This window comes from Gordionus sp. m RMFG-2023, chromosome 1, assembly GCF_954871325.1.
Source record: "Gordionus sp. m RMFG-2023 chromosome 1, tfGorSpeb1-WG-v2, whole genome shotgun sequence".
In the NCBI taxonomy this organism is placed as follows: domain Eukaryota; kingdom Metazoa; phylum Nematomorpha; class Gordioida; order Chordodea; family Parachordodidae; genus Gordionus; species Gordionus sp. m RMFG-2023.
This window is the reverse complement of record NC_088775.1, coordinates 12,220,801-12,345,291: the sequence shown is the minus strand read 5'-3', so window position 1 is coordinate 12,345,291 and position 124,491 is coordinate 12,220,801. Positions and strand designations below refer to the sequence as shown.

The 124,491-nt window shown below is 27.6% G+C and overlaps 1 protein-coding gene across 1 annotated transcript; it reads left to right on the top strand.

The window, feature by feature from the left end:
• The first annotated feature begins 28,502 nt into the window (after positions 1-28,502).
• Positions 28,503-107,584, top strand: LOC135931675 (E3 ubiquitin-protein ligase UBR4-like). The gene is made up of 90 exons (XM_065468941.1): positions 28,503-28,612; positions 28,653-28,729; positions 28,785-28,882; positions 29,067-29,193; positions 34,967-35,229; positions 35,467-35,657; positions 36,369-36,579; positions 37,185-37,396; positions 38,015-38,120; positions 42,283-42,399; positions 42,951-43,044; positions 43,561-43,613; positions 44,098-44,183; positions 44,267-44,432; positions 54,436-54,833; positions 55,078-55,174; positions 55,262-55,379; positions 55,654-55,871; positions 56,404-56,694; positions 56,890-57,012; positions 57,520-57,651; positions 58,006-58,097; positions 58,350-58,887; positions 59,642-59,720; positions 60,407-60,485; positions 61,297-61,387; positions 61,457-61,575; positions 62,788-62,891; positions 63,603-63,847; positions 64,424-64,509; positions 65,007-65,286; positions 66,097-66,231; positions 66,423-66,491; positions 66,641-66,711; positions 67,902-68,049; positions 68,634-68,945; positions 69,060-69,671; positions 69,885-70,031; positions 70,255-70,648; positions 70,988-71,088; positions 71,417-71,595; positions 71,923-72,292; positions 72,500-72,662; positions 73,134-73,241; positions 73,408-73,727; positions 73,919-74,065; positions 74,231-74,318; positions 74,459-74,681; positions 74,936-75,137; positions 80,792-81,625; positions 82,497-82,581; positions 83,160-83,235; positions 83,904-84,096; positions 84,996-85,211; positions 85,422-85,592; positions 87,191-87,371; positions 88,079-88,363; positions 88,596-88,838; positions 88,961-89,096; positions 89,577-89,919; positions 91,252-91,380; positions 91,507-91,631; positions 93,256-93,345; positions 94,295-94,408; positions 94,614-94,752; positions 95,443-95,604; positions 95,752-95,960; positions 96,090-96,240; positions 97,858-97,992; positions 98,096-98,255; positions 98,508-98,849; positions 99,080-99,212; positions 99,355-99,502; positions 100,157-100,226; positions 100,556-100,711; positions 100,917-101,137; positions 101,407-101,580; positions 102,137-102,426; positions 102,600-102,918; positions 103,075-103,250; positions 103,527-104,082; positions 104,268-104,357; positions 104,425-104,556; positions 104,733-104,863; positions 105,286-105,411; positions 105,832-106,026; positions 106,235-106,501; positions 107,049-107,139; positions 107,190-107,355; positions 107,432-107,584. The coding sequence occupies exons 1-90, from the start codon at positions 28,503-28,505 to the stop codon at positions 107,512-107,514; spliced, it is 16,833 nt and encodes a 5,610-aa protein (XP_065325013.1). The 3' UTR covers positions 107,515-107,584.
• Positions 107,585-124,491: the final 16,907 nt, after the last annotated feature.

Genomic DNA, 124,491 nt, shown 5'->3' with positions numbered 1-124,491 from the left:
AAAGAAAAAAAATTAAAGAAATCTCGACTCATTTTTAAAAAACAATAATTAATTAAGGTGAACTGTTAAAATTTTATTAAATAATAGGCCTATAAATTTGACTAACATCAATTTAAATAATACTTTGTTCAATAACAACCACAAATGCAGAGCGAGGTTTTTATCTTTAAAACAAATTATAACTTCTTGTAAAAGGAATGAATTCTAATCGATTATTCAATATAGCATTAATTTCAAATGTAAAAAAAAATATTTAATTGACTAATATTTTTATAAATTAATATTTGAGCTTACAAAAAAAAAATAGATAATTTTAACATCTTAACATTTTGTATGGTTTTGTAGATAATAAAATTAATCATTTCTCTAGTAGTTGTTAATATATAAATTTTTTGTTTTATATCATTTTTGAATTTTTTTTGTTATTTTTTTATAACCCATTTTTATTTTTTTATATTCTAGATATACTAACATTCTATTTTATGTTAAATTTTATTACCGCGTTAATGGATATTTAAAAACTTTGTTGAAACGCTAATAGATGAATAAAAAAATTTATATAAATTTTTAAAAAAAATTGTTTGTGGAGATCATTCGAAAAATGTAAAATTTCATCAAATAATATAAATAATATATAAATATGAAATTATTTATTGGTATAATTTATATTTATAATACAGAAATAAAATTGGATCCACATTTTTTGGATTCAAACATGTTTTTCTTTGTTCTAAAAACTTTATCGCAATGCAAAATCCTCGTAGAAGAGTATTTGCTGGATTTGCCAATATTTTTATTTTTTTTCTTGTTGTTTCCACCGAATATCATTTGAAATATATCGTCTTCTTTAAGTGAGATCCTTAAATAAAAAGTGAAGACATTAATATTAAATAAAAATTTAATTGTTTAAAATTGTAAACTAATCTAAGTACATTAATATTCCCTAATTATACAAATCAACATGTTACTTTAAAATTTACATATTTTGCTATGTCATTATGCAACAATTTTATCCTCCTGTCCTAGTTGTTGTTAATTTTATTTTTTTGTAAATATATTTAAATGCCAACAATTTAGAATTTAAACAAAGCATTATAATAAATAGGAAATAAAATTATTTCTTGACTTATTTTTTTTGTAAATATTCATTATCGGATTTCCATTAAAATTTGTTTTTACTTTTCTTTTTTATTGTAAACTTTGAAATATTATTGAATTTTAACGGATTATAAAAATAATATATGTATATTGAAATAATTAATGAAATAAAAAATATATGAGTTTAATTGTTGAGAATTGTTAAATTAAGTGTCGAAAACTGTTTAATTGGAGTTTAATTATTGCAGTGGCGTCGCTAGGGGGGCGCAGGGGCTCGAGACCCCTGAACCAAAAAAAATAAAAAAAAATTTTTAATGGCTCTTTAATATCCCCTTGAACTAAAAAATAAATTTTTTTGATTGCTCACTGAATGATTTCTTTTATAATTCCATTAAGTAATATATAGGTTTAATTTTATTATTTAGAAATTAATAAGACTATTTAAATTTTTATTAAATGAATATCCATATTATAATTTTCCGATGTCCTCACTACGTCATCGTGACGTCATGTCATTACGTCATGTCATCGATACGTCATGTCATCGGTACGTATTTTTATTTATTTTATTTGTTGATTTTATTTATTTATTTTATACAAACAGATGATCCTATAACTTAAGTTTTCTATGCAACTGTAAGAGGCTATATTAAAACCAATTGTCAAGTAATACATTATATACTAAATATTACAAATTATTAATATTTTATATAGAAATTCAATTAGGAGTTAACTCGTATATTAATTGGTATACCAGAGATTTCTCATTCATTAATTATAAATTTAATATCTCTAGGCTTGGGAAATTTTTTTCAAAATTAATGCAACTGTAGGAGGCCATATTAAAACCAATTGTCAAAGTAATACATTATTTACTAAATATTACAAATTATTAATATTTTATATAGAAATTCAAATAGGAGTTAACTCATAGATTAATTGGTAAATCAGAGATTTCTCATTCATTAAGTATAAATTTAATATCTCTAGGCTTGGGAAATTTTTTTCAAAATTAATGCAACTGTAGGAGGCCATATTAAAACCTATTGTCAAAGTAATACATTATTTACTAAATATTACAAATTATTAATATTTTATATAGAAATTCAATTTAACTGAGTTAACTTATAGATTAAATGGTAAATCAGAGATTTCTCATTCATTAATTATAAATTTAATATCTCTAGGATTGGGAAAATTTTTTCAAAATTATTATGGGTTGGACTGGGCTTAAAAAATATTTCTCAAAGTTAATATTTGGTTTTCAAAAATTATTAGGGATTGAAATGTGCTTGAGAAAATCTTTTTAAATTTTTAAGATCTTGGTGGGAATTTTTCCCAAATATTGTAGGCTTGAACCTATATTGGGATTTTTTAATGTTAAATGTTAGTATTATGTTAATATTTTTATAAAGAAATATATTTTACCTAAATCAGAGATTTCCCCTTCATTAATTATAAATTTAATATTTCTGGGCTTGGTTTCAAAATTATTATGGGTTGGACTGGGCTTAAAAAATATTTCTCAAATTGGCTTGGTTTTCAAAATTATTAGGGATTGAGGTGGGCTTGGTAAAATCTTTTTAAATTATTAAGATCTTGAATGCTTGGAAATTTTTTCGAAATATTATAGGCTTGAACCTATATTTGGATTTTTTTTAGTTAAATGCTAGTCTTATGTTAATATTTTTATAAATAAATATCTTTTACCTGTAGACTAATTGGTAAATCAGAGATTTCCCCTAAAGATTATAACCAATGATAAAACAAGAACTGCAACCAATGTGGTATATCGTGAGGTTATATCCGATTAATCCCGGTTTATACGAATAAGAGTGAACATTACTTAGTATGATATTATTTTATAATTTAAACAATTTTATATTATTTAAGCATCCTTTTGTCAGGCCGCACAATATGCCCATTTATCTCTGATGAATATTTTGTCTAACTGAAAATTATACAAAGTACATTTTTAAATCTTAACTAAATTAATATAACAATTTTTAAGGATCCTACTTCTTTAAAAGCTTATCATTTTGTCGGATCCACCATTGCTCTATTATCCCTGCTGATTATTTTGTATAACGCACAAAAAAATATACATAATACATTATTTTTATTATAAATAATTTTATATATGATTTTATATCTATTACAAAAAATAGAATATTTTTTTATAATTTAAATAAATTTATATTATTTTAAGCATCCTACGTATTTTTAAGGCTATCCATTTTCTCGGGCCGCACAATATGCCCTTTTATCTCTGATGAATATTTTGTCTAACTGAAAATTATACAAAGTACATTTAAAAAATTTAACTAAATTAATATAACAATTTTTAAGGATCCTCTTTTTTTTAAAGCTTACCATTTTGTCGGATCCACCATTGCTTTATTATTCCTGCTGATTATTTTGTATAATGCTCAAAAAAATATACATAATACATTATTTTTATATATGATTTTATATCTTTTCTAAAAAATCATTATATATTACAATATTTATTTTTATTCAATTAAAATTATATATTTATTCTTAAGGTTCCTACCTTTTTTAACAATACTCCTTTTTATTCTTTCAATAAAAAATACTAAACGGGGTTTTCTATTTTCTATTTTTATGATTTTATATTTATTCCAAAAAAAATACATATTACGGTTTTTATATATTATTTAAATTATTCTATACTAATTCACAAGGATACTATTTTTTTTAAGTTTGCCAATTGATCTCTTCGAATGGTATTTCATTTTATTCCTACCTTATAAAATAAGTTGAGAATTATTATTTTTTACTTTAGAAAATTATCCTCATCTTATTTCCTCTTTATAATTGTTCAAATATTGATATATCAGTCATTAATAATGAACAAATGCAAAATAAAACTTTAGAATATCTTAATAGGCTTGACAAGTCCCCCCCAAATTTTTTTTGATGATATCCTTCCAACTACGAGATATATGCATCTAATATTGACCCATCTACTGGTTTACAGTATTTTAATGTTCGTTTTATTTCAATAATAATGTTTATTTATATTTTAGCCTGATTTCTTTATTTATCTAGGCTAACCCAACCTTAATCCCTCACATTGCTATAAAACATGATGAATCTATTAAAGATAAGCTAAGAAAATAATGACGAATAAACAAACGCCTTGCCTGTTCTAGAGTTACTGTTAGCCAAAATAATAAAGAACTACGCTTGAAATTAACCCCTCTGGAAGTTTATTTTGCTTTTTTTATCTTATGTTTTATATTTATATGTTTATTTTATTTTCACCCAGTTGCCTCCAAATGATATTTCTATCACCAATACCACAATCCCTATGCCACCTCTGCCTATTTAACAAATATAAGCATTCAAATCCGTACTATCATTCACTTCACTAGGAGTTATTATAAATATTACTTATCCAATTCTCTGAGAAACTTTCATGATTATTTAGAGGAATGTTCAAACTTGAATGTGCAGTACGGCCCTTTTCATCAACTTTATTAATGGAATGCAGTAGTTCTGTCGTGGTCTTTATAACAATTCTTACTACCTTTTTATGGTTATGTTAACATTGTCGTTCATGATTCTATTTTAGAGGGGGCTACCAATGCTGACATTTACAGAAATATCATTTTGCGTTCTTCTTTTACCAGTATCCCAAGGCATAGGCATATGCCTCATCTTTATCAGGAAGTAATGTGTTTTGTACACTGCTTTGGTAATCCTTCATTACTTTCATCTACAACCCTAAATGATATGAAATTGTATATTAATTATTTCCTCTCCAGACGACCTTCCAGATTTATTTTATCGCTTTTTCCATCAAAAATAAAAATGTCAACAAGGATTTGCTCTTAATTTTATCAAATACACAACATAATAATTATTCATCATTATTTTTTAAAAAAATTAGCCTAAATTTATATGTCAATAAAATATTTTCTTAAAAAATATATATATATAATTTGCATATAAGTTTCATTAGTGTTTAATGGCATTTTTGTAATTTAAATAGATAGTATTTTTTTTTTACTTAACATAAAAATATAGACAAATAATTTCGGAAATGCAAGACATACATTAAATTTAACTGAAAAGCAACAATAACCCTATATAATAAACAATAATTTATTTTTTAGATATAATTTTTATTAATCATATTACCAAAAAGTATAAGAGTCGGTTATTTTTATTTTATTTATCATGATTCTCTAATAAGTGGTTTGCCCAGGCCTTCCCAGTTTCCCTTAATACGGAATTTACATGTTTTTTTTACATCTTAGACTAATTGGTAAATCAGATATTTCCCCTTGATAAATCAATTAAAAATTTAACTATCTCCGAGATGGGAAAAAATTTTCAAAATTATATTGGATACGACTGGGCTTGGAACCTCAAAATTAATATTAGCTTGCACCTGACTTGGGAATATCTTTTACAAATTATTAAGGGTTGAGCTGGGCTTGATAAACTTTTTTATAATTATAAGATTTTGGATGCTTCCTAATATTGTGAGCTTGGACCTGGCATGACATCTATCGTAAAAAAATGAATAAAAATCTCATTCCCCGTCATTTTTGACGGGCTTTCTACTAGTTATTTTAATTATTAGATTAGATTAATACATATAATTTATATTTTCACTATGTAAGCTTACAGTCAAATTCTGTATTAAAAATATAATATTAATAACTCACTAAATATTAATTTAGCTGTAATATAAATTGAATTTAAATTGAATATAATATTAACTTTTCGTTTGTAAATTATATAACCTGAAGGATTGAATTCATGATATATATATACGTGATATTTTGTATTAAATATACTTTTACTTACTTTACCTATTTTACTTATTTAATAAAACTCTACATTGGCGACGATATTTTTAGAGAAGATTTATTTGATTTATTAAATTTAAAGTAAAAGACTCAATGGAAGTAGCTCCTATTAAAGTTGAAGATTCAATGGAAGTAGTCCCTATTAAAGTTAAAGACTCAATGGAAGTAGTTCCTATTAAATTCCATATTCCAGAATTCGTCAAAGAAAAAGTAAATATTCAGGACTACTTATTTAACTTGGAGTTAATTTATAAAGTAAGAAATATTATAGATTTAAATACAAAAAAAGACCTGCTTTTAGCCTATATCGGAACAGACAATCTTATCAAAATTAAGAACTTTCACTTCCAATAAATTTAGAGATGATAAATTATGATACTTTAATAAAAAGCTTAAATTTGGTGTTCAAGGATAGTTCGAGCATTTTCGTAAATAGGAAAATTTTTTTTACGCTAAAAAGATGTAATAAGACGATTATTGACTTTTCAATTAGGGTTAAAACTGTCTGTTCTCTTTGTAATTTTAAACCGCCTTTTGATGAACTTTTAAGAGATATATTTATCCTAGGAGTAGGCTTACCTGAGTTGGACAAAGAACTTCGGTCAAAGTATATCGAAGGCAATATTACTTTTGAAGAGACCGTGCGTTTAGCGATCGCGCTGTCTTCGTTGGAAAATGAAACCCAGACTGAAGTTAATAAAATAATTAAAAATAAGCCAACACAGGGTTCGAAAAATAATTATTTTAGAAATAATAATTATACAAACGTCAATAGATTCAATAATAATAAACACTTTAGTAACAATTATATTCTTAACAATAATTATAGACCTAGTATCAAACCTAACTCTATTCAAAAGAAAGTGATATGCTTTCGTTGCGGTAAGGCAAACCACATAGCGAAAGATTGTAGAAACCATGCCATACAAATGATTCTGCCACGGACACCTCGCCTGTTTCAAATAAAGCTACCATCGATGCGAAGATAAATGGGTTGCAGCTAGCTATGGAGTTTGATACCGGCGCCGCGTGTAGTGTGATTGATGAGGTCACCTGGAATCGTATTGGCAGACCACAACTATCACCGGCTTATAAATTAGTGGGATATAATCATATCCAAATCGAAGTACTAGGTAAATGTACCGTAGAAGTCAAAGTAAAAAATACTTCGAAATTTTTACTTATTTGGGTAGTTAAAGGGGAGAATTCCCTTATTTTTGGGATGCCTTTCATTAGAGAATTTGATATAAAACTACCGGAAGAAGTTCGTATTAATAAAATAAATATGAATATGAATATTCCCTCTTTAAATACGATTGTTTCAAAATTCCCTCAATTTTTTAAAAAAAATTAGGTGAAATCAAACTGCAAAAGGCAGTCATCCGAATAGAACCGAACACGTTACCGATTGCATTACTAGCAAGAAGAGTTCCTTTTCCGTTGCGTCGAACCATTGAAGCTGAGTTGGACAGACTTTTAGACGAAGGCGTTATCGAGAAGGTGGATCCAACAATAACTCCAATCACTTGGGCTACGCCAACGGTTAATATCTTAAAGAAATCCGGTGCCGTACGGATATGCGGAGATTTTCGTTTAACAATCAACAAATATCTAGCGATCGATAACGATTTACTACCAACTTTCGTCGACCTAACAAGTAAAATCGCGGGTGGTAAAATATTTTCAACAATAGATTTAAGAGATGCATTTTTACAATTCGGAGTTAGTCCAGAATGTAGGGACCTTTTAGTAATTTCGACACATGTCGGTTATTACCGATACCAAAGAATTCCATTTGGTTTGACTAACGCTCCGATAATATTCCAACGCTTTATGAAAAACCTATTAAAGGGAATTCCTATGGTTAGTGTATTTTTAGACGACATAATTATTGCAGGTGAGAATAATTCCGATCATATAGTTAATTTGGAAGAAGTATTAAGAAGATTTGAGAAGGTTGGACTGACCACGACGACCGATAAAATTAAAATCGGAGAAAAGTCAGTCACTTATTTAGGTCATGTTATTGACAGTTTCGGAATTCACCCTACAGAAGATAAGATTAGCGCTATAAAAAATTTTAAAACACCTTCCAATGTTAAAGAACTACGTTCATTTCTTGGAATAGTGAATTATCATGAGGCATTTATTAAAAATTTGCATTCTATTTGTGCGCCTTTACACCGACTAACGAGTAAAAATGTTGGTTGGTTTTGGTCAGCTAAAGAAAATGAGTTATTTACTAAAGTTAAAAATATATTGTCAAAAGAAGATACAATAATTCCTTATTCAGCCGATATCCCTATCGTGATTTCTTGTGACGCTTCCGAAGATGGTCTAGGAGCTGTTATTGCACACCGATTTCTTACTGGCCAGGAGAAACCGATTGCTTACGCATCGAGGACACTTTCGGCGGCTGAAAAGAATTATGCCACAATTGATCGGGAGGCTTCGGCGATCATGTTCGCCATCGAGAAGTTTCATCAATATATTTTTGGAAGACATTTTATCTTGGTTACTGATCATAAACCATTACAAAATATTTTATGTGATAAAAGAGATCTTAACAAAATAACAAATAACCGTTTAATACGGTGGGGGACGAAACTATTAAATTATGATTATGAGATAATATATAGACCAGGTAATCAAAATAAATGTGCCGATGCTCTGTCCCGTTTGGGGGTAGAGAAAGCAAAAACCAATGAAGTTACAAAAAAATTCGAAGAAGAAATCAGAGGATTGAAAATTAATTTAATAGAGGATTTATCTTTCACACGCAGTAAAGTCGTAAGTGAAACGAGCAATGATATAAACCTAAAAGAGATTATTAAATTAATAAAAAATCATTGGTATATTGATAATATAAATAATTATTCGGAGATTGTAAAAAAATATATTTCGATTAAAGATAATATTTCGTTCGAAGAAGGATTATTATTTTATAATAATATAATTATTATTCCAGATATTTTAAAAAAGGAGGTTTTATATGTGATTCATCGAGGATATCCTGGGATAGTGGGGATGAAATCATTATGTAGATATTACGTGTTTTGGACAAATCTCGATACGGATGTTGAAGACTTTTTTAAATGTTGTAAGAGTTGTCAAGAAGGAAGGCCGGGAGCTAAAGAAGTGCCATTATACAATTGGAACATTCCTACCCGACCTTGGGAACGATTACACATTGATTTGACAGGCCCCGTATCTGGAAAATATTGGTTAATTTGCGTAGACGCTTTTACCAAATGGGTTGAAGTTGCAATTTTAACACATATTAATTCGGCGAGTGTAATAAATAATCTGCGTAATTATTTCGCTAGATTTGGGTTACCTCGCTACATTGTCTCAGATAACGGTACTCAGTTTACTGGATCTGAATTCAAAACGTTTCTTTTTAAAAACAATATAAAACATTTTAGATCGGCCCCTTATAGCCCCAAATCGAATGGTTTGGCTGAACGATATATACGGACGATAAAGACGCGTTTCTATGCTGGAAGGAGATGTGGAACTCCGGACCAGTTAAATTTAGCAAATGTTTTAATTACTCACCGTAATACTCCCAATGCAACTACTGGTAAATCTCCTGCCGAGATGATGTTTGGAAGGTCGCTTAGGACGACATTGGATCAGTGGAAATTATCAACGAGAGAAAGGACGGAAAACGCTCTATGGAAACAAAAGTACTACAAAGATAGAAGTGTTGAACCTCGGGAGTTTGTAGAGCAGCAAAAAGTTTGGATAGCAAACGAAAGGACAGCAGGGTGGCATGAAGGAAAAGTGTTACAACGAAAAAGCGCAATATTGTACGATGTGGAATCAGAGGGGATCGTTAAAAACAAGCATGCAGATCAATTGAGGGATGCACATACACAAGAGAAGGAAATGCCTGTTACGTTGACCGAAGAAGTGGAAAAGGCAGAACATGAGAATACAACTCTTGAAAAAAGAGTTTCGAAACCCCCATTACGTTATCACGATGAATTCAATTTATAGTGGGGAGAACTGTAATATAAATTGAATTTAAATTGAATATAATTTTAACTTTTCGTTTGTAAATTATATAACCTGAAGGATTGAATTCATGATATATATATATACGTGATATTTTGTATTAAATATACTTTTACTTACTTTACCTATTTTACTTATTTAATAAAACACTTCATAGCTTTAACAGTTGAAGTTTAATTGACTTTTTGTTAAACATGGATAATTATTTTATTATACTGGTTGTTATATAGCGCAAATTTTTATATGTCGCATTCATTTAATTAACACAATTTATATTAACTTCACTTAATAGTTTCTTTTAAATTATTTGTTTTTTGTATATATAAAGAATAATTTTTTTGTATTTGCAGTTAAAATATTATATATATATTTTTATAAATAAAAATCTTGTCTAACTCCCTGCCAACCTTAACATGGTGGCAGCGGAATTTACAATTTTAAAATCTTTTAAATTTTTTTTTTTTTCTACAAAATATAATTTAGATCAAATGTATAAAACAACAATGAAGATAATTACTAAACTTAATATCAAACTAGGCGAATCTATCATGGATATGGAGTTGTTATAAATGGTAATGATTACTAAAATTGGGTATATGAACTTACAATAACCAATATGATAGTTAGACAATAGGTTATGAATTCTATAGAGTAAAACCAATGACGATTTACAAAATATTCTAAATCCAAGTAAAAAAAAAGAAGTTATTAAAGAGTTGTAAAAAATAACTTAATAAATTAAATATAAATCAGTAATAATAAACATATATGAATACTTAGATAACCTTAAAAAATATTTCCTTAGTAATGAATTAACAGTTAAATTTCTTGATGACCTACCCATTGATATTTTTCGTATTTTTGATTTCTGGGATTATGACCAAGTGTGGGAATTAACTGAATTACCTAAAGATAAATTCTTAGCTATAATTAAAAAATATTATGTAGATGGGCCATATTTAATTCTATTCCCGGATCATTATAGATTTTATATTGACAAAATTCAGTCTAAAAATTATTGTAATACATTGAAAAATATTGAATTAGAACCAAATATTCAAAATGAAAAAGATTCTTAGAAACTAAAAGAGATAAATTATATAATAAAATTTGAAATATTTGTGATTATAGAAAATAAGGAAATAAACATTAAAGAAAATAATGAAATAAAAACTTTTATAATTGATAAAAAATTTAAAAAAACTGTGAAAATAAAGAAATTTCAAACAATTATTATTAAGAGAGGCAAGGTGATAGTCAAACATCTTGATGATAAAAAAATTTTTAAGAATATGATATGGAAATCATATATTAGAAATGGAAATGGAAAGGGAAATAAAATTCTTTTTAGAAAGAACAATTTAAAGATAATTTATGATATGAAAAAGTTGTTTATATTGAAAAATAAGGGAGTAAAATTTAAAAAATAAAAATAATTGAAATTTAAAATTAAAATTAATAAAAAAAATTATTATACAAAATGCTACAATTAAAGATATTTAAAAAAAAATGATGATAAAATTGAAATTTAATAGTGATAACGCGTAATTAAAAATAAATATAAAATGATATATTATAAAAAACGCGGAATTAAAATAAATGATATATTTTGAAATCTATTATATAAAACACGATATTGAGAAACGTAAAACGCTATTATCTAAAACGCAATATATATAATATAAAATAAAAATAAAACGCGACCAATCATTCATTTTATTTTGATTATTCAATATTTGATTAATTTATTCTACTTCAATTATTCTTAATCAAATTCGATATTCATTAAATTAATTCTATTTCGATTATTCAATATTTGATTAATTTATTCTACTTCAATTATTCTTAATCAAATTCTATATTCATTAAATTAATTCTATTTCGATTATTCAATATTTGATTAATTTATTCTACTTCAATTATTCTTAATCAAATTCGATATTCATTAAATTAATTCTATTTCGATTATTCAATATTTGATTAATTTATTCTACTTCAATTATTCTTAATCAAATTCGATATTCATTAAATTAATTCTATTTCGATTATTCGACGATTCTTATTTTATTACGATGTTATTTAATAATACCTATATTCTAAAATCATTTATAATCTTCGCATATATATTTAATAATAAACAATGATAATAATTAACATAGGGTGACAAAGTCAAATCATATGAACAACTAAACCGTTTTTCAAAAATTTGAAGGGAGTAAGACAAGATAGGAAAATTTACGAACAAAAACCAAGTAATATTAAATCACAATGCCCAGATGATGCCATATATTGAGAACAACAGACTTTATGATAATAATTACAAACATCAGTTTAGACAATCATGGCAGATTTGAACATATTATGGCAACCAAAGATTTAACAACCAAAATAACTATCATTTTCCAATACGAAACTATGACAGATTGACAGATTTTATGATCAAAAATAGATGGGAAACTCCTTGAACACAAAAGATTTACGTCTAAAGAGAATCTAAGCGGGGTTCCTTTAGAGGGTGGAATGTTAAACATGGATAATTATTTTATCATACTGGTTGTTGCGCAAATTTTTATATGTCGCATTCATTTAATTAACACAATTTATATTAACTTCACTTAATATGTATATATAAAGAAAAAAATTTTTTGTATTTTCAGTTAAAATATTTTATATATATTTTTATAAATAAAAGTCTTAAATTTTTGTTAAATCTTGTCTAACTCCCTGCCAACCTTAACACTTTTAATTATTTAAATTATTATATAACCCTAATTAAATAAATATAATCATATATTATTTAAAATTAACAAATTTAATATTGTAATTAGCCGAGTTTAAAATGACTAATCAACTGTATATTTATTTTTAAATTTTATTATCATATCTATTCCTAAAAATATTTTCAAGGTATAAATAAGTATAAGAGATTTCTTTATAAATTTATAAATATTAAGTAGACATATAGTTTATAATCCTCTACTATATACAGTTGTTTATAAAATATTAGATAAGATATCACTTTTATAGACGTATTTGACAGTTATATAATATATTACAGTTAATATTATAATAAATTTTACTAATAAATGGTTTTGATAATAAATATAGTAACAATTTGCATTAAGTATTTAACGCCATCTATTTAGTTGTAATAATTTTAAAAATTGTACATTTTATTATTCATCCTGCAATAGATGTAATAAATTTGATATACATGTTTTTAGGAAAGCTATTTTTTTCTTTTTCGAAAAACAGTTTTGAATTAAATTTTTAATACAAGTATATTTTTTTATATTATTACAAACTACTATTATTTTAAGATATAATATACCAACTAGAGATGGTGAATATATAAAATCTTAAGTGTTTTATCATATCATTCTGGTCCTTATTTTATACTTAGAAAATATTTCATTTCTAATATGGCATCCTTACCGTGTAAATAACCTCAGGCTCTCAGGCTTCAATATATTTGCATAATTATTTCTTCCAAAGATTTTTAGTGTTTTTGTTTTACCAATTTATCTAACATAATAAATTCTGATATGGGTTACCATCGTGAGTGTTATGGCTATGACTGCAAATTAACTAGCATCTATTTTTTGTGTGGCTATGTAATAAAATTATTACTACAACGACTGAGAGCATATGATTACATATTTTAGATAAACAATAATGGTCAACTGTGTAGTCGTTTATATATCATTTAAAATGGAAGATAATCTTTTAGAAATTTAATATCTCACAATAATTTACTCGATTACTTATCTAGCTTCCATCATGTCATCTAAAAGAGAGCTCTAACTACCATATAGTTTTATGATTTGATAGGTCGTTTATACTCTCTTCTTCAAAAATTGTTGATTTGGTTTAGGCCTATAAATTTTTCCTTATTAGTCCATTCTATAAAACATTGTCTAAAATGGTAACAGAGAGTTATATTATTTTAATAACCTTTTGTCAATGTAAGGTGTAAGTTGCTAAAAATTATATCATTTCAAATGTGGTTTTTAAAAACCATTATCAATTGAGACATATGTATGAATTAATCAATCTTTTTTATTACTTGTAATTTTTTAGACGCAATTTTTTTTTATATCAGAGATCGAAAATATTTTATACTGTAATAAATAGATTTTGTATTAAAAAATATTATTTTTAGAAATGTTTTGAAATGTTTTAATTATTTATATACCAGTTTATTTTGTATGCTTAATATAATAAATGACAAAATATGAAATTCAGAATAATTGTTCAGAGTTAACATTTTAAAAAAGTATAATATATTAATATAAAACCCTGCCAAAGGCCAGGCAAAAGCGGCCCGAAGGACCGCGAATTGGGGGTTATGGGGTGGGCGAAGCCCCCATAAATATTTTTTAGCTAAGCCCCCTGAGGTTGTAAAGGCTAGCGACGCGCCTGAATTATTGAGAACTTAGAAAGTGATGTCGTGACTAGCAAATTCGAATTCTGTTCTGATTAATGGTTAATTTGATTTTAAAAGGTAAAAAAAAAATTTTTATAAATATTTTTTAATTATTGAGAACTTAGACACCTCCCATCTACTATTATTAAACCGCTAGATTTGAGCTGATTTTTAAAACGGCTAACTCAATATTTTAGGAAGAAAGGTATTTCCTAAACCTCTAAATTTCGTTAACAGATGTCTAAACTTTTATGGTGCCATTTATGAGCAAATCTTCAGGCTTGCATAATATTTTTTGGCTTAAATACATAGTTAGCGATTCAAATTGAGCCGTTTAACAACACTACTCCCATCTGTTTGGGTTTATCAAACATTGCATTTATAATTTATGTCATTTAATTAAAGTATCTATGCTTTTGGGGAAACGAGTAAAATTTGATTATCATCTACATCGATGTTGTATACTTCCATGAAAATCTAATCCAACAAGTTTTTGATATATTTTTTAACTTAAATAATTTCGTCCGCCATCCTCAGTTGTCAGAACTTTAGTATCAAAAATGTTGAAATTGGCATTGAGCAAATATATTTTTAAATGTTTACTTAAATGATTTTTAATTATTAAAATAAAAGTTGATAATTTTTTAACCCGCCGGTCATTCCGCCCACTTAGATAGGCGAGTATGGGTGGCGAGCTAAAACTATTTACAGATATAAATCCTACCCTTTTCTCCTATGTAGACGCTGCTTGATTTATTGTATAACTTAATATATTTATTTAAAAAATGTTGTTTTGATTAGTAAAGATTGTTATATGGAATGTATAATTTAATTATTTTTATTTAGGTTTAATTTAAATCCATGATAATCAATGAAATAAATATATTTTGAGCTTTATGGATAATTATTGGTAGCTGAATTAAAAGATTGATGCTTGTCAACTCATTTGAATAATCTAATCTAATCTAAATACCCAACTTGTCAAGCTAAATATCATAAAATATTATACATCGAAAAATATTCAAATTAAATCTTAATCGTTGTTTTCTAATATTTATTTAATTTTTTTAACAATTCTGTAATATTATGTATTATGCCAAAATGGATATTATGTTATAAAACTTAAAAGTTATGAATGTATTTCACCCATCTTAAACTTCAACTTATAATATAAATTTAAAGATCATTAATGTAATTCAACTTATGATAAAAATGCTAACTATAATATCATTGATTATAATTAAGATAAATTAAATATATTTTTTTAAGGGGTCATTGCAGTGACGAAGCATCAATTTTAGCATTAGAGAAGCAGTTAATTTTGTATTTTTATTAGTGATACCATATAAAACATTAATATTCATAAATATGCAGAATTCATTTTTATTTAGTAAAAATGTTCAATAATCATAGGTGAGGCCAGAGAGTGAAGAGGGTAAAGTTCTCCTCTCCTTCTGAAATTTACCAGTTCTTGTAAATATCATTTTAAGATGCCTCCTCTCCAGCGTCTACATGACAGGATTTTCACTGGATGCAAACCCCCTTCGAAAATCTTTACCTACCCCCCTAAAAAATCCCCCCACCTTCGCCGGCGATATTTCCCCTCCCCATTATTATTTTCACCTTTTTAATTATAATGATACTCTTTTCAGAGAATTTATAAAGGATAACTTAAATTAATCTATCTCTACTACCAACTATCGATATTTTGTGAATATAAAGGATTTTTTTAGATAAATTCAATTAAATCCTCCATTATTTACAATGAATTCATGATTATAACTTTATGAGCTTGCTGATATCTAAACCTTATAAATGTAATTTAAAAGGATAGCAGAAAGTTTTATTTGTGAAACAATGTGTATGATTGTTTGCAATATATAGATTCGGTCGATGAATTGTATTATAATAGTTCTATAATAAAATTATTAATTTTTACAGCAATAAATTTTGTCCTATTTTATCTCAAAATTCAATAGATAACCCCCCAATATCCTACCCCCATTAAAGCCGCCTACCCCCTCCAAAAAATAGGATGCAAACTGTTCCTACCCCTCCCGCTCATGTAGACGCTGCTCCTCTCGCATACCTCCAACTCCCCCTGTCCCTCAAAAATTCAATTCATACAATAAAGATATCACTATAAAAGAGAATTTGAAAAAAAATATATAGGAAGTTAATAATATTTTAAAATAATGAATATAATTCAAATTTTTAGAAAATAAGCATTGTAAAAAAAGGAAATGTAAACCCATATTTAATTTAAAAATCGAATGTAGACAAAGACCTACAATAAGTTTACCGAAAAAATCCAAATATTTTCCTTCCCCCTACTATCAAATTTATTGCCACGCCTATGTCAGTTATGGTTATTTATTTTAATTGATGCCAATCATAAATTAGATAAGGGATTTTGATTCACCCTGCTTATTCAGAAAACTTATTCTTTTAAACGATAAAAATCTCCTCTCTGCACCTAACGACTGTTGGAGCCAAAGTTCATTTGAAGCTTAATTTTAAAAAAACGTTTTGAAATTTTTTATCAATTGTATATATACTATATAATTTTAATAATTTAAAAGATATTATTTATTGTTCCTAAAACAAGAGTGCCTTTAATTCGGCTTCCATCCAGCTTGTGATTAAAAAAAATTAGTTATAAGTTTCATTTAGATAGCCAATATATTTTTCGGAATTATGAATTAATTTTTGGATTTCGCTATTTAAAAAATTTTGAATTTTAATATTGATTTCCTTATCAAATTTCATAAATTTGGTGTTGGTTTTCCTATAATCAATTAATACTTATCAAAAACTTCTTGAGTTAAAGGATATTAAAATTTTTAACAACACAATTGCAATTAAACACTTTTAAGGATAAATTGATTATTATTTATAAAATATTTTTTTTGAAAAATACAATTTTTTTTTTATATTGTTAAAAAATTCGCATTTATTTCTTTGCTTACCTAACTAGTAAACAGAGTTGTACAAAAGATCTTCTTTGAAGATTTTTGAGCGAGATCTAGCTCAAAAATTTGAGCAAGATCTTTAAAGATCGTAAAATTTGAAGATCTTTTATTTTTTAAAAATTTTGTGTAACGATCTTCAAAGATCTTCATGATATTTATTTTTTTACCCCCCCTTTATTAAAAGCCCAGATGTTTTTCAATTTTCATCAAGGCAGGAGGAGAGGTATAAAACATAAAAGAAATATTATATTAATAAAATTGAAAAACATCTGGGCTTTTAATAAAGGGGTAAAAAAATAAATATCATGAAGATCTTTGAAGATCGTTACACAAAATTTTTAAAAAATAAAAGATCTTCAAATTTTACGATCTTTTTATTTTGAGCAAATGTACAACTCTGCTAGTAAACATAAAATTATATAAATGATTTTTCTTATTCATTAAGAAAAAATAAGCATTAATATGATAATAAAAATAGTTCAAAAATATTATTCGTTATTGTCATGATTTTAATTTATTTATAAAAAAAATAGCTTATCTTAATTTTGTATTTTACTTTTGTTAGTTTTAGCACTTAACTCAGTATATTTTGTAAATTTAATTAATAGGCGTAGCCAAGGGTGGGGGGCAAGAGGAAATCCCCCCTCTTCAGAAATTTATCACTTTTTGTAAATATCATTTTATTTTTAGCTAATAAAAAATATCCCCCTTAGTCCTCTCCCCACTCTCTGACCTCAATATGTATGCATATATCTTAAATAATAATTTAAAAGAAAGAATGTAAAAGTTGATATTTTTTTATATAACTATTCATCATAATTTATAGATTTTTGGGAAAATATATTTTTAAATATATAAAATGAACCAAAAATGTTTTTTAATAAATGGAATATAAGCCAAAGATAAGTCTTAAGACAGAAGTGAAATGTATTATAATTATTAATATAAGATCCATAAAATTACTAAATAATATAATAATATATCAAATATAATTTTTTATAAAGTGAGTAATTTTAATTTATTTATCTTAATAAAAGTAAAATATAATTATAAAACTATTGATAAAATTAAATCATAAATTAAAAAAATATTAAAGCACAATACAAACAGTGGAATATTATATGTCGTAGATTTACAGTTTATCTAATTATCAAATGACAATCAAGTAATTTTTACCAATATAGCAAATTATATATATTTTACAGAAAACTATAAAATATTGATAAGGACATCAGAAAATATCTTTTAAAAACATTGTGGGATGAATAATATGAAAATTAAATTTAAATATCATTTTTACTTAAAATAAATAGATGGCGTTAAATAATTGAATGCATATTGTTGCTATATTTAATATCAAGAGCATTGATTAATAAAATTTGTTAAATTATTATCTGTAATATATTCTCTAACTGTCAAATATGTCTGTAAAAGTGGAATTTTACCTAGTATTTTATAACTAATTCTATATAATAGAGTAAAATCAACTATATGTCTACTTACTTTTTATAAATAAATTTCTTATATATGTTTGGAATATATTATTACCATGCTTTTATATTAAGGTATATACAATACAAGTAATTTATTATATTTTTATTTTATATAAACTAATAAAAATATATTTCATATTTGTTCCAGGCTTATTTTAATTCTCCCCCCCCCCCCCTTATGAAAATCCTGGCTAGCCTATGATTTAATTCATTCATCATATTATTATAATATAATATTAGGATAATGCATAATTACAATAAATGAAGAAAAAACATATATGTTTATAAATGTAGACAAAATATAAAATATCTACATTGGCAAGATTTATTATATATAACATAAGAAGGGGTGGGGGGTATTACCACATGTGTTAAAGGAACTAAGAGGGTTAAGGGAGTGTTTCAAAGAAATCGCTTTTAAAATTATTTTTACATGCTAAAAATACACTTTTTGGCCTATATATATTCTAATATTTGACGTAGTAAAAATCAGGAATGCAAACCTCGCAAAACTTTAGCCAGATTCAGTTCAAGGCAAAAAAAAATAAGTGGTTTGGTTTAGTGTAAGATTTTAGAACCCAGGTTTAGTTCCGGGTTCAGCTCGGGTTTAGATTTTGGAATTGATAAAAAAAATTCTATATTTAAATCATAATTAAAATAACTAGATATAAATTTAGTATAAAAAATAGTTTTTTTATATTTAAGGCAAAATATATTCCAAAAAAATACATAGCATGGTTTTGTATCAATTTTAAAAATTTTATTTAGACGTATTAGCATAATATCTTCCAACTTCATCCTCGATCTATGCAGTGAAAGAATGAATTTAAAATAGGAAAAAGATTTATCAAAGCTAATAAATATATATATCAGAGACCTACAGAGATACCATTTGCAAGGCCCGGCCTGGATTTTTTTTTCAAAATTTTTTTACAGCCCAGCCTGGCCCGTGTTTAAAAATTTTAGGCACCCCGGATATTTATAAAATAAAATTTGGGCCCGGCCCAGCCAGGCCCGGATTTTTTTAAAAAAATTTTTTTTAGGCCTGGCTCGGAATTAAAATTATATTCTACCTGGTATATACAAAAAATTTACCTATTCGGTATTTTATTAAATTTTTTGTTGAGTATTATGATTTAATAAGCAAGCATATTAAGTAATGTTGTTAAACGGCTCGTTTTGAGCCTTTAAAAACGGCTAACTCAATATTTTAGCCAGAAAAATATTGACTAAGCCTAAGCCTCGAAATTTCGAAACTATATGTCTTTTGCTCCTTCATGAACAAAATTTTTAGGCTTTCGTAATATTTTTCTAGATAAAATACTGAGTTAGCCGTTTTTAAAAATCGGCTCAAAACTAGCCGATTAGCAACATTACATATTACATATTTTTTATTTATTCTAAACAGATATTTAGTATATCACAAAATGATACTATATAATATTTTGAGAATATACTATATTTAAAAAATAACTGATATTTTAATTAATAAAAAATATAACATATATTATATAATAATGTATTTATTACCAATTATTCATTGCGTATTTATTATATGGCAGGAAAACTATAATTATATTATGTAATAGATACTATGAGTCACCCAACAATCATTATAACCAATCTAATTGACAAATATATTTATGTTGTAAAAAAAATTTTTTAAATTTTACGGCCCGGCCCGGCCCGGCCCAGCCCGGGTAATTAAAAAAAAATTTTCAGGCCGAGCTTGGATACCCGGACCGGGCCGGGCTTAGGGCCGGGCCTGTAGGTCTCTGTTTTTTTTAGTACAAATCATTTTGTCATTATTAAATATTATCTTTAATATTTAAGGATTTATACCATATATATATATTTAAATAAATTGAAAATATTAAAAAATTTAATTAAATGATTAATATTTGTATTTACAATTTTACAAATATATTAATATATGATTTTAAACAATATTTACTAAATTCGGGTTCAAAAAAAATCCTCGGTTTGGGGTTTTGAAAATTTTATAAACAGGCTTCGGGTTCAGATTTTTATTCAACAACTCATGATTTCTGTTATATCTTTTGATATGTAATTGACAGATATAGACGTTTTTCAATTGATTTCGAATAAGTGATATATATTTGTATTCTTTGTTTTAGATCATGTGTTAATATTAGATAAAATAAAAGTTGAATTATTGTTTTGGAAACGTATTTTAGAATATATTTTTTTATATATTTATTATTTAATGTTTCAATTACACAGATTTATAATACTTTCTCTTTTCTGGGTTTGATTAAAAACCCTGGTAAAAATAGTATTATGAATAGGTGTGTTTTATTTAACCTAAAAAATTATAATTATATTTGATAGTTTTTGAGAAAAACTACAAAGAAAATTGATTCTTTAGAAGCTTAGTAATTGGCAATTATGTCCATAAATTATTACAATTAAATTAGGTCTTATTCTAAGAAGGTTAAAAACACAATTATGTGAATTAATGATAGAAAAAACTTATTATTAAATTGATTATAAACAAGATTTAAAATTTATAATATAGAAGATTAATTATAGTTTATAATATGGTGGGATTAAATTATTGAAATGATATATTTATGAAGTAATTAAGTCAATGATCTTCAGATATCTTCCATTTTTATTTAGATTTCTTTTGGCTTTGGTACTATGTCTAATGTTTTGATATAAAATAAACCTTTGGCAAAATTATTTTAAATTATGAACACTCAAAAAAATTATAATCAAAAGAAAAGCACCTAAAAAAATGGCCGCCGTATATTTCTTAACACAATGAATTTTTTCTAAAATGTTTAGCTATGCGCATAGACTTAGCCAGGATTTTCCTAAAAAGGGGGGGGGGGGAATTAAAAAATTATCAGGGGCTTCGCCCCCAGACCCCAATTGGGGCGGGCCTTCGGCCGGGTTACCTTAGTTTATATATAGTCATAAAATATTTTTACAAGATATGAGTAATTTTAATAAAAAAATTGGAACAAATATGAAATATATTTTTATTAGTTTATATAAAGTATAATAAATTACTTGTATATACATTAATATAAAAGCATGGTAATAATTTATTCCAAACAAGTATAAGAAATTTATTTATAAAAAATAAGTAGACATATAGTTGATATTCCTCTATTATATAGAATTAGTTACAAAATACTAGGTAAAATTCCACTTTTACAGACATATTTGACAGTTAGAAAATATATTACAGTTAGAAAATATATTACAGTTAATATTTTAATAAATTTAACTAATCAATGCTATTGATAGCGCAAATATAACAACAATTTGCATTCAATTATTTAACGCTTTTAAATAAAAAATGATATTAAAAATTAATCTTCATATTATTCATCCCACAATGTCTTTCAAAGATATTTTCTGATGTCCTTATCAATATTTTATAGTTTTCTGTAAAATATATAATTCGCTATATTGGTAAAAATTACTTAACTGTCATGTGATAATTGATAAAATTATAAATCTACGACATATAATATTCCACTGTTTGTATTGTGCTTTAATTTTTTTTTAATTTATGATTTAATTTTATCAATAGTTTTATAAAAAAAATCAACTTTTACATTCTTTCTTTCAAATTATTGTTTAAGATATATGGATATATTTTTGGGTTAGGGAGTGGGGGGAGGACTAAAGGGAATATTTTTCATTAGCTTAAAATGATATTCACAATAAGTGATAAATATCTGAAGGGGGGGTTTCCCCTTGCCCCCCTACTGGCTACGCCTATGGCTATGCGAGATATACATAGCTTGAGAGATTTAAATTATTCAACTTTCATCTGTAACTCAACGGATTTTTTAATTGGATAAAATATATTTAGTGTCAAACAAGTGAGTAAGATTAAAGTTTAGAAAGATTTGGGTTAAGGTTAATCAAAGGTTTGAGAGATATAAGTTTGCGTTAAGATAATGGCTTAATAAAATTTTATTATTAATATTAATAACAAGTCAAATCTGAAAATGTGATTAAAAATAATTTACCTGAATTGTAAAGTATATTAAAATATAAAACTTTATAGGTATAATATTTAAAATCATGAATTATATAACCCAACAGTGACATTTATAAGATTCGCTAAAAAGCTGATCACGACACAACTAAAACACACCTATTTGAAAATTTCAAGTTTCTACTTAAACATTTATAAGATATCGTTATTATTTATTATTGCATATGGATAAGCTAATCGTATTGAGAATATTGAGCACTTTTTTCAATAGGTTATTTTCATATGATTTAAATATTTTATTTTTTTTATAGTTTTTATTCACTACAAGATTATTTTCATTTTATATCGCCTTTTTTTGAATATTTTAATTATAGTTTTTGCACTACGATTCATTTATAAGGGTTTAGAAATAAACCATAAAATTATTGAGGTAAATTATTATTAAAATTGCATTTTAATTTTGTTTTTAATGTAAATTACTATTATTTTTTAACATTAATTTACGGAACAAGAAGGGTAACATTTTTCATTCTTCAGTAGCGTCACTATTACGGGGCGCCGCGCTGGTGCTATAGACCAAAAGTTTTGAATAGCCTCCTGACGAAAAAATCTTTCTTAATGGCTCCATAATAACCCTCTGAACGATTTCTTTTATAATTCTATTAAATATTATATATAGATTTGATTTAATTATTTATAAATTAATTAGATTATCTAAATTTTTATTAAATGAGTGATATTTTAATTATTAGAATAAATTAATTCATATAAATTATATTTAATTTTAGAAAAATAAATAACACTATCTGAATTTTTATTAAATTGAGTGAAATTTTATTTATTATATTAGGATTAATAAATGTAAATTATATATTCACTATGTCAACTTGCAATCAAATTCTATGTTAGAAATATAATATCAATATCACTAATAATGTCTAAATATTAATTTATCATTAACAGTTGAAGCTTAATTGATTTTTATTATTTAAATTATTTTATAACCCTAATTAAATGTATATAATCATTTATTAATTGAAAATTAACCAATTTAATATTGTAAATAGCCGATTTAAAAATCATTAATCAACTATATTATTCATTTTTAAATTTAACTACCATGCCTCTTCCTAAGAATATTTTCAAAAGAGATATCTTTATATAGAGTAAGTAGATATATAGTTGATGATCCTCTATTATATATAATTGGCTTTAAAATATTAGGCAAAATGCCATTTTTACATATGTATTTGACAGTTATAGAATATATTAGAGTTAAAATTTTAATAAATTTTGCTAAATGCTTTTGATAAAAAATATAAGTAACAATTTTGCATTCAATTTTTTAACGCCATCTATTAATAAAATATTATTAAAATTAAACGTTTTATTATTCATCCCACAATGGATGTAATAAATTAGATATCTTTTCCTCTCTTTTTTATGTGTTTTTAGGATAAGCTATTTTTTTTCATTTTTGAAAAACAGTTTTGAGTTAAATTTTATATATTTTTGATATTATTACAAACTATATTATTTTAAAATATAATATACCAACTAGAGGTGGTGCGACAATAATATATAAAATCTCAATGCGTTTCTTATTTTATAGTTACAAATGTTTTATTTTCTTGTATGGCATCCTTGCCTTGTAGGCTTAAGGCTTCAATATATTTGCATTCTTCTAAAGATTTTTAGTGTTTTTGTTTTACCAATTTATCTAACATAATAAATTCTGATATGGGTTGCCATCGTGAGTGTTATGGCTATGACTGCAAATTAACCAGCATCTATTATTTGTGTGGCTATGTAATTTAAGATTATTACCACAGCTGCTGAGAGCATATGATTCCATATTTTAGATAAGTAATAATAGACAACTGTGTAGTCGTTTTTTAATTAAAAATGGAAGATAATCTTTTAGAAATTAATATATTACAATAATTTCCTCGATTACTTATCTAGCTTCCATCATGTCATCTAAAAGAGAGCTCTAACTACCATATAGTTTTATGATTTGGATTGGTCGTTTATACACTCTTCTTCAAAAATTGTTGATTTGGTTTAGGCCTATAAATTTTCCTTATTAGTCCATTCTATAAAACATTGTCTAAAATGGTAACAGAGAGTTATATTAGTTTCATGATCTTTAGTCAATGTAACTTGCTAAGAATTATATAGCCTTTTGTTGTTTTAAAAACCATTATCAATTGAGGCATATGTATTAATTAATTAACCTTTTTTTATCATTTGTAATTCTTTAGACGCAATATTTTATTATATCAGTAATCGAAAATATTTATACTGTAATAAATAGATTTTGTATTAAAAAAATATTATTTTTAAAAATGTCTTCTATTGTTTTAATTATTCATATGCTAGTTAATTTTGTATGCAAAATATATAAATGACAAAATATGAAATTCAGAATAATTATTCAGAGTTAGCAAATTTTAAATATATTAATATAAAATCCGGTCGAAGCCCGGATAAAAGCATACCGAGGGCCCGTAAATTGGTGGGCATGTGGGTGAAGCCTCCCATAAGATTTTCCCCGATTGTAGAGGCTAGCGACGCCCCTGGTATAGACACAAACATTTATTACATCCATTGTGTGATGAACTTAATTTTATAATATATTTAATAAATAGATGGCGTTAAATAACTGAATGCATTGTTACTTATATTTATTATCAAAAGCATTTATTATTAAAATTTTAAAATTATTAACTGTAATATATTATTCTGTAAAAGTGGCATTTTACATAATATTATAACTAATTATATATAATAGAGGATTATAATTGTTACATTATAGGAATTAATAAATTAAAATATTTTGGTTATTGAATAGTAATATGTTTTAATTTATATAACGTACATTCATTATGTTTATTCAAATTATATTTTTATTTTTGTTGCAATTTTATTTTTATAACTTAACCTTTTTAATATTGTATTCTAATTTTAGTTTATAAAAAAATATATATAGGTTGTTATTATCAATGACATATAATAATACCTAGACTGACGATTCATTCATTAAAAGTGTACATCAATACAAATCAGATAGAGACGCCATCTTGGTTACTGTAATAAATATTAAAATTTTAAACGAGAGCCTAATTTTATATTATATCTGATGCAAACTTTATTAAAGAATTGCCTGATCATCGAGATAATAAGAAAGTAAGTTATCAATTTAATATTAGTTTTTAACATAAAAATAATTATTATAAAGGTTACCAAAATGGCGGGTCCAGCTGATTTTCTTTTAACGACGCTTAAAAATGCATTTTAATGAATGAATCGTCAGTCTAGGTATTATTATATGTCATTGGTTATTATTCGGTAAAAGTTAGTTCTATTAAATAAAATAAATTATTTATTATATACTCATCCTTCTTTCTCTTCAATAATTTATATGTCTACTTACTTTTTTATAGAAATCTCTTATACTCATTTGGATTTGAACCTTGAAATTTTCGAAGAGACATGATAATTAAATTTAAAAATGAATAATATAGTTGATTAGTGATTTTGACTCGACTAATTAAAATATTAAATTTGTTAATTTTCAATTATTTAATTATTATATTTATTTAATTAAGGTTATATAATAATTTAATATTATTATAAGAAATAACAAATATTACCTCGTATTATTGGAGATAACTCCAAATTAAGTTATAGAGAAAAAATCTTTGACGTAGCTAAATTAATTTCTATATAAATTAATAATTTGTAATATTTTGTAAATAGATATATTTAATGTATTATTTTGACATCCAATGTAAATTGTAATGATAAATTATAAGAATTTAATATAGCATCCTACAGTTGCATAGAAAACGTAAGTTATAGGATTATCTGTTTGTATAGAAAATATAAAAAATAAATTAAATCAACAAATAAAAAAAATATAAATAAATATGTACCAATGACATGACGTAGCGATGACATGAAATCACGATATGACGCAGTCACGACATCGGAAAATTATAATATAGGTATTATATTTACTATATACTTTAGTACGAACCTTTAGCATTTTATATGCTTTCATATTATCAATAGGATGTATATGAATATAAACATATACAACGGATTAACCCAGTCATTGGAGGATTTGTAAAAATAAAATAGACCGTTATATTTTGATTTACTTTAAGAATTATTTTAATACAAATATCAAGTTTATCATCTTTTTTTTTATTCTTTGGTTTTGATGGAATATCTAAGAAATGTATAAATAAATTCTAAAAATTAAAAATTTATAAAAGATATAATATTTATTCTTATAGATTTAATCAGCTCTGTTCTTAGAACTATCTCACTATGAATTTTATTTTGGACAATAATATTATACTTCTTTATTAGACTTTCAAGTTTTATAAGTTCCTATAAGATGAAAATATAATTTTATAAAAATAGAAATAAATTATTTATTCTAGTCAACTCACTTGATTGCATTTTGTTAGAATAATTGAATTAGTTTAATAGCATATAAGTATAAAATAAATATCAATAAGCCAAAATCATGATGTGAAAACTTAAAAAACAATTTAAAATAAAAATCATATGAAATAATCTAATGAACTCAATATTTCTCAACACGATAAGCTTTTGTCTAAATGCATTTATTAGTATTGTAGTGTTATTAAATTGGCTCAATCCAAACAGTCAAAAAAAGAAAAAGTTTTAAATTATTATCGATTATATAAATGATAATAGAATGGGATATTTAAATGTTTTATTTGATAGACAATTTAATTCAAGTATGATAATATCGAACAATCAAAATAAATCAAAATAAAGAAGATAATAAAGTTATATTTTATATTGAGCGTCACACTTACTTTTACTATATGATGTTTATTTTTACAACCCTTTACATATGATATTTATTTAATATGTAATATAAAATAATTAAAACAATCTTTTTTAACATTATTAATTTTAATAAAGCATTAATAAAATAATAAAAGAAACGATTATAATGTAAAATAATAAAAAAAAAATTAAAAAATAATCTACAAAGTAAAAAGCTACTAACTGTAAAAATTGATTTAAACGTCATATATTAACAATAATAAAGAGAGAGGAGATTAAAATTTAACACTTTTAAAATATAAAATATTTTGGCAAGCTCAGACTCTATTCAAAATTTAGAAAGAGGAAAATAAAAAAGATTAGCGGGAAGGGAATATTCCTCCATAGCCCCCTTCTAGTACACAACTGGTATAGCTTACAAATTACTACTTGTAGAAACGTGAAGGATTTATCGAAATAAATTTTTGTTATAAATCAGATATTCATTATTGTTAAATTATATAGAATAAACGAATTAAATTTTATGTTGAAATATTATTTATAAAAAACATTTTTATATAAATCAAAAAATTTATTAATATTCTCTAAAAAAGAAAAATGTTCATTTTATATCTAAATCAAACGATCAACTAAATTGATTTTAAAGTTAAGGAAGAAACATAAATTATAACTACAAACTAAAAATAATCTCGCCGAAAGATATAAAAAATAAAATCGAATTATTTAACCCACTTATTACCAAATATATTATCGTTTTTTAGCCATCAATAAAAAACATATGTTTCCCAAAACAACACTATTACTATATTTTACATATGTTTTTTCATTCGTAAAATGGGTGAATCTGTTCTACAGCAATACTCAAAAATATTTTTAAATTTCACCAAAAATGGAAATTTAGACAGAACGAATTTAGATGATTTAATCAATATCATAAAAAAAAGGTTACTATTAATAATATATTATATTATAAAATTTATAAAGCACTGATATTAGTGACGTGAGTACCAAATCAATTATTATGACATTATCCTTGCATTTTTTGATAAGCAGTGATACAGGTGGTTATTTTATATGTATATTATTACATATATTATTATTTTTTTATCTTAATAGCAAATTACCTATTTGAAGATATAATTGAATCATATGGAATGTGTATCAGTAATCTCATCTACATTTTCCAAAATAAATCAAGTTTTCCTGTTGAAAGAGTAAACCTTATATAAATTTATGCTATTATATGATTTTTATAAAATAATTATCTCTGAAATTAAGCACTTCTTTTTACTCTTTAACTTTATGTAATACTATATATATATCATAAGGAAAGGATAATAAAAATAATATATTATAAATATATTAAATTTTTTAATGTATCTTTTATACTTGATACAGAAAACTATAATACTTGTGTTGAAGGAAATTTCAACTAACCAAATTTTTATACATGAATCATCTGTTTTGAATTTAATAGCTCTTCTGGAAACAGCAACTTTTAATGAACTTCCTCAATCTAATGCAGGTTTTATTTTGTATATTTGAAACAAATATTCTTAATAATTTAACATGTTTTTCATAATGCAAAATAAAATAATTATGTATGATATTTATAAAAAATTTAACTGTTTTTTATACATATGAACATATCTTAATTTTTTAAATATAATGAATTAATATTACTATTCCAAGTTTTTAAAATTTTTGAAAATCAATCTCAAAGGGATGACCAGATCCTTATTATTTTACTGATACTGATGTTGGTACCAGTTCCTATTTTTTTTTAAAAATTACCTGACTGGTTCTGGTACAAACATTACATCTTATAAAAAAAATAGGGCTTTGCCAATATTAAATGTCGGCTCGGATCGACACCGATATTTAGTGTTTTCCAAAAATATCGGATCAGGCCAATACCTGTAAAAACCCGATCCTATCCAATCTTTTTACTTTTATTTTATTTGTTATTTTATGTATATTTATTTTACATTATTAATATTTTCTAAATAATTTTTTTTAAACAATGCAAATGCACAAAACCCCTTAAATTTTATTTATTTCTAAAATAGATTTATAGTATTTTAAAAATAAAAATAGAAAGGAATACCCATTTCATATATTTTAAATCTTTTTAAATAACACCAATTTTATTATTTATACTTTAAATAAAAGAATTATTATAGTTATGGTATCTGAATTATGGAAATATTTTACAAAAGACAAAGATAATTTTGCAAAATTTGTTATCTGCAGAATTCTAATATCGATATCGGATCGCGTTTGAGCCAATAGTGAAAAATATTTGATCGGATCGGATCGGTGCAATATGTGGATCGGCACAGCACTATAAAAAATATCTATTAACTCTTATACATAGAATCTAAATTCAAAATATGTTCAAATTTGTTCATGGTATATCTTCAGAATCAAATATAATTAATTGGCTGTATTCATTAATATAACTGGTCAGATCTAAATAAAGGGATCTAGGTTCTTATCTTAGATTCTCTATTTGGTACACCTCTAATTACTAATATTACCATATAAAACTTAGCTAAAAACAAACATAGAAAAATATTTAAAGCAACATTTTAAATAAAACCTTCAACATAATAAAAACAGAACCTTAATTAAAAAAAAATTTAGTGGTCTTTTCCAGCTTTTTGGCTTTTTAATTTTAGGTTCAGATAATCTTATAATCTACAAATGTTTTTTAGTTTGAAGAAGGCATATAAAAACCTGATTTTATTAAAACTTTAAATATTAACAAAGAATATCGAGTATTAGCTAAACGGTATTTTATAATAACTTATCTACTTAGAGACCTGCAGGGCCAGGCCGTATTTAAATATTTTAAATATACCCGGGCCGGGTCTTATATTTAAAACCGAATATTTTATATATAATATTTATAGATTTATAAGGTTATTTGGATTGTTGTCAAGTATAAAAAATGGGAGAAAATAATTAGAAAAATAGGGTGGAATAGGCTTCCCTAAAAAGAACGTATTTTAATATGTAGAAAAAAGAGAACAGTCATAGTCACCTGTTTAACTTCATCTAACACTGCATATTTTATATATTTTGCCCAAATTCTAACTGTGATTGCGTGGTAAACAGCCTAAAAAAGAAAGAGGGTATATAGATTTACGTAAAAGATTACGCGTCATTGTTTGTACCGAAAAAAATAATATAAATAACAAATATAATTTATTTAATATATGTAAACTTAAAACAAACCAAAATAGGGTTGTCCTAGTTCAAAATATGTTTAGCCTGGGTTAAACAGAAATAAGTTTTAACACAGCCTAAGAGTTACGCATCAAAAATAGTGATGATATATGTTTTTTTTGTTCAAATACCTTAAAAAATCTGATTCGTTCATTTTTAAAAGCCCTATCCCAGCCCGAAATTTTTGATTTGATTTTTTTTTAAATACAACGTATTTTAAAAGTTAAATTTAATAAAAATCGCTAAAGAAAAATTTTAATTTTATAAGAGAAAAAAGCGAAAACAACATTTTATTTTTTAACATTTTTTTTTTAAAGCCGGGGCTGGACTTCTGGACAACTTTTACGGCCAGATCTTTGGGGTCATCTCCAACAAAAAACTTCTATTTTTTTGGAGGATATATAAAATAAATAAATGGCATTTACAGCTAATGTCATTCCCTCTTTCATATGAAATTTATTTCCAATTTATTTTGCCCTTTTAAAAGGCTTCTTTTTTATTGAGAAGATTTTTTATGTTGACTGCCATTGCAGAGTTGGGCAGGTTTTCTGGAAAAAGAATCTAGATACAGATACAAATTCCTTATAAAAAAAATGAATCTTAGATACAGATACTAGTATCTTTTTCAAAATATCAAAAACATACAAGGATACTTGTATTTTTTGCTAAATTAGAGTATCTTATACAAGATACTTTAAAATTATCATTACCAATTAAATAAGAATAGTTTATAAAATACAGTATCTATTTGTGAACATATAATAAGAATGATTAATAAATATTTAATGATGAGTTAATTATAATAATCGGGCATTTTAATATTAGTATTAGCCCATTCTTAGCATTGCTAGGAACGGCAGACTAGTTTAATGATAGGAAATATTAATTTGCAAAAGAGTATTTAAAATAGATTTGTTATTTTATAAGATAATCAAATTTTTCAAAAAAATTATCATTTGCCGTTTCCGTACTTAACATTGTGCAAAAACTAAATAACCTTTCAATTAGAGTTGATGAAGGTATAGAAGTAATTAAAAAAAAATTCATAATGAAAGGATATTAATTAAGCATTTATAATGTATTTCTACTTTCTTTAATATAATTTAAAACCTCCAGTTAAATATTTGTAAACTCAGCAACATTTGTTTCACCAAAAGAAAAATAATCATCATTTTCTATATAAGATGTTAAATCTATTGGTGTTATAGTTTGAGCTTGTTTATATACTCTGGTACTACATTTAGGGCTTCTTTTAATAGTATATTTTGAAAGTATTTTTTTATGATCCGGCTCAATCCATGAGTTCTAAAATTTGGATGTGAGATTGATGCCAAAAAAATCTCAATATTCATATCATAGGAAAATATTTTTTTAAATTTTTTTCCCATACCATCTTGGGCAGCTTTTAATAAAGGTAGACAATATTGTAAACTTGAATTTTTAAGATAACCTATGTCCCTTTTATAAATAATATACTTTAATATGTTCAACAAAATTTATGCTGAACCCTTTATAATTTTTATTTATACAGGTTTTACATTCAGCCTGTACATTGCCCTTTTTAACTTTTATTTAAAAAAAATTTCCATCTAAAATTTTAAGATCGGGATTTGATTCAGGGGAACTTATTTCCATAATTTGAATTTCACTACCTTCTTCTTCACTATCATGAGTGTTAATCATCCTACAAATTAAAAAATATTACATAAAATTGATAATGGCATTCTATCTAGTTACATTTATATATAAAATATAATTTTTACTTATTTCGTTTTGGTGTTGTTATTTTATATCTATTTATCTTAATATGAGTCGGAAATTTTCCAGCCAATTTTGGTGTGAATATATTTAAAATATGACGAAAAAAAATAAGGAAATTAATACAAGATCCCCAAAGAAAATTAGTTATATACTGTGATATGTAAAATTACATGAATGTTAAAAAGAATTTTTATCGGTATCTTTTGTCAAGAGAGTGAAAACAAGATTCTTTTCAAATAAAGGATCTTAGATATAGATATTAATATCTTACTAAAAATGTCAAAAAGATACTGATGCTAAAGGATCTTGTATCTTAGATAAATTATTTGCGGTACTGCCCAATTCTGTACCATTGTATTTAAATTTTTACAACCATTCATGTTCATTGTATTTTTTTTAATATTAAAAGATTTATCTTAGGAATTTCAACATTTTGGCTATTACTCTAAGAACCCAATTGGGATATTTTAATTATAAAAAATAAATATTTGAATGAAAATACATCAAATTACTTATATTTTTTGTACTCGCTATAATTTTATAAATTTGAATCATTTTTTGAAATAAAATGCCCTTTTGGCTTCTTTGAAAAAATAAAAAAAATATATAAATATACTCCCTATGGAATTATTATATCGAGATTATTAAATGTTTCGGATATAACACTCAAGTCTTCTCTTGACTAGAACTATTCAAAAACATAGAGTCGAATAATGAATTACTCGTATTTGATTCTTTTAAAAGAATTGAATATATGTTTTTACTTACGGAAATTTTTACTTGAGATCTGCATTGGGAGGATTTGGACCATAAGCCCGCCCACCCAATGTTTTAAAAAAAATTACGCTCGCCCAAGCCGCCCATTTTTCAAAAAAAATATACCCGCCTGCCCATTAGTCTAGATTTTTTTACCCGCCCACCCTCACATTAGTCTAAAATTTTTTACCCGTCCACCCATTATTTATAAAAAAATTTTTTTTAACCCAAGCCTGCTATTATAAACATTAATTATGGCCGTTCTCAATTTTTTAAGCATCTAATAAAAAAGAATTTCAGCATTACACCTCTGCAAATTTTTTTTTAGGAAATTACTATATTAAGCATAAAAAAATATTCAAAAATTATGGATAATTTATTTGATCAAATAAAATATTTATGAAAGTAATATAAATATAAAATTTATATATGTAATAATGCAAAAATAATAATGAATCGACATTTTCTGGATTCAAACACGTTCTTTTTTGTTCTATAAACTTTCAGCAATGCTAAATCCTCTTTCAGAAAAAGCACTAGTTGCAGAGATTGCCAATATTTTTCTTGCTAATCTTGATAGCTTTGGAAAATCTCTTTCTTGTCGTTTCCACCAATGTAGTTTTAATATACAAAAAAAGTTTATTTATTTTAAGAAAAAAGTTTTTATATTACCAAAAAAGGACATTTTAATTTTTAATATCCAAAAAAAGTTCATAGGAACAATTTTTTATTAATATTTACTTAAATGATTAAAATTTTTTTAACCCGCCCGCTCATTGTTAAATTTCTTAACCCGTCCAGCAACCCGCCCATAATTTTAAATTTTTTAACCCACCGCCCGCCTGCCCGTTCAAATTTTTTTTTGCCCGCCCACTTAGATGGACGCGCGGGCCGAAAGCCCTCCCAATGCAGACCTCTAATTTGTACCAATCAAATAAGACCAGTAAATTTTAGATTGTGGTCCAGCTCAAGGAAATTAATTTTTAATCACATGACCTGTCACATTTGACAAATTATTAATAAAAAATGATTATATTTTAATTAAAAACCATTTTCAATAAATCTTAACCAACCCCCAATCCATATCTCTCTAACCTATAATCCTACATATTCGTTTAACTCTAAATATATTTCATCCAATTAATCAATGTCCCCGAGATGCTCAGTTCTTGACTTGATCCAATATCTAAATTTTATTATTCGCTACAAATAAGAATAGTATAAACAATCAAATTCGTATTCATTTATCGATAGGCCCACTACTGACAAGATGTAAAACAATATTAGTAGTTAATCTTAATATAAAACTTTGCCCAAATGATAGAGTAATGGTTTCTTATCCATTCCTTTCTCGCTCTTAGCCTTTAAATTTATGTTCCTCTCGATCGTTCAGATTATACTTGGGCACAGTTTTGTTTTGATATTTGAAATTATAGAAAAGGAGTTTTGGCGAGCTTTCTAGGTAATTTTAGGTCCACTTCCGTTTTTATAGGATGGACTCAACTTCCTTTTACATATCTCATTAATTTTATTATTTATAATATTAACAGCTTCAAAGTGTAAAGATATTAGTTTTAAATATTTGCACGACTTGACCGATGTTATAAAAGAAAAATCCAAAACTATATTTTCTAAGTCAAGCGCTCTTAAAAGTCTGCAAGATCTCATCCAAAATTCTGATCACATGTCAAATCCACAAAACGGCAATAATTTGCTCATGGATATGCTCGCAAGAAATGAACTGAATTTATTTAAAATTATCAGCGAATCATTACTTCCCAACGATTCTACTACTAACGAATGTGCCAATAAAGTAATTAAAGAAAAATATATGCGCGCATTTTTAAGTCATTAATTAAAGTATTTTTATGCTATATGTCCCTTTTTGAATAGAAATGTTTTCTGAAACCGTATTTTATTTATTAATTATATTAAAAGTTTAAAAATATAGAGGGTGGGGGGGGGAGGTGTAAACAAATAAACAAATATACATCCACCAAAATTTATTTTTTATTTTTATTTTTATCTTATTTTTTTTTTAAAAAAATAGGAATTTTTTATGATAATCAACAACTCAATCCTTAAAAAGCTGAAAGCCGCTCACATTTTATTGGAAAGTGGCTTAGAATCGATGTTAAAAAGATTTTTTACATACTCCGAAAAGTTCGAAACTACTGACTACGCCCGAAAAATGGACACCTTAATCCAAGATCTCCATGGCCTGCAAAGCTTTAAAGAAAAGTAATAACGCCACGAGTCACGCTCTAACCAAATCCATTATTTTTTTAAGAATATAATTTGCCCATTTTGTTAGGTTATGTCCACATCAAAAAAAATTATAACCACATGATAAATAAATAAGCTATGTTAAATATAAAACAAAAAAACATGCACAGAACATAATTCTAGAAAATTTTTATAAATTTTAAAAATTTAATAACGATTTCATTAAAAATTCTAAAAATTTGCGAAAATTTTGAAACTTTAAGAATTTTTTAAAAATGGTTTTAGCCACAGCCTTATATAAAAGTTTATAACTTGGTACAAGAAAAAGTTCTAATTCAGTTCTTGAACATTTAAAAAAAGGTGATTCTTGTTATTCCGATTTCTAAAATTGCGTTCTGGTCCAGTTCTTAAATATTACGCGGTTCCAAGGGTTTCCGGTTCTGGGTATCCCGAACTCTTTTAGTTAAAACCGGTTCCAGAAGGGCTCTGAAAATTTTTTAAATAGATTCCATATAAATTTTACAAGAGGGTTCTGGTCTTTTAATTTGTTCGTTTCCTCTTTCCGTTTTCTAACCGACATATATTTTCGATATCAAAATTAGTGAACAGTTCTTTCCTTTTTGTTTTCCTTTTGTTTTCTATAGTTGCCTTGAGTATATATATGAATAATCACTTAAGATAATCATATTTATTTACTATTATTAATCACATAAACGCTAAAAAAAGTTTTGCCATCGTCTACGAAGATTTAGAAATTCTATCCTTGATTACATCGTGCCCCTTTTTCGAGGATTGCCTAGTAAGCGAATCGCAAAATGTATCTCTCGTAATCCATACATGTGCCCTTATGGATGTCATTTTTAGCATTTATTCATCTCTAAATCCGAACCTATCGACGGAAGCCAGGAAAACTGTCAATCTAATTCTCAAAGAAAATGTAAAATACACTCTTAAAAAAAATTATTTCAAAATATTTTTGCGCTATTTTTTAAAATAGTTTATTTTATTTGATCACTTTATAGGCGCCGAAATTTCATGATAATAAATAGGAATCTTTTAATTTTTAAAACAGTTTATCAATTCAAAAGCTCAAATTAGACAAGTTGCAGCGATACTTAAAAAATTAATGGGCACACACGACTCCTTTTTTTTATTAAGAAAATGGAAGCTTTATATTAATCTATAGTTGGCTCACACCAATGACATAATGACTGACTATCTATTTATTTAAATGTAAAAATCAGCTGATGACACTCTATTTTGGTTTCCCTTAAATATAATTTATATTAAAATTTTATGAATACATAAAAAAAATTTCTTTAGAGTTTTATTTATTTATAAAAATTCTTATATGGAAAACAAAATGTGCCAACAGCTGATTTGTATTCAACCACGTTTCAAAATGCATTTTAATGAATCATCAGTCTAGATGAGTATCATATATTATTGGCCCACACCTGGCTTACGGAAATAATAATCAATGACTCTTCATTTCCATCAACGACATTTAATAATATATATATAAATATTTAAATGTAAAAGTGGTCGATCATAGTACACTTGGTAGAGAGGATGAAGTTTTTTTACGGCTTTCAATTGTCACCCGAACTCAAAAAGGTTTATCCTGGAATAACTTCGACCTATTTATTCGGGTTACAATTTTACCATGCAATCATATCCGATAAACACGATTCCATCATAAAATCTGATAGGATGGATGATATCCTGACGAATTTCAAGGATTTTGATTGGAAGTTATTGCCTACACCTTTTATATATTTTAATGTTTAAAGGATGATTATTATCAGGAACTTCTACACCCACCCCCCAAACCAATAACGATTTTGCCCCCCCCCTCTCGATAATTTTGCACCCTCCTAATAAATTAAAATTAGCGAAAGGAAAATCCAAATCAAAACTCCTCCCCTCTTTCCCTCCAATTGTATTCGTATGACGATGTCATCTTCAAAACTACTACCCCCCCCCCATCCTTTAATTTCAATGACAACCCCCCTCGTGATATAAGTCACTGATTTATAATTACAGGATACGGTCTTTATATTTTGGTTTGACCACCGATTGCCCACCTTAATTATTAAGCGTTCCCCGGTTTAGTTTAATATCATAATAGTGTAGAACGAAGTTTTTTGACCGGATACTTCCTTCCTAACTTCTATAACTTCTGTAGGGGTAATTTTTACCTCAATCGATCGAGAACGTTGCCATCTCCTCTTATCACTTTTATAATGGATTTTTTGGTCTGCTATTTATGGTCACTCACTTTGAACTGGATTTACTGATCCTTTTAAGAGAAATTTGCTTTACATTTATATGCCAAAAAATTTATGATTAAAAAAAAAATTTATTTTTAGAAATCGATCAAAAATTTTAGACGAAAATTTTCACCGAATGGTATATAAATTATGCTTTTTGGTCGAATCGTTTGTACCGGATTCAATGATTATCAGCGACTCCAAAGTTAGATGATTTTTGTTTTTTTGGACGCATGCGCGATAGTTTTGTTTTAACTTAGCAAATTTGCCTATTCATTTAAATAATTATCATTTTTTTTATTTAATAATAATAATAATAATATTTGGATCGTGGCCAGGGAGATACAAAAAGGATTAACTTTAGTTAATTTTGTATTATTTATTTAATAATATTTTACCAATACATATAATGGGTAGGGCTATTAATACTTATTGGAGATCTCAGGGGTCAGAAAGCTCGGTTAAAAAAATTTTCATGTAGGGCCGAGCAAAGAATTTAACAAGTCGAGAATTCTGTGAAAAATAAAATAAACCCACCAGGTTGGTCAAATTATATAACCTTTTTAAAATGATTGACTGTTGTATTTTTTTTAGTATAATCGCCAGCGTTATATTTAATGTGCTGGACAATTAGTGCAATTTTTTTTAAGGATTCGGGCACGTTCGTTTAAAAGTTGTTTACATATCGAACCTGGACATTTCATATAAAAATTTTATAACAGGCCTTTTATAGTCAAAACAATAGATTCTTTATTATAAAATTGTTTCCTATATATAGTCATTTATAATTATGTCATTTAACTTCTACTAATATGCAATTACATTGATCTCCATAAGATAATATTAAATGTAAGAAAGTTATAATAATATATAATTCAAATAGCGTAACCTTTTAATATATATATATAAACATTCAAATATAACTTCTTTCCCACCAAGTTAAGATCGTCTATCAATCTTTTTATTACCAAGTCAAGTTCATCTATTAATCTTTTTGTTGGCTTTCGTTCCCTTGTTGGATAACGCGGTTGCCTTCCTTTTGACTTGGTTCAATTGGTATTATTGATTTGTTTCGTCTGGTTCTTCCCTTATTCTTAGTTGATCTGCGTGTTTTCGCAGTCTAATAAAGTATTTAGTCTTCTCCCCATAAATAGTTTGGCAGGTATTGGGCCCGTTGAGGAATGTTCGGAATTTCTATATGTAACTAATACTTCATAAGGCATTTTGCCCCTTCATTTGTTTGTTCTCTATTAGACCGATTTTTTATAGTTTCTTTACTTCTCGGATGGTATGGTGTAGTTTTTATGTGTTGTTTATTCTTATTTTTGCACCATCAGGGTTGTGCTGGCGGATTCCATGGGTATACGGCAACTTCTGGTATATATCTGCGATGTTTTTGACACCCAATACAGCGGTTGACTAATTTTTCGACATCTTTATCTAATTTTTCTCACCATATATAATGTCTCGTAATGGATTTCATCGATGTAATACCGGGATGACCTGTATGTAATATCTGTAAAACTCGTTTTTATAGTGAATATGGAATTATTAAGCGACCATTCCAAAATAGGATACCGTCATCATTTTCTATTTCATCTATTCTTGTTCTAAAAGCTTGTAATTCTGGTGCTTGATTTTGTATATTTGTACCATTTAATAATATTTTTACTAAAATTGGATCTTTCGCAGTTTCATCTCTTGATAGAGTTAATGTGTCATAAGTAAGATTTCGTATATATTTCACTGTTTTATTTTCACTTGTTATTTTATTATCATTTTTCTCTATTGGGTTTCGCGATAAAGCATCTGCAATTATATTACTTGCTCCATTTCATAATCATATGCAGATAATTTATAAGCCCAACGTAACAATCTTTGGTTTGTTAAGGCGTTTAAATCTCTTTTATCCCCATATATTTTTATTAAAGGTTTATGGTCCGTTCTTTCGTTCATACAAATAGTTATGAAATTTCTACGCCGCTTTGGCTTCTTTGTCGATTGTCGAATTCTTTTCAGCATCTTGTAAAGTTCTCGAGGTGTAAGGGGTATTCGTTACCATTATCATATTTTTGCAAGAGTACAGCTCCAAATCCTTGGTTTGATGCATCTGTTTCTAGTATTAACTCAAGATCCGGTTTATAAAATTGTATAGTATTGTGTTCTGTTACTATTCTTTTTGCTTTTCAAATATTAGTCCAATTCCATTTAACATTTTTACTAGTTTTATTATGTAATTCGGTTATGATTCCATGTAAGTTTGGCATGAACCGTGTATAATAATTTAATATACCTAAAAATGATTTTATGTCATGTCTATCTTTTGGCGTTGGATATTTTTGTATTGCTATTATTTTACTTTTATCAGGGTGTATTCCATTTTGATCTATTATGTATCCTAAATATGATACTTTTTCTTTCATAAAATTTATTTTGCTTGTTTTAACTTTTAATCCCGCATTTTGTAATTTTTTAAGGACTTGTTTTATATTCTCGATATGTTCAGTATCATTTTTAATTTCTACTTTTAAAGGCAACGGTACTCTTCTAGCTGGCAGTGCAATTGGTTTTGTATTTTCTTCCAATTGCAGTTTTATTGGTTCGACATTTTTTATTAATCCTAATTTATTGTCAAACACCTAGCAAATTCTTTAAATAGTTTGTCAATATTTACGTTACCATTATCATTGTATTTATATCTATTGTTGATCATATTGATTTTTACATTTTTTGGTAACGATAAGTTAAATTCGATAATCCATGGAAATCCAAATAGAGCTGCATCATTTGTTTGTGTGACTAATAATGAAAGCCATTTTATTTTATTATTTAATTGTACTTTTACATCAGCTTCACCCATAATTTTTATTCTATTATTTCCATATGTAGTTGGTGCTTTAGCTCTTCTAAGTTTTGGCCTTCCGATTTTATTCCATATTATTTCATTAATAATGGTTTTGCCGAGCCAGTATCATATTCCATTTTAATTTTTTGGTTGTTTATTAATACCTCAATTGTTAGATGTTGCCCATATTTGTATATTTTTCTTATTGAGACATCCGAATCGTCTTCTTTATTATTGTAATTTGTTCCGTAAATCTTTTCTTTAGCACAACATACGGCGAAGTGGTTTGGTTTCCTACATTTGCTGCACAATTTTCCGTAGGCGGGACAATTTCTAATAGCATGAAACCGATTACAGAAGTAGCATGGTTTTCTCCAATTACTATTATTATTTGTATTGTAGTTATTATACCCGGGCACTAGCTCTTTTTACATATGCTTTATTATCCTTTTGATAGTGCCGTTTATCATTATCATTATTATTATACTGCCGATTATTTTTATCATGTTGATTTATCCGATTATTATTATGTTTATTCAGCTCTTTTATTTTATATACCATTTTAGCAGTATTATTTATTTCTAAGTCGGCTCGTTCCATCGCTAAAGCCAATTCTACCACTTTGTTTAAGCTTAACGGTTGGTCTTCATCTTTAGTATCTGGATATCTTAATCGTAGTTATTTAACCAGTTGTGACATCTTTAATCCGGCGATTAATTGTTCTCGAATTCTCAGTTCTACATTGTCTTCAAATTCGCATCTTCGGGCTAGCTCCTTTATATTTTTTAAATAGCTCATTACGGATTCAGCAGCCCCGCGACTTAATCTAATGAAATCAATTCTTGATGCCAAAATTGTTCTTTCATCTTTATATAGTTGTTTTGCTATTTTATATATGTCAATCCATCCTACCTCCTCTATATTCCTAGAATAGAGTAATTTTTTGATATCAGTTATAATGTTTATTCCTCCATAAGCTATAAATAATTTTTTTAAAGTGGCGTCAGTTTGAGGAATATTTTTCACATTTAGTATATATTTGATATAATCAACGTAGTCCTCGATAGAACAATCTTCCTTTTTAAAGTCCTGGAGAATAATTTTATCCATAATTTCTAAATATATATAATTTTTTTTTTTATAATTCTATATATTATTAAACTTGACCGAAGACCGAAAACCGCGTGACTTAGATTTTTTTTTTATTTCGTCGCCATTTTTTATAGTCAAAACAATAGATTCTTTATTATAAAATTGTTTCCTATAGATAGTCTTTTATAATTATGTCATTTAACTTCTACTAATATGCAATTACATTGACCTCCATAAGATAATATTAAATGTAAGAAAGTTATAATAATATATAATTCAAATAGCGTAACCTTTAAAATATATATAAACATTCAAATATAACAGACATTTCTAATGCATGTAGTATTGAAATATGACGAACCCCATCCCAAATTATGATCTGATTTATAAAAAAAGAAGATAATTAAAATAAACATTTTGATATTAATAGTTGACCTCTGCGGATGACGAGCCTTATGAAAGCGACTTGAAAGCGAGATTGTTAACGAATCCTACATTCAATCTATTCACAGTTTTAATGAATAACGTGGAAAATTGTGTCGAGAAGGTTTACATTTTATAATGTTGATTTAAGTGTTACTTCCCAGGTTTTACCACTTTACCTTTTTAGGATAAATGTAAGTATCACGATACGTTTTTTTTTATCATTATCAGTGATACTTTTGTAACCTGTTTCGTTCACTTGGCTTACCTTTTTTATAACTTTCAGTATCGAAGGTCGATCCATTTCAAGAACTTTATAAAAAAAACAATAAATTTGAAACGTTAAGTGCGGAAAACGTTTAAACGATGAAATATATATCGTAAGCTCGAAAAAATATATAGATACACATGAAATAAAATAATATGTATGTATTCTTGTTGTTGAAAGTTAGAAACTAGTTAAGTTATAAGTTACATACTACAAAAAGATAATTTTTTAAGGTTACTGATTACATTTTTAGTTTTCTTTTTACTTCACACTACTAACACGCATATATTTAACTAATTTAGTCAAAGAATTGAAGATCGATTATTATATGCCTATACCACAAAAATAATAAATGTTATTATATCAAAAATAAAAAGATGTAAACTATTTAAAAAAATATCCTCAAGATATCTGTATTGAATGATGCTAAAGCAGGCAACCAGGGAGGACAAAGTTTATTCTTCGATATAAGCCTAATCGACGGTCCTTACAATCTAGAAAGTTTTAAAAAATAAAATATTTCAACAAATTTATTTTATTATAATGTTGTATCTTATTTCTTTATATTACCAAATTGTATTATATCGAAATATTTGGTTGATATTATCGAGAGACATATAATATATACCTTTTATTATAGTCTCATTCATATTTTTTTAAGTAGCATAGTGTCATCTTTCTATCTTTTAAAAAGTCACCATGTCTCTGATATATGACGCTATGGGGTGATTAAAATAACATTATAACACATCTTAATTTTTTGGAAATGTATAAATCTTAGTTTTAACAAATACACAGGAACACCTATTATTTTAAATAAAATTATTTCCCTCATGCAATATTGTTCGGAGGATATCATGTGGCTTTATACGATAGCAAAAGATATGATTTAAAAATAATATCTTTTGCTATCCATAAAGCTCCGTTCTGACATTTCATTAAAGAGTGATAGAAAAGTCACCCAAGAAGAAAGAATGGTGATATGATTTATAATAATTTTTTTTTATTTTCGGAAAGATGAAGGTGTCGCACAAGTAAGCGACGAGCAAAAAAGGTGTGAGATAAACAAGGTTATTTTTTTTTATTATTTGAAATTTAAAATAAATAAATAATGGATATTTTGAAAATGAATTTTTCTTCTAAATCTTAATTGTAAAGAATGTCATTTTATTATCATAGGATTCTATATCCACTTGTATGAAATCTACAGAAGAACCATTTTAAAATGTACAGCATTACTACCCAAATTAATTTTTGGGGTTTAAGCGTCTAAGGGGTTTCGCACTATCTTAGCATCTGATGGTCATTATAATAATAAAAAAATTGAATTTATAAATATAAAGGTCTTTATAAAAATATAAATAGGTATAACTTTTAAAAATATAATAAAAATTTTCGGAATTTAATATAATTTATTAAGCAGACGGTAAAATTGTTAATTTTTAATGCGCAAACGCTCGAAAAATGTAAAAATTTTTTGGAAACTGAAAAATGGAAATATATAAAATTACTCCTTTGTTTTCTTCCATATTTGTGATGTTTTTTAATGTGCAGGTTTTTCAAACGGCTAACTGTTCTTTGAGATTGATGGATAAACTCATACTTATCATGAAGCCAACCATCTTCTGGGACGAATTGAAGTATGATTATTAATTTTATTTTTTCAACTCACTCACTCACTCATCACAATCAAAATTTAACTAATTTTATTTTTCTTCTCAAGACAAAGTGTTCCCAACTATACAAAACGAACGATGACCCAACTTTTTGCCAATGCCTCTAGCCAATCGTTTTTCGAAACCGGGCCCGAATTAAAAAGTCTTATGGCTAGTTTATCGAATACGTTTATCTGCCTCATAAACGCGGATATATTTTCGCAAGTGGAAAAAGTTTGATTCCCCCTTTTTATCATTTACTATGTGTATTTTTTTAAAGAAAAGAATGATTTTCTAAATTTTTATAGTTCTTCCCGAAATAAAGTTTCGAATTCCTCCCCTATGTAACTCATTTTTCCAGGTCTGGGCATTAGATAAACGGTAAAGCGATTTATTGTACGGTGTAGTAAACAACTTATACAAATTGAATATTCATATACTTGTATTCTATTTTCAAATGAATCGGATAATTCGATATTCGAGAATCAAATACGAATATTTTATTATTCCATTTGAATTCTTTTTAACAGAAAATCAAACAGGAAGTTACATTATGACTTGAGCTTTTTGAATGATGAATTTGTTTAAAAAAAGCAATAAATCAAACTCAGAACTTATTTTATATGAGATATTTGCTGCTTGAGACAAAAAACGTTCTTTGGGGTCTCCTTTTTTTGGATGAAATATTTCTACCCACAATCTGTTAAAAGTCTTAGGATTTCATATAAGCGCGGTAGAATTTCGAATAGCTATTTGTCTATTTCACGATGTTCAATTGTTTTTTTTAAAATATATTTTACTCATAATTTGCGTAAAGCGGTTAACGAGTTCAATGCCTATCATCCTTTCTAACGAAAATTCAGTAAAATACGTGCAAACAAATTAATACTTTGATAAGATAAGATAGATATTCAATAAGGGCTGGGGTTTCCTTCTACATTAGAAACTGCGGATGGAGAAAAAAACTATACAACATTAGAATGAAAACTACATAGAAGGCAACGATAAAAAATTTCATTTCTTTTATTTAATTTATTAACAAATATATGTATATGTATTTGACAAATTTCTATCCTATATATACATTTTTTATACTATGATTATTTACATATACAAAATTTAAGAAAATAAAGAATTTATTTTAAGGTTTTTACATATAACAAAGTAAAAATTTTTTTTTAACAAATTAAGAAAATAAAATTTTGTTTTAAGGTTAAACAATTTACAAAATTTATATTCAAATAATCTTTAATTTTATATTTAACACTTCCCTCTTTTTTTAAAAGTTTTCCCTCTCTTGACTTCATCAGTTGATCATCCTATCTATTGCTCTAGTATTCATTTGCTAGTAATGCGTGAGTTTGTTTGTCAGTTGGATCATCGTTTCTTGAATCATCGTTTGTTGATAGTTTGCTGTTAGTATTTGATCATTCCCAATATCAATTATTTCCATTAACTCTGTCATTAGTGTCCTAGTTTGTAAGATATACAATATGTTTAAGTATTTATTTGGGTATAAAAGGTGTTAATTTAAAATAAAATTAATTAATATTTTTTTTTCTTTTGAAAATATTCTGTTAATTTAAATAAAATTCTTCTATCATATCATTAAATAATGGAAACGCAATCACAACTGATAAGCTTTAAAAAGCTTTTTGTCCAAATAACTATCATTCCGAAAGATATGGGAATGAGATTCGATACGTGCAATTCCTTGGAAGGAATGACACATTTGAACAATGTTACCGAAATTCGTAAAAGAAGATGTTTGTGCAATTCCGATGAGCATTTGATTCAACGATGTCCTTCCGGTTTGACGTATCACAAAAAGAGTAAGAAAAATGTTAATAACAACAAAAATTTACAAATTTCTTTATTCTTAATATTCGATGTTCCGGGTTCCTCATCTCTGCCACTGAGCATCAAATTCTCCCACGCCTTTGATCTATGGGAGAAAGGTAGTCATTATATTCTTGATCCATAGCTTGGGTTGATCCTCGAGTATTATTGTTTGATATATCATTTCTTTCATCGTGCTTATTCATATCTCGTTCTTTTTTTTAATCATGATACCTGTCTTTCTTTTGCCCATTATACGTCCCATCTTATTTCCTTGATTCATCTTCATCGACCAATTTTTAATAAAATTTTTATTGTTATTATCATATTTCTTACTCTTTTTGTGATACGTCAAACTGGAAGGACACTGTTGAATCAAATGCTCCTCGGAATTGCACTTGAAACATCTTCTTTTACGAATTTCGGTAACATTGTTCAAATGCGTCATTCCTTCCAAGGAATTTCACGTATCGAATCTCATTCCCATATCTTTCGGAATGATAGTTATTTGGACAAAATGGTTTTTAAAGCTTATCAGTTGTGATTGCGTTTCCATTAATTAATTAATTAATAATATGATAGAAAAATTTTATTTAAATTAACAGAATATTTTCAAAAGAAAATAAAATATTAATTAATTTTATTTTAAATTAACACCTTTTATGCCCAAATAAATACTTTAACATATTATACTTATTTATCAATTTCAAACATGGTTAAAAAAATATTATTAATTTTAATCTCAAAAACACTTTTTCTATACAAATAAATAATATGACATATTGTAATTATTTATCCATTTCAAATCTTCCCCCCCCCCTTTTGTCCCATAAACAAATACAAAACTTAGTTTTTCCTCTTTTATCAATGACCGTTATTTTAATAAAACATATTGTATTTATCCCTTTCAAATCTTTTTTTTTTTATAAACAATAAAAATAGTCATTTTATCATCCGTGGTATACACTTTATGACCGTTATTTTAATAAATAATATAACATATTATAATTATTTATCCACAAATCTTTCCTTTTTATCATCATAAACAGTCATTTTATCAATTTTTTTATACAATTTACAATTATTCCTCTAGGGGTTTTTCCCGGTTAAAAATAATTTGAATCGATTCAATTCTTTATCTTTTAAAGTATTGAATTTAAGGTCCTCCCAATTAGTAGGACCACCCTTTAACATATGTGATAAAGGACAAATCAATGCTTTTTCTTTATTCACTGTTATATTTTTGTTAAAGTCAAGATCTTCTTCACTGGATCCCAACCTAGATAAAATATCTGGCAAACAATTTTCTTTGCCTCGACGATATCTAATTTCCACGTTGCCCACCAACAACAACCAACGTTGTAGCCGGGGCGATAGCATTAACTCTATTATCCTTCTTAAATAGATGGATTAACGGCTTGTGATCGGGAAAAATCACAAATTTTTTCCCAATAAGATATTCCCTACACTTGGTTAAACCAAAAATGACCGCTAAAGCCTCCTGTTCAATAACAGAATACCGGGTCTCCACCTCACGAAAAACTCGCGAGAAAAATATAATGGGCCTCTCTAAACCTTCTATTAAATATAATAACGCACCACCGACACCTTTGTTAGATGCATCAACAGCTAATATTATTTCTAAATCATTGTTAAAACAAACTAAAATCGGTTCCTCACCAATTTTTTCTTTTAAAATTTAAAAGGCTTTTTGTTGTTTAATTTTTCACTTAAAATGAACACCCTTTTTTAATAAGTCATACAATGGAGATGCCACTTTTGCAAAATTCTCCACAAAACGATGATAATAATTTATCATACCCAAAAATGATTGCAACTCCGCTTTATTGTTTGGCGGATTCATATTTGTTATATTTTTAGATTTTTCTCAAGAGGTTTCACCTCCATTCCTTTTATTTGATGTCTTAAGTAGGTAACTTCTGTTACTCCTAGGACACTTTTTTCTTTACTGGCCCTTAGACCTTTATCACGAATTCGCTTGAAAACCTCTTCCAAACGTTGATTATGTTTTTCTGGTGTTATACCAGTAACCAACACATCATCCATATAGTAATAAACTCCTTCAAGGCCTTGGAAAACTGATGCCATAGTACGCTGAAATATCGGCTCTGACACACTTAATCCATATGGTAACCTGCAAAAGGCAAATAAACCTTTAGGAGTCGTTATTGTAAACAATTTTTGAATTTTTTCTTTCAAAGGTAATTGCAAATAAGCAGAAGAAAAATCAACTATGGAAAAAAATTTGGCACCTTTTAAATTGGCCAAAATTTCCTCAATTATTAGCAATGGATACTTTACCTCCACTACCCATCTATTTAGGGTTACACGGAAATCAGCACATAGCCTTAACTTTCCGTTTGATTTTTTAACAGGAACTAATGGGGTGGCCCACTCACTAATCAATTGGAATAATGATGCCATCTTTAACCCATTGATCTAATCCTTCATTAATTTCCTTTTTCCACTCAAAAGGAACTCTACGGCAAACCAAAAAGATGGGTGAAAACCCTCTTTAAGTTAACATCTACTTGATAATCATTTAAACGTCCTAACTTTTCTTCAAAAATTATATTAAATTTTTTAACTAAAATAGGTATAGCACTATTAATTTTATTTAATTCAATGGTTTCACAATTTATCAATTGACTTTTATCAATTTCAATATTTATATTAGAGTTATTTGATTCTACTCTTACCTTTTTGGGATATTCAATAAAATTATTATTAACGACATCATTCAATAATTTAGACATCTCTCTTTTTTGAAGTTCATTTCGGATGCTATAGGCGATTAATTTTCTTTCAGTATTATCTTTAGCCCATTCGCTATCGATAATAAAAAAATTCCAATAATTATTATAGGATCCAATTGTTGTAATTCAATCCCACCCCATAATAGTTTCCACCTTTTTTTTTTACTATCCATAAATCTAAACTTATGGTAGTATCAGGGAAAACGGCATCCCATTGAGTTTTACCCAAAACTTAAATTTTCGAATCATCGAATTGTTTTAAACACATATTTTCCTTTATAATCAAGCCATTAGGCCAATATTTATAAAAATTTTCACAAGACATTATAAAAATGCTTGCACCAGTGTCGAACAACATGTCAATGTCCCTCGAGTCAATTCCTACGGTAACTCTCGGACAAGGACGGTTCAACTAATCTCTCAGTCATTAAAATCTCATGTGTTTTAATTGACTGATCAATATTTATTCCATCTGAAACATCAGTTTCATTAGAATTCACATCTGAACATAAATTCAACTCGGAATTTAGTGGTTCTATATTAATATTGCTATATTTTTTTATAATATCCCTAGGATATTTTTCCCACTTAAAATTTTTAACATCCTTTTAATTTGGATATTTTATAATACCCCTAGGATATTTTTCCCATTTAAAATCATAATAAACTTTTTTATTCAGATTATAACTATAATTAAGCATACAATTTTTATTTCGCGGTATTTTAACTGCTATATGATTACATTTGCTATCATATAGTCAGTGTAAGTCACAATTTATAGCTATATGTCCCGTTTTTTTACACTTAAAACATAAACGAGACCCATCCTGATTTGATTGCAATGAATCAACTTTATTTATATCTAGGCCTGAAATTTTCCTCACGTTTAAATTTTCTACATTAGATTTTTGTAATGGGAAACCCATTTTAAAATTCTCTTCTTTTACAATGTAATTTTTGGAATAATGACCTTTGTAACCACACCGATTACAAATCATTTCCCCAACAGTTTTTGGTAAAAAACTTTTTCCATTTGAAACAATTTTATCACCAAATTGTTTTTTATCACCTCATATTAATCAATTTATATATATCACTATATACCTCTTTGATTCTTTAATTTCTTTTAATTCTTGGAGGACCACCACTGATCTCTCCACACATTCTTGAATATAAAAATTATCTGACACCACAGTACCTTTTTTCAAATCAATACATTTCTTTAGTAAAAATTTTACTAAAATAAATAATCCATATATTAGGACCAATAATAATAATATTGTCACTAACGAATTATTTAAATCAATTTTATCACTTTTATATAACATTTGATAAATAATACTCAGATACTCCGGAAATTTATTAAACAGGCTAGGCTCAACGTCAAAATTAAGCATAAAGCCCATCTCATTATCTTAAAAATTTATATTACTGTATATTTGCCGTGTTAAAAAAAATTTTCAAAATATTAAAAAAATTTGCTTTTACTTTATACAACCTAATTAATCTAGAATTTTATCCTACCAAATTTTAAAACTAATTAATCAAAAATATTTATGGATAGTACTTGCGTTGTGTTCCAAAAATTTAAAATATTTATAAAAAAAAATTTTGGTTTTTACCTTTTATTAATCCTGGATTTCGGATCCTGGGAATACGGTTAACACTAACAAAAATTAGTAAGTAACAAATTATAATAAACTTAAACTTGCTTTCAATAATTAAAGTACTTTCAATTTGTACGAAAAAAACAACTTATTTCATAAAATTCGTAAAAAGAAACAAGACTCAACTTATAACTAAATATTAAATTAATAAGAAAAGACTTTAATACTAAATATTAAATTAATAAGAAAAGACACTAAATATAAAATTAATAAAAGACTTCAAAAATATTTTTATTTTATTAATTTCATCAAATTAAAAATAAAGCGAAAAATTAATAATGAATGAATATTCATTTTACAAAAAAAATATAATCATAAAATGTCAATCACTAATGATTGATATTATAAAAATATTCATATGAACAAAGAAATATCTTACAAACTAGGACAATTTTAACTATTCTTTTGAAATTTATTGGTATATCCCATAATTTATCAAGTTTTTCACTATCTATATTTTTTATCATGTTTTCTGCATTTGTCTATGGTAATCTCGATAAGCAATCCCCGATGCATTATTGTATAATCGTGAGTTACCATCGCCAAATTCTACTTTTGTAAACGCATCGATATGGAAGTATTTTCTTTTAGTGCTTCTGAAAATATATATATGAGTGGTTTATGATCTTTAATTATAGTAATTTTGTCCCAATTAAGTATTCTTGAAATTTCTTCACCGCGTATATTATAGATAATGCATCTCTTTCAGTATTCGTATAATTTGTTTCTGCTTTCAACAAAGTTCTTGACACAAATGTAGGTTTCTCTTTACCGTCACCTTCAATGTGAAATAATATGGCACCTAAACCTTTTTTCGAAGCGCCAGTTGCAATTCCTTTGGTAAATTAGGGTTGTAAGAATTTAGAGTTGGCGGACTACTAATCAACATTAATTATGAAAACTCTTCTGATGTGCATCTTCCCATACCCATTTTTCTTTGTTGACTATTTTATATAACGGATCTGCTGAATCTGCAAGTTACACAAAAATTTTCTGTAATAACTAGCCATGCCTAAAAATGTTGCTAATTCCTCTTTTGATGTCGGTTCTGGCATGTTTGTAATAGCTTTGATTTTTTCTTCGTTCGGATGGGGGAGACCTGGGATGGTTGGGACATTTTTCGTTCAAACCTTAATAATTGTAATATTAATAGACTAATCTGAATAATTAAAACATCTTCTGAATCTCAAAAGTATAGGCTATTTGAAATAATTAATATATATTTTATGATGATTATATTTTTTTAGGAAATTGAATTAAAAAAAATTTTTTTTTGTCCTAACCATGACAGACTCTGTGTACGTTGGAACACACATTGTGATAGTTGGGATACTCATGAAATAGAGGTCTAAATAAATTTAAAATTTTTAAATCAGTAATCCAGTAAGACTAGAGACTATAACACATTTGATTTTATTGGTAATTCATAATCAATAACTATATAAAGAAAATTTTAGCAAAATTTAGGAAATTTATTTTGGAGAAAAAAAAATTGTAAAAAGAAAATTGTAAAAAAAATTTTTTTTTAATCATAAACATAGTGAAAGATAAGTATTTAATTACATTTATTGCACATAAAAAAATTATCAAATTTGGCACAACTTCCTTGTGCCCATCCAATACAACCCATGCATTGGTACCAATCTTCCTTTTCATAATTTTTTTAATATTTTTTGTGACATAAAATGCAAATATTTTCATTTATTTTTTTTAATATTTTTAGTTAATCTGGACTTCTTTTCATCCTCTTTGTTATTACCCAGAGGTAATATAAGTTTTTTTGAGATTTTGGCTCTACTTTTTTTTATTTATTTTTGTTAATAGGATCTTTTTATAAGGCGAAGATGTAAATATTTCAGATTTTTTCCTTCTTTTGTTATCTATATTTCTCACAATTTCGGGAAGTGGATATATATTCTCAATATCAAATAAATTATCTTGTTTGTATTGACTTATATCATTATAATTTAGAGAAGTTGTAGCCTCTTGTGGCTATGAGGCCAGTAAGGTATTATTTTCTAAATTTACAGGGGGTTCTGATGTTGATATTTCGATTGATGTCTGACTATTGTCTTTAAAAATTATGGGTAAATAATCAATTTCTTCAAATATATCAGAATTATAAGGATATATGCCTGTTAGCTCAAATGATTTAATAATATTTTTAATAGTTAGGGCTAGAGGTAATATATCTCTTGCTATTTTTGGAATGTCATAAATACTAAATAATTTATTTGGATTGCTGCGCATCCAGTAGCCTACAGAGTTATTATAATATTTTTTTAATGGCCCAAAAAGCACATGTCAAGGGGTTGCATTTTATGAGTGGTGTGTGGAGGTAAGGAGAGTAAGATAATACCAGATTTTAAGCAAAAATCTATGGCACCAAGAGATTGGATGATTGTCTAGAAGCAATAAAAAGGCCTTTCAGGTAGTGGCCTCACATGATCAGCGAAGTGTTCTAAGTAATCCATAAATTCTGCTTCTTGCATCCAACCTGACCCATTTGAGCAACCTATACAACCATTAGGTCTATCTCTTATAAAATGATCAAAGAATTTTTTCCTTGGGAAAATAAACATTGGCGGGATGGTATTTCCTACAGCATTAATAGCGAGAGCTAATGTTAAAAGGGTTCCTCTCTCAGCAGATGTCATAGCTGCAACTTGCTTTTGACCTCTCTGAGCTATTATTTTACTAGGATTTTGAACAGTTGTTAACCCACTTTCATCCATATTATATATTGCGGATGGTGGTAACTTATATTAATCAATAATGTCTCTGTATAGGCTAAAAAATAAATCTACACTGAAACAAGATAATTTATTTGATATTGAGAATATATAACCACTTCCTGAAATTGTGATAAATATAGACAACAAATGAAGGAAAAAATCTGAAATATTTACATCTTCGCCTTATAAAAAGATCATATTATCAAAAATAAATAAAAAAGGTAGAGCCAAAATCTCAAAAAAACTTATATTACTTCTAGGTAATAACAAAGAGAATGAAAAGAAGTCCAGATTAACTAAAAATATTAAAAAAATAAATGAAAATAAACAAAATTTTATTTTCTTAATTCGTTATTTTTTCTTTTTTTACTTTGTTATATGTAAAAATAAAAACCTTAAAATAAATTCTTTTTCTTTAACCTTAAAATAAATTCTTTATTTTCTTAAATTTTTGTATATGTAAATAACTATAATATAAAAAATGTATATATAGGATAGAAATATGTCAAATAGATAGATATATATTTGTTAATAAATTAAATTAAATAAAAGAAATTAAATTTTTTTATCGTTGCCTTCTGTGTAGTTATCATATACCATTCGAGGAAGACAAAAAAACCAATCTCCCCTTCGGCCTCTATTATCCTAGCGAAAATTCGAGAAATATATTTCATTTTAAGCAATTTTGAGGGCCATAAAACCATAAGCGATAAATTTTTTAAAGATCGTGTGTTGTAATATATTTTTCAAACGCAGCATCCCCCAATGAACCTAGCAACGTATATCTCAGAGACCTGCAGGCCCGGCCCTAAGCCCGGCCCAGCCTGGGTACACGGGCCGGGCCGGACCTGAAAAATATTCGGGCCGGGCCTTATGTTTTAAAATCAAATATTTGAAATCGCCATTATTAGCTATAAAAATAAAAAAAACATATTTAAAAAAAATCCAGGCCGTGCCTGAAATTTTTTAAAAAAAAACCCGGGCCGGGCTGAAAATAATTTTGAAAAAAAATCCGAGCCGGGCCGGCCATACAAATGGTACCTCTGCAGGTCTCTGGTAAATCTATTTACAATATGTAAATCTAATCTGATATCAATTAATGTTGCAATCATAACCATAAAAAAAATATTTTATTTATTTATTTATTTTTAATTATGTTCTTTTTACAATTAAATCTCCAAATAAATAAATATTTTGAAAATCAATTTTATATTCAAAGGTGGAATATTTATCCTCGTGGGGTGTAGAATGGTCCGAAGCCCAAAACACGATCACGTCTTGGCCTCTCCTCTTACCCTCTTATTATTTGGCTCCCACGTTCTGTACTCTCATTTCCTTTTACAAAAAAATTGATCAGTCTCCAGAAAGTGAGGAAAATTTTTTCAAAAGTCTTATAATCAATTGTTGGCAATCCTTCCTGGCCCGAATTCAAATGATTGTTAGCTTTACTGATATCGAATTTGACGAAAAAACCTTGCAAGAAGATATAAATATTGCCAATCTACTCTTTTTAATGTATTTGTTCCATGCCTTACCCACGCTTTCCGATAAGGGAATAATATTTTCTGCCGTCCGTGATTTGATAATAGACCTTAGTCAACACAATTCAGACCCGGGGTTTCATATTGATTGATAAATATTTTATTATCTTTAAAAATTCATTATTATTTTTAGTTTTGTAGCTATATAATTATTTATCTTTTGAAAATAAATAAATGTAATATCAAAATAATATGGTGTCCGAATTTCCCCTTCCTCACTGTTCCCTTAGAAATTAGTGACAATAATTTATTATATTTTAATAATTATATTTTATTATAAAATTATTTAAAAAATGTTTTTTTTACCTAACACAATTTAGTAAACCAGTCCATATCATACTCATAACGCGAATTTGTCTTATATTCGAATATCTCATGTATAATTTCTACCAAATGCCGGAATATTTAATGAATCAAGTTTATAAAAATTTAAATCTTTATTTTAAAAAAGGGGGGGGGGACAAGGAATTTAATTAATAATTTTATTTTTGCATGTGTTTATAGATCAAAATGCTTATGAATATACGTGAGGTTCGAACCGAGATTGCTTCCATTTTTTTATTCGATAAAGAGCTTCAAGAAAGATTGGAAAATCACAAGGCACTGTTGGGTATCAAAGAAGGTAAGATCATTATATAATATCGTTGAGAGCAAAATATATCTGTCGATACTTTTGATCTTAACCAATACAAGTGACCGAACCCAAAAGAGGAATACATTGATTCTTTTAACATCATTTTTTAGGCTACGAACAAGGCTGTTAACTTTTACTATTGTAGCAATTCGAAAATATTTTTTAAAAAAATGATTTTTAATAATGTTTTTGACGAAAACATTTAAAAGATGGAGGGAACTAATCTCATTTTTACCCCCCCCCCCCCCCCAATAACACTTAGAAACAACAGATCCTAGATACTTCACGCTCCAGAGTCACGAAGTTTATGACATAAATGGGCAGCCTAAATTGGATTCTCTAGCAGCAAAATTCTTGGTTACCGCCCTGGATTATAACGCGTTTTACTGTTCCTTTGTTAAGCTGCTGGATATCGGTGCGCATTACGATATAATATACAAGGAAGGGAACGACACGAAACAATCTTTTCTATTTTATAAGGTGATTGATATAAATATTCCTGTTATAATATTTCCAGATGGTTCAGTTCTAGAGTTTGACACCAAAACCAGAACTCCTTTCTTTTAAATAGCTAGGAACCGAAACCGGAAATCATTTGTATAAGAAAATGTTCTAACGGAAGTTTCAAATAATTTATATAGCATTTTATCAAGCTTCATTTCAAACGTGAAATTATATCATTTTACACCTTTAAAAGAAAATAATTTTTGAAACTTAATAGTATTCGCGAGGAGTATAAAAATATTTATATTAAATGTTTGGGATTGAGAACCCACTGGGACCGCGTCAAATAAAAGAACCAAAGGTTGGAAACCCTCAATTTTTTCTTTTTAAAAAAACTAGAACAAGAACCTTTTTTTAAAAAAATGTCCTCAACATGAACCATTATGTTTTTAGTTCAAGTTTAAAACTCCTGGATTATATTTGCACATAATTCGACTAAACATATTATTCGTTATATAAAGGCATTTTAACATCAAAGATGTAATTCTCCTTATATTCTTTTCCCTAGATCGCTTGCGATCTCGAATATATGATGACCCTTCTTTGGAGAGTGCTGGGAAATTTACCACCCTCAAAGGAAATGATCGCTAAAATAGCAAACATGCCCCACGAAACATCGAAGTTCAAACAATCTCAATCGATACTAACGGAGCAAGATGATAAAAACGATATTCTAGTTTCTTACTACGAAAAGTCTGATAATCTCGAGTACGAAGGCGGAAAAGGATATTTCATGACTTTGTTACGCTGGGCCAATAGGCTAGATATCAAAAGCTCTCCCTATCTCTCTTGGGTTAAGGTTTGTATATATATATTCATAAATACTATTATAAGACAAAGAAAGTAAAGAAAAAAAAGAAAGAATGAAAGAAAAATAATGATACATGATATAACTGGGATTATTCTAAAGATTGTATATAAAAATATTTTTATTAATACATAATATATATTTATTTGAACCCAAAAAATCACCCCAAAATAATACCCCAAAAAGTGCTATATGTCCAAACAAGGAATATCTCTTTTGAAATGTAACATTATGTTGGCGAAAATAGTGCGTAATCACAAATATCTAGAAGATTATTTAAGTTTCATGATCAACGTCTTGTCATATCAAGTAAGCTATCAGATTTTTTAAAAATAACACTCACAACCTTTATTATAATTTAAATTATATGCTTCTTCTAAATTAGAGAGCTCATAAACTTATGCGTCCAAGTCTTAGATCAATCAGTGATCATCCTAGATTTATTTATACGGAAAAGGTGGCAATTTCACTTTTAACGAATAAAATAAATTATACTTAACAATTGTCAATTAGTGAAATTTCCTATCTTTACCTAAACCCTACATTTAAATATATATTTTTTTACTTTTCGTTATTTCGGAAGGAAGGAAAGAAAGATATAACAAAAATTTAATAAGAAAAAAATACAGCGTTGTATATAGGGGGTTATAAAAAAAAGATGTATTTAATCGAAACTTCTTTGACAAATTAAAATTATTTCAAAAAAATGACATTTTGTTTTTAAAGATAGTTTTAAACCTTGTATATTATAAAATCTCATATAACCTAAACCTTAACTAATTTTTTTTTTTTTTTATCTGGGGGGAAAAAATGAAGTGTTTTTTCGAATTGGTACACGCTTCAGAACAAGTCATGTGTCATTTGCCAATGCTTAAACATATGTTCTTAATTGACAGTTTCATGTGTAAATTGATTATCAATTTGGACGAACTCAAAGACGAAAAACAAGTATATAAATAAATGTATCTCTTTCAATTTGAAATATTTTTTCTTTAAAAAAAATTTCCTTCTTTTTAAAAAATTTTTGGAGCAAAGAGTTTAAATTTTTTTTTTAAAGAAGAAAGGTTTTTGATCAAATTTTACCCAATCAATTGCCATTTTATATGTAAATCTTTTGTTATTTTCATGCATAAAAAATCCTTCGATTACAGATGATCACTACGAAGGATTCTACCTTCGTCAGCAGATTTTGAGAGAAATCTGCCTATCCAATTTCTTAAGCTTTTACTTCTCGATCCCCTTTTTTATAGTTCGTATCAATTTTTGTTTTAAAATAAATATACTATATTGTTTTTTTTATAGTTTGACAAAGAAAGATTACGAAATTGCAAAACTTACAAGAAATTTATACATCTTCTTTTGAACCTTATCAAAATGTTGCACTACGCGATAAAGTAAATTACGATTTAAATTGGAATATTTTCTTCAAACACTACTTCATATTAATTAAAAAAAAGAAGTTAATATTTAAAATTATGAATATATCACATCTTACATCAAAATCTCTCAATTTCTAAACACTCACCCATCTCCCACCTTAGCAATAACCCCCCCCCCCCCCCTTCACTCTCCTCATTATATATTAATATGCCAAATTATAAATAACGTTTTATTTTATCATATATTTGTATTCTAATATTTTATAGGCGGGAAATATACCAAAACTTTATAACCATAGAAGCCCAGCATGTCAGATCGTCTCACCCCTTTCCGAACCCCCCGAATTTTCACATATATTATGATCAAGCCATAAGATCTATAGCCGAGAAGATTTGCATTCGCAATATCTCGCACACCACGTCCCCCTCCCTCCCAAGCCTTTTACAACAAAGTAGCGAAAGCGAATCGCTGAACAATGCTCAAAGTATTACCCACAACCTTCCGCAAGTCAAAAAAGCTCCGAAAGAACGATACCTCACTAACACGGTATACTACGTGAATTGTCAATTGGCAAGCCTAAGCTCGGAAAATCTCATCAAATATTGTCTACTTCAACCAAAAGACGGCACCAAAAAGAACCGATACTATAAAGGCGGGAACAGCAACGCGTACCCTCAAAGCGATAAATCTCAGGCTTTGGTATCGTCGCTGCTATCTGTGACCCTAAGCTTTTGTCTTGACAAATGGAACTCCCTTTCTATAGAAAGTTTTCCACCCTATATCGCTGATTCACCTTGCAAAGAAGTGCGCCACTTTAAAAATATTCCCTTTTTTTATAAAAAAAATTTATTGAAAGAAACAACAGGATAGGTTTTCTTTAAATTAAAGAATTAAAATTCTATAAAGATTAAGGTTCAGCAATTATTATTTTGGTTACGCTTATATAGTTCTATAAATAATTTTAATCTTATTTTTTTAATATAGTGAAATTAGAAGAACAAGACAGAGTTTATAATTTTACCAAAATGAAGAGTATACCTAACCTCCGAATTTAACAAAATTTATCGGGGACTTTAGTTAGTTGTTCCACGACAAAGTTTTTGGAAATCAGGATAGGTACTCTTCACATGCTAGAATCCGGTAAAATGAGATTTTATTAAAAAGGAATTTAAAAATTGGCATCTCATTTAAAATCGAAAGATTCCGAATAAGGTTACATTCATAGACTCTGATACAGCACGATTTAACGGCTGATTGATTTTTAAATATGTTTAAATTTTTAAAATTAATTTTATCTTCAATTCCGTTCATGATACAAATCGAAGAATTATCGCTTTTAAATAAAGAAGAATTGATTTCATACAGATTTTAAAAATCAATCAGCTTTTAAATCGTGTAGGATCGGATCCCATTATGAATGCAGTCAGTGATTGACAGATGCTATTGCATTAAAATTGTAAGGTTTAGCTGTACAGTTTTTTTATAATGAAAAAATAAATGTCCCCTAAAAAAATGTTTTTATATATACAATTAATTATCATACATTGTATATTGAAAGAATACTCGCAACAATTCGCAGAATACTGATTACGATTCTTATCTATCATCGGTTTTCACATCTCACATCAAGCTTCTAAGTTTATTTTATCAAACACATTAATAATATCTAGGTTGCTGTATTAAAGTAACTAGTTACATTTTTGTTAATAAAAATTAGCCAGCTATATGCCCTTTATAAGAGTGTAACTTGTAACTGTAACTAGTTGACAACACTATCAATATTTTAGCAAAAAAATATTACCACAGGCTTAGCTTGGATACCTTGCTCATATGGCAGAAAGATTTCTATATACCCTTTATAAGGATCCAACTTGTAACAGTAACTAGTTAAGAATATTAATAATTCCAAAAATTAGTGTCTCAATTTTTTATAAACGGCTGATCCAATATTTCGGCAAAAAATATTACCGCGAGCTTGGAGATTTTGCATAGATGACAGAAAGATTTAGACATCTATTAACGAATCTCGAGGCGTGCGCAATATTATTTTGGCTAAAATCTTAATTTAAAATTCGCAAAATCGAGCATTTTAACAACACTAATCATAATACTAATGGAATATCCTTATCCCTCTTTTTCTTTCTGGTTTTACCTGATTGATTTTAGTATAAAAAATACTCACGCTAGTGTTCGGCTCACATCCTAAACTTATGCGAAAAAAAAGGATGGCGTTCCCCGCCTTATATTAATAATAATTTTATAAAAATAATAAATGTTAATTCATCTTAAAATTTCTAAAAATATGTATAATTATTTTATGCAGGTATCAACGGATTCGATTCATCAGTGTCATTGAAACGTCTTTTTAAAACCTCGCTTATCCTTTTATCTAAACTCCTAAAGTAATTATATTCAAATTAAACCTTATCATTTGTAACTCGCGTTTTTATATTTTAAATTTGATTTGAAAAAAAAAACGGATATGAACCCAAAAAGGGTTCAGGAATTTAAAATTGTTTCGTTAGACATTTTCAGTCACAAATGACTTCTCGACCTGGTACGGGTACAGGTTCCTTTAGGAAAATAGGTTTCGATTAAAGTTCCCTCCTATCAATTTCCGCTATCACATCCATTGAAAAAAAATACTTATATATTGTGATTGCCAGTTCTGTAATAGTGTTGTCGAAATTTATAAAATGACGAAATCAGGATCTTAGCCGAAATGAATATTACATAAGCCTCGAAATTTGAAGACGGCCTAAATCCTTCTGCCATATGCGAAATCTCGAGGATTAAGTAATATTTATTTTAAATAAATTATAGATTTACCTCATTTTCTAAATAATTTGTAGCTAGATCGGGTTTTAGAACAACGCTTTGCAGAAACGCCCTATGAAATAAGGTTTTTAGTAAGAGTAACAGCGTTACATTTTTCTTAAAAGTAACTTTTAGATCACTGGTAATTTTTCTACATAGAAAATACTTTAAAAAAAGATACGGCTATTTCAATGTTTTTTCCAAAAAAATATTACGCAAGCTTATAGATTTTATTCATAAATGGCACAAAGGTTTGGACATCTTAGCGAAATCTCGAAGCTTAGGCAATATTGCTAAAATATTGAGTTAGCCGTTTTTATAAATCGGCTCAAATCTAGCTGTTTTAACAACACTAATTGTACCTTTTAAAATAAATAAAATAATATGATTTATCAGCTTCATGAGTCTTGACAATTGCGAAAACGATGTAAACGACTTAATGTTCCCCATATTTTTAGACGCTCGCACGGACTACATAACTAATGAAGTATATACAAAAATATGATATCAACTTATATTTGTGTGCTATAATTTTTAATTAATTTTTTTAAATCAGATAATTCCGAAATTGGAGAAATATGTTGGAGCTACGGGAAGTCAGAAGTTTAGGTACAATTTATCTTTTTACGCGCTCAAAAAGTGCAAAGAGATTTTGGACACTTTAACGAATGAAAGGTTATTATCGAATTAATAATAAATATTGTAAATCATTCAATCTATAAAGATGTATAAGAAGTAACGAGGAGTTTTTTTAAATAAAAATGTTATAGACTAAACATAATCATTAAAAACCCTCGATAAGAGCTAAATTGAAATTTTAGCCTCACATTTATAATACCCTAACCCTCGAGATTTCACCAAAGCATGGTAGGAAAGTGTTATCCTCTATAGGCGAAATCTCTAGGATTAGGTAATAATTTTTCAGAGGTTTTTAACAAACTGTGTTTTAATGATATTTTTGTTGCTGAAACTAAAAATTAAAGGTTTTTAACTTTATTGTAAGAGAAAAGTGAATTAATTAACTAGCCTTTTTAGGAAGACAATTATAAATTGAAATGGTTTTTTTTTCTACCTCGCCTTGCTCACAGTTGTATTGAATACTAATTGCACTTATGGTCAAAGGTTAGGTTAAAACAATACTGCGTGCTATGTAACAAGAATTATGATAATAACAAGATCCTAAGGGCCAAGTTACAATTACGCATCGGCCTCTTATTTCATCGATTACATTTATAAGTCCTAGTTTTCGTTTTATTTCTTTTTTAAAATTATGATTAGCCATCTTATAGTTATTTGTAGATTTAATTTTTTTTTTAGAAATAAGTACACTTTTTAAGTGTATTTTAAAGTTATCCTCACCCTAATTTCACAGCGTAAAAAACTCATATGTGGGGGGGGGGAGAAGTGTCCAGGCCACTTTTATGAATAGAATTCAGAATTAAGAACAAAAATCAAATTAGGGCGAAGCCTAAAACATTACTAGTTTTGAAAATAAAAATGATATTCTATGTTTTATTTTATTATTAACCAGTTTTCCCAGTGTACCTAAAGATATATTATTATGGACTGGGAGTAGAGCATTGAAAAAATGACCCCTTTAAAGTTGTAGACTAGGAGTAAGGCTAACCTTGGTATAGATTTAGATAAGAAACGACTATATCTATGCTTTCCCTCCTCTTCTAAGATTAACGAATATGGGTGTAATGTAATAAAATATAAGAATGTATATTAAAATTAGCTATTCGAAAGAACTAAATATTGATTTGCGCAAAAAGAAATTTTATGAAAAAAGTTGGATTAAAGAAAATTTGTAGATTTGAAATTTTATAAATAAAGTTTCGGTTTGTTTTTACACGTTAAAATATTATATATATTTTTTTTTATTAGTTTTGCCGATCAAATACGTTATAATATTCTCGAGCTGATGAAAAATATAATCAAAAATGATTTTGGCGTTGAAACATTTTTCTCCATTTTTAATTCGAGTGAAAGTAATTTATCTACCATTTACTTATTTCCATTACACATTTACATTACTTACCAATTATATGTTAAGCAATGAATTATATAATTTTTTTTTACACTTTAAACGTTTTGCATATTTTTATTTTTTGTAAAGAAAGAAAAAAGAAAAGAAAAGAAAGAACAGGGGTATGCCTTAAGGTTGGTCATGGACATTTTTAAAGCATACCCTCCAACAACCCCAATTTGCTCCTTTCTGCAAGATTTGCTATTAGATTACGACTCAATATAGACAGAAAAATAATTACTATGCCAGATGCAACGACATCTTTTTACGTGTTTGTTCAAGTCTATTCCTGCGGATTTAAATGAGCGCAAAATAATTTGATATGCCGTGGGAACGGCTTCCCCACCCTTGTTATCTATATACTGGTTTCATAATGTTTACAAAGGAACAGTAGAAAAATTTCGCAGCTGAGCCGTAATTCAATAGCAAATTTTAGCTAATCTGCGGAAAGCAGTAAGAGGTTGTTGGAGGGTTTGGTTTCCAGAACCTCGTAGTATCCTTGGTTCAAGTAGTTAAAAGTATGAATACAAAAAAATGAAGGAAAGAGGAGAGTAATAGTACATATTTCATTCAAAATTTAAAAAAAAACTTGCACTTTTAAATGAATTAAGGTTTGCTAAAAAAAGCCAGATTTGTACGAACATCTTACCTATCTATTTTTTTTTCTCCCAAGATTATATGAGCCTCTTCAAGATGGTTAACGATCCTAAAGGGTTAACTCAGTGTAGCGATAGCATAAAGCACTCTCTCCTAACCCTATTCACTTGCGCCTTCCAAAATTTGTCCCATTTTAACGCGACCTCCGTTTACATGGAATCTCTAGACAATTTTGTGACCACTTTTCTAATGGTGGAGGAAAATATTGATTCATATTTTCACAAATTACTGGGCATCCCGACCGAAGAGGATATAACGAAAGTAAGGACACTTAAAAAAATTAAAAAAAAACGATTATTATCAAATAAGCTGCTTGAGTCAGAGATCGTCCTATGTCACTTTTTTCACGCTGCGTTTATAAAATGCTATTTATTTTTTTGTCCAAGATAACAAGCTAATTTGTGTTTCTAAATTTATATAATAGAAGTTAAGATATTCTTAATCAAAATTTAAAAGATGACTTAAAACTTAAGTGAGTTATTTTCGTTATTTTATTATTTACTATTAAAAGTTATCGAAATATTATATTTATTCCTAAAAAATTATATAGTTTTTTTTCCAGCGTTTTAAACGCTGCATAAAATAAATTATCTATGACGAGTTTTTTGTATTTTTTAATTCCATGAAACTACACCAGGTTAGGTTGGCCCATCAAAGGCAGTTAACTTCTTGGTCAACATTAAAAGGTATTGAATACCTTAGAATATTAAATAGAACCTTAGTATGGAGAGGTTCTACCAACTTAGTGTTGTTAAAATAAAAAGATGATCACATATGGAACTTTCACTGTATTTTAGCTTTTACACAACTAATTAATATAAAAAAAATTTACTTTAGGATAATGACGTATATAACATGGGAGTGATTAGCGAGAATTGCAAAAACTTCTATAGCTTGATAAATTACTCATATTTACATAGCAGGTAATTTATGTCATTTTATTGATTATTAAATTTTCATACAATATAACACGGGTTTCGCCCTACCAGAAATCTTATAATTTACAATTATGTACATCTTGTATTTGTAATTTTTCATAATTAATTTGAACATTGTATTTTAAATTTTAAAATCAGTTGATTTTAAGTTCTAATAACCCCATTTAATACGCCCTTCGCAACTAATATAGATTTGAATACCCGCTCGTGCATTTTCCAATATTATAATAACGGTGCGGCGTGTACGGATATTTAATTTGATTGGCGTTTTATAAGATTAAAAGGACACTACTATTCTAAGCAGCGCTATTTAATTTAACAATTTATTTTTCAAAAATTAATAAATCCGGTTTATTTATACCAGCGCCCATTTTACTAATTATTTGGGGCTTTTCAAGAATTTGTAATTTTTAGTAAAAAATATTATTTTTAATTATCAAAAATATTATTTTTAATTATCAAAAATATTCGGACCACATTAGTCTACTCCTACCTTTGACCTGCCACGAAAAGATCCTCTCCTCCTTGGCCTCAATAATGATAAAGCTTCTTTCTCACTTCAAAACCTGTCCCACGTCTTACGAAATATACCTGGCGTGCTCCCATCTTTTTTTGTGTCAAAATAAATTCGCGTTCGCTAGCAATCAAGTTGGGGTCATAAAATTAACGCTATTCGCTACGGAATTGCTCGGGACCTTGGTGAAGGATCATTACGTTCGCGACTTTTTGAGCCCTCGCCGTACGATTCACAACGCGTCTAAGGTTATATTATAACTTACTATTATATTTAATATGATTTATATGTTGGGAATTTAATGCGAAATTTACAGTACTGTCAATTATCTTCAATGAAAATAACATCATCGGGTTTTTTGAAAAGGTTTGAATAACGATCTCCCTCCCCTCTCTCCCAGATACAATATGTTACTTATAAACAGTAATTTAATAATGACTAATTCAAAACTTTCAGAAAAAAGCATATAAAATAATAAAAAAAGTGCAAAAATCAAAAAAATATTTTTTTAAAAAAAATGTAACCTCGACAAATGTACTGCAATAAATGAAACTAAAACCAGGGTTCTAGACGGAATTTTAAACTCTATTTAGCCGAAATTTGATAACGGTAACTTAAGCGAAAACCGATTTTCTAAAGGTCCAACCCAGCTAAATAGAATTCAAAATTCCTGCGAATTCGGGCCCAGAACCCTGTCTAGCCCTCCAATAAAATTTTATGACGAAAACCACACCCTAGCAAAATCCTGGCTATCCTATGATTCACTCTGAATGCTTGTTTTTTAAAACGATGAATAATCTTTTATCGTCCACCTCAGACTCGTCCACCATCTTTCCACGAGCTTTTGTTTTATCGCTGAAATCTGCTAGACATATTTTTTTCTTATTTTATAGGCTAAAGTTAATTTATTTTACAAAACAAAAACAAACCAAACGTTTTTTTTAAAGATAAAATTGACGTTTTACATGTTTGAAAATGCTATTCGAGAAATTTGAAATGATATTTTTACGAGGCAAAACTATTAATACATATTGATTTTTCTAAAATTTTTTGTGAAGGACTTTTACGTATTTTTATGCTACGTCTTCACTTTTCTCGATTGTATCTTGACGTGTGTTCAACCTTATTCGGAAAACATGAATTCTTACAACGATTCGAACAAATTCGGGGATACTTTGGATATATATTTAAAAGTGAGCTTTGGCTAACTTTTTTTTTGAAAAAAAATATATAATGAATTATAAATGGGTTAAATCAATGAAAGAAAGAATGAAATATAGAAAGAAAAAAAATGAAAGTAAGAAAGAAAATAAACACTATCATACACTTTATGATGGGAGGTTATTTACGAATAAATTTTATATTTTTAAAACGATTATTTTAGTCTAACGATAGAAATCATACGTTTGACTTATCGGAAGAAAATTTTGAAGATTCTTTATCCGACGAATCAGTAATGTTTATTAGTTCTTAATATAATCTTTTATTAAAGACTATATAATTTTATCGAATTTTATTAAAGTAATATAACTAAGTTACACGACACTTATAAATTCATCTTCAAGTGATATACATTTTTTTTTATAATTTAAAATAATCTAGGAATATAACGATCTCAACGTTGATATATGTACTTTCACATTCACGAACAAAGAGTTTATCGAACAACATTGGTAATAATCTTTTACTATAGAAGAATCTAATCAAAATTATATTATTAAGTAACACTAGGAATATTTTTTAAAAAAACTTTTTTTTTCTGGAAGCCGAAACCAAAAAAAAGTTTAAAATTAAATCTACAAATTTTTTTTATATTCCTTATAGCCACATCCTTTAAGGATCAAAAATATTCAGTTTTTTTAAAAAAAAAAATCTTCTAGGTGGTAAAATTTAACATTTTACTAATGAAGCCACAAAGAATTTTTATACATTAAGACAAAAAAAACTAAAATCGAAATTTTTAGATATAATTATATGGTTCCTTTTTGGGAACAGAATGATTAAATCTATAATTAATTAAAAATTCATTTAAATGTAAGCTTTGTTATAGTTTCAAATAAATGAAATTAAAAAAATAAAAACATGCTTAAAAATTTCGTCAATAATTTTTTTTCTCTTCTTTTTAAGTTTTTTTTTCTCGTTTTTATATGTTTTTTTCTCTAACTCAATCTTAAAACAAAATCTTAATGAATTTTTTTACTAACTAGAGCAAATTCAACTTTTTTCTTTAGTTTTGCAATATTTAAGTTTTTTTGGAAATATTTATGACCTTATTATTTGTTGAGAACATTTTCTAACACAAATAGATCCCCCCTTCTTTTTCTTTAAAACTGGAAACTTATGCTACGGATATGTCCAAATCTGATCAGTTAGACCCAGGCAGGCATTCTTTGACTCCGAGTCATAGCTTAATTTTAAAAAATTTCGTTCGGGATGGATAGGGACTTAGACACATTTTAAGCCTTTTTTCCCTAACACTTTTTTTACTTTCTAGTACCTTTTTTTAATGGTGTGTATAAACTTTAAAAGTGTCCATATATAGAAGTCCGGTGTAGCGCCATTTTGTGGTTTGTGCATTGATTTATCGTCTTTATTTATCTAACCATAAATGAATCGCCAATCTAGTAGTACTATATATACATGGAATATTAAGTTTGGATCGGATTCTAATCTTCGTAAAAATAAATCGGTTTTTTGAATTGGCTCGGATATTAAAAAATAGGCTCGATACAAATATCTAACCTTTTTATCATTTATATGCTTTCAGAGCTCTGAATTTTGAGATGATGGGTATTTTTAAAGTTCGTTATCAAATTTATTGGTTAATTTAAATATTTATTCAAAAAAATGAATATCGCTAAAGGTATAATTGCCACACATGCTCTATGGTAGACGGGGTAGGCGTGTGCAGCCCTTGCGCCAGAATTTGCCACAAAGGGCACGACGTTACTTATTCCAAGTACGGCTCTTTCTTTTGCGATTGTGGCGCCAAGGAGGATGGATCTTGCAAAGTTTGTTCATTTAAATCGCCGTCTGATTTTGAATATTATTATTTTTTAATGAGATATCTCAGAGTTCGTAAATATAAACCTCAAAAATTTTTTTAAGATTTTTTTTGCCTCAAAATTTTGAACAAAATTGCTTAAAAATCACAAAAGATTTATTTACAAAATGGATTTGGAATTTTTGGTAAAATTTGATCAGAATCCTGTTTGAACATTCCCAAAAAAAAATTTTCATTTTAAAAAATGTTGAGAGATTAAAAATCTTTTAAGATTTTTTTTATTTTAATGGAGTAATTTTCAAATTCCCATTACAATAAATGCAGTGTTAAGCTTCATATTTTTTTAAACACAATTTCGGCAATTGAAAGAAAGAAGGAAGAAGAGATGGAAAGAGGAACTAGCCACATGAAATATAAAATTCGCGCAACTAAAAATCGGTTTAATTTGAAATCGAAAAGTAGGATACGACTTTATACCTTGAAATAGATGACATATTTCGTCCACTATGAATACGATATAATTTTTATTAAAAATACCAATAAATAATCATAATTCTTTTTTTTTAAATAATAAATAAATTTTCCCTGCAGGCTTTAGTTATCAACAACAATGTATCACTATCACCCGACAACAAAAATAACGATTTAACATCCAGTCACGATGGCGACCTTAGCCGTCACCCCTCCATAAAATTGTTATCCACTAGATGTAGAGGTATAAGCGAATGTTTGGAAAATGACTATAGCACTTTTGAATCTTTAGTCTCTCGTTGTAAATTTATCAATCCAAACTTACCCTATCAAAGCCCCGGATCCAAACAATTTTCGTTTTACACCCAAAATCAGATTAATAAGTTGAAACAAGAGGGCACCGATTTGTACAACGCTTTCATTGGTCAGAAGGTAAATTTTTTATATATTTTTTAATATAGATTATAAGGGATAGCGATTTTATAACTTTTCATTCTTCAAATATAATATTTTTAATTTGAAAAAAAAAACTATACGCTCTCAAAGATATTCGCCAAAATTAATGATTGCGTTTCCCTTTACGTTCATCATTTTATCAAGTTTGTGGATTCCTCCAATATCCTTGACGACAAGAGCTCTTATTTTACCCAATCAACAGTTGGCACTCCATTGTCCCTTCTTTACTATCGTATTATCTATCCCCTATCATTAAAACTTGACAACGACGATTCCTCACAAGTTGAAGGAAAAAATGGCGAACAAGCCATCATCGAAACTTACGCTAAGAATGAACAAGATTCCTCGTCGTCATCGAGCGATATTAATGAAATATTGGGCAAACCTTTAGCCATTCTGGGTTCCAAGTTTTCACTCCTCACGGGTCCCGACGTCTCGTTCCCTCCTTCCCTTTCACTCGATCACTACGGATCCAACAATGAATCAGACCTAGGTCATAAAGACAATTCCGGATTGGGCAATAGCAATGTTATCATTCGTAAAGCTTGCGCGAATGGTAGTGGCAATATCAATAATATTAAAGGGCCCGCCATTATGGTCTCCCTAAGACCTTATAATTTGCGCTTCGCTAGAGCCTTTCCCTTAGATGATGGCCCGTCTGACAACGGCCCATTTTTGATCGTAGCTTCTGATAAAGATAAAGTTAATACATTTTACAAATTATACATTTGAGCTTTAGAAAGCGGGGGGCTAGTGTTCAATTTATCCAAAAAATGTTAGGCCGGTTACCGTACAAAATGCTCAAGCTTAGGCAGTTGTAATCGTAGCATTTTATATTACTCGGAGAGGAAAAATATTCAAAATTAAATATATATAATTCACCATTTTATTGATTCATTTACACAAATTTAAAAGTTGGCGATGTACCGATCCGACAATGTAACAATGGCGGACAGCAATTCCTTATCGAATCCTATATGGAATCTTAAGATGCCCTTCTCCATCAATTCGTTAGTTATTCACCCAAAGACCAATCAACATATCGCTATAATCGGAGATCAGGTTAACCTCCATTTTTTTAAATATAAAATTTTAAAATATCATAAACAGACATTTTGAAATAAAGTAGGCCACAGTTCTGTGAAGGAATGGGAGATATCAAATGGATTTAAGAAAAATTGTATATAAGAGGGGCGGGGGTTTCTAAAAATATATGCTCAATTATAATCGATATGTTTACTTAATTTTGTAATTAATAAAACTTATTAAAATCGCCCTTTTTTAGGACATAATTATTTTGACAATCGATGAGAAAGCTACACTAACAGACAGATACCATTTATCCCCCTCGAACGATACATTTGTATCCCTTACTTCCGACGCATTAAATGCGAAACTAATCTTGGCGCAACGCACCCAAAGTGCTATATTGAAAGGTGTTTGGTTGACACCTTCACGCGGCGCCATTAATCAATGCCTTTTTAAATTGGCGGTTTTGAACAAGGATTCTCTCAAAATTTACGATTTTAATGATGGAAATTTGTTGAAAAGTAAGAATATCAAAAATAAAAATATTCCGCTGGAGTATTCGTTCGTTATACCTAACAGTTCGATGACGGACTCTTGTTGTATCATCGAAAGTGACGGGAGTCTTTGTATACTCATAATGTCTCAAGCGAGTACGCAAAATTAAATCAATTCTTTTTTTGTTGACCAACTGGATTATAAAGTTAATATCATTATCTGCATAGGTCCTACTAGGACATTTTAAATCATATAGCAGTCACCCTTTCATAATCAAAATTATTTATTCTTACATTAGCATAGCCAAGGGGAGACGGGAGGGCAAGAAATCTGTTTATTATCCGAATCCTTCTATTTCGGATGTACAGAATCTTAATTTCTAAGGTTTAGATTATAATTTTTTTTAAAAAAAATGATTGACATCGAATACCTCTGATCTAGTTTTAGACCATACAACATACGATTTTATGGCTAAGCAATATTTATTTGTCTAGGTGTTATATATTATCAACCTTTAAACGATGAGGCTAAGTATAATGGCGTGCTTTTTTATGTTACAAACGCTATTTACATTGCTGGAACGAGCGATTCTCAAGTTTATTATATATATATATATATAAAGAAAGAAAGAAAAAATATATACTATAGTTTTTTTTTAGAATTATGATGGGATCATCTAAGTTTTCTAATATGTCAGCTTTGTTTTATAAATAAAGATATATATATTCTATAAATTTATTTTAAAATCATTATTCTTTTTTTTGTTGTTGAAATTGTTCCTTTTTGTTGTTGAAATTGTTCCTTTTTGTTGTTGAGATTTTTCGTTTTTTTATTGAAATCGTTTTTTTAAAAAAAATAATTAAAAAATGGGCATTAAATTTTAAATAATTCATAGTACGTTATTTCTTTCATTTAAACGCCAGAGCAAATTGAATCCTTTATTCGGGGGCGGAAAAACGCTGTACTATTCCAATTCATTAAATCTTATATTGATGAGCTTCGTTGATGGCACGACCTTATTAGCTAAATGCTCACGTGATACAGTTAATGGGAATCTTGTTTTGGATATAAGATACAATATACAGATACCGAAGATAAAAAAGTCAATTTTGAAAGAAAAATACTTAATTAAAAAAATTCGAAATGCAATTAAGTGGCTGATTTTAAGATCGATTAATTATTTCTTTTTAGGGATATGACTAATTTTTATGACCTTTTACTGTTAGCAAAAGTTATATTTTAATTATAAAATAATGTCTTCGAAGGTTAAATTAGAACCATTTTATAATACTCCTCGCTTATTAATCCTTAATTTCTCTTCAAATTGATACATTGAACGGCGCAGGCGCATCAGTTTTTATTGTCAAAATAATCTACTATTATATATAATTTTTTATTTTTTTAAATCGCATATATATTTTTATTTTAGCGCTGTATCGATCGGTGCTTATTACGATTTAAATGAAATTCCTGAAATTCCGGGAATTATCACCTGTAAGACAGCTGTCAAATGGAACAACGAATCGAATGCGCAAACGAATAATACCACGACTAACCCGATTACGAAGATGGGCGATAAAGCTAACAATAAAGACACCCTTAAAAAATCCCTGGACCAAGGTCATCATACTGTGAGGCACATCATATTAGGATTCACATGCAACCAAATCCACGAGGATCAAAGGGATAGAGACAATAATTTTGATTTTACTGGAAGGATGTATTGTTGTGATTTGATCACCGACATGGAGCAATGGGAAATTCTACCAATTTCATTTATGATTTCGGAGAGTTCTACGGTAAAATTAAATTTTATATGTGAATTAATTACTCACTCCGACCATCCATAAATTGCTTTGATTTATATAGACGTTTGATTATATTTGTTTTGTCAAAACCACGGTTAAATCCATCTCCCCAGTTTTTTAAAAATATGGTAAGTAAATTGAATTGAGATTACAAAAATGGTTCCTATCCTCGCATATTATTTTATATTACGCAACCAGATAAGCGCGTTGACGGTATCCTCCAACTACGCGATATTCGTTTTATTCGAAAATGGAGACTTGATGACGATAGATATGATGAGACCGGGTATAAATCCAGTTCTAGGCTACATTACATGTTTTGAAGGTCCCCTGGCTCCATTTACTTATAAACGTGGCTATGGTAAAATTTATGTTGGAAACAGATTGTATTTTAATTTCTATACACTTTTTATTAGTTGTATTATAGATATAAATATATGAACCTAAATTTGTTACAAACAAATTTTTGTAAGGAGTGTCTGGTCTGGACTGAACCAGCCAATTTTTGGCCAATTTATTTATTAACTCAGAGACATGGTCCGGGTACAGCTCAGATAAAAATAATATCTTAAGCGAGTTAAAAAATTAAATTTAAGTGCACATATAGGCTACTCTCCAGCGACACTTGAACTTTATTTTTACATACAGTGCTCCTTATTGCCTATTATTTTTCTCGCAACAATTTATTATGACTATATACTTATATTTAATGTTGTAAAATAACGTCGATGAATTAGTTTTTTTTAAAAAAAAGGAACGTCATTAGTTACTACCTTTTCTTTTTTTGAAGTAACATTTACATCACTATTTATATTATCTATTTATCTTTCAGATCTTTCGGAGAGTCCCTATGCTATAAGATTTGACAAACCTCTGAAGATCATCAAGAATGACGACGGCAAATCATTCTTGCCCACATCGAAGGATCTTAAATTAAAAAGTAATTGTAATTATATCTCAACATTTTTGCAAAATAGAATTTTTTTTACGATAAATCAATTTTACAACTTAGTTGAAAATCTCTTTCCCTTCAATAGTATTTATGGAATTATTTGCGTACATAAAGATTAAATACTTTTTTTGTTCCATTACCTTTTTACCGGAAGAAGGTAACTTATCGACAACCAATACCCATCTCTCTCTACCTCCGGATTCTCCAGATTATTTCGAAAGCTGTCAACTTTGTACCACTAAGAATTTGGAGTTCGGGGGCTCGGACTTTTTAGAAATTTACGACAAGGCTAAATTAGTCCAAAGGCTCACCACACCCGGCCTCTTCGTGGCCGTTATTCCTTTCAATAATCAGGGGAACGCGTCATCGAAAAAGGATGACATCAACCAGATGTTCGCCAATATGAACCAATTACTTCAAACATCGTCTAGCAAAGGCAGTAAAAGGGCTCAGAGAAGGAAAGACGAATATGCTGTTATCTATTATTTTTATAAATAATCTTCTTTAAATAAGGGAGGAGAAAGAAGCAAGAGGAAAGAAATTAAAATAATTTAATCCCTATCTTTCTGTTTAACACTCAGTCTATTTTCCATCGAATTCTTGTTATTTTCGGATATAGTATCATTTTAACCTGATATATGTGTAATTTTTTCTTTTATATATAGCGAGATTACGTTAAACTAGAAATATCTTTGGATAAATCTTCTCCGCCTGAGAATGATATGTATGTAGCAGGATTACAAGTTCAAATCGGTTGTCATTCTTTGAATCGCTCTCCGTCTTATTTGAAAATTGGGAAGAGGACCATAGAGGTATTATAAAATTTCAAATAGAGCCTAGAGTTTGTTATGAAAGAGAATAAGAACAAAAGAAAGATAGAAAGAAGTGTGCATGGCAAGCTTATACAATTTTTTGGAGTAAATAAAGATTGAGATATATTAAAACGTTTTTTTATAAAAATTTTTATTCTACCGCAGATTAAAAATTTAAAGAAAAGTAGATGGTACGATATTGCACTTAGTCAAAACGAATCTTCAAAATTTGGAAACTGCATCATCCTTAGAAGTTTAATATGTGAAATATATTACTTATATAAATAGATAGTCTTATTTTTTTTTGTTATATCAATTCTATTTAAACATAATTAAATATGCAAATAATATCCCGCTTTATATTTATATATATAATTCTTCTCAATAATTTAGTTGGTCACAGTAAAGATCCTAGAAAGATAACTATCATAGACAATATCAAGGTCTACTGCAGGAATTATGTCTCGAGCGACAAAAAGGAGTATCGAACATCCGAAATACTGGTCTTGAAGTCTAAACAAGACGCGTTACACCTGTTCGGCTGGCAGTTAGTATTAAGAAGACCATTTCAATTGGCCCCCTTAAAATTTTATCCGGATACTAATTTGATAAACATGTAAAATATTTTTTCTTTTGGCTAACACTGTTGGAGAGTATGCAAAAGAAAGAGATAAACAAATACGCCTTAGTTATTAAAAATTCTGATTTAAAAAAATTAATATTACCGAATTGAGCACTAGAAAACGAGCCACTATTTTAATAATAATGGCATCAAGCACGTGTGCCTCCCTTTTCTCTATTTACCTTAATTTATCAATTCAAAAAACCAGTCATTTAAAACTATTTTTATATTATTTGAACTATAAAAAGGGTTATATGCTCAACTTTGACAACGATGCTAAAACTCGTTGCATTATGCAAAGAAAAGCCTTTGAATGACCACTTGTCAATCAAGGAATTATCCTCCAAGTTGATCAACTTATTTCATTGCCATTTGAGCCAAGACATCTATAAAATCATCATAAAACTACTCGACCAACTTCTACCCTTCGATGATTTCCTCTATCAAAAAGTTAATTATCTATTAATTATTGATAATTTAATGTGATATTAAGCGCCTAGTCTTAAGCGTCCATAAATATAACAGAGTTATGTATACAACAGAGTTATGTGTACAACAGAGTTATGTATACAACAGAGTTATGTATACAACAGAGCAAAGGTTGGTTCTCTCATGAAAGCCAGAATGGGATAAAAGATGGAAATAATAAGAGGACCATCCACATTTTTTGGGCCGGTCGCAGTTACCTGTAACGCGCAAGAGGCAAAGCCACTTACTTATACACCCATGGGAAATAAGAGGAGAGGAAATAAGCCCAGACCCGATTAAGTAAAATTTTATTAAGGAAGGTTATGTTGGCTATGTTAATTTTACTTTTATTTAACATTGTGAGAACCTAGAAGTAAGCATATAGATTTAATAGAATAGAAAAACCGATATAAATCTAATCACTTATTTATAAAGCTAGTTTTGTATCTATACAAAATATATACTAACAAAAGTTATCAAAAAAGACAAAAAGAACTTACTTTCAAGAAAAATATAAAGATTTTCAAAAATTATCGTACAACTTACCTCTCAATACAATTAAATTTTACCTAAAAATTTAAGACAAAGACAATCAATATAATTCGACACTTCAAAAGTTTATATTTTTATTGAATTTTGAACATGAAATAAATGAAGAAACAAAAATAATTTCAAATCCGAAGAAAAATTGATAATTAAAAAAAATTTGATTAAAAAAATCGTAAAAAAATTAATGATTTTTTTAAGCATAAATTAATAATGAATAAAATGCTTTTACAAAAAAAAACGATAAAAATTTTATCATAAAAATGATTGACATTTAATAAAAACAAATTATAAAAAAAATCTTACAATTTATGACATGCCACCCCTTTATGGGCCTATGGCACGCATATCAAAAAAATAATTGAATATAATTAAATACTAATTTTTTATGGGAATAATCTGTAAGTACTGCGGGACTTTGCGGGAGACATAACGGTAGTAACAATTGATTCTCCCACAAATCCATAGCTTCATTATTTTGTGGAAACATCTGGGACCCCGAAGTACAAGGAGCGGTCTCATCGAGGGTGGTCATCGCTCTTCGTAGGATGTCCTCCGCTGGTGGTGTGGAAAAGAGACTGGATCGAGTGATGGAGGTTCCCATTATCAACTTCCCCCCGTTAGCAGATGGAACTGGATGAGAGGTTGGAAGCTATAGTTGGACGGGCGTTGGGTTGCGCATCCTTCGCTTACTACTTCCAGCAGACTCGCCCAAAGAGTTATAATTGATCTGAGTTAGGGTGGTGCGAGAGCCTCTACCGATAGCACTGCATTGGCTGCGGATATGGCCATCACTGTTGCAATGTAACATCGTCGCTTCCTAGGTCCAGCGGAGGTCGTTGCATTGGACATGTTTATTGAATGGTCATTCCGGTATTCTTGGGGATCAACGTGATTTGGACGTAGCACCTCCCGAAATCAAGGAGTTGCGACGCGAGAATCTCCTCACAATTTTCCAAGAATATTTATTTTTAAATCTTTTACAGTTACAATTAACAAACAAGTTGGGAGTTTATACAAATTTATAAATTTGCCAAAGAAAGAAAACTTTTAATAAATTTTTCAAAAAAAAAACTTTTAATAAATTTAAAAAAAAACTGAATTTTCAAAAAAAACAACTTTTAATGAATTTTTCAAAAAAAAAAGTATATATATACATGATAATGTTTTGTGTAAAAAAAAATTATCACAAAAACAATTTCAAAATATTTTTACCCTCGCTCCACCTCATGGGATATTACAAACTGGATGAGGCATATAACATATTTTATTTACAATCATTCATTATTTCTCACACGTGCCTCATGTATTTCCATATTACTACCAAAAATACCCATTGGTGTAGGCGACAAACAAAGCCAAACAAAACTTATCTACACAAATATTAGCTCAATCAGGCGAATCCCCCAATCCTTATTCTTTTCTTCTCTAATTTACTTATAAAAGTAACGGCAATTTTCAATTTTTCGTTTTCAAATGACCGCTTCATCCAGTATGTAATATCCCATGAGGTGGAGCGAGGGTAAAAATATTTTGAAATTGTTTTTGTTTTTGTGGTAATTTTTTTTTTACACAAAACATTATCATGTATATATATACATTTTTTTTTGAAAAATTCATTAAAAGTTTTTTTTTTTTAAATTTATTAAAAGTTTTTTTTTTGAAAAATTTATTAAAAGTTTTCTTTCTTTGGAAAATTTATAAATTTTTATAAACTCCCAACTTGTTTGTTAATTGTAACTGTAAAAGATTTAAAAATAAATATTCTTGGAAAATTGTGAGGAGATTCTCGCGATGCATACTAACTCGCAACTCCTAGATTTCGGGACGTGCTACGTCCAAATCACGTTGATCCCCAAGAATACCGGCATGACTATTCAATCAACCATGTCCCAAGAAAATGCAACGACCTCCGCTGGGCCTAGGAAGCGATGATGTTACAACTGCAACAATGATGGACATATCCGCAAGCGAGTCCGCTGGAAGTAGCAAGCGAAGGATGCGCAACCCAACGCCCGTCCAACTATCGCTTCCAACCTCTCATCCAGTTCCATCTGCTAACGGGGGGAAGTTGCTGATGAAAACCTCCAGTGCTCGATCCAATCTCTCTTCCACACCACCAGCGGAGGACATCCTACGAAGAGTGATGACCACCCTCGATGGACCTCCTTGTACTTCGGGGTCCCAGATGTTTCCACAAAATAATGAAGCTATAGATTTGTGGGAGAATCAATTGTTACTACCGTGATGTCTCCCGCAAAGTCCCGCAGAACTTACTTACAGATTATTCCCATAAAAAATTTAGTATTTAATTATATTCAATTATTTTTTTGATATGCGTGCCACTGGCCCATATAGGGGTGACATGTCATAAATTGTAAGATTTTTTTTATGATTTGTTTTTATTAAATGTCAATCATTTTTATGATAAAATTTTTATCGTTTTTTTTTGTAAAAGCATTTTTTTTCATTCATTATTAATTTATGCTTAAAAAAATCATTAATTTTTTCATCAAGTTTTTTTTAATTATCAATTTTTCTTCGGATTTGAAATTATTTTTGTTTCTTGATTTATTTCATGTAGTGTTGTCGAATTATATTGATTGTCTTAAATAATTTCCTTGTAATTTTAAGAGGTAAGTTGTACGATAATTTTAGAGTCTTTATATTTTTCTTGAAAGTAAGTTCTTTTTGTCTTTTGTGATAACTCCCATCTTTTTGTTAGGGCTAGGTCTGTATAGAGTGGAATAGGATATATAGATACAGACTTTGGTCTTACAGAAATCATCATAAAAATCACGTCTGTCCGATAGATATTAAGGTAAAAGAAGGGTGTGTAAGACCGGCTGCGAAATATTATAAAAACTTGACCTATGAGTATGGAAAATTACATTATCTGTTTGTTACATATAATATAGATTTAAAATAGTTGAAATAATATCAAAGGCATACAAAGGGAAATATTGTATCGAATAACCAACTAAACGTTTAAAAAAGAGTTAGGTTCAGGAATTAGGTCATTAAAGATATTGCATTATTTAGGGTAATTTAATTAAAGAAAAGCATACCTATAGTCATACATAAACAGGCAAAATGCCGAGATTAATAGGGAAAATTTTAGCGACGTGCATGAGCTAATAGGATATAAATACAACCATGCTTCGCATAACCATTTAAAGTGGCAGGGTCTAATTTCAGGAATATTGGGTGTGGTTGAATGTATAGGGCAGGCTAAGAAAGTTAAGTAAAATATTTAATATCGAACTTATGAATATTATTATTGAGGTTTAATAAAAAGAAAGTATTATTTGAATCCACTTTTATTAAAAAGGGCATATCTAGGTTATACAGAACCAGGCTACGTCTTGTAATCACAATAACTTTTGTTCTTATATCTAGGAAGCCAACTAAGAGCTTCATAAGCCAAGATTTGTTCAGAATTCCTCATTATATGTGCAAAAAACTGGATTTTTTTTATGATACCATAACTGGGGTATGCTTATATAATTTCCATAGAGAACATTAGATATGACTCTAGGATATATGTAGCCAATAAGTCTCAGACATCTATATATGAAAACCTGTTAGTTTATGCTTCCGTAAAGAATAATGGGAATGATTATTGAATTGAACATTTGAAGTCTACTTTTTACCGATATTTCTCTAGTATTCCAAAGTTTGAAATATTTGTAAAATGTAAATTCGCATGCTTTCTCATTTCTACCTCGTTTTTTATATGGTTTGTATTGTTCAGATTTCCCCGAGATATAATTCCTTAACTGATTATATTCCTATTAACGATTACATGATATGATTAGAATCTATTTCTGCCCATGTAGAAGGCATAATAACTGTTTTATTTAGGTTTATGAGTTTATTAATTTGAATACTATTGCTTATATATATTTTAATTTAATAGATTTGCATAAGCATGGATATTATTATTTCATCATCTGATTCTGAAAATTCAAAATCAGATGGATTAGTATTGCCATGGTCCAAATATGATAAATATTTTACAGTAACATTCTATATCTAAAGAACTAATTCAATACTTACCAAATGTAAAATGTGCCCAAAAAGTATTATATCAGTTTTAAAATCTTCAAGTTCTACTTTAAAACGACATTTGATTGTAATATTAATTTTTTTATTTTATATAATATAACTAAGTAGACAGTTAATAATTTATTTTATATAATATAACTAAGTAGACAGTTAATAATTTATTTTAGATTTTTCTAAGTAAAAATCATTAAATTTTATATATTATATACATAGATAGAAAATCCCCGTTTTTTAAGATATTAAAAATTACAAAAATAATAAAATAGGAGAAAAAATTCCCTATAAATATATCCATGGAATAAAAATCCTTAAATAATATATTTTAAAATTTTGAAAAAATCAATTCCTGAGAGTTATTTTTTTTTCGGGGAATTATTTTCCGCTTACCGTAGAATTTTATATTTTTATTTACAATATAAAAATATTTAATGATAAATTTAATATTGTTTTTAATAAATTCCCCTCGTTAAAAAGTTGTTTATTAAGTATAATACTACTATCCCCACATCTGTCCCTATAGAGCGCGTTTTTAGTATAGCTAATGCCATATTAACTGCCTAGCGTTCCTGTTTGTGAGATGAAAATTTTGAAAAACAATTGTTATTAAAAATTTATAAGAAAATATTTTTATAAATAAAAATATCCTTTTATCCTATATATTGTATTGTATTTATTATGATTGGAACTTTCCTAGCACATTATTATTATTATGTTTATTTATCTTTTATGTTTACCTTACAAGTTCCTCTACAATATAAATAATATATTTTGTAATATAAAACTAGCTTTATTGAAATTATTATAAAACAATATGCAAGTCTCGAGGTTTTTTTTACCCCCCCCCTCCCCCCACCTCCATTTAAATTCCTTGTCCCCCCCCCATAAGCTGAAAGAAAATTCACTCTAAATGCCTTGATATTTTTTCCTGCCAATTTCATTTAATTTATCTCAACCACGACCTGTAAAGTCTTCTTTTAATAGACTACATTTTGAAATATTTCATTTTTATATATTTATTTCAGGATAGAATATTGATAGAGGTTGCCTTCTCATATATCAAATATTGTGCGTCTTACTTTTATAACCCCACCGAATCCACCGATTACCATTCATATCCCGATATTATAGCCTTCACCGATCTTATAGCTACCCTGAGAAGAATTTACATGCTTAGGCCTGCCCAATTCGCATCTTACGCCTTTTCTTCACAAATTCTCAGCCCCGATACCCCTTCATTTAAAAATGATGAAACGAGTCTATCATCCTATTTAGACAACTGTCCCTTGTTCGCCCACAATTTATTCGTCACTGCGCTAAATAGACTAGTGAGCCTCGATACTGGTAAGCTCTTTCAAACTGATTACGGAGCGGGTTTTAAAATCATGGGTAACCAGTTGCCCGAGGATCATCATATCGCGAATCAATTCTCCCCGCTTCAACAGTTCGTGGAATGGTCTCCCAACTTTGAGGAACGAGTGAACGCTTGCGTTTTTGCCGCTTGCGAAATGATGTTCGTTACATCCTTCTTTAATCATTTCGAGTTTTTGGCCCATCATTACTATAAGGATATACTTCAAATTGATTACAAAGAAATGAATAATGATTCGAGCAACCAGTCGACCACCAATGAAACATCGGTCCAGAGAGCGGTAAAATTTTATTGCTCATTTTTGATTCCTCCACCCTCGAATAGTTCGAATCATAGAAGCGATGACAAAATTAGTTTCTATGATTTGATCGCTAAAGCTTGCCAAAACGCGATAGCCAACCTCCTCGGAAATTACCAAAAGTACGCGGATTTTTATCGTAACAGAGACGCTATTTACAACACTCAGACACCTCCACTCGGGCTCAAGGTTACAAAAATTAATCTTATATCTAAATTAGGTAACTATAACCTGGGCAAGGATGTTACGAATACCGGTTTTGAATATCTAATTGGCATGATTATTATAGTTATCGGCCGATATATTTTTTAAAATTTGCCCATCTACAAATATCAAAATGACGGATAATTTAAAAAAAAATCTTTATTAATGATACAAAGGTAATATTGGGAATAATTTTGCAAAATCGCTCTATTTGAGCCGATCTTTAAAAACGCCTAACTCAGTATTATATCAAGAAAAGTATTACGCAAACTTGAAGATTTTGCTCATAGGTAGCACAAAGGTTTGGATATCTATTAGCGAAATCTCGTTGCTTAGGTAATATTTTTCTGGCTAAAATATTTAGTTAGCCGTTTTCATAAATCAGCTAAAATGAAGCGATTTTGCATCACTAATTGGGATCATATATTTAAAAAGAATGTGATTAATTATGAAATAAAAGATTATAATAATTACTACAAAAAAAAAGTGATTCAAGTTAAAATTATATTGAGTCATTATTAAGTTTTTAAAAATTAATTAAAAATAGATAGCTTATATAACTGGATCGGTTGATATCGGGTTTCGGATTGGTTGATGTCGAGATGCGGATCGATAGATTTTATGTTTCGGATCAATTAATATCTTTTTCGAATAAGTGTTCGGCCGATATAAACTCAATATCGATAATCTAGAGGCCTTTCAAAAGGCTATATCAATCGGTGCATCGCTAGCATTAAATTTTATGCACCATCATTTTCTATACTCTTAAAAAGCTAATTCAAATAAAACTTTAAAATTTGAATTAAATTTTTATTAAATTACAAAAAAATGGATTCGTTTATAAATAAATTTAAAGATACCCGCTAATAAAATGGAAGAATTTATTCCTAGAGTGACTCGTACGAAGGTTCATTTCGTTATCGATTATTCATCTATTATCGGTAATTTTTATTTTTGATTATCTTATCATTTAATGGTAAATGGTTTTCAAACATCTTTGCGATCATCTGTTTGTTGATGATCGTTTGAGGATTATTTGCGGTCTTTTATACTCTCCCGAGTGCAATATTTCTGAAATAAGGCATTTTTCTAAATTTTTTATGATTCCCATTACCTTGCACAGGCAGGAACCTACCAGATCGACTAGAATATTATTATTATTTTTTGAAATGGGACTTTGGCGGATTAAAAAAAATCAAATTATATTCCTTGAAAAATAATATAGAAATCTAACCAGGACTTAGCCTGAGCCCCCACTCGATTACCTAACTATAATACTTGTTTCATTGTAAAATGTTGCTCTTTATCAATCCTATTTTAATAATTTATCAAAAACGTTTATAAAATCTTTCTATGTTCACCAAAACATAACCTTAGTTGGCCACATTTACCTCTCATTCACATTTAGCCCTAATTCGCGGCGAGGTATACAAAACCACGAATTTGCGCTAACTGTGAATGCAGAATAGTTTAATAAATTTTTTTTAAAATAATTTTATTTTATAATGCATTTTTTTAGTCATTAATCAACAATCCACTTTGAACGAAGATGTATCGGGAATTCAACCTTTTACAACTGACAATCCAATCGAATAGTTTAGCACGCATTCATCAAATATTATAAAAATTCATTGTGCCATTAAGGATATATGTCTTATATTTTGTTAATGTTTTTATAAAACGCTAACTCAATATTTTGCCCTTAAAAATATTGCCTTAAGCCTCCAGGTTTCGCTAATAGGTGTCCAAACATTAGTACCATCCATGATCAAAATCTTGAGACTGGCTCTTTATTTTTCTGAATGAAATTTTTTAAAAATCGGTTCAAATGAAAGCGATTTAACAACACTCCGGAGGTTTTTGAAGCTAATATAAAAAAACTAAATCATTTTAAGAATCGCGTTTTTTAATTTAAAAAAAATTAGAGTTTGCCGGAATCGCATTTCATCATGCATATACTTAACTTACCTTTGTGTATTTCAGTAAGTTTTAATAAAAAATGTTTGTGTGATTTTTTTAAAATTTATATGAGTAAATAAATAAATATATATATATATATATAATATTAAAAATATCTTGAAAAATTTCCGGCAAAATTGTTATATTTTGGTGGGAGGGGGGGGGGGTGTAGGTATTCTATTAGATGCTTGAAATACGATTTCGATATAATCATTTCTTTCAAAGAAAGAAATATGGTTTTATAAAATATAAAATTGATATACATATATATACCTATAAATTAAAATCGCAATCTAAATAAAAGCGTCCTGTTTTGTTTCCTAAAAAAATTACCGGATATTTTGACAGACGTTCGGGCTGGGACCGAGGCCGATCCCTACTTTCAAAATTTGGTATCGATTGTTACAATATTGTTCGAAAACTCGTCTTACGACATAGAAAAATTGCATATCAATTGCGACGATTTATTAATGGTGCTCACAACTTTGGTGAAACGGGTAAATCACGTGACACTAATTTACTCATTCTCAATTTAAAAAAAAATTTATTAACAATTTCTAAAATGAAATATGTTAATAGGAAATTTTTTTTAAGGAGTGATTTCGTTAAATTTGACACTTGTTCAGAAAATTATATTTAAACGAGATTAATTTTTAAGGAATCGATTTCTCCTTTCTTCAGGCGCCTGCCGGAGAAAATCCGTTATTATTAAAGGGTTTTAATTTATATTAGTTTTTTCCAAATTTGAGTTACTATCTTTTTAAGAAAAAAACCCTATTACAAAGTGATTGTTTGGCTTAAACCGAAAATATAGTAACTACTTAACTGTACTTTTAAGTAATCCATCTTTGATTAAAATATCCAATGACAGAGTAGTGTAATTTTACCTTCAATATTTATTTGTGCGTTAATTTTTAATGTCTTACTACTAATATAAAATATGGTTTTGAACGAAGTTTTAATATTCATGTATTCAAATTGCTCACATTTTACGAATCGAATATTTAATTTATTCACTAATGTCAATTTTCAGATTATTCGAATAATATTTAGTATTCCATTCGTTCATACGAATAGTACTATATAACGCTAGGAATTTATTAACTCTAATGAACATAATTATTTTCTACTTATACATATACATAGGTTATGCGAGAGTAAAAAAAAATATATAAATTAAAAAAAGGAATATGTAATAAACAACTATATTATTATTAGAAAGTTCTATCTAAATCCACTCATGATAAGATTGATAATAGTTAAGGTTAAACATAAAAGATTAAAATAAATATTATTATTTTTTTCTTTCTAATTGACTCTCAGCGGAGTTTAGAAACCCAATATATAAATAAACAAATACGTATGGTAACTGTATATTTATAACAAATCTCTCAAGATAAATAGTCAGCAAATAGCTTATTCAACAACCTTTAACCACGTTGGTTATTATTTGATCAAGTTCGTGAACATTTTTATTGGCAAAATGTGGACTATTCAAGATGGCGTTACTTTCGGTCCAGCCATCCTCGGTAAATTGAAGGTACTATTCGATATCTGCCTAGAATCCTTGGAAATTCTAGACGCCAATTTTTGGACCAAATATCCTGACAAGGTTTTTAGTTTATTTAGTCTGCTAATTTATTCAAAAAAAAATTCTTTGGGTGATACATTTTTTTTCCATCCTGCTTTCCTACTTTCCTAAGTGTACGGAAATTAATAGAGATGTTTCATCCCGAGTTATATTCTTTATTTATTATTTGAAAGATTATAATTTATATTTAATTTTGTTCTAACGAAAAAAAAAATGATTCCCTATTCCCAGGATATTTACGCTCCATTATCCATGTCAAACAAAATCAAACCCTTTCCCTATTTTAGTACCGAAGTCTACAACATATTTTTTCCTTCCAAATATTATTCCATCCTGAAGGACGAAATATTTTTGATGTATCCTGAGATGATGACCCGTTTGCTTTTCAATCTTTTATTGCAGGTAACAAAAAAAAAGTATTTTAAAAATTTGGCAGAAATCCTTAAATCTGATTAAATTAGATTTGCAACCCCGTCCTAGCTCAATAAAATTAGCCACCAATTTTCTAGCCGAATTCGTGAATTTGAACATTTTTTAATGCTAATTGATTATCATTTTTTTAAATATTGCATCGTGGTCACGCAACATTTGATAACATAAATATCCCTAAATTTGACGAGAAAATCCGTTACTAATATCTATTAATAGGAAATAGCCTATTTTAATGTTTTCTTGTGAACCAATAATAATCTTGAAGGTAGTTAAGGGGTAGAGAGATGCTAGAAAGAGGGGTAGGGTTTTAAAAAAAATGGTTTGATAAAATTTACATTTTAACAATTTAAATACCAACTACAAAAAATAAGATTATTGTCCAACTCAAGAGAATTGCTGCTTCAACATTTGATTTATTTAAATTTCTATTCATCTATTTATAATCACATGACCTGTTAAATTTGGACATATCATATTAAATTTTACTAAAAACCTTTAATTAACCCTAACCCATATCCCTCAAAGCTTTAATCCTGCTCCTTACTTCAGATATCTGTTTAATTTTTAAATATATTTCATCTAATTACAAAATTTCTCAGAGATGGTAATTCCTTGAGTTGAGCTGTTACCAAAAAATAAACGGAAACGCGAAAAGCATATGTTTTTTAAAAAAATGATTTTATTTTAAAAAATTTATCCAATTTATCCAAATAATCAAACTTAACAAATAACAATTATTAATTTTTTTAGTGTTAATTTGGCATCGTCAAAGTTAATTTGATATAGGCAAAAAAAATGTAGGCCGATTACCATGAATAATAAGAGGTGTGTTTCTGATAATTAAGGAAAATAAGTAATAATCACGTGTCTATAATAGGGGGGATTGGTTCACATAGTAAGTAAATAGAATTTTATGAATACGTCTTTTAGTTATAGTTAAACGAAAGTTAAAAGTGGTATATTAATTGAAAGCAAATGGTATTATATAATATATTTATCGGCTATAAAGCGAATTTTAATATTATAATTAAAATTTTATTAAGAAAATAAATAAAATCATAGTATTTATAAGCAATGTATAATGCTACAAATTAACAAAATAATATTATAATATAATATTACTACAATAAAAAATGAAATTGTTAGCTTTAATGTGTTATTTTTTCAAATTTAAAAATCTGAATTTACCGGAAATTCATTTCAGCATGTTTAGAATATCTTATCAGACAATTTTTTTATGTAATAGTTTTTCCATAGATATTTTATATAAATTATAAATGGCTTAAAGATTATTGGGAAAATTGTCTACAATTTATAAGATATATTCTAAACATGCTGAATGCATTTCAGATAAATTCAGATTTTTAAATTTAAAAAAAAAATACCTTTAAAAAAATGATTTAAAGTTAAAAAAAATAACACATTGCAACAATGTCGCAAATTATATAATTTTGTCCGATTCATTATCAATTTTTATCATTTACGCATTTAACTCTTAAAAATAGGATAATTTATAAAAATAACGTTTTTTACAAACGCTTTCTCCTCTCCATTTATTTCTACTATAGCTAGGTCCACACTTGCATTCAGATCCCAACTTCTATAATGTGGAAAACGCGACATCTAATCATTTGCAAAAGATATGTCTAAACTATATGACCCGACTTTCCCCGTCAAGCCCTCATCATTTTAAACGCAATCGTAATGATCCGTCGCATCTTACCTCAAATAAAGAGGGGCCAGATAATGGTAGATTAAACTAAAAAAAAATTTTTTAAAAAATAAATAAAGAATATTTTATACTATAAATGTAAGGATTTTTTCGAAAGTTTCTAACTTATTTTTTTAGGACACCTAGCGGTAAGAGCGTAGTGATGCCAATTTATTCAATTATAGACTTTTAACATCAAATCTAGAAACGTAACCTCGAATCTCTTAAAATTTGTTAGGAAATGAAATCGGAGGCCTTTTTTAAATATTTAGGAATTAGAAACAAGAACCACCTTTTTAAAAAACTAAGTATATCCAGAACCGAAAACAGAAGTCTTCTTAGCACAAGTTCCGATAAACTTTATTCAAAGTCTACAGCTAATTTATCTTCGTAAACAATAATGTGTTAAGATGAAAGGTGCCCTAGGCCTCTTTGTTAGACTTTATTCTTAATATGTTACGGAAATCAGTTGGACAACCTTTTAAATATTTTTAAAAATATATAAATTTAGAGACTTAACAAGCCCGTCACGATTTAAAATCATGGGCATGGGCTAATCCTTTGACTTAAATCTAGATTTAGACGGTTTTAAAAATAAATAACATCATCTAAGTTGAGTTTTTTAGCATTAGCCAGCCCTTATAATAAGTTATTTTAAAAAATAACTCGGGTCGAAAATAGTATTCTAACCCGGGGCGGGTCTTAAAATAAAAACGTGACGACTATTAAATTATGTTTTAAAAAGCGGATACTTTTTCGCCAGAAAACCGTGCGACTGCCGGCTATAATATATCACTCTTCAAGCAAGTCAAAAGAGTCATGCTAAACGTTTGTTGTTGCGGATCGAGGAATCTGATGAAGACTAGAAGAGACGTTTTCTTGTTAACTACGAGATTGGGGAACATAGAAAATTTTTTGAACTCACCTTTGTTTACCACGAATACTATAGCTAGCGACGTTTGCTTCATATCTGTTAAGGAGCAGGAAGCCCTTGCCAAAACTCTCTATTTCTCGGAATGGACCTCTCATGGTAAAATAACCATTTTTAATTACATATATATAAGAATGCAGTTATAAACCTCCCACTTATAACGGGGCATAAAAAATTTAACAGTGCGGGCATTTGTAACGAGCTTCTTTTATTTACTTTATTTATTTATTTATTCTTATCCAGATTATATCTTCTTGTTTATCTAGATGCTGCCTATTCATTATTATTGTAGTTACAACAAATCAAATCGTTATAAATTTTTTATTATTAGGCATGGATTATTCCGTAATCGAGAGCTTAGTCTCCGACCTGAAATACTGTTTGGAAATAGCTATAGTTAGAAGACTCAATTGGGTTCGATTTTGTATGACGCAGTGTTCCGTATTCAATACGTTGTTGAGATGCGCCTGCCTTTTCGCGGATTGCGAAATAAGCTGCATAATATTGAAACTTTTATTGGCCACCCTGGATGGTTGCTGCGGTAAAGGCCACCGAGTATCTAACGGGGCGTCAGGTTACTTAAATATTTTATATTGCAGAGTCGGAATTAGTTTAAGAGAATTATTTAATTCTTTCTTTAAAAAAGAATAAATTCCTAATTTTATATATTCTTCCTTCGAAAATATTCAACCTCAGAATCCCCTAGTTTTAGCGCTCTTATGGAAAATGATATTCAAAAATACTTGGTTGAATTCATTAAATCGAATCTGATAAATTCCACTAACATCGATAACAAGTGGCTAGCCCGTAAATTTATCATCTTCTATTACAAGTAATGATGTGTTTTGTAAATAATTACAATCAAATTAACCTATATAAGAAGATAAGAAAAACAGGAAGAAAGAAAAATATAAGCTTTATGTTAAAGGTTGGCAAGGAAGTTGGACAATAATTATAAAGTTATATATATATATATTTTATTTAAATTTCAAAATTTAACAACTATCTATCTAATAAATTCCAACATATTTATATATTTTATTAAATTGATTGTTTAACAGGTTTATGTACAAAATAATTTGATCTAACAAAAATGAATATGAAATATAATAGATAAGTTAAATGTATGAATGAATAAAATTGTAATTCATGCTATACACCTTAATATAAATCAAATAATTTTATATGTAAATCCCACATATTTAACATTTTATAAATAATTATAAACGATAATTTTAAAATTTAAATGAATTTTTTATCAGCATATTTTAAACAATTTATTTACGAACTCATTAAACATCAAATTGGATAGTTCAAGACGCTCCTCTCACGATAAATTAAAACTCATCCAAACGATGATCGTTGATTGCCTACCTGTCGTTCTCCAATCCGGCTCTAAGTCTGTCCAATTTATTGACACTCTTTCTTACCTCATCCATAAACAGCTCCCCAAGAAGCACGATACCAATAATAACGAATACTTCAAGAATATAGCTCTGTACGTCTTTCAACACATGAAGCTGCTGGTTCGAGTCATAATAAATGATCACAACGCTAGACTTTACGCCGAACTAGCTCGGTACATCAAATTGGACGATTACTATTTGCAGACTTACAACGCCTGTGTTCATTGCGCGCCCAGAGAAGCTTACGCTGTAAGTCTAATAATTGTTCTTATTGTAATTAAATTATCGTCCCTTCTTCTGAAAAGAATTTAACCAATGTATAATTTCTCTATTATTGGTTCAAAACGTTTATTTTAATAATGTAGCAATGAATTATAACCAATTATATATCATCCTATATGTTGTTTAGTTCGGCAAAATTGAATGTTATTTGGTAATAAGGTTTCAATTACTACCCTTTATACACCTCACGTTTTCCGGGATATTATTTGAAATAAGAAATTTTTTTTTATAAATTTATTTCATTTTTATCGAAATTTAAGAAAATTAAAAACTCAATAAAATAAATAATTTTATTAGTTGGATAACGCAACGCTCACGTTGGGCAAATTTTATAAATGTCATTCAATATTTTTAGGGGATAATGTTTCTTAATGAATTTATTAAGAGTTATTAGTGTGCCCTGTTGACTTATTACTAAACAGTCTAAAAAGCAAAAGAAAAAATTTGAAAAAAAACAGAAAATAATCTAAAATACAAAAAACGAGAAAATAAAATGCCACCAAATACTTAAAACAAACCAAAATAGCGTGTCCTAGTTCAAAAAAGTGTTTAGTCTAGGCTAAACAACAATTAAGTATCAAAAATAAATCGAACCATATATAATTTATTTTCGACAAATTCTGATCTTAATTGAATATATATTTCCAATTTTTTGATTAAATTTATATTTAAATCCTCTGATTTCTATTTCATTGGGTATAAGATGGAAAATACGATTTTTTTAAAAAAAGTTATAAAATTAGTAGGAAACCGCAATCATTTAAAAAATTTCCCGAGATTCGGCTCCGCTTTTAAAAATCACGGCTCTGCCAAACCGAAAGCTTGATCGGGCGTGCACATATCCGCGAAGGGCTCATTCGAGGGATTAAATGTTTCATTTTGAAAATGATAATTTCGCGAAACTCTGCCTATATAATGAGGCATTCCACCAATTCCACCTCCAAAAATAAACCTTATAACATTTATTTTTTAGAACTTTAAATTTTTTTTTGACAATATTTATTAAAGGCCCACCATTAGGCTATATAAAGAAATCTAAATGACGCTTTTAGCTCAATTATATCCAAAGATATTTAAAATTAAAGGGAGAGAATTCTGCCTAATAGCCACATTTTTACGACCTTAGGCCCTTATCTCAATCGCGGTTTGGAGTTGAAGGCTAAAATTTAATTTTTTCTTAGTTATAATATATGCAAACGTAAAATTTTTTGAAAAATCTCAGCGGGTCGGGTTAAAACTCATGATGATTTGTCATGGAATTCACCATATATGTATTTAATTTTTTTTTTAAATTTTCAGAATATCAAGCTGTCGTCCATTAAAAGAGAGTCTAAATACACATCTTTTTCGATAATTGTCAAACTGACCTCTTGCTATGTCATATCTAGCCTCAGTATCAAAATAAGCGATATCAAAAAATCGAAAATGGTAATAAATTAGTTCTTATCTTAATTTAAAACTCTCAGAGGTTTTATCTAATTTATAGTGGTTTGATTATAAAGCGCGGGTAATAAAAACGCGCTCACATATTTTACTAACATCTTTGTTTATAAGGTTAAAACGATGTCTATCTTCGTAAACAACAATCGTAATCAAAGCGTCGTTGAACTCAAAAACTCTCCCCGCTCTTCTTGGTTCTGCGTCATAAACGAAGCTACCCTTCAACCTTTGCAAACTTGGTTTTTATATAAATATATATATTTATATAAAATAGAATAAATGACAGAAAATGACCCGGATGAATTAATAAATGACCTTCAGTTAATAAAATATTTTTGCTTAAAAATATATTTAAATTTCTTTCAAATTTGTAAAGAAATACTTTTAAAAATTATTTAAAACTAACTAACTATATCTATTTCATAATCATGTAATTTTTTTTTGAAAAAAATTCACTCTTGATTCTTATGACGGGGGAAAAAAATAATATAATTTTGTTAAATGAGATTTATTGCTAATTTATTAATTTAATCAAACTAATATGCTTGCTCGTACAAAAAAAAATATAAAGGGGGGTTATTATACCCTTAATTCGACGTATTTAAAATTTCTAACTATAACATATATTTATTAATAAACAAAAGAATATTTTACGATAATTTAATATTAACAATTGCATACATTAAATACCTGCAAAATCTAAATTTTTGGTCCGAACCCGCCCGCGTTCCTGCGGTAAATTATTTAACCTAAGCCCGAACCGCGACCCGAAATTCTTTTTTAAAAAAGAAGCATTAAGGAAGAAATTTCGAGCTCAAAATATTTATTTTATTCTCTATTTTTTTTTTAAATGTTACGCATTAAATTTATATTCAGCAATAACTTCTGATAATTTAAAATTGATGTTTATCTATTTTATTTCTATTTATTACAAAATATTATACAAATATTTCTTACCTGATTATTCATTTTATAACTGCAAATATTAAATCAGGCAAAAAAGAGGTAAGAATAGGAAGGGATATGTAACATTAATATTTTTAAGCCCACTAGCCGGGGCGTGGCCTATATTTTACTGATTGTTACTGCCCTTCTAACATACATCATCGAAATAACATGATTTTCCCGTCTTTGTCTGGGGTTTCCATTTATCAGTGCAAAAAAAATATTTGATAGCTACTGCGGATATTTGCGCGCTTCGATTTAAATCAACCAATCAAGTAATGTAATATTATCGGCCATCTGATCATTTTAACGCCTGACGTTCATATCATTATCTAAAATATACCTATTACGATTACTGAATCACAAAACGATATTTGTAATAATCTCCACATATTATATTTATTGATTAATTTATGTTTGGATATTAATTTATATGACTAATTTGAATAAAAATAGCCTTAATTCTCAACATTATTAGTTACTCTTAATTTTAATAAACTTTTTTATGCTTGAAAAATATGAAATTATAGTATTTATTTTTTTAAGGGAGAATGTAGGGAGAAGGCGGTATAGGTATAATTTGTTAAAAATTTATTTTAAAATGATATTTAAACAAATTTATCAAGTGGAGTGAATTTCCTGCCCTTCCCTTTTCTACGTAACAGCTTAACTTATTCTATAAAAATGGCCAAAAAATAGTTTTATGGTGGCAACCGGTAACCATTGTGTAATACTTCTATCAGAGTTGTTGAAAATACTTTTCAACTGGATCTAGGTATCGATATATCGTTAAAACTTATCTTGATTCAGATACCAATATTCTTTATGAAAGTGTATCCCGATACACCACATTTTGTATAGATCCTTTAGCACCTCTGCCATTTGTGTTCTTTTAAAGAATATATATATTATAAATAGGTTAAAAACCGATTTTCCTTTTCCCGTGCTAGCTTGTAACGTTAAAATCCTTTACGATTCCTTTCACGAATCACCGAATCACAATGCAGCGTGAGTTTTTAAAAATCTACTTTCTAAGCTTTTCATTTTATTTCATGTTCTATAAGCACATTTTTAGAAATATATGTTTTGGGCTATGTCCAAAATCTTTTTTAAAAATTTCGCTTCTAAAATTTTAGAATTTTAATTAAAATCGTAAGTTATTTCATAAATTTTTCTAGAATTATGTTTAGACATGTTTTTATTTTTATAAATAGATTATTTATTTATTTCTATTAAAAGTTTCAAAAGTTTTATGAATTTAATTTTTTTTAAAATATTTTGGACACAGCTTTTAGAAGGAAAAATTTGATATTTTAGACGAATGTATTTTGTAATGTCGTTTAGAGACGTAATAAATCCTGGGTTTTTTCGAATTTTTTTTTAAAACTTAAATACTTTATAGCTCTCGGTTTAGAAATTTATTTTGCAAGACATATTGTCGGAATCGTATTACAGCTAATGGTGTATATATATACTTTTAAATTGCCGATTCGTTAATTAAGTGTCCATACATAGGACCCAGCTGTAGTGCCATTTTGTGACTTGCACTTTGATTAATAGCCTTTATTAATTATTGTATGAATGCACATTAGTGCATTTAATCGACGTGCAAACTACAAAATAACGTTTCAACTGACTCATATGTGTAGACACTTATGAATGCGTTTAATGAATGAATCACCAATTTAGTAGTATATATACATCATTGATTACAACACTTATAAAATATGTACCACGTGAAAAGTGTAGTTTCAAAAATTCACGGCAGAATTGTCTGAAATTCGTAGGATAGGTATTCTATACATGTTGGCGGAAAACGATTTCGACAAAAATGGGATCGGTTTTTAAAATATTTTAAACTGCGTTCCACAATTTGCTAAAAACCCCGGTCGATAAAGCATAACCCTGAATATACTGAACCACCGACATAATGCACAAAAAATATAACTAAAAACAGAAATTCTAATGGAAATGGAGGTGTAAGTTGCCCTCGGTGTAATACACTCGTCATCTCTCACACGGGAATATGCACTAATTGCGGGGAAAACGTTTTCCAGTGCAGCAAATGCAGGTTTTTATTATGAATTTTATTTTATTTAAAATTTTTTCTTGTAATTTATTTGTAATTTTGGAGCCGTAGGTTTATTTTAAAGTGAGTTTTAAGATGTGATGGATGGTGGTGCTAATATTTTTTGTTTGATGTATATAAATATCCTTATAAATAATTGAAGTGTACTAATTAAACCTTTTTTTAAAACAATTTAAATCCAAAAAAGGTCCATCAATTATGATGACAAAGATCCCTTCTTATGCATTAATTGCGGGTTTTGCAAATACGCGAAATTCGAATATTCGGTCAACTCTCATCAATGTTTTGTCACCGAACCTATAATAAACGAGGATGGATACAAAAATGTTAATAATTTTAATTTCTTTTAAAAAAATAAATTTTTATTCATGAATTAGTTCTTCGTATTCAGGCATTAGATAACAACCGAGACCTTCATAAAATGGCGTCCTAGCTGAAAAGATTATTTATGTTTTTATCCTGGTTACCCTACGACTAGAAGAACTACTTTAAAATTATTATAATAAAGTAAAATCTTGTAATAATGAACATTGAAGACAGGGTAGGTGCTCAATATAGAAAAACATTTTGGGATACACAGGGTTTAGGAAAATCTTGGGAGTTTAAAAAAAAATAAATTATAACCAAATCTAACTTGACGTCATATAAACCACAGGCTATATTTTCAAATTTTATTAAACTAGACAAGGTTATAACAGCAACTGGTTACTTTTATAACTTTTAATAACACACTAATTACATAATGCATATATTTATTATTAAAAACGGTACAACAAATCACTGGTTATATAAGATGATATCTAACTATAATGATTGTGGTCAATTGAACCCTTTTTTTTAAAAAAAAACTGATTTAAATGAATGAAGAGAATTGATTAAAAAACATAAATTGATTTAGAAGTATTCCTACGAGATGATCGTATTTCGAAAAATCAATGTATTATTTTGATCGATCGATATTGATTGATTGATTATTAACTTCATTTCTATCTATACATACATATATATTTTTAAAGATTATAACGCAGTTCGAAATCTTGACGGATAAGTACGAAAAATACCAAAAGCAAATTAAAATGCACAGGACTAATATCAGTGATATGCTGACGTTTTTGGGGGACCCCAATTATTTTCTGAACCTTAATTCTTCTATCGAGTTGTACGCTCCTCATAAGGAGGTAAAATATTAACATTTTTTAGGATTTACTATTGTAATTAAGTATTTTAGTTTATTATTTGATCCGTATTTATAAGAATGATAGCAAGAAAAGAAAAAGAGAAATATTTTTAACTAGCTGAAATCTGTTATTCTACAAAAAAAATAGCTGTCAACTAATGTCACCAAAATACCATCGCAAAATGACAAGGATCCTCAAAAGTTGATTCAAATTCTTAATAATAAGTACCACACGGAATGCAAGGTTGTGTATACGGAATCACAGAAACTCATGTTCCAAATGAACTCTCTAAAGAAGGAATTGAAGATTAGCAGGCTAATCCTCAATTCTTCATTCGATAATGGACTTAATGAAAGGTTTTTTTAAAATAAAATGTTAATTTCCTATACATCATCATCATATAATTTACTTATTACTTTTGTTCATTATTCCCTGAATTATGAATGCTCTAGCAACATTATATCCTTTATCATTTTTTTGATTAGCAAAGTTTTAGAAATCCTCAACAAATCTGAAGATTATGATGCGACGACTGATTATTGTTTGAGATGCGCCTACGCTTCGATAGAGCACATTCTCATGTTGATTCAAGCCCTTGTATTGAACGACGAAGTGAAAAGACTTCTAATCGAAACGGTATATTATCGCTTGACATCTGTTTTATAAGCTTTGATGAGTGGGCGAAAGTTATGCGTAAAATGGAGACCAAAAAATCGGGGGATTATAAAACGCATCATTGTGTTCAGCGATCATCCTGCATTGTTGCGTTTAAATCGCTTTCAATGGTAGAAGAATCTTTTAACATAGAAATTTAAATGAACCAGAAATGGTGACCGAAAAAATCTAGCTTCCGCCAAGAGGGGTTTCTTAAACTGGAGGTTCAGAGATTTTGATTGGTTGTTCTAACTGTTCTAATATCTATAGAGTACATATAAGCTATCGTTTAATGTCAAGATGAAAATCTATGGAAAATCTAAATCACTGGTTAAACAGGAACAATTTTGGTTCTATAATTTTAAAAGTTCAAAGAAAGGGATTTTATTGAGCCAATTTTCAAGGGGAAAATAAGTTGATGAAACAGAAAATCGATGTTATATTGTCGAAAAAAAAAAGAGGAATGTAAATGGAAATAATAATTTTATTCTTTATCCAAATTGCATCATATAAATAGTTATAGTATAATTATTTATTAACAGTCCGCTTAATTGCATATTGCTTAAGCTTTCATTCATAGTTAGCGCGAATTATATAAAATACGCTGTATTTCTATATTCTCCACCGCGAATTCGTACTAACTGTTAATGCAAGATAAGGTCTCACTTATAGTCAACGAGTTAAGTTCAAGCTGTGCGTTATTTACAAAATTAAGCCATTAAATAGGTATAAATTTATAAATTTGTAGTGTTATATATGATAATAACGCTATGATAAAATTTGAAAACATGTTGTAATGCAATGGTAAAAAATATGCCAAACATATAAAAAATAATAAATAAATTCATCATACAATTTTTTTAAAAAGCAGAAGATAATTTTTATTAAATATTATCGCCTTGAAGAATCAGCTTTGATTTCGAGAGCGTTAAATAACGCAACGCTTTTACATAGCGCGTTTACTATAAATTAAGCGTGACTGAAATACTTTAAAAAATATATAAATGCTCCATTTAGTTAAAATTTGCAAATGCGAAAAAATTTTCCAGCGCCGATCCCGACGCTTCGCTTTTATCCCATTTTGACGTAGTAGGCAACTTGTACATTAATTTTAATTTTTTTAAAATAAAATTATTTCTAAAAAGTAGAAAGAATGACTGAAAATTGTGGGGTCATTTCTGAGGGCAGGGGATGCAAAATAAGTTAGAAAGACAGGTCTCTAAAGATAATCTCTGTATGAAATATAATCCCCGGAACTCCGGTGACCAAAGTTATTTCTTCCCCTGAGGTGTGGCTTTTTATTAACTAGGAGGCCTCCTCCTCGAAACCAAGGTGTCGGTAATTTTAGATAGTCATAAAAATTATACACTGTGGGATGAAAATATATAGTTTTTTCTGTAGTCCAAGGGCAAAGTTGCGTTAGATTTTATGTCATAAATTATAAGGTGGTAAGACATTATAATTATCCGTTATATAAATGGTGTGTTTGTAACTGTTAGTGAAGTACTAATTATTATGAATCTAATAAAAAAAATAGCAATCCCTTTATAAAACATGATATATTATCTTGTATTTTTTTTTATATTTAAACTATAATAGGGAATCATTGATGAGCTTATCGATTACAATACCTTCCTTAACTTTGATTCCACCAGAAAAATTTTGTCCTATCTTATTATCAACAATGGGGCTTTGTTAAAATCGATTAATCAATCCATGTTCGAAAGGATACAAGTAGCATTATATATTCATGTATGGGGGCTGGAGGGGGGGGGGTGATTTGATATAATATTTTCAAAAATATTCTAACCAAAATTTATTTAATTTTAATTGATAGATTGCCTTGGGTCCTTTACTTATTTACAAGGATCGCGTCCAAAATATCAGCAGTAAAATCCTGTTATACGATTCTTGGATATACGTTAAGCACTACGCCGCTATCCTTATCAACAACATGGATTACTTGGACGATGAATGGGAAACGCGATTTAGATATGGTGAAGATATTTACAAAAACTTTTAAATGACATTAATATGCATTAAATAATGACGAATAATACAATTAGTCGAAGTGCAAACCACAAAATGGCGCTACAGCTGACTATTTTTTATATACATACACCTTTTAAATCGTCAATCTAGTAGTGAATATACATTGTTAATAATATGAGAATAATATCAGGGAATGTCGGTCACCTTTAATATTGTAATATTCTTTCTTAAAATTAAAATATTTTATAATACAAAAGTTATCCGATTATTCGCCTTCTCCGTTAAATACCTTCCCGTCACCGCCTTTGTTCACGAACAATTGACCTTACACGTTGGACGTTATTTAGTCAATCTAATTTCCTCGCTTCCCGATTCGAAATCGCTCAAAAAATCAAAAAAAAGAGTAAATTCCCCTAATAAAGCACCGATCGATAAACCCAAGAAAAATATTATCAAAAGGCCCCCTTTAAAAACGAACGCGTTGCCGCCACATTCGAACGGATTCGATTTGACAAGGTGGTTAAATCGTGACGACAATGCCGACGCAAATTACTGGGCGACTTTGGATGAGAAATCGGAACACAGATTTGATAGAATTAGTTAAAACAAATTTTTAATAATTATTTTGTATAATAATGATATTTCCGGTTATCAATTTACTTATTTTAACTTTTTTTTGAAAATATCCAGAATATTGATCGATAGTTTGAAAAAAATATATAAATTAGCCCATCCCCCTAAAAAATAAAGGTTCCTATTTTGGTAAACAAAATATATTTTAACTATTGCCCCCCCCCCTCCATTCCATGCACACAAACTTATTTTTAAGGTATCAACTCTCAAAGTTGGGTCACGAATTTACTTTTTTCACCTTACCCTAAACTAAGACAATTAGCCATTACCATCTTGAAAAATTTAAACCAAAAGATGGATTCTCCTCAAGTTTTGAATTATCTACTCAGGTAAATTTTATTGACTTCCTTTTTTTACATTTAACTGGCTAAACATTGACATAAAAGGAAGAACGGGAAAGAAAGATATAAAGGAAGAAAGAAAAAAAGAAACTATTTACTTTATTTTTTTTTAAAAAAACTTAAATTACAGCTTTTTGAATCAAGATATCATGCTATTTGCCAATTACACCGACGAGTATTTCGATTACCTATTGAAATTTTTCAAATCCCCGATTGACTCTCCCAAAGACCATTTTAAACATTTAGATTTTCAATGCCTAAAAAATTTGATTACATTAGTAAAAAGAATAATAAATATATACTCTATATTGTGATTAAAAAAGAGAATTTCTCGTATTTTTTTCTGCACTTTGAAACGTCTCAATAATTTGTTCTTTGGATAAATTAATTAAAATTAAGAAGGAAAATATAGAAACTGAGCCCACCAAAGCTTCTCACAATTTTAAAATGTTATGCACGGACTAATTAGAGTCTGATCCAACCGGACCAATCAGAGCCCTATCCATTTGTACTTGTAAACTCGGACCCAATTCAAATGTTAAATCATTTTATTATTCTTTCGCTGTTAAGATTTTTACTCTTTTGATATCGTTACCTTTTTTGCAATAATATTATTGTAAAAAAATCTTATCAGACTCAGATCTTCGGATTCAATTGATATCGGATCGGACCCTAGGTCAGATATCAGAATCGAATTATCACCGACTTCATAGTATTTCTCGAGGTGCTAGAAATTCTAAAAAGATCGAAAATCGAAACCATTGAACATATGTGTTTAAAAAATTTTAAGTTATCTGGGAGAATAGAAACTTTTTTAAATGCGGGAAATAATCAATTTGGTTTCTGTTTAGATTTTCGTTTTTTGTGCTTTTTTGAGCGATTAAATGTGGCGCCTTCGCTAAAAAAGATTTTTTTCTTTAAAAAAAATATAGATTATAAGAGAAAAACATATAGCATTCGATCGAAGCTTACATTTTGAAAAATGTCTGCATTCTATGATTGGTAAATTCAAATTATTTATACATTTTTATCAGTTATTATAATAATTATCACAAGTTCCCATTTTACTAAAAATATTTTGACTGGGAAAGAAGGAAGAAAATAAAGAAAGATATTATTTTATTTAAGTATGATTTTTTAACAATATTAAAGTTAGGACATGATAAATGTCTCTGATATTCAAAATTAAAGATGAAACACGATGTTTGACTGATGATTTTCAATTCAAACTTAAGATTCGAACAAAAATAGCTCTTATTAACTTTAACAGATGTCCACCGAGTTCTCGAATCATTCTGACAATCATTACAATTATTTTTACACTTTTAAAGAATTGTTAGAAATGTATTGCGATGATAGTAGACAAATCGAACATATCCCATTCGTTCTCAACACCTACCTAGAATTGAAAACGACAGCTGACCTAAAATCAAAATCGTTGAATTTTACCATTGACAAACTTTACAATTTACTCATTCAAGCAACCAGTTTATAGCTATTTTGCTTTTTTTTGACAAAAAGGGGGTTCAACTATTTTTTAAATATTTCATATAACTGATTTTTAAAAATTTTGACTTGAACCATCATTATTATTATGGAATTTAGGATAGGAATAACTTTATCTTTTTTTAAAAAAAATTTATTAAATTTTAGAACCTTTTTTCTTTTTTATATCTGAAATAATTATTTAAGGTAAAGACGACGGTTTAGAAAAAATCGTTCCAGCTCTAGTCAATCATTTGGCTCATGATGTCCTAGTTCCTCGAAGCGAGAGTATCGATTTTGTCAAAACTTCTATTTGCTTGGAACTTTTGGAAGAATTATTTGTTAAGCCAACGGAAACGAAGGATCACGGGAATGATCAATTTTTCTTAGTGATTGAGAAAGATGTCCACCAGGAGGATTATTTACAAGTTTTTAAAAAAATTTATTTTTTATTTTTTAAGGAATTTTGATTTCTGCTATGATTTATATTGAATTATTCATTGGTATATTAATTTTTTTATTCACATGCGCCATTTTTTTTATAAGTTGCTAAAAAAAATTTATGTTCAAAATCTTTTTCAAATTTTCTATAAATATATTTTGGACATGTTTTTATTTTTATATTTAAAAAAAGGTTATTTTTTGATTTTCGATAAAGTTTTAAATGTTAAATTTTTTGATATTTTATAAATAATAGGGAAGAATGCAAGAAAACCCTTATACTTCGACTGGGGAAGGCCTGGGCCCTTGTATGAGGGATGTTAAAAACAAAATATGCAGGGATTGTGAATTGATCGCCCTCTTGGAAGACGATAGCGGCATGGAGCTATTGGTCGATAACAAGATCATGAACCTAAATTTGTTAGTTAAAGTAATAAAACTATTATAATTTTACTATATCTATAAATATAAACTCAGCCCTAATTTTTTTAAAAAAAATTTAATCTCGGGCTTGGTCGGACCTAAAAAAATGTATAAATTTATTAGCGCTGGTCCGGGCGGACAAATAATTTTTATTTCGGGACAAAAAAATTGTTAGGAAAAAAAATTCGGACCAGGTTTGAAAATTAGGCCCAATGCAGATCACTAACCTATATATTTATAAATATAAATGTAATCAATAAAATATTCATTAAGGTTTTTTTAAATCGCAATTTTGTTATTATCGATATAATAATAAATCGATCATGAAAATATTTTCTTTTATCCGCACCCCCACCCCCAAAGGTAATTTTTTGATCTGATGTTTTAGTGTTATTGTTGCGTGTAAATATTGATATATTTTTTCTTTTTTTTATAAAGTCTCTCTCAATATCGGTAGATAAATTTTTACGATAAATTAGAACGAATCAAATAAATTAAAATGTTTTTTAAAAAAAGTAACTCCTATTAATATATGTTCATTTAATTATTCATCCAAAATTAAGGACGTATTTATCAAGGTATGGATACCGACTCATCCTTCCTCCGACACCATGCTGGTAATATACAGGGTTAGAGGACTGCTCGGAGACGCCACCGAAGAATTTATCGAAACGCTGAATGGAGAATCTTCCCAGAAAAAGAAGAATTCCTTGGATACATCATCCAATAGTACCGATGCCAAAGGTCTCAAAGAATCTAAGTCCGATATTTTGGATCATGATTTAGACGAATTGACAAAAAGGAACATTGCTATCTTGAAAAATACGAGATGTTACAAGGAACTTTTGAGGATGTAAAGATAATTTTAAAAATAAATTTTTCAAATCTTGTTTCATGATGATATTATAAAAGAAATGGAGGAAGAGAGAGAAAAAGAAAGGAATAAAGCATAATTTATTAATATTTAGATAATATGACATCATTATTAATTATTTGATTTTCATTTCTACAATTAACCCCACAAAGTCTCAAAAATATGGTTAATCCAGTCAGCCTGTCAAACACGCTCGTTCAACTTCTCAACATCGTAGCATATCTAATGAAATCCGAGATCTTTATAAATGAAGAGATTCTATCGCCTTCCTCCAGCATAGACCAAGAAAGTTCTACCATATGCGTCTTGTTAGATCTGCTAGAAAAAATTATCAACGTTTCTAGGACTACAACCCACAAAAATACGTCGAGTCTCTACTACCAGGAAACTATAGGGAAAAGTCAAGAAAAATTGCTAAGATCCTGCTTGGATATAATGGCAACCATTCTTTCCCATAATTTAAACGGAAAAGTAATAACACTATTTGAAATGATGCTTTACTAGGATGCTACATATAGGCATTCAATGAAGCTCGAGGACATCTTTTCGAAATATTATTTAAAAAATTTATAACTCTTACTTTATCATATTTTCATCATTTTTTTATAATTTTCATTAAAAAAATAGTATAACCCTTGCCCTCACATAATTCAACGTCTTTTGAAACTTTTGGAAGAGCCCGACTTAAAGCTTCCTCAATTGCAGTTAGATATTATCAAAATGTTACCTTATCTTATGACTGGTTCTACTAATCATATACAGACCGTATTGGATCATTATACCCCAGTTCTCGATTTTGAAGGGTTCACATTTTAATAAAATTATTGTTTTTTTAGAGCTTTAAAAAAAATCTTTAAAAAGAAGAAAGATTTTTATCAAATTTTACCTAAGAATGCCAAATAAATTTTTTATAAGAAAATATTTTGTAATTTGAGTGCATAAAAAAATCTTTCAAGATGAAATCACAATTTTTTTTTAAAAAAACATGGTACTCAAAAAAAAACAACTCCATAATACATTCATAGAAAAGGTATCATTGATAATAGTATATAATGATTGGATTATTTTTTAAAAAAAAGATATGACAACAATCAAACTCCACAAACGACCGTTTCTCTCGACCAATTCGTTTCCCTTCTCCGCGAATGCCACTCAGCCTTATTCAATGTTTGCCCTATGCCTATCTTTCTCTCCCAACTTTTGAATTTCTTAACCAGACTGAATGACGACTGCGTCCTAAACCGCTCCTTACAATATGTGGGGCTCAAGACCGGGTTCGGGGATTGGAAAAGCGTGGTGACCTCCAAATTTCCCTCTCTTTCCTACGTTCTTAAAATTCTCACCGGGATCTATAAGTTGATCAGTCTGTCCAATCTTGCTGCCACCGCTAAAGAAACCGATGGTAACGATTCGGAAAGGAAACGCAAAGAAGAATCGGATCCGAATCTGAAAAAGGATATCGAAGAAGCCCAGGAGACAAGTTATGATAAATCGAATGACATCGAGACCGATATAACGTCACTCTTGAAATTGTTACACAAGTTGGAACAAACGTCAACAGAGGACCATTTAGGAACGCTAGCCGAAACTCTCATGAATACGTTATTGCAGACCGACCCATCTGTCCAACAAAAAGTTTATCATGATCACCACAATATGTTCAAATATTAACTAATTCCCATTTCCAAAATTGATATATCGCTATTGTTTTAAGGAAGGTTTATCATCTTTTAATTTAGGGTTCCCTATGGCGGATTTTTTACAATAATATTTTCACTATAATGATTTCTTATATGATTCCCTTTTTTTTAAAAAAAAAGATCGAAAAAATCAGGCATCAAACTAAATTAGAGCGCAAAAAGATCGCAATGGCTAAAAGGGAAAAAAGATTGGAGGCGCTTGGAATGAAAGTAAATGTTTAATTTGCCTAATACAAAAACGATGATATTTTTTTAAATTAATAATGCTTATAATTAGACGAATGTTAAAGGACAAGTTTTAGCCTCGGACGCTACAAACCCCTTGACGTCTCACCTAGATAATCTGACCAACGAATCTGGACTCATTTGCTGTATTTGCTTCGAAGGATATCGATTTCAACCTAAAAAGGTTTCCGCTATATAATTAAATGTGATGGAGCAAAAATTGAATAGTTATATTTACTGCGGAAATCATAAAAATTTTTGATTTTTTTTCTTAATTATATATTTAGATTTACTAACTCTTGGAAATTAATTTTTAATTAACCAGAAGAATATGATTATTACATTTATTTATTTTATTAGATGCTGGCTATATACACACTGATACGCAAAATTGAATTGATCAATTTATCCCAAAGCGTGAAAAAAGCGGGTCACGTTACTTTTTCAAACTTTAACATTGTCCACATCGATTGCCACAACGATTCCTTAAAGTAACATCTTTCTTTCTGTTTTTTCCGAATTTAATATATAGAGTTGTTTAAAGTTTCAGTTTTTTTCCTTTCTTTTTTAAAATATTTATGGAGGAATATGCTTTCAATTTATATATTTTATAATCTTTTTATTGGTTAATATTTATATTGCTTAATTATCGTCTTAGTAACCCTGGTGGATAATATTATAATTATTTATTTCATTGGTTATTCTTAATAATACGTTTAATGATTAATTTGTATAAATTAATTTTCTTATTTTATACGCTATTCTTATTTTGAAGCATTTAATATATATATATATATATATATATATATAATTATATTTTAAAAACAAAAATAACCTCGTAAAATAAATAACTATTTTAAAAAGTAAAAACGTACACTCCTACTTATATTTTTTTTCATAAAATTTTGTTTAGACAAACCAAATCTCGCAATGAATGGGACGGTGCCACTCTCATAAATTCTAACATAGCGTGCAACAGTTTATTACCCCTCTGGGGTATCAATATTACGGAAACGGCCTTCGTTCAATCACTGACAAAGTTTTTATCGTTCATTTTTTTTAAAATAAATATAAAAGTGATATCAATATTTAAGTTATAAACGTTTATAATAAGATTTTCTTAGAGGAAGACATTATAATAAAAAAACATGGATTTTTATAGTACTGCAACTAATGAGAGAACATTCTCTTCTATTGAAATCAAATTATGATAAAAAGCAGGAAAAATAGTAAAGTATAAAAGAGCACTTTTTTAAAAGTTGGTTACTAAGAGGTTGTATTAGTATCAGCGGTTACTTTCTATTTTAACCAATGCTATTGCTCAATTTATAGAAATGAATATCGCCTAAAAAGATGGTATCATTGTATATCTGGGTTGGTTTAGTTATGTTAAGGTTTAATAGAGTATATTAATGCTGAATCGCGGATTAGTTATTCTCATTACAAAAAATTCGTACAGATTTTTTAAGTGTATCAGGGATGTGGCATCTCTAAAGGATATAACTCACGAAACCGTGGCTTACAATATCAAAACACTCATTTCGCGGCTGGCCGAAGAGAAATATTTTACTGACGATATAGCCGTAGGTACCAAGGAGAGCAATATCAAACTTTTGCCTTATCTTATGAACATAGCACTCTATTTGACCATTCAGTAAGTATTATATCTAATTTCTTTCTTAATTTTTTTTTGTTGTTTTTGTTTTGTAAGCAACCATTATTTAATGTGATTTAAAACTGATTGATATTCAACGTTTAACTTAATTATTCTAAAAAATCAGTTAATGATCTCTTAATAACCTTAGGGCTGATAAAATAAATGGTCCCCGTATGTTACCTTATCTCTCCCTTTTTTTAAATAGACATAAAACTCACCAAAACATGGAAAGCAACCTAAACAGTTTCATAAAAGTTTACCAGAATCTGCCTTTGAGTGAAGCGCTGTCCAAATTGTCTAATAGTACACACGACGATGCCTATTTTTATAGCGTCATATCGCTCTTAGCCACGGATTCTGAATGGTGGTACCTTAATGGACTTGCAATGCTCAAAAATAGTATTCTCCTGGAATATCTGAAAAATTTTAACAATGAAAATATTCTTCGTGAACCCATGATATTAGAAACTAGGTTTTAATTTATTTTTTGTTTCAAATGGCAAATATCCAGTTTTTGGAAAACAAATATTTAAAAAAATATAATCGATACTTTTTTTTAAAAAGGATAATTAATGATAGCTTATTAAATTAATTTTTTATTTACTCTAAATACTATATCAAACGAACTAGTGAAGGTCAAGAGATCGAAAAATATTTTCGTTTTTACCTAATTTATTTCTTATTTATTGGAACTATAAGTAAATTGCTTCTTTGAAAAACTTATGGTTTTCATATTGCAAAATAAAAATGAACTAAAAATTCACAAAAACTATAAAAAAAGATAACAAAAAATAAAATAAACAAAAAAATTAGGTAAAAAAATAATATTAATTGAATAATGATGCAAACTTAAATATTAATAAAAGACCTGTCTGGACTGTGGTTCTCAAAAAATATCTGCCCATCTATCGGTCCGATCCAGGTCTAAGACCCATAGGACCGGACCCCACTTTATAAGATGGTTAACTATTTTATTGTAAATCCTATAATATTTTCTATCGCATTCATTTATTATTTAGCTTTTCGGAGTTCTTGATGACATATTCAAATTACAAGACACCTTTGTTGTTTTACATGATATGTAGCGGCATCTATCAGTTGGTATTTAAGGTATAATATGCTTGAAAAAATTTTTTAAGCTTAAATATCCTAATTTATAGGACGTAAACATGGGCGATAAAGATTCAAATGTTTCATGGCCACAAAAATTGAGCAATTATATTCGCTTAAACGACGAACTGATTTTGAAAGGTTGCCAAGAAATGCTTAAGCGTTTCGATATCTGGATAACTTCTGAATCCGTCGAAGAACTTTTCATCAAAAACGGTAAAAAAAAAGCATTAATATTAGAAAGAAAGAATTGGGATATTAATTATTAATCTATTTTCAATTATTATTATAGATATGACTGTTAATGTAGAGGGCGTGAAAGAAATTTTCGATATACTCAAAGCGGGATGTACCAAAAATCAGCATAATATATGATATTATAACATTAATATATACGTATTTTTTTTTAAAAAAAATAAATGTATATAATTTGATTTTTAATATTATAATATTATAATATTCTATATTTTTTTCTTTTATTTTTGGGTTTTTATAATGAATTCGTTGCTTTTCTCGTATTTACTTAGCTTATGTTATAACATTTTTTTAAAAAAAATATATATTACTAAATGTCGCATATTATTTATTTTTTGATTATAATAAAGCCAAGGTAGGTTAAAAAAATTATTTTTTTAATATTGATACTATACTTATTCATTGCGATTTGTGATTATTAATAATTTTATATAAGAAACGCGTTAAATCGGGGAATATTTTGCACCAACTTGTGCACCCAAAATCATCCTAATAAAAGCGAAGGAATAAGTATTTTAATCATTTCTAGAAAATGTTTGAACAATTTAAAGCTTATCTTTTAAATTGAATAATTTGCTCATTTGTCGGATATCATATATCTGTCAATTATTTACTTGTATAGTGTGTATTCATTGAAATTGTCACATCTAGATTAGATTACACACCTGAAATGGTGATTCCATTATTAACAAGAAACATAACCCTAGAAACTTAAATATTTTAACTTATAATCATTATTTGATTCTTTCCAGAAAGAAAAAAAATATGAGTACAAGGTTTTAAACCATAATGAATACAAATTCAAGCAAGTTCAGAAAAAAGAAAAGGTTCAGGTTACCTTTAAAAATAGGTTCGAATCTTTTATTTTGCAACAAACTTTTGGAATTATAGAGACGCATAGCCTAAAAAAAATAGGATCTCTAATCCACGTATAACTACCGTTACAAGTAAACGCAGTCAACATAAGACTGGCCAAAAAAATTCTCCGGTCGCAACTGTTATAAGCCAACGTCATCGAGCAAGCCCAGCTAGGTAAATCTGCTCCGCTATACATCTTTCCCAAACCAGATTGATCCACGAGATTCATCAGTGAATTCTCACAAACTTCAACAATTTCCTTAAATATTAATTGCGGTTAACATCAATACCCCAGATATCCGCAAATTTGGAGAAGGCTGAGATCGCCTGCAAAATAAACATCAAATCTAGTCACTCCTATATCCGACATGGAGAAGAAATTAATCGGGGTTTTCTTCAACGATATTTCTTATAGATATATTGTCATCATACCAGTAGGAGCATCCTTCAGGCCATACATCATCTAGAACATGCAATTTATTTTAACTATAAAATTATTAAATGTTTTAAGAATATATTAATGTATAATTTTTAAGATTTAATGTATTGTTTTTAATAATTAATGTATGGTTTTTTATTTAATATATTTTTTTAAATATTTTATATATCGGTTTTAATATCTAATATATAGTTTCTATTATTTAATATATGATTTTTAACAGTGGCGTCACTAGGTGGGGCACAGGGGTTAGAGCCCATAACTAGTGTTGTTAAACGGCTCGTTTGAAGCCGATTTTTAAAAACACTCAATATTTTAGCCAGAAAAATATTGCCTGAGCCTCAAGATTTCGAAAATATGTCTAGACCTTTGTTCCTTCTATGAGCAAAATCTTCAGGCTTAGGGTAATATTTTTATGGATGAAGTATTGAGTTAGCCGTTTAAATCGGTTCAAAATGAGTCGTTTAACAACATTACTTATAACCCCCTGAAGTAAAAAATTTTTTTTTAATGGCTCCTTAATATCAGCTTGAACTAAAAAAATATTTTTTGATTGAACGATTTCTATTATAATTTTATTAAGTAATATATATATAATTATATTATTTGAAAATTAATAAGTGTCTAAATTTTTATTAAATGAATACATTTTAAAGATTCGATTAGATTAATACATTTAAATTATATTTTCACTATGACAGCTTGCAATCAAATTCTGTGTTAAAAATAGAATATCAATATCACTCACTAAATATTAGCATTAACAGTTGAAGTTTAATTGAATTTTATTACTTAAATTATTATATAACCCTATTTAAATAAATATAATAATTTATTAATTGAAAACTAATAAATTTAATATTGCAATTAGCCGAGTTCAAAATCACTATTCAACTATATATTCATTTTTGAATTTAATTATTATGCCTCTTCCTTAAAATATTTTAACGATCCAAATATAAGAGATTTCTTTATAAAAATTAAGTAGTCATATAGTTTATATTTATAATCCTCTATTATTTATAATTGGTTATAAAATATTAGGCAAAATGCCGCTTTTACAGTCATATTTGACAGTTATATAATATATTACACATTTTAATAAATTTTACTAATAAATGCTTTTGTTAATAAATATAAGTAACAATTTGCATTCAATTAACGCAATCTATTTATTTATAAATATTATTTAAAATTAAACATATTATTCACCTCACAATGGATGTAATAAATTAGATATATTTTCATCTCTCTTTTTACGTAGAATAGCTATTCTTTTCTTCTTTGAAAAACATTTTTGAGTTAAATTTTTAATACGAGTATATTTTTTATATTATTACAAACTACTATTATTTTAAGATATATGATTCCAACTAGAGGTAATGTAGCAATAATATATAATATCTTAATTGCTTTTTCTATATCACTCTAGTTATTATTTTATAGTTACAAAATGTTTCATTTCTAAAAGGGCATCCTTGTTATGTAATTAACTCAAGGCTTTAATATATTTACATAATTTCTTCTAAAGATTTTTAGTGTTTTTGTTTTATTAACTTATCTAACATAATAAATAATGCGAATCTTTAAACATTAACTTAAACCAGCCTTCCCCTATCCAATTATAGTTAGATAAAATTAGGACAGTAGGTATGGGTGTTGTCTTATTTGGCCCTGTCCCTTTCTCAATCAGCCCATAGACGTTTAAACGATAATCCTTGGACTATTGTGCGTACAAGTACGTACGGCTTGCCCACAAACGTGTAAAGGGTTTCTCATATTTTCTTCCCCACCTTAATAAATCCAATTAGATGGTGAGAAAAACCTAGCGTAGCTCTGTTGTTTTTACAACGTTGAGAGGGCGAATGCGCTTTATCATGTATCACGTATATTCTGATAGAAGTTAACATCGTGAGTGTCATGGCTCTGACGCAAATTAACCAGCATCTATTATTTGTGTGGTTATATAATTTAAGATTATTACTACAGCAGCCGAGAACATATGATTGCATATTTTAGATAAGCAATAATGGTCAACTGTATAGTCGTTTATATATCATTAAAAATGGAAGATAATCTTATAGAAATTTAATATCTCAATAATTTTCTCGATTACTTATCTAGCTTCATCATGTCATCTAAGAGGAAGCAACCAGTGGCGTAGCTAGGAATTTTCCTTAGAGGGGGTCCATACATATAAAAGCTGGGGGCTTCGCCCCCAGAGCCCCTTTAACGGGCCTTCGGCCCTTTTGCCCGTCCTTCGGCCGGGTTTATCTTACAAATCATAATCATATCTTCGATAATATATAATAAATATATTTTTTAAATGCATCAATAATGTGTTATTATAATTTAGTAGATTATTCTCAATGACTTTATAATAATACTATCCAGAATAATTTCAATAGTAATATAATATCCTTCCACAAACATCAAAACCAGAAAAATATAATTCATATAAAATCACTTTTAAGTCTTTTGAACGTATAATCTAAAAAAAATTTTTGCTCTGGGAGGGGTCCAAACCCGAAAACCACCCCCGTAGCTACGCCACTGGAATCAACTATCATATAGTTGATTTGGATTGGTCGTTTATAATCTCTTCTACAAAAATTATTGATTTGGCTAAACCGGTATGTAAATCAAGATTAAACTTTATATGTCAATTTAAGTTGATAAAAATATATTTATATAAAATTTTATGTTAATAATTATCTATCAAATGTTGACATATATCTTCAAGAAATGAGAAAACACCAAAAGGCTATGGTCCAATCTAAATATATGTACCAAAAACGGTCAGTGGTAATTGCCATGCCCGTTTTATAAATCAGGATCCTATTTTACTTTAGAGAACTGTTCTGGAGGTAGTATTAGATGAGAGATGCTCCCACTGGTAGGATGAATGGTGTATCTGATCTGTAAGAAATAACTTTGAGAAAAACCCGATTAATTTCTTCACCGTATCGGATAAAGGAGTAGCTAAGAAAGCTGATATGTTGATTTTGCAGGCGATCTCAGCCTTCTCCAGATTTGCGGACATCAGGGGGATTGATGTTAACCGAAATTAATATTTAAGGAAATTATTTAAGCTTGTGAGAAATCACTGATGACTCTGGTGGATCAATCTGCTTTGGGAATAGCAGAGCAGATTTGACCTAGTTGGGCTTGCTCGATGACTTTGGCTTGTAACAGTTGCCACTGGCGATTTTGTTGGCCAGTTTTATGTTAACTGCGTTTACTTGCAACGGTCCTTGTATATGTTAATTAGAGGGATTCTCATTTTTTAGCCCAATAAGTTTGCAAGATAAAAAATTTGAACCTATTTTTAAAAAGTTAAACCAAACATCTATTTATATTTTTCAAGAACCGAACCTGAACCTTTTCTTTTTTTCTGAACTTGCTTGAATCTATATTCATTATGGTTTGGATCCCTGTAAACTCAAATCCCCCTGGTGTCCGCAAATCTGGAGAAGGCTGAGATTGCCTGCAAAATTAACATCATATCAGCTTTCTTAGCCACTCCTTTATCCGACACGGCGAAGCCGTTTTTTCTTAACGATATTTCTTACAGGTACACCATCATCCTACCAATGGAAGCATCTTTCATTCTATATTACCCCCAGAGCAGTTCTCTAAATCAAAATAGGATCCTGCTTTAGAAAACGGGTATGGCAATTACCACTGACCATTTTTAGTACATATATTTAGATCGGACCAAAGTTTTGGTGTTCTCGAAGTCTTCTTATTTCTTGAAGGTATATATCTACATCTGATTTGAGATAATTATTAACATAATATTTTACATCTATCATTTGCCAATCTTATTAAATTATCATTACTATTTATATAACAGTAAAACCTGCTTAATTTAGACGCCATTAGAGTTAAGATTTTTGTTCAAATTAGACAGTTGTACCATTTATCAAGATTATGAATAATTGGCTCTAAAGATTTTGTCAAATTAAGAGTTGCCCGAATTATGAATAGACCAAATTAGACAAGTTATACTGTATATGCAAACTATATATATGTTATTCATACAACATGACCTTATTTTTTTAATCTGTAACTTGAAATCATATTTTGCTTGAAATGTATTTCATCATTTTCCATAGTAGGCTCACCCTACTATGATTATGATTCAAACAATTTGTTTAATATGAATTCACTTGGAAAATTGCATGGAAAAATCAATAAAAATTAAAATAGTTTAAATATTTCACTACCAATTGTGGGAAATTTATAATATATCAAAATTTAAAATACATTTCAAAACAAATTTTTTTTAAGGCAATTAATCTCATTTGTTATTATAATTTACATGTTATTTAAATAAATCTATTATACTAATGATTTTTAATCAAAATATGCTGCTATTAATATAAATACATTATAAATGAGTGATTAGATTAGATAATTTATCAAAATAAAATGCTTGGTAGAGCCATAAGAATTAAATCAGGAGACTTAAAAAAGGTGTCTACTTACGTCAACACATAGAAATTCCGATTATAAAATCTAATTTCATATGCTTCATCCCGAGCAGCTAGAATGATCTATTCTCTTCATTGTTTATAATCCTTTATTTATTTCTCAAAGAAATATATGTAATCTTTTTTTCATTTCAATAATATTCGATCACGAATTATAAATATTACAAATGTAATTTAAAAATATAATATTAATTGTCATAATTTATTTAAATACCAAAATTTAGAACAAATATTTTTATCTATAAGTATTAGGATCGATTATTCAATAGGGTATTTTAAACGGTATAGCTGGGAACCAGTATTGGTAGTATTGTTAAACGGCTCGATTTAAGCCGATTTTTAAAGACGGGTAACTCAGTTTTTTATACAGAAAAATCTCAAAGATGGCACAAAGATTTGGACATCTATTAACGAAATCACGAGGCTTAAGCAATCTCTTTAAGGCGAAAAAATTGAGTTAGCCGTAATTACAAAAATGGCTCAAATCGAACCGTTTAATAACACTAATGAGTAGAGTGGCTGGTTATAAGTTAATAAAATATTTATTAGATAAATATATATTTTAAGAAGTATTGGGGATGAAAAAGTCTTCAGGCTTCTTTTGGATATTTGAAAATCATAGTTTTTTGAGCTAATCAGGCACATAACCAACCATATCAGAAATTTGTTCTCGAAAATAATTTCCCACTACCCACAACTCCCAAAAAATATATATAAAATAACACTACAATTATTTAAAAGAAAAATAAGTTAGGGTTAATAATTTTTCAAAGTAACTAACTACCATAATTCTAAATTTTTAGAAAAAACATTTTTTATAAAAAAATGTGAAAAGCCAAAATTATTTTTATAAAAATATAACAAAAGATCTACAATAAGTAGACCTAAAGACCTTCAATAAAAATTAAGGCGGAAAACCCTGCTAAACAGTTCTACCCTCCCCGATAGGAAACCCTGGATAGGTCTATAGTGCCAACATAAACTTTTATATAAAACCTCCAAAAAGTAGTGGAAATAAAAATTTAAAAAATAATCCTCTAGTTTTAATTTTATCTATATTTTTTTACCAATATTCAGATTTAAAGTTCTTTCTCTCTATGATTAAAAAATGTAAGATCTTTTATAGATAATTTTATTTAATGAGAAGTAAAAATATATTTCAAGTTATAAATTTATCTACTTCTTATATGTATTTAGATGTAAAATTTTATATTATTTATGAATAAATGTAGGATATTTTTATAACAATAAAAGTATTTTCAATTTTGGATTGTAATGTTTGAAGCCTAAAACTTTCAAAATCAGAAGGTGATTTCTAACCTTCGTAAAATGCCTTTGAAAAAACTTACATAAATTCAATGTCATTAGATAAAATTAAAAAATGATAAAAGACAATTTAAATCATAATTCTCAAATTAATCAGGAAACCTTTTGGCAAATGAATTTTATTTACTGTAAACCTGCTAATTTTGTGCAAGCCAAGCTTGTTATGAACAATATTTTATCCAAAACACAAAGTGATAAAATAAAAATTTGTTATTCTAAAAACCATAGTAATAGCTATGATCAAAGTGGCAGGATCTTTAGAATCCTTTAAATTTGTCCAATCATATAGTGGAAATAAATTTACAATAGCTTATATAATGATAGGAAGATTCTATAAATATATAAAGTAAACATCTAAAATCCGAATTAGATAATAACACCTGGTATTCTTGATTCGGAGTTTGTCAATATATCACTCTGACATGCTTTGAGCACTGCATCTTTAAACACTATTGTTGTTATATATGTGAATCTCGTATAAGATCCCTAAAACATTTCTTAGCTCTTTTATCGATTGACATAATTGAACAATGAAAATTTAATCGACGACAATAGCATAAAATCAAAGCTGTGTTTGAAGCTTCATTAACAAAGCCTGTACTCTGTCTTATTTTTTCACTTTTTTGTAAATAAAATTTGAAATATTTTATAAAAATTATCAAAAAAATATATCCATTCAAATTTTAAGAAGCAATAACCCCCTCCTTCATCATTGTGGCGACCACTCTCTTAACCGAAAAGCACTTTTTGTCTTTGGTCCCAATACCAAGTTTTTGGGGACCATCTAGTCCCAATTTATCCAAACACTTCCTACATTCAGATGGATAAACAAACAATTAAACGCAATTTATTATTATTTTAAATATATATTTAATAGTTATGTTGATGATAATATAGTGAGGAAGAATTAATTAATATTGGGTAAGTAAAGACATAATTTAACAGCTGATAAAGTTTATAAAATCATGCAATTGAGAATGATTTTTCTTATTAAGCTTAATTTTATCTTTAATTACAATTATAATAATATTTTAAGGATTTTCGATGATCTGTTAACAGGGTTTGGCAGTATCGCGGATATTTATTAAATTTTGGAAAGTATCTTGTATCCAGTATCTAAGATACATATTATTTAGTATTTGTATCTTAACCAACTTTGTATTCAAAAAGATACAGATACTTTAAAAAAAATTTATATTAGTTAAATTAAATAGTATTAAAATTTAAAAAGATATTGTTTTAAAATTTAAATGAAAAATTTAATCAGAAGTTAGATATTTTAAGGTAATGTATGATATACGACGTTGGTCGTCATATAGCAATTTGCTAACAATTAGAACTACCATATTATATTTGAATCGTTATCCGTCTATTAAAGAAAATATAATAATATGTTTATCTTCGTCTTCAGATGATTCTCCAACCAAAATATATAACTATAAATTTAAATTAAGTATTTTAAATGGGAAATTTTTTCAAGTACTTCAACATGATCATAATAAAATTACTACAGAATCTAAAGAATGCCACAAATCTAAAAGTGGTTCTGCGAACTCGTCATCAAATTTCAAGCATCTAAAAGTATAATATATAATTATATAATAAATCACATTTATAATCATATTCATTATCATCTCATATTCCATATATATCAGTTGCTAAATTTAGAAGTATTTTTAAATAAATTTTTATATTATTGATTGATAATGAAATTAAAATGATATATAAAAAATCTATGAAAAGAATAAGAAAACTAATATTGATAAAAAAGAGGTTGTTAATTTGAATACTAGGCCAAAATATAATCCAAATTTTTGGGGCACCATTTTTATATGATAGATAGTACTTAGCAATATTTAATCCACCTTTCATATGTATTTTTTTAAATTTTTACATATATGCTTAAAATATAATTTTCTTGATAAAATTAATTAAAAGAAATATTTATTAAATATAATACAATATTACCCTCTTCTGCCCCCGTTGAACGATTATTTAGCTTTGCTAATATGGTTAACAAACCAAATCGTCAAACATTGAACGATAAATTATTTGAAAAATTAATAATATTAAAAAACAATGCTGATTTATGATGCTGATAGTGATATATTAATATACTAATTATATAATTATTATTATCTTATATAATAAATTTGTTATTTTCTACAATTTATTTTCAAATTTTTTATAAATTTATATTATAGATAAGAAAATATAGCTTTATACATTTTGATTTTGACTATTTAAAGTTTTTTAAAAAAAGTATCTTGTATCTTAGATACTTTTTTTTAAAAAAGATACAAGTATCTTGTATCTTATTGAAATTTTTCCAAAGTATCTAGTATCTTTTATCTTAAATACAAAATTTTATAAAGTATCTGTATCCGAATACAATTTTCTGAAAATTTGCCCAACCCTGTCTGTTAAATAGCTTTGAGTTACTAAGAATTTCGTCTAAAGTGAATTTATATTAATTTAATTAAAATAAAATAAATAGCTTATTTATTGAGTACGTTCTTATTATATATTTATAAACTCTGTTTTTTTTGAAGGTAAAATAGTTTAAATAATTATTTATAATAGTAATCAAAATAAATATGTTGCTATAATATAAATACATTATAAATGTAATCATAAATTTACGGGAAATATCTTTTTAATTCATACAGATTAGTATTTGAGAAGAGAAATTTTTTGTAATTATAATTAAATATTTATTACATATTTTATTTTTTTTAGTTATGTTCTAAATATAATAAATTAAATTTCGAAAATTTCGCGAATTTAGCGGGGTAAACAAATACCATTTATAAAGTTAAATTAAAATATTTTCCTAAATGATTTTTTCCTCTATAAAGTTTTGTGATTAGGTCAGTCGTATCATCAAATAACATAATATAGAATAAAAAATCATTCATATCAAAAATTTGAAAAATTTAATGGAAGATTTGGGGGGGCATGTTTTGTATCTCGTAAAAATCACAAAAGTTGTGCAATTCTTAAAACTTTTGAGTAGTTTTTAGGACCGTCTTATATATTTTCTCTATATATATGAAATAAATTTACACAATAGAATTGCTTATGAAGCCAGTTTTTTATACTTAATAAAACAAGATTTATATTTTGTAATATATAAATAAAATTATATTATTGCTCTAACTGATTATATGAAAAAAACAATGTGGGCTTTTATAACCAGAAATGAAAACACCGAAACCATTGAAAATTTTTCAACCATAGTTTAATTATGTTTTTTGATTATATAATTGATAGATCTCAAAACTCATAATATATTTACTCAAGCGTAATTTAAAGCCCCATTTGAAATGTACATAAGATCAAAGGCATGCGATTATTGCGATTAGCTTTAATTATTTGAACTTATAAAAAAAGGTAAACTAGATATTTAATTGTTATCTAAAAAAAAATTAGTATTAAATTTTATTTTAATTAAAATACAATGTCAATATTTTATTTTTATCAAAATTTCTTATAAGTATTTAAAGGTTCTTTCTATCTATGAATAAAATAAGATGTAAAGGATTTCTATCTGAATATATTTAAAATGAATGATAAACATTCCTTCTTTCTATCTATTAATAAGATACGAAAATATATTTCAATCTTTTATTTTTATCTATATTTCATATTTAGATGTAAAAGTAAGATTAAAAAAATTGATTATTCTTTATACCGTGTTTTGGTGTAAAAGTTATTTCTGTCTATGAATAAATGTAAGACATATTTTCTCGCCAGTCGTCATCTATTATTAAGATAAGGAAATAATTTTACATCTAAATGCTGGTGAGAAATATTGATAAAATGTAAAATATTGGTGAAAAATATAAATAGATTTCAAAAAGCAAAACATTATTTTGAAATTTTAATAATTAAAACTTATCAAAAGCACATTAAAATAAACATGGTTTGACGGAATGAATCCCTTACCTCAAAATAATGGGAAAAAATCTTCAAATGCTTATTTGTAGATGTTTGTTAAACGCCTCAAAAAGGTAAATTATTACATGATTTTAGGCGATTTCAAAAAAGAATCTAATAATAAATTATTCGTATTTGATTCTTTTAAGTAAATTTTTTTTTTTTGACGGGTAAATTCTCTCTTTATTTCAATAGTTGCTGTTTTACTATTCTTACTTATACTTATACAAATTTTATTTTTTAATTGTTTCGTATAATTACGAAAAATTAAATTTTTTCAATTCGTTTAAAAGAATAAATGTAGAATGACAATATTTTCTAAATTAGTTTATATTATTATTATGCGAGACAATATTTTTTTTTTGAGTTGTATAGCAGTTATCTCGCACAACTATTAAATAATCCTAAAATTTGTATGGTAATATTGTTATATAAACCTTATAATATAACACCATTATGTAAATTATCAATCAGTGTTATATAGTTTGATATAAATTATATATTCAGGCTTTTATTTTATTTGAAATAAAATCAATCTAAAAAAAAGAAGTAATACGGTGCCTATTTAATTTAAAAAAATTGAACCATAATTTATATTGATATATAATACTTATCAATTTAGGTGATTTAATACTTTAGTATAATTTTAATCCTCTAGCGGGCGTTTAATATTTTATTAAACTTATAAAGGTATGAAATTTGTTAGTCAGTAAAGCAAAATAATTGATTAGTTTTTTTTATCGTTTTTTAAATATTTTAATAGATAGAAAATTTAAAAAAATACTGTATATTTACAATATATATCTATTTTCAACATTATATAATTTTTTTCTAAAACATAATATATCTAATTTTATTTATATTTTTTGTAAATAATTTTATAAAAGTATAGTATTTATTAAATATTTTATATTTATAAATTTGTTCTTACTTTCAGATTAAATATTTTATTTTAAACCTTGATTGAATATAGTAAAACTAGGTAAATTTACAACTTTTACAATAATCAAAATGTTTTGGCCGGCATATGAAATGAAACATGGAACAATAAGGTTAAATCATGGGAAAATCTGGTAGTTATGGAAAATTTTTCGGGAAACTCGATATATGTAAAAAAAAGAAAAAAATGACCGGAATGGTCGGGAATAAAATAAGAAACCTGATAATTTTGAAAAATGAAAGGAGGTTGCTATTGTATAGGAACAAAATTTAGATGAAAAACTAATAATTTGTGATATATAAAGAAAGAAATATATGAAAGATAAATATTGTGAAATAAAAAAAAACTAATGAATATTGTTAAATATTAGTGGGAACTAAGATTGCTAGTGGAATGTAAAGTCGATATCCAGTTAAAGTAGCGACATGTTATACACAAAATATCGGTAAGAGTTCCGTGTAAATGGCGGGAGGAAAGGGGAAATCCGATAATGGGATGGTGAATTATGCCTGAGAAATCATTATGTATGGAACTAGAGGGGTGAATTATGCATTGTATACATAAAAGGTATGTAGGCCAAATACAACGGAATATATTACATGAATGTGAAATTCGTAAAACTGAATAAACGGTGTTAAAATAATCAATAAAAATGTGATATAGGACATTATAGCATAGGTTAAATTTCAAGTTAAATTGAACCATTTATTGAAATTATATATTTTGAAAGGATAAAATTAAAATAGTACCACAAATAAATGAATAAAATAATCGGTAGTTGCATTGATAAATGTCGAAAGAAATTTGAGATCAAAATATTGGAATAGGAATTGACCTACGTAATTTAAAAATAAAAGCGAATAAGTAAATGCGGATAATCATTGATATAAGCGGAGAATTGTATTATATGTGGAATAGATACATTATGTGTAGGTGGTAAAAATGAGACTGAAGGCTCATTAAAAGAAGAAGACGCTGTTTTAAATGGGGAATAAAATATATATACATGGATCAAAGGTCATATGATAAAATTTGAGGGGTAAATATTAAAATAATGATACATAATTATGAATGCCCAAGATGCTACTAAATAGGAACTCAAGTTTTGATAATGATACGTATGATACTATCTGGCAGACTGATATGGTCTAAATTGAATATGATGGTTATGGTCTGTGATTAGAAGGCAAAGATTGAATGCGGAACACTTAAAGAACACTACGGAAAAAGAAAATCGCAAATTTTAGACGCATATATTTTAATTAAATTGTGTATCTTAATTACGACCCCGTGATTTGTACTTGTTTGAGGGGGGGGGGGGTTCATATTCTTCTAAGTTAATGGATTTTTTTCTAAAATTTAACATGCTTATAATGCTATTGACTTAATTTTGAATTAATTTTTTAGAAAAATAATTATTTGAATTATTGTAAAAGACGAGGGATAATTTTTAATTGTGCAACATGAAATGTTTAAAAAATTATAATTTTTTTTATATAATTTGAAGTATACAATTCTATTTAAAATATAATAGTGATTACTGGTTAGAACTAATCAAATTAACAAAATAACAATTTCGAACACAAATAATAAAATAATGGAAAATGCAAAATAACTAAGAACGAATATAATATTGTTAAAAAATATTATAACATAAACCAGTACATTTATTCAAAATAAATCACCCTAATCATCAGGAGAGATCTAATTAATAAAACAAACATAATTAGTTTTAAGAATGGCATCGCGATCCTCTACCTTAGACTTCACGAGGCTCACCAGAATTTTGCCTGATCTGACGGCCGACGTCCTTAATTTTTTTTTTAGCCACCCCACATGTTAAAGTAGGGCAAATGATTAGTACAAATATGTAATTAGAAGAATCAGCGCTGTATTTAGACGATCTTAAAATCTTGCGCTCTGTTAGCGTCTTTATTAAAGTTGGAAGAGGAGTTAGTGTTCAGATATTAGTAAAATTCAATTACCTTATTTTTAGATAAAAATTATTTGACTAATTTACTTTCTTAAATTTATTACGAGTTTAGGAGATCTATCAATTATAATCAACAAACATAATTTAACTATGGCTGTTTCAATTGGTTGGTTTCTTTCAATTCTTATTATAAAAGCCCACTTATTTTTTTATATAATCAAGGTGAGAGCAATAATATCATTTATTCCATTCATTAAAATAAAAATCTTCTATTATTAATCTTTTTTAAAATTTAAAATATAACATTCTAATTTTAATTTTATCTATATTTGTTACCAATATTCAGATGTTAAGTTCTTTCTCACTACGATTAAAAGTTGTAAGAGTTTTATAAATGTGTTTACTAAGAAGTATGAAAATATATTTTAAGTTTTGAATTTATTTACTTCTTATCTGTATTTAGATGTAAAATTTTATATTATTTACCAGTAAATGTAGGATGTATAAAAAAAATAATTTTATTTTCTATCTATTAATAAGATATTAAAAAATATACTAAATTTTATCCACATTTTTATTTAGAAGTAAAAGTTATTAATTATTTCTATCTATCAATAAATTTAATATAAACTGTTATAATTGGTGTTATTTTTTTTATTTTGTTATATATATTTTTTTCGTTTTTAACTTCATTATATTTTTATTACGCACAATAATATGACTTGATAACATCAGCGCGCTGGTTTGACTTTGGTTGACTTTGGATTGTAAGACTCAGGATGAGCCGTATTATTTTTATTTTAGAGAATTATTTTTTATTTATAAATTATAAGATATAAAAAGATCGTTTTTGAGGCAGAATATGTTTTTTTTTCTTTTTTATTTGAATTTAATAAAAATTATTCATAAAAATGGATATTCCAAAAGGGCACAAGCAATATAAATGATAAATAATCGCATTTTATACCCAACCCTTAGGAAGAAAAACATTTTCCCAACCCAACCAAACCAGATAATTAAGAAGAAAAAATTCCAACCCCACCCAACTCAATCCGAAAATAAATCTTACAATATCAGGAGCCAACAGATCCATGGATTGGGTTTTTATTTGGTCGGGTTTTACAGACCCCCATTTAAAGTCATTCTTTTTATAAAAGAGGGTAATTTATAAAATTTTACTATATTGGATCTTTTAGAATTAATAAAATATTTTAAGAAAATTACAACAAGTCTGATTTATCTATAAAAATTTAGATGCTTTTAAAAAAATCCCAAAATAATTATTGGACACTCTTTCTCGTCGGCTCTTTTAGTATTTATTACATGAAATTGAAATGGTATAAATATTTTATTTTTATGTAGAAAAAAGAGTCACTAAACTTACCTCGTCCATTTAAACGAGTTAAAAATATAATATATATTTATAATTTTTTTGTTCAACCATGAAATGAGGAATTTATAACTTTTTATTCCAATATATTGACATCTTTCTTATTTAATAAATGACTTAAACTATTATTAAACGCAAATTTTATTTTTCACCTTAATCCACAATCTTAAAAAAATGATTAACTACTCCTTACTAATAATATCTAAAGTATACAATTGAATAATTTATTATTAATTACCATAATTATCTTTATCCTTGTAGTATGTACTCTGTGAATGCCTACTCTAAGCTTAGATAAATTGCTTAAATAATTCATTAGTATTTTAAAAATCTTTAACAAAATTAAATAATGTTTATTTCTAAAATTTATAAGCCTGATTCGATTGATACATCATTTTTCATGCCTTTTACGTCGTTTTTATGCTTTATGTATGCGTAGATTTGCCTGAGTTTATAAATAACTTTATTTAATAAGAAGTATAAAAATATATTTCAAGTATTGAATTTATCTACTTCTTATCGGTGTTTAGATGTAAAATTTTATATTATTTACGAATAAATGTAGGATGTATAAATAAATAATTTTACTTCCTATCTATTAATAAGATATGATAAAATATATTATTTTAGCCACATTTTTATTTAGAAGTCAAAGTTATTTATTATTTCTATATATTGGATGTATAATAAATCATAAATTATCGCATTTTAGACCCAACCCATAAGAAGAAAAACATTTTCCCAAACCAACCAATCCCGAAAATTCAAAAAAAAAAATTCCGACTTCACCCAACATAACTCGAAAATGAAATTATCTACAAAATTTGGACATAGCAGATTCATGGATTGGGTTTCTATTTGGGTCTGGTTTAGCAAAACACCGTTTAAGAAAAATTATTTTAATAAAGGGAGCTGATTTATAAAGTTTTACTATATTAGACCAAATTTTAAAATCAATAAAATATCTAAAAGTTTAAAAAATTGCAACAATATTTAATTCAAAAAAATGAAACTAGTTATAAATCTAATTTATCAATATTGGTTGTCAAAAAAATAAATAAAACGCCAACATGAGAACTAATATTTATTAAAATATCAAACTATTAATTAGGCACTTGTAGCAGTCTAAATTTCTATTAAAATTATTCTATTAAATAGACACCATTTAATTCTTTTTTAAAATTTATTATATTTAAAATAAATTTATATAGACTTGAATAAGTAATTATATCAAGCTATGTAACACCGATTGTAAACCTTATAATTGTATTTTATAATGCTTTGAAATTTTTATATATTAACTTTAATTTTGTAAATAAATAAATAATTATATTTATAAGGCTGTCCCTTAAATATCAAAAATATAAATAAATACATTTATTAATTTTAGTAAAAAAAATAAATAAGCTAGTTTAATGTAATTTCCCAATTTATAAAAATTAGAAAAAAAAATAAAATTTAGCTTAAAATTTATAAAATGTGAAATTATTAGGAAATTAAAAGTAAGTAATAATAATTTATATCTTCCAAATTAGCTGACAGTATATAGTAACTAGGATTATTGACTCATATCAAGAATTTTGAATATTTTAATTTATAAAACTTTAAAAAAATTTTAATGGAAGATTTTAGTCATGTTATATAATTTTATCGATTTAGAAAACTTATAAATTTAGAGGTTTATTTTAATATATTTAGGACACAGCCTAAACAAAAGTTTAAATTTTTTTTATATCTAAAAATTGAATATTTGGGACCATATTGCTTAAATTTCGC

Excerpts from the sequence above, each read along its gene's own strand:
- LOC135931675 (XM_065468941.1), top strand. The coding sequence starts at position 28,503 with ATGGGTGAATCTGTTCTACAGCAATACTCAAAAATATTTTTAAATTTC. Across the intron at positions 66,712-67,901 it reads GAGTTTATCGAACAACATTG|GTATAATTGCCACACATGCT; the intron begins GTAATAATCTTT and ends ATATCGCTAAAG. Across the intron at positions 73,728-73,918 it reads GAAGGAAAGACGAATATGCT|CGAGATTACGTTAAACTAGA; the intron begins GTTATCTATTAT and ends TTTTATATATAG.